Genomic DNA, 144,179 nt, shown 5'->3' on the forward strand with positions numbered 1-144,179 from the left:
CCAGCCATTAGATTTTGACTCTGACAGGAAATCGAAATTGTAGAGAGCTACAGGTATCTGAGCTTTGATGTGAACACTGAAGCAATGTGCAAGAAGGGAATCATAGAATCAGTCCTTACTTTCTCACTGATCTGTCTGTATGGGAATTTAAATTAATTTGTTCATGTTTTCATTTATCGCATGTGCAATAAGTAATAAGCTCTTAATTCTAATACATTATAAACTGCCTCTTGCTTTCCTTACACCGCTTAACATTGCATTTTTCTTTATTCTTGGTGTCGTGGCCCTTGCTTTTGGCAAACATTCTCATTGTCTGAATTGCGTGTATAATACCGGCACTTTTATGATTGTCTTGGTGTGTTTTTATTGTGTTGTCATGGCTTCGTGTTTTTTGCTGCAAAAAGAATTTCCTCCTTTGGGGGAAAAATCTGAACTGAAAATCAAAGTAGGAATACTTCAGCATGGAGAAATCAACCTTTGTCTGCTCTTTCACACATAAACAACCTTATTTGTCCACATAAACTAAACAATTATGACACAATAACAAAGCATTAAGACACTTTTGCTAATTATCAACGTTGCTTTATTGTAATCATTATGATGAAAGTATTAACCTAACATTTCAGAGGAATGTATAGTTTAAAATCTGCCTTGGTATTTTAAAAGATTAGCATTATCCCCATTATCTAATAATCATAAAAAGATCCTATTTTTATTCTGTATTTAGTCATTTTACTGTTTGACTCTTAATTTTTTTTTTTTCTTGGGCGAAATGACAATTGTTACATAGAAAATGTCATATTCATTTAGAGCAACCAGATGACCCGCTGTGCTTATCATCACTAGTGCAAAGTTTGAAATTGCACACAACACCATCACAGCATACTCCTTACCAAAACTAAATTGCACATAATAGAAAACAGTTTATTATTATTATCTGGAATGTCCTTGGACACAAATCAATGAAATCCTAATAAAAAAGAGTAACAGGAAAGGGGTGCTGGGATGTTGGTAATTAAGGACGTGAGCTGGGATCAGTATACGTGGTATGTGTGTCTGACCACAGATCCGCCAGGACACCCTGGATTCCAGTAAATGCTTTTTACCACGGACACCATCTTTTGCTTTGAAGCTGTGACTAACGGCGTAGTCACACAACCACTTCCATCACAACTAAACGTGCAGTCATGCCTTTTTCTGGTCTGTGTGTCATTTGCCGTTAATGTCATGTTTGTTTTTGAAATCGGAAACTTGAGATGTTTATAAGAACCATGATAATTGAATGTGTTGTGAATATCCAAAACAACAATCATGCGGTTTGTGTCGCCGCTAAAACTAGAGGGTCAGTGTTTAGAACATGTTGAAGTTGAGTTATCTAGAAGGCTTGTTTGCTTGTGTTGGGAAGTCATAGATTAGAATAGATGGAATTACTGTAAACGGCACAAAACACACCATTTAGAACATTAGTTTAGTCATGTCAAATTATAATTTTACACAAAGAAAATCAATGTGGTTTACATATTTCTCTGTAAAACCAGTAAAGCCATTGCAAAGTCAGTAGAAGTCACATCTCCTTTCAATGAAGGCATGTGGGGTTTTTTTTCTAATAAATATAGAAATCTTCCAGAAACTTTTGTGAAATGTTAGTAAATGGCTCCAATGAATGCTGTTAAAATACCTTTTGAAATCCATATTAGCATTTTATAACCACCACAATGTCTGTAACTCCTCACCTCACTCACAAACAGGGAATTTAAGGACATAGTAATGTTTTTTTAGTTGTTTTCAGTGTTATGTTCTCCTCGCCTTTGCACCTTGACATTGTGGTATGATGATGATGATGGTTGATGACAGAATCAGAGGAAAACAAATCACTGTTTACTGAGATTACATGGAGAAGATTTGTCTGTATGACACATTTTTTACAATGTAGCTCAGTGTGGTTTCCATGAACATGTTTTGGTTGCGAGAGATGACGCAAACTTCCTTCAGTGCGAAGCTACTTGATAAATCACCTTCATCATGAGACATCAGACACAGATGTTTTGTTCTTGTTAGTTAGCATTTGTGCATATTTTAGTAATAATGTAAATTGTCAGCAAGCACTTTTTGTCTTTTTGTTAAGCCCTATGTTTACAGGAAATAAACAATTTTACTTATTAATGTCTGTCCACGTATGACAATGGATAAGTCCACTGAGGTGAGAGATTCCAGGGAGATAGAAGAGTATCAGTGATCACCTGAAACCCACATACAGTCACTGTTTGGAGAATGGACTTACAGCAGTTCAGTCAGCTAATATTCAATGAACAGAGCAGCTTCCACTTCTTGTTTTATGTCTCTTTTTCTGGTCCAGACTGCTCTTTTTTGAGTGGAATAAAATCAAGTAGGCCCTTACATTACATATGACCTCTCTGCTGATCAAACTCTGGCCAGACATCTTACTTAAAGCAATGCCTGATTTTGCATATCAGTGGAACCATTTCTGTGTGTCTGCCTCCATTTAAAAAACTCTTTACAATGACACTTGTGACACTTGAGACTCTGACTCATTAAATGATGCCAAACTTACTTGAGTCTCAGGCTAAATATAGATACGTTTTCAAGTGACCATGCATGGTTTGTCTTGATGAGACAAAGTTACTGCATTTTGCTTTTTAGTTTGAGAACTCAGATAGTCTTCGTGGGCTATGGACTGTCTTAATTTATCCTTTAAAATGAATGCTGTAGAAACATGACAAGGTCATTTTAGCAGACATGCCTGGTCGGTGGGAATGAAGACAGTTGCTTTGATGAAATCAAAGTTGTGAGTGTATTCTAGGTGAAGGTGCATTCTGCTTGAACCAGGGAAGACGAGACTGAGCTCAGGACCTGCGTCCAAGGACATTAAGGTAGGGAAAAGATGTCTGAAGACATCTAAGAAATTCTCAGTCTGCTGCTTTTTTAGTCTGCTTTGAACCAAGAGAAGCAGTGATCCTGCTCACTAAGGTTATTTAAGGGCAGCTAGGGCCTTTTATAATATATGCCGGAAACACAAGCGAAAAAGATGTTGAATTTCCCAAATGACACTTTGAATTAAAGCCACTATGTGTGACTCTGACTTTGGTTAGTCCTTCTACACATACAGACTCGAAAAGAAGAGCTTGACATATTGGGAAATACGCCAGTTCCCTTCCCTTCCCTTTCTTGCTGAGAGTTAGATGAGAAGATTGATAACACTGTCATATTTGTTTGTTAAATATGAAGCTACAGCCAGCAGAAAGTTATCTTAGCATAACATAAAGGAGCGGCGGTAACGATCCTCTCATCTAACAATAAAAAAAAAAATCCAAACAAAATAAACAACTCCTGCTCCTGTTACTACTGCACTGCTACTACTCCCACTGCTACTACTAACACTAATAATACTAAGCAAAATACCACTACTACTAAAATAATAATATAAGGATAACAAAGGCAACAGGAACAATAAAAATAATAAGGATAAATGTGCACATATCATAGATGAGCATATTTTGTACAACTTTTGACAAACTTTTTGATCTCACAATTTTAGTTTTCTTGGCTTGGCCTCATGTGGAGGAAATATCTCACTTCCAAACCAACGTTGACCTCAACCTCCTCTACCAGCTCACACACACGCACAGGCTATACCAGTGCCAGGTCTTTTCAATCAGAGTTTAATGTGCTGTGAAGGAAGTAGACCATGGTTGATATGACTGACCATCTGTAAATGGACTGAGTCAAACGTTACTGGAAGGCTTACACAGTTGGCCGTATGCTTCTCTTCTCTTCTCTTCAATAAAAAAATCTGGATGTGCTTTTTAACCATCAAATATTTGTCACTATTTCCTTGCGTATTATCCCAAAACCAGACAGAGACAGACAGACAGACAGACAGAGAGTGCTGTATGGGTCACCTGACAGGATCAAATACACCCACCACCCAGTCTTTATAAAATGAAACATATGTGGGTCATTTCCATATTGTGAAATCCTTTTGAAGATTTCTCTACAGAGACAGAATCAGATGTTTGCTCGGGGTCTCTCAGAAGACAACAGTGCTGTTTGATCTTCACAAACAGAGCCACTTTAAAGTGGAAATGTAGAGTAGTATCAGTATTGACAGGGATCACTGAGGTCCATAACAGGCTTCAAACAGACTCCCTCTCATTAAATCAGAGAATTGCATTAAAATTGGGAGTATAGGTTACAGATCACTCTTGTTTTCAGTTGTTACATTTACAAAATAACTAATCCTATGAAAAATCTTTTGAATTTTTGCACGACAAGAATTACTGAGTTACCTTTGTACAAACTTTGTAACCACACATGCTGCTGTGCCATATGGTTTTAAGTTAAAGTGACATTGCACCTCCTGCAGCATGAGCCAGCACTCTTGGGTGTTGTGGATTCTTGACTATCCAAGGATTCGTGACCCCCAGATTTCCTCCTGACCCCACGTTTAGTTTTAGTGAAGAGCTGAAATATGTGGTTTCAATTTGCTGCTATGAAGGACAATAAATGATGAAAAAAAACAGCAGTTAGCAGGTTTTTACCTCCGACATGTGACAGTGCACAGAGCAAGAGAAGATGATGTATGTTGGATAAGTATTTATATAGAACAGCCTCTGTGGGCTGAGTGGGGGAGGGGGGGGGGGGGGATAATGGAAATAAAGAACAGGTGTGTGTGTGTGTGGCTGCGCACAGATGCCCCTCTACAAATCACACACTTATGAGCCTTTTTAGACATTAAAGAGGAAGCAGCTGCAGGTGTTCTACTTTTTTTTTTCACAGATGCACAACATGAACAAATACATGCACATCACAGTATTTTTTTCGCCTTTTTCATTGTGATCTGGCAGCAGTTTGGATGAATTAGTTTCAGACAGCAGTGATTTCAAACAGGCTGTATATGGATGATTGACATTTTCTCCATTACTCAGACATGATTGGACAAATGCACCATTTTCTCCTGTCGCTGCTCTTTGCATCGGATTTTGGAAATGAAACATCTCTCCCGAACTATCCATCACAAGTTGAATTTGTTTAAAGTAAAAAGCCGGCTGTGCATTTTCTGCATCATTTCACATCTACATGCAAGCTTTTAATAGTTTTGAAGATTTGAGAGTTTGAAGAGGCAACAAGAAACATATAAACTGTTGCTGATTAGTACAGCACATGTCTGACTGAGCAAATTGAATTCTAAACTGGATTTTTCCAGATGTATAACTTGTAGTGAGATCTATTCAGTGGGAAGAGCTGATCATAGCAGCTGCTGTTGAAAAGAGTCTGATACTATATGATGGTATATTGCTTTAAAATGTTCTCCTGGCATCTCATTTAAAGAATAGCCTTGTTAAAACACATGATTGTATCTCATATTACCACATACTGTATACATTTGTTGTGTCCCCTGTAAGCAGATGTTCCTCGCCTTTCTTCCAACATAAGTATGAAATAGAGACCAGAGAAGAGGGTCAAGAAGTTGAATTTGAATGACAATATTTTAGGAAAGATTTTTTTTATTTTTTTTTTATTCCTATGTGGCTGAACCAGGCGCCTATGCAGGCTCAGGCCTTAAAAGACATTCACTGAAGCAGATCAGCCAGTTCTGAAGTCTTTGGATCAGTGGATGTTGGAGAGAAATCACTCTATCTGCGGTCTGTATCTGCGTCTCTCCATCACTGCTTCTTTTCTGTCTTTTCTCTCCTTGTCTGTGTTTCGTCCTCGCAACCTCCATCCTCACCCTCGTCGTTCTGCCTCCTCTCTTTGTATTATATAAAATGTGAAAAAAAAGGGCTCTGAATATAGAAGTAGCAGGTTTAAAGTTTGGACAAAACAGAAAAGAGAGGTGAAGAGCAGCACAGGTGGCAAACATAAGTTTCTCCACTAGGAGGAGCTTTAAGAGGCCTCTGTAGAGCTGGGTTACACTACAATCATGTCTTTGTTACACTATATAGACAGAAACATAGATTGGTCCATAAACAGCGCATATATGTAAAGCCTATTTACCCACCTATATACTTCAATACGTACATTTAAGTGTGTATTTAGCTGCATTTAATTTTCCAGTTTCTGTTGTCATTTCCATTTTAAACTGGGTAAACGTCAGCAGAAAGATTGAAGTCCCAGCCGCGTCGAACCAAAACTGTCAATTATTGATCTCATTATCGCAATCGAGACTGCTGAAACCACTACATAGGCTACGTGTCTGCAACAACAGCGACCAACAACATACAGCCCTAAAGTCGCACTTCACGTAAACAACTCGTTTTGTATTTACTCAGACGTCTGACAACATCAACATGTGTCCTCTGCCCCCGTGTGAACCAGCAGTTTGACGGTTCGGAGCATAGAGTCAGAGCGCATAGATCGGCCTCCAGATGTCCTAAAGATCCCACCTGAGCTGTGTGAGTACAATCCAAAACCTGCAACTCTACGTTCACTTATTCATGTTTTTTTTTTTTTTTAAATCTGCTCTCACTGCTCGTGTAAGAGCAGGAATCACAGAGTAGCTCAATAATGCTGTAATCAGGATGAATTTCATAGGGATTCCCATTTTATGAGCTCTCTGATAAAGAAACGACCACAGTAGTGCAAGTTTCACAAGAAACGTTTTTGATTTATTATACTGGTGAACATACAGAAAAATACAAAACAAGATGTATCATTAAAAACAAAGGATCATACGGTATATCATTAATATAAATAGGCTTCATTTTCCTCTTCTAAGACAAACACTTCCCCTTATAAATACTACTAATGTCAAAACTCACTCAACAAAATTTTTCACTTAAGTATTAGTTTTTAGTCATTTTTAATAGTAAATTACCTTTATATTTTTATTTTTATGGCAGTTTTATTAGGCTATGGTCACCTGACTAGCTTCCTTATAGATTTCTGGGGATCATCAGGTAATGGAGTAATTTATGGAGTAACAGGTGCTGTATATCTGCGATTCTTCATGAAAGTTTGCGTGTTCTATGGTTTCCATGTCTGTGCTCTGATGTGGCGCAGAGTGAAGCGCTGTTATTGCGGGTTTTCTCATGTTAATGCCTTCAGTTTGTAAGGCATTAACTAGCAGGGCACGGTAATCTATCCACGGGATCTCCACTGGCACCCTCGATTGCCCGTATAGGCCTCCTGTAGGGTGACAACAAGGGAGCTCATCAGTCTGAAACAAAATAAATAAAGGTAAACTTAATATGAATTAAGCTACAGGGCTACAACTGTTTCTCTATCGGGATAAAATGTTGATCAAGTTATTATCATTTTATGTGTTTATCCTTCCAGTTACTGCAGGCTTTCTCACCTTCAGTTCATTGACATGAATGATGTGAATGGAGACTTTACGCGTCGCGGGCGGGGTGATGTTTAATCAGATTACTGCTGTGTGTGTGTGTGTGTGTGTGTGTGTGTGTGACAGAGAGAGAGAGAGAGAGAGAGAGAGGGGGAGGGAGGGAGGGGTATGCAGGCAACCTAGGGGGTAGGTATGGAGTTGCACGAGAGATGCTCACGCGCACACGTCAAAGAGAGAGAGAGAGAGAGAGAGAGAGAGAGAGAGAGAGAGAGAGAGAGAGAGAGCGAGCAGCAAATACAAACAGTGAAAACTTGGCAGACAGAGAGCGCAGTGTGCAGAGAAGTTCAGGTTTTAAGACTTGTCCCTGAAAAGTGCAACTGGTCGGTGCAGTTTTCTCATTCACAACATCTTCACCAACCGATCAACTTTCATGAACAGTCCTGATTTTTTTTTTTTTACTCTATTTTGGCTTCAGGTGCGTGAACGCAGCGTGGACCTGTTGGTTCAATTTTGAAACCTTCTAACTTTTGGAATTAACTTCTCAATAAAACCATCGCGAAGGAGGCAATGCAGAGGAGGAGGAGGAGGAGGAGTGGAGAAAGAAGTTTGACCAACAGTGAGATGACGATGTGACCCCGTGTAAACTCCAGTGACCACCTCTCTCTCTCTCCCTCTCTCTCTCTCAAACACACGTGAAGCAACAGCAGCAGCAGCAGCAACACTGCGTCCATGTCCCGGCGCAAGCCAGCATGACTCTGTCCGACGGTCTGTCGGATACTTGTCAGCTCATTTTACGCGACCGCATGGAGCCGGAGCTGTGGAAGTAGGACTTGATCCATGCTTTTCTGGGGTATAGTTGGCTGCAACACGCTGTGAAGCAAACACAGGCTACCGCGCACACTTCGGAGAGAGCTACGATGCGGGGCACTTTGGGCGCATTCATTCAGTCCTGTCTGATCCTGCTGGTCCGAGCAGATCAGTGGAGGATGAGGGACTCCGCCAACTGCGATCTACACAAGAAAGTAAGTCTATATGAAACGAATAATAAGGAGAAATTCTACTGGCTGTTGATATATGTTTCAAATCACACTTATATCCACTTTAATGTCTTATCTGGACACTTCAAAGCTGCCACATGAGACCTTTTGCAGTTTTTCATGTAATGTTCACTTTTTCTCAATGTGAAGTTATACTTAAATATCTTTTAACATGTTTCCATATTGTGTTCACCTATAATGAAGTGTGATATATGGCAAAATCAACTTTTGCCTAAAGCAGAAAACCCTATTTCCTTAGATCAATTAACTTATTTGTGCAGGACTGCATGTATCATAAGTTTTTCTTAAATGTACTATTAATCTTCCAATGAATTTTTGATTGTATTATTAATTGATTGATGGTCCAGACTGGAATGTGAAAGAAATTGTGAAAAATGTCCATCACAAGTCCTCAGAGCCCAAAGTGACATTTTCCTATTGGTTGTTTTTTTTTAGACCAATAGTATAAAACCCAAATATTTTCTGTTTACACTGATATAAAATGGAAAATGAGAGTATGCACATTAGAGAAGCCGGGAGCAGGGATTTTCTGTCAGAAAACGTATTGATTAACCAAAGAGTCGTTTCAGCACTATTTTGTGTATTGACTTGTATTGACTGCAACATGCAAGTCATTGCATATACATTTACTGTACATACAGCTGTGTGCACTGGGTAAAAAACAACAATTTAACATTTATTCAGTCTTTTTCAATTCTGTTTTTTTTTTAATGATATTTCTTAACCTCTCTTTTATTGATTACCTTTCGATCTCTCTTCGACATCAGTCATGTCCTTTGCCCTCCTGTTTGTGCTGGATCAGGTCCGATCCAGCACAAACAGGAGGGCAGAGCGTTCTGGGCAACAATCAACAGTCTGACAATCACTGACATGTGTATTGTTTGTTTGGCACTTGGGTCCTAAGTGGCCTGTTAATAAGTCATTATCAGTCTGTTAGCAGTCATTCTAATAAACAGCCTCTTGCAGACAAGATAAGTGTCAGACAGGCCCAGTGTTGGTTTAATGTGATGGCATGAGTTTCTGTGTTTTAATTCTATGTTTTATTGTTTTATTATTTTCTGTGTTTCTATGTTTTATTTCTATGTTTTATTGTTACTATTATTGTAAATTAAATATCCTTGTTTGGTTGACATTTTTCACTATTTTCTGACATCTACAAAGCCGTCAGAAGAATGATTGACAAATAATCAATACTGAAAAACTAATCTTACCATCTTATCTTCCCCCTAGCAAACTGACTTAAATTCCTTCCTGTGGACGATCAAAAGGGACCCTCCCTCATATTTCTACGGCACAATCCACGTTCCCTACACACGTGTTTGGGACTTTATCCCTGAAAACTCCAAGCAGGCATTCCAGGAGAGCAACATCGTCTACTTTGAGCTGGACCTGACGGACCCGTACACCATCTCAGCCCTGACCAGCTGCCAGCTGCTTCCTCAGGGCGAGAACCTGCAGGATGTCCTACCCAGAGACATCTATCGGAGGCTTAAAAGACACCTTGAGTATGTGAAACTCATGATGCCCTCTTGGATGACCCCAGATCAGAGGGGAAAGGGACTCTACGCGGACTATCTCTTCAATGCCATTGCCGGGAACTGGGAGAGGAAGCGGCCCGTTTGGGTGATGTTGATGGTGAATTCGTTAACTGAGGCAGATATTAAGACCCGAGGGGTGCCGGTGCTGGACCTGTACCTGGCCCAGGAGGCGGAAAGGATGAGGAAGAGGACGGGGGCTGTTGAGAAGGTGGAGGAACAGTGCCATCCACTGAACGGGCTCAACTTCTCCCAGGTGAGTTTGAAACCACACTGGTGGGCACCCATCGCACCCTCTCAGCAATGTTTGCAATGGTCTCAACTTTCTAAAAGCAGCAAAATCATCAGTTTGCTCAATGTAACACACTTATTGTCAGGTATAATGAACAGTGTTCCTTCTAGGGCTGACCCGAATGCTTTGTAGCTTTGTTCGATGGTATTCGAACGGCAAAATCAGTTTTCAAATATTTGTATATATACAGTATATGTACAGTTGTAGGCAGCAACACATTGGTGAGAACAGAGAAGCAGGTGTGCGCCATGGAGACCTTGTGGAAGGAGCAGCGGTTTCAGTGCAAGCTGGACTCAGACCAACAAAACCCTGATAGCATAAGAGACACCGAGGCGGCCAGCGGGGTGGAGAGGAGGAGAAAGCACCTGCACCGTGACTCAATCTCCCCCGCTGCCTCTGTTGTCTCTCTCCCTCTCTATCTTCGCTTTCCTCACCCCTCGTTCCTATTCGACCACCTCCGCCACTTAAGATACACTCACACAAATGCGACCATGTGAGTGTAGTATATAGTCTAAGGCTGTATTCAGCACCCATGTTAACAGGTTAGAGCAGCCACACAGCCTGCGTGAGCAGTGCGGCTTGAGCTCCCCGACCCCCCACCGCCTATCCAGCATGGCTTCGAATAAATTTGAATACTTGCTGTTGAAGCCATTAAGACCAAAAAAAGGTATTCGAAACAGCCCTAGTTCCCTCTAGGGTCAAGATGAGTTTGACTTTTTAGAGGAGTTTAGGGCAACATATAAAGGCAGTGAATACTGTGAGGCTGCAGTACCCTCATATATATTTGAATGAGACAACTGTCACTTCAGCGGGGATGCCAACGCAGAGGGCTCCAACAAAAAAAAAAGCGGCGTAAAACAGTTGAACCTGTCTCAACTTTTTGGCACAGCGTAATAGGATGTCATCTGGCAAGACACTGTGTTGGCCTATTAAATACGTGTTGCGCACATTCCTGGTATGCATTACCTTTTAACATGAATGACGTAATTTGACAGTTACATTAGATAAAATAATTGCAGCTGTGATAACTTTCGTTTCTCCTCAAAATACTTCAAAACTTCTGTGTAGTGTTTTAATGTCTGATAAGCGTTCATACTCACTGGACTTCCTGTGCAACACGTCCCCACCAACACAGCCCCTTCCATTGCTTCGACGCAGGCTTTTTCCAGTCTGAACTGCCACAAACACCACAGACAATGTCAAGATTCAAATCATTGCAGGTTAACTCGCAGCTTTGCATCAGAATACACTTCTGTTCTATTTCATATTGTTGATGCACATCAATGGCTCAGAAGCAATTTTATTGCAGTGTGTACTATTTGTATCAAATGCGTTGTGTAGCATATACAACACAGCTGATGTATTTTCCCCCTTAGATATTTTAGTCTTTTTAGGTTTGTGTCAATACACTTGATGTGCTGTGCTGAAAAGCCCTGACATCTCATACCTCACATTGCACTTCAGCTCAAAAGAGAGATGGGTAACATAAATGACAAAGACCAGATGTTTAGATTCAGATTTATCAACCTTTTTTCAGAGGCCTCTAATTTTCTCTTTTCCTCTTTTTCTCATAACTTAGTAGAGTGGAGGAAGGTGTGGTGTTAATCAGCTGTGCAAACATTCAGCCGTGCTCCACCACGTCCTTTGTTATTAAAGAAAAATGGATCCTAATGACTCAAGTCTGAAATTACCAGAAAAAAAAGGAACCTTGTTCCCCAAACCAGCACACACACACTTAAGTTTCCTTGTCTGTCTGTCTTTCTGTCTGTGCCCCTTGGTGACCTTTTCAGCATTATAAACATCTCTCAAAGGCAGCAGTCACTATGAAATCATGTTACGTATTATTGAGGAATTCCTTCTAATGCTGGTCGGGAGCTAAGGGGATTACACTTGACCATTTACTCTAACACCCAGAAGCTTAAAGTGTTGTTATTTTAAAGCGGGCCTTCAGACTATAATTCTTTGCCCAAACCACCCAGCAGCACTTTTATCAGCATTCTTCCTCCTAGGTTGTAGATATGAGATGTCAACAATCATGGTTTTTGTAACTTTTTTGCATAGTTAATCAAATAGAAATGAATTTCCCATGGAAATGTTTATTTCTTTGTAAACACATGGAGTATGAGTAAGACTTAAAAATCACTTTGAGTGAAGATTGTTCTTCTGACTGAGATGAAATGATGAAATTTAGCTTGTGTTACAAACACATCTAGTGAAGATGCATTTTCACAAGATAAGCAGTGAAGTCATTATTTCACATATCCTCTTGCACTTTTCTCATTTGTTGCAGATCTGAGGCAACTATTCCTTGTGTTATTTTAAATCAGTTTGAGTGTTTTGGATGAAACTGTTGTCACCAGAAAAAAATGACAGCATCAGCTATTTGTTGACCTTTTTCTGACAAGTGTCCTCTTGTGGATGTGCACGAAATGTCTGTTCACTCACAGAGGAAAAGGCAGATGTAGCGTGCTGTTGTTATACTGCACCAAAACCTCAGTTTCCTTTTAAAGCTGGATTTGTACCCAATGCAAGGGGTTAACGAGAGTCCGGACGTAGATACTTACAGTGTCGGTTTTGATTTTTAGTTCAGAGTCCATTGATTGCACCTCCAGCTGTATTGTACACGATTGGGCCATATTGTGGTTTAATTATATTCCTCTCAGTAATTGTTTCACTTCACTTTGTGATATAGAGTAACGATGGGCTACACATGTACTTAAATAACTGCTGGTAACTTGTATTTCACAATTAGACTACTTCTTTTTATTCACCGTGATACAGAGCCTTAGTCTTTCTTCCACTTCTTCAACTATGTCTTCACTATCAACAATCTCCACTGGTGTCAGAAACCTGTAAAAGAAGACACAAGACACAAGCTATAATAATCGTGAATGTCATCTTTCTCAAATGTTTTTTTATACAAACAAGTTATTTATTTTCTCATTAAGGCATGACGGTGTCTTGTTATGGATATAACAGAAAGAAACTGGGTGGCTGAAATTGGGGACTATAAACAGGACTATAAAGAGAGAAAACCTCCATCATCGCAGTTCATTGAATTAAGTCCACAAAGCCTCCAGAAGGCCCAACAATGAATTCTGGTGTCCCAGAAACAACCCCAACCCTGACACAGCACCAACACAGCACACAGTTTGGCACTCCATAATTTCCACACTCAGTTTCAATCTAATCAACAGCAGTTTGATGGACGCCTCAGCCCTGCTGGCAGCCCGCTTAATATTTCAGTAAACATTTTTTCTTTGCAGTTTTGCAGTGTAGTTGAAAAGGGCAATTCCATTTAAAGCCTTTTAGCTCAACTCAACTGTAAGATGTCCAGATAGGGTGTGATGAGTGAGATACACTCCTGGTGAAACAATACTTGACTGAAAGCACTGTTTTATCAGGCTACAACTAGAGAGCCATATTTACAGCCTGTAATAGTCTCTGTAATGTTTTCACTGGCCATTTACATCTAGCGTGAAACAGACCCCAAAGGAAACGACAGGCGAATGGAAAATAAAATGTGTATCGAGTAGAATTTGAAAGTGATCGCTAGTTAAATGTCATGCCTTTGTGGAAGGATTACATGGAAAGGCATCCTACCTGCTCACCTACTTTCAATAGTTCAGATGTTGATGTACGGCTAAAATACAAATAGATTTTTAGCAGATGAAGTAATGTTAGGTTTTTAGCCAGAGTTCTGCTTCAGTGAAATTTCATCACCAACCCTTTTGTACAGCTGACTGATTGGATGCACCACTGCTCTCCGTTTCTGATTTTCACACTTGAAAATCACGGTGGCTGGGAATTGTGCTGAAATCTTTAGTTCCAGTACTGTTGGGCTTCACTGATTTTCAGTGGAATCAAATGTAATTATGTTCAAAAACTGAGCTCCTGAATTGTCGGCAGGTTTCGAGAATTTGTTATCAGTGGTGTTGTGTCTAAGATGTTAGATTGTTAGAAATCGGTTACCAGAAGTGGTAAGCCACATTGCGACATGCTGCCCTGATCAAATGCTGCAAAGCAAATGTGACTGATCAGTCAATCACCTGCTGAACTGAATCAGACAGACCCTGGTTATCAATGTAGTTACTACATGACAGTTTAAACGACTCACTCATTAAATAAGTGGCCTTTGCTCTTCTGTTAAAAGCGGAGGTGCTGCTTATTGCAAGCTAAAATCCTGCTGGAAAACCTGCTGGTGTCTGTTAGAGTCTTTCTCTCTTCGTCTAGTCTTAGAGAGTAAATTAGCTTATTACATTTAAAAAGTTAGGAGCTTTTTTAAAATCTCATCATACATGTGATGTGTCTATTTTCGAGTCTGTCTGCCAATATAAATTAAGCCCATTGAGCTCATTATTTTTAAACCACAATGAATTATACGTTCTTTACTCAGATCTCTAATCTGGCTAAGCATGACTGCTCTTATTCTTGCACGGTGCCCCTCGTCTTTTGAAGAGCGGGCTCAGCCTAGCCCATTACACTAAGTGAGCTTGTTGAGGACAACAATAGCCGTATGAAGGCCGGCTTTCTCTGTCACTGTTGTTGGAAATCCACGGGACATTCCACACCTCAGTGGAGCAGACCTGCTAATGAAAGTGTTGTTTCTTTCCTCCCATCACTGGGAGTAATGGTGCATGGAGAGGTGATGAATGCAGGTCTCAGTCTACGTCTATGAGAACAGCGAAGGAATGTTTGAAACCCATTTGGTTCATTCATGACCAGGAGGGACTGGAACACGCAGAGTTGAGATGCAGACTGAGATCAGTGGAAGAGCCATTAAGGAGGGAAGGCGTGACTCCGTCTCCATTAAAGTTATCATGACGTTACCTCTGTCTGACAACCTTCTCACTTCAGCTCCGGTGCTTTCTTTTCACTTGAACTGATGAGCTACATCTCTGGATCTGCTCGGTTTCATGAGGCAAGGTCTGATGAAATCCAAACAAAACCAACTTTTATAAGCTGAGAGTAAAAGTTGAGAGTCTGAGGTTTCATTCACACCTGCGGCGCACACATTTAATGGGGCTATTGAGTTCTCGTTACATTTTCAATTCACATTGCTCCTCATCTGAGAGTTATTTAACTAACCAAAACCAAACATAACTTCTGCCCAATGTGAAACTAATCGTAAACTGTTCTACAGCTGCAGCTAAAGATTAATTTCACTGTTGATTAATCTGCCAATAATTTGATCAATGGATTAATCATTATGTCTGTAAAATGTCAGAAAAATGTCCATTATAATTTCCCAGAGTGAGAAGTGACCTCTGTCATGTCTTGTTTTGTCTGATGAACAGTCCACAACCCAAAGATATTCAATTTACTGTCATATATGACAAAGAAAAGGATTAAATCATCACATTTGAGGAGGTGGAACCAGCAAATATTTGAGATTATTGCTTAAAAATTACCAAAACTTTATTTTATTTAGTTATTTTATTTATAAGGGACCATGTACAGTATTAAACATAAATGTTTATTTGATGTACTGGACCAGAGTTAGCTCATAGCTAATATTCATCTGCAGGCACAATTACAAGTCACAATTAAAACATATGCACAATAACAGTTCAAAACAAAAAACAAACATGGATTATTCAATGATGAAATAGTTGGCGATTAATTTTCTCTCAACAGACTAATCAAAGTTGCAGCTCTAAACTGTTCTTACAAGCATTGGCGCTTTTAACACACATATCTTTCTATCTGACTGTAATTTAGACATTTTTAGAAAAATGCGCATATCAGGCTCAAATCTTACTTTTACATCTGATATTGCCTGTGTCTTGCTTACATCACCTTACATAACACATTTCAGGGTTTGGGATTACAAGGGTTAGTCACGGTTTTTCCAACATTGTCTTGACCCCTGGGTCAAGAAATATTTTCTGCATGCAGGGAGCGAAGTCTGTTCTCAATTACGTCAAAAAAAGCAAAGCTCTCTTGGTTATTGGGTATGTACTTCAACACTGAAGTTTGTCCTTGAATCAGCAGATTTGTGGGAAAATGTCTTGCACCATCAGTCAGACCTTAGAGGTCACAAACGAACAGAAGGCTCACTCTGTACAGAAATCCATCAGACAGGACAGACGCTGTCACAAAGTGTAAGCATCTCAAAACTCCCACACGCTGTGTTGTCCCAAATGTAAAGACTGTGAAGTGTGTTGGTTATGTAAATTCTATGAAAAGTGCAGCTCGACTTTGCGGACAGTACAATGACTGTCCTTATTTCGCAGCACCCGGCATGGGCAGCGCTTTGGGCAAGCTGCCACTGATTTCCGCAGTTTGCCCTCAGAGGAAAATCTGTCTCTGTAATGAGATTAGATGGCAAAATGAGAACGATGATGATAGTGATGAAAAAGATGTGTGTGTGTGTGTGTGTGTGTGCTTTCTTCTTAGGTTGATTAGGATAATTCTTAAAAAAAACCCTGAATGGGGAAGTAGTAGTTTGGTTAGTGTGTGTGTGTGTGTGTGTGTTTGTGTGTGTGTGGGAGAGAGAGATCATATGCTGGCATGATGACAGTATTACACAGCAATACACCGGCAGCAAATCTGATTAAATCTCATTTGTCTCACTGGAAAGAACCACAAACTATCCGTTCCATTGATTCTGTGATCATCAGAGCAGAATGGCCCGCAGTGATGAAATGTACACTCGTATAGGTACACACAGCCAAAAAACTGACAAGAGTAGCAATAAATCTTAACCTGCCTTTAAATTTATTAAGCTCATTTAGGTATTTTTAAGTGGAACTTTAATGCTCTGCCAGATAATTGTGTCGGCATAAATAATATTAATTTGCTATTTAGACAAATGATGAATCATGTGGACATTTTCAAATAACCGATGAAACAGTTATTCAAAGTACATGTCATCGTATGAGATATTAACAGGAAACATGTGGTGTAATTCGTTCAAAGCAAGAAAAATTAGATGTTTTTGCAGTAAGATAGATCAAAATATCTTGACATACACTTCTTCTTCTTCTTCTTGTAAGATAAACACACCTGCTAAGCTGCTGACTTTTTGTGCAGATGCATATTTATTCTCACTGAAGTGATTTGTATTATTGCGTTTCTGGCCAGCTGACATGCAGTTGCACTATTTACTAGTTTATAACGATCCATAACTTAAAAGGCATGTTTGTTTCATATGTGGTTTGATTTTTTTTTTTTTTCATCCTCAAATCATTTGCAATTCATATTTTTACTTCACTCTACTTTGATCAAAGGAAGTAAACTTTCCATGTCTAATTACAACGTGCTGTGTATTTTTCCAGTGTGTATTTGTTCATATAATTGCTCATATCTGTTTATTATTGTTTATGTCTGGGTGTGCATGAATGTTTGTGTGCACATGTTTGCGAGAGTTCATGTTTGTGTATGAATGAGCGTTTGAATATGTGTATGTATATTTTTATGTGTGTATATAGTTTTACGGTTAAATTTCCAACATGTCTTCACAGCTTCCTTTTAGTCCCTCTGGTTTCATGTCACACTGAGGTGCTTGATTTCCTCTTCACTGTTGACCAAACAGTCGCATATTAGATGTCTGGCATTTCCTCAGACATTATCTGTCCATCTGTCTGGATACATGACACCGGAGACAGAGATGCAGAGCTCCTCTCACTTTCAAACCCCCTTTTTCCAAAAGCGTCATAGATAGAAATTCAAGCGTAAAGTCTGTCAACAAGTCATCATGAAGAAAAGCTACTGAACTAAGAAGCCCTGGAGTTCATCAGTCTGATTTGTTTGCTGCACTGAACACTGATAAATATAAACACAGATGTTAGACAAACAGATTTTATTCAAACTGCGTAATCACTGTATTTTTATGCTCATACTGAACAAAAAACAACTCAGCCTGAGAGGCAGGAGACAGGAAGGAATTCAGTTCGACAAGCAGAGAACATTGATACTATCATGTCTTGTTTCGGTTATTAGTTTTTGCATCTGGCCACACTTATGGCTGATCTGTAAGTGCTGTGTGACTTGTTTCAGGTGTGTAAAAACAGAGAAGGCGTTTGTAGGCATTTCAGTGTGTTCTCTGACATTCAGAAAAATGCATTCACAGTTTTAGGTTTCTGAATTAATCCAAAACCAAACAAGGACACAGAAATGAGAGAAACTGTTTTAAGTGTGTTCAGTGTTTTTTTTTTTTTAATTCCTTAAACACTTGCCTTTTTGTGTTACTTTACTTACTACAGAGAGTGTTTTGCCTTTATAAAACACTACAAAGTTCCATCGAAAATGTCTACATAGAACTACTAAACACTATTTGTGAGCAAATCCCCCTCTTTTGCTTTCACATCAAGGTAGAATAATTTTACAAATTTGATTTTCCATTCCTGCGTAAGCCCTTCCATTTGCATCGTTTTGTATTTCAGGTATATTTGATTGAAAGCTGATCAGATATCAGCTGGGTGGTGCCAATTCTGTGCCAAGAAAAAGATCCTAGATCCTTGAAAGAATATACAGTAATAGACTCCAGTGGAGAAGAGTCTGACTCCTGGAGACTGCTGCAGGCTCTTCCTGGTTGTGTAACGCAGGCTTCTGCAGCTCAAATAAGGATTTAATAGCTTGTTTCTCTGACTTAACACCGGGTCATGAAAGCTTGTGCTGGCTGAGGAGCCTCATATTACCATCATCGCTGTGCACCTTACAAATGTTTGATACTTCAAAATAAAATGCAGTATTAAAGCTTTAAAACTTAGGGTCAGATCCTGATGAGATACACATTGGTCTGCTTTGTTGCCTATATACTTGAAGAATAAATTCACAATAGTGTTTCACCTGAAGACGGAGTGCCTTAGATTTTCTTCCATGGTTGTCTGCACTACTTAAGGACAACAATCAAGCAAGACTTCCTGGATCTTGTTTTTTTTTTTTTTTGCTTTTATGTTTATTACTATAAATGCCCAGTGTGTTAAAACAAATTAGTTCTGATTACACAAAATACAAGTCACAGGAATGCTTCAGTTGGCAAAATGGTCCTAGTTAACACTACACTTGAACACAGTAAAATACAATTAATCAACGACTCCATCTCCATCAAGGATTAATGCATAATAACCCAAATGAGACAAGTAAAAAGCTTTCTGAATGTAATTACAGATAAGGTAACAGATATCTCTGCCACTGCTTATTTTAGCAGGCGATTTTCCATCCACTGTTCCAACATCTGATTGTGAAAAGGACAAACAGCTCATGGAGAAACGCTGAAACACATTTGTGATTCTGCTATCTTGCAGTGTGCCGCCACCTTAATTTAAGTAAGAAAAGCTCAGCATCTACAGATGTACTTAACACTCACTAACAGGGACCTTCCCATATTTAAAGCTAATGTAAGTTATACGTAACAGCCATTAGAGTCATTACAATGCTAATTTCAATTTGTTTGGCGCCTATAATTCCCTCTATTGTTGTGTAAGTTAAGATTTTTGCAGGCTGAATGTGGCCGAGACTGCAGGGTCATTGTTATTACAAAGCTACGACCAATCGGCTCCGAATTAGCATGTGACTGATAAAAATGAAGGAATGTCATACATGCTCTGTTTGGCTGATTATATTTATTCCAGCGTATTGAAAAAAAAATACTACTTGAATTTGCAGACGTAAGGTACAATATACAGTAGTAAAAAAACAAGAGTAGTTCATTATGAGGTCAAGCCACTGTTTCTATTTCAGGTTGGCAGATGTCTTGTGTTACATTAAAACACTGCAGATTTCAGTTAAACCTCCATTCAAACACCTTGAGTAAGCTTAACATTGTTTTAACATGTCTTAACCCAGAGGGCTCGCTTCAAAATGACATGATATGAAAGTGAGACTACACTACTACAATCACATGACATATTTACTATTGAGGGGACCCCTGTGAGCAGGGGAAGCTGCATTAAATCTGTTATTGCGACCTGACTGCTCAACACATTACCACAAAGTTTCCGCACCAGCAATTTATTGTGATAATGTTCAAAAGGGAACTCTGTGGATACATGCTAGCAAAACAGGGTAGTAAGTCGACATAATAGCAAGCAAGAAGAGACTGATGATCCTCTTAACATGTGGATACATATCAGCAGTGAACAGCTTTATTCCATCGTTCACAGTCTGATGTTAAATCAATCAGATGACTGTGACCTCATTGTTTGAGACACAGTGACCCCTGAGCAGGCATGCAGTAGAGGGTAAAATCACTCTAACATACTTGTTTCTGCATATCATCAACTTCTAATTCCTAAAATGGAAAATTACACACCTGGAGCAAAGCAGACAAAGCAGTTATAAGATTCACTTGTATATTCTAAATAGTATCAAACTAAAGGCAAGGCGGCTTTACTTATATAGCACCTATTAAAAATGTATATGAGGCAAAGAAATGCATTACAATGACATTCAAAGACAGTAAGCAATGAACACCAAATTATCAATTAAATAGAATTTAAAAAATACATAAAATACAAATATACAAAAATGAAGTAAAAATTGAAAGTGAAAGAATCCCACAGTTTTAAACAGAATGCTCAAAATGCCAAAAAAATGGCAGATTAAGATGCTTTTTATGATCGAGGTTTCGTTTTCAAATGAACATTAGCCTCTCACAGTTTGACATGAAGTCTTATAAATTGCTCTTGGTATGCTTAGACTCTCTCTATACTGGCCAGGTTTGTTGCTGGTCTGGATGAAATCCAGCTTCTCCAGCACTTGTAGAAATGAGCCAAACCTGGCTGGACCTCAGCCGAGCAATACAAGGCCAAAGCTGTCCACAGGCTCCAGCACAGAGGATTAATAGTTCTGCTACCTAGTGTCACCTGGAACTTGTGGAAAGGTTTTGTGCAGCTTTGTAGTTTGGAAATTAATTTCTATTTGTGATTGCAAAAAGGAGAAATTATACAGTGTCTTTTCTTCTATTTTCTTTGGGGTAACCTTGCTTTTGCATAGAAATGTTGATTTAAAGTGTGCAGAACATAACCTGAAAGACTTTCTGGATTTAGTTTTAATTAAATTAAATTAATTACATTTGAATAAGTCAGAAGGACCAGTGTTTGAGCTAACCTGACTGTAAATCCACTTGTGTCTTTCTGGCTGCACTCCACATTTTTAGTGGTTTTAGTGGAATGTTACAGGTGAGCACCACACAGGAGGGTTGTGTGAGACTTTGCTGTTCTCCACAGATGTTTTGACCAGACTGACACTCAGACGGCCAAATATCTTGACGGTGTTACATATCTTCACATGTACTAGGAATATAATGAATAGTTGACTTAAACATCAACAGGAATTTCTTCCAGCTGGGTGATGTTTTTCAACCAACACTGCAAAGTTGCCCTCTAACATTCAAGTCATTGCTTGTCTGTAATCTGTCAAGTTAGTGTTTACTGTCTTAATGACAACAGGTTGGTTGTCACACTGGATAGCAGCTTTTAGAAATTGGATAAAAAGTCAGATTTAATGTACTGCAGAGGCAGATGGAGATCATTTTGAGACACTGTAATGCCAACACTTAAAGGTACCTTTTCCAGTTTTCTTTTAAACAAAAAAGTTTACATTCAGTGTTTCTCACTAAAACTCATTGTGTGTATCGTTGAGATCTAACAAACATGGCGGATGCATTTCATTTGACATAAAACATGTAAAGCCACTTTTTTGAATATTTTAACTCGTGCGATGTGTGATACAGTTTGCTAGCTTGCAGTCCACCCTTGTTTGCACATTGTTACGCTTCTTTGTGCATTAAGAACTGCAGGATGGGAAGTTTAGGGGTTTTTTTGGTACCGTAACTGCCTGTCTGGTATTGTAGTTGTCTGTTTGTTTGTCTGATGATTGCTGAATGGCACATGATGAATTTCTGAAAGAACTAATAAGTACCTAATATAAATGATATTAATATACTAGTGGTCAAAAATTCCACATGGTACCTTTACCTAAATGGTCAACATGTCTTTCGACCATGTCTGAAGGCAAAAGTGTTTACAGCTCATCTGAATGGTCACAATAGAAAGCTTGCTGTCATTGAGGGGCGAGACGCTACAATTGTTCAAAAGGGAATAATGTTGCACGCTTTCAGACAATCTGTCTTCGAAGGCATGTTTTGCTACGTTAAGTGTTGGATTGTCGGTTTTGGAAAGTTTAAAAAAATATTGCAGCCCCCCCAATTCAGTGAGCACTTCAAAGACCTTGTCAAATTATGCAGAAGAAGACTAAGAACTTTTCTCAAAGGGTCTTGTGAGGTGTCTTGTACGCAGAATTGGTTGTCTACCACTAAGATATATAATGATAATTTTTACTGAATTGGACATTTTCAGGCTGATGTTGTGTTGTCTCTTCCTATCATAAATGAAATAATCGATCCGTATTTATTTCTTAATGGACTAACAATTCACTGACATCAGCCTCCTTTTCTTCCCCAAAAGGAAAGTAGAGCTGAGTGAAAATGAAAATTGATCTTTTCTTGTACTTTGTGAATGAGAACAGAGATACTTCCTATTGAGAGTAAACCAGTTTTTGCCATCTTTTATAACAGCATTAAATTGGTGGTTTTAGTGTTGCATGGTCTACACACTGTTTCCCTCCAGCGTGTGAGAAAACGGTGTTGCAGTTAGCCAGCCTTAACAGCCTGAACTAGCTTCTAGATAAGATCTTTTCACTGGAACACATTTCATTTTGATTAATAGTTGTTGCGTCTTGGATGACTGACAGATATTGGTCTCAACACAATTGGAAATGTGATGGTCCGCTGCTCTGACTTGTTTTGCATCCGTAAAGGAGAGAGACAAAGAGATGTTGCATAAAGCTGCGGTGTGCGGTTGTGTGTTCGTGTAGTTCTGTCTGCATGTCTGTCTATATCTGGAACTATACCTGCAAGTTCCCTATGAAGCAAATAATGTTTCTGACATGTATGGGAGACATTTTTATTTCTCTTAAGTCAAATGATCATGACTTTGGGCATATTTGTTGCAATATGTCACATTAGTATAATCCTTGTGGTACTTGAATCAGTATCAACAGTGATAAAAGTGATAATAGGGCGTCATTGCTGCATGGCCTGCATATATCTGTCTCTCGCATTCAAGCTGAAGCACACACACACACACATAGATAATCACAGAGGTGTATGTAAGCTATTAAATGCATACGTGCTTTTAAGCATTTGTGCATGCGTCCACATACGTTAGGCCAACATGCGCATAAACACGTGTATCGGATTCCTCCCACCCAGAGTGAGCTCCACACGGTGGATGAAAGTTTCGGGTTGTTTCTACCCAAAGACTGTTTGTGTTTTGGGGGTTTGTCTGCCTGCGGTAGCTGAGATCATAAAACCTGTTAGAGCTTAACAACAACACCACTGTTTGGTCAGCTCATTTCACTTCCCGTGGGTCTTTCTCCTCCATGTTTTGGCCATTTTATACAAGTTTTTACAACCTTGGTGTTATTTTTATAGTTTTGGCCATCATTATGGATATTATAACTATTTATTCAACAGATACAAGGTCACAGAGACTCTGAGTAATGCAGTTTTACCATGAGGCATTGCAAACATGAACCAAATGTGTCTTTAGTAAGTGCAATTCCAAATGTTGCAAAAAAAGTAGATCCTATCACGTTTAACGCTTATCAGCAAAAATGTGTTTTTCAAAAATACTTCAGATATGAAATCTGTTTAGGTTCTTAAAAATACTTTACAGCTGGATTCCTACATTGTGATCTTAAATGCAAACCACTCTCTGTCCCCATATCTTTCAGCGGGTCACTCGTTGCTTCTCTTCCCACGGCACATCTTCCCCCCCGATCTTGACTCAGTGGAAATCTTTTTTTAGTACAGTCTCTTATTGTTTATGTAGCTTTGACAGTTGTTATTTTGGTTGTAACCTCACATGACGGGAGCGGGTTTATACGTATACCACGCTCAGTGAATGGGGAGGGACAGAAATCTGGACCCTCAACACATCTAGCATGTTTGGATGTTTTTCATATTTCGTTGGTTGTTTATAAGTCTGTGGTTGTGATGCTGTGGGTCGTGGCAGACGTCAGCACAACAACAACAACCACCGCTCTCTTTCCTCTGTCTCGCTCTCTCTCTCTCTCTCTCTCTCTTTCCTCTTTCCGTCTATGCACCTATGCTTATTGATCACTTTTTTCCCTTCCTTACAAACATGCTTCTTTCTTTCCCTCTTTTTATCTCTTTCAGCGTCTCCTTCATTGATCAGTGTTTCACCACAAACTGAGACAGTTCTCAGATGGTTTGGACACCAGTTCCTAATTTTCCATTACAAAGACACACTCTGTCTGCATGTGTGAAGTTTAGCGTTTGTATTGGTGACGGCATTAAAGGTTGAGGTTGAGCATATTGTGCTTTGAGTCATTATTTTTGTCTACTACAAAGGCATTGATGCAAGGGTTTACATACATATTAATGTGAGCGTGCATGGCTGTGTGCATGGCGTGTGTGCGCGGCCTGTTCAGTTTAGTTTGCCAGCGGCGCTTTGGTTGGGAGTCGGGGCCAGTGGTTTAAGGGAATTGCAGATAGTCGTAAATAGCGCAGTGTGGGTTTTTCATTCCTGCTGTCTCTCCCTATCTGACTTCGGCAGAGACAAAAGTTGGAGATTTATTTCTGGCACTGCTGTCTGCTGTTTTTGTTGTCCTGTGTTGAGAACATGTTGTCTTAACAAAAATCATCTCGTGTAGCGGGAGATTTGGTGTCTTTCAGCCCGAAGGCTGTTTCCTTAAAAACTGATTGAAAACAGGCCTTCAGAAAACTGTATTTCTATTTTCAGAACACCTGTGTTTACTCATTAATTGTTTTTTCTTCTCATTTAAATTGATACAATCTCAAATTGAAGCTATTTAGAGCATGGAATGTTAATCAAATGAATATCATGAATGATAAACCACCAATCAATATGCATTCGGTGTTTTAATTCATGAAATTCAAGCTTCCAAATAGACTTTCAATGTGTATCTATTTGCTGAGATCACAATTTGATCATTGGCATCACTGTAATGTAATTCAGAAAACCTTTGACAAGTCTTTTTTACATTTGTTTGGTGGGGCATTTACAAAGTTAGACAATATTAGAGTCAATCAGCAGATTATTTATTGGTAACTGTTTTGATAATCAATTTTAAAATACATTTTTAAGAGAGAAAGCCAAATATTTAATAGTTCAAGCTTCTAAATTGTGAGAATTTGCTGCTTTTCTTTGTCTTATGTGACGGTAAATTGAATATCTTTAGCTTTTGCAGTGTTGGTTGAACGTCTAAAGACACCACCTTGGGCTGTAGGTAATTGTGAAATTCTGACATTTCATGGATCAAACAATTAATTGATTAATAAAGAAAATAATCAGCAAATTATTTGATAATAAAAAGTTGTTAGTTGCAGCCCTAGACAGTATGCTAACATACAATACCATACCTTGACAAAACCTCAACTGTTTGCAGGGCTTTGTGTCTTTTGTATTGCTGCTCTGGACAATTGTAGCAAATATTTTTCTCCAGCTAAATAAAATTAAAGCTACATAAAAGTAACAAACTGCTGATTTGGGAAAATAGAGACTGTCCTCTCAAGAAAAATGAGTGTATCAGTCATTTCAGCAAATACCCCAAAACAGCAAAACCCCCTCCAGTTCTAGTTCTGTTAATTTCTCATTTCTTACCGAAAGTCAATGTGGGATACTTTTGACCGAAACCACGGTCTTAATCCTAACCATAACCTTAACAAAGAAGTAATTTTAACTCAAACCACAATATTTTCCCAACCATAACCAAGTCATAATTGTGCCTAAATATAACCAAATCTTAACAATAGCTGTTTAAAATCAGTAAACAGATTTATTTTTGGAACAGCTGTCAGATCAGAAGACACTTATATGCATGCACCAACAATGTTTCGTATTGTTTTGGAAAAAACGTTGGAAAAAAAACCCCCTAACAACTCATCGAGTAAAACAAAAAAAATATTATGCATTTACCTCATCCTGATCATTATCATAACAGGAAGAATCACAGCATTATACTACTGTAAGTTTTTTGTCCTTTACAATATTTAAAATGAGCGTAAGGGTTTTAGCAATGCTGTTTATGTGACCTTAGTAATGAAGCAGTCAGTGTAGGAAATCCATTAGTGACCTTTAAAATCTTGAAGAGGTGGAGAGGTCAAACTGTCTGACCTCACACCAGAAGTTACGTGTATACATGTGTGTGTCTCTGCTTTGCCCTCTCCTGAAATATGAAGCCTACTAAAAGAGTTCAAGAGATGAATACATGTTTTATTGCCTGATACTGGCAACTGAGGGACTGAAATACGGCCTCAAAATACTTTATTTTATTTTTATGTGTTTGGAAGCGTGTGTGAGAAAGAGAGTTATAATAGAAACTGATGTGTCAATAAACTGAGAGAAGAGGTAAACATACAGTAAGATGATACTGGTACAGAGATTTATCTGCTCCATTAACTAATAGTGACACTCAAAACCAGTTTTCAGGTGATCTTTTGGTGTCTTACAGTGAAGCGGTGTGAACACTTCGATCTCAGCGTGGTGCACACTACTGAGATTGAAGCCGTTTGTTTTGGTTGCAACGTGGCTGCTTTTTTCCATGTGCAAATTTGGCAAATCTTGATACAATTTTCTCCCCTGTTTGCATGATAACACACACACACAATGCGAGTGCTCGCAGCTGTATCGGTTTGAGTACCGGCATGAAACAGCTGGGCGGTGTTGTTTTTGACTCGTGCTGTCCTGAAGATTAACAGCGTTCCTTCAGTCAACAGACAGTCGAAGAGATTGATGGCTGTTTTCCTGGTGGCTCGCTGTGTTTTCAAGACCCTCGTGTTGTTTCTGAGTGGACTGATGGGCTGGCTGGCTGGCTGCTGTGTGGGGTTTTGTATGAGCGTGTGTGTGTGTGCAAGAGAGAGAAAGGAAGAATGATAGGTAGAAAAACAAAGGCAGGGAAAGTCTGTGAATGACAGGTGCCACCACTGTGTGTGTGTTCCCAATTGTTTGCATACTTATAAAGATCATTTAGCCTTTTTCTTAATTTAGCAAAAATGCAAAAAAAAATATGCTGTTTTCAGCTTCTCAAATGTGATAATTTCATGCTTTTTGGGTTTTGGACTGTTGTACAGACACAACAAAACATCTGAAGCTGTCACTTTTGTCATTTTTTCATTATTTTCTGACATTGTATAGACCAAATGATTAATTAATTAATGAAGAACGTCATTAGCAGATCAGTCAATAATGAAAATAATTGTTAGTTGCAGTCCTACACACACAAGGTCAAACTATAATATGAAGTTAAAAGTTGACCACATCATGATTAGAGCTGCAATTAATGATTAATCTGTCAATTACTTTTCTTTAATCAATGAATTAGTCTATAAAATGTCAGAAAACAAACCCCGAGCCCAAGGTGGCATCTTCAAGTTGCTTGTTTTGTCTGACCAACAATCTAAAACTACAGACATTCAATTTACAATTATATAAAGCCAAGAAAAACAACAAATCATCACATTAGAGAAGCTGGAAATTTGTCATTTTTGCTAGATTAATGATGATTAATCAATTATCAGGTTTGTTGGCAGTTCATTTTTTTGTGAACTGACTATTCATAGACTATATCTGACCCTTTATTTTATGGATTATTTCTTTCAATTTTCATTCATTTGTCATCAGTAATGGTGTGAACATTTGGTGTGTGTGCGTGCGTGTGTGTGTCTTTTTAACAAGGGTGTGTTGGTTGGGACTCATGTACAGCTTGTTCAGGGTGTAGTGAGGCAGGATAGAGTGGGGGGTTTGAGAAGTTGACATTTCAATCACCACAATCCCCAGTACGCACACACATTAATACACACACACACACACACCCGCACACACACATACACACACTAACACAGACCTCCAGCCATTTGGTTTGAGGCTGATTCCCTTTGACAGCCTAAATATTTGGCTGCGTCCGGGCACCAAGGTAAATGCACCCCGCAAGAATGTTTTTACAGGGCAAGAGAGAGAGAGAGAGAGAGAGAGAGAGAGAGAGAGAGAGAGAGAGAGAGAGAGAGAGAGAGAGAGAGAGAGAGAGAGAAGGGGTGGGAGAGGAGAGAGAGGTTTTGGACAGAGATGAAGAGAGAGAACACACAGAAACAAAGTAGCAGAACTGTATTCACGGCTTCATATAAATGTGGTTTGTGTGTTTGCCGCCGGGCTCAGAGCAGTCAGTGTGATCTACGTTGATCAAATGTTCACTTTCATTTAAGAGAAAGGGGGTCACACTCTACAGCAAGGACACTGAGCGTGATTTTTTACAAAGAAAACAAAATCAGTGTAGCGCTGACTATAAGCTGATTAATCCATTAGTTGATAACAAATCTGGTAATTAAATAATCTTTTAACTTTGACTTCATGGTCTCCAAAAGGGAAATTTGTCCTACAGCAGGTGAAATGTAAAATACCCATAGATTGACATCAGATTAGGGTTGAAAATAATGATTAATTTCATTATTAATTAATCTGTTGATTATTTTCTCAATTCATCGATTAATCGTTTCGTCTATAAAACATCAGAAAACAATAAGGAATGACAATCGCAACATCCTAGAGCACAAAGTGACATCATCCAATGTTTTGTTTTGTCCAGAACAGTCCAAAACCTCAAAACATTTAAAGACCAAGAAAAGCAGAAAATTCTCAATTCTAAGAACCCAGAACCATCAAATGTCGGTGTTTTTGCTTGAAATATTACTTAAATGATAAATTGATTATCACAATTGTTACCGATTAATTTCCTGCTGAAAAAGAAGATTAGCTGATACATAATGAGCAGTTTGATTGGATCATGAGGGATAAATTGGCCTTTTAAAAGTCATTTATCAAGTGAAAAATGCCAAACATTCACTGGTTTTAGCTTAAATGAGAGGATGTGTTACTTTTCTCTTATTTATCATTGCAAGTTGATTATCTTTAGGTTTTTAACGGTCAAAAAAGCAATTCTGGGACATTACCGTGAGCTCTGGGATGTGGTAATACTGTCCTCTGACATTTTATAGATGAAAAGACTAATTGAATAATCTGAATAATAGGAAAAGTAGTCGGCTGAGTAATCAATGGAAATAATAAAATTAGTTGCAGCTCTACATCAGTGCCATGTCTGTTTCAGAATAAACCCTAATTTAAATATTTCCTGTCTAATGAAAACCATTTTTTTCATGCTCATTTTGAAGAAAAAGAAACTCTCTGTATGCACACAGACTTCAGCTGTCTGGCTCTGCGAGAGATTTGTTCATGTCAACATTCATTGATTGAACTGTTCAAGATCAAAAGGAATAGGATATACTGTATCAATTATATCAGAGGATGGATTTTCTTTTTCAAAAAGAGGAGGGAAAAACAATTTTTGGTCATCATTATATTCAACGATGTAGTCATGGGGATTTTTCTCTGTGTGACTTGGCGAGGAAATCACCCTCTTTCTTTATTTCTTTTTCTCTCTTTCTGTTTCTTTCCCGTGTATGAAATCTAGGCCCCGTATTTCCTTTTCTTTTGTCTCATATTGGAAAATTAATAAAGCTATCTTCAAAGGTCCACTTTGAGCTCTGCAGAGGCAGCAGTAATCCACGATGATGAAGCATTTAAACACACACACACACACACACACATATGCTCACGTATGTATGGAAGGACGCATACATGTACATACAGACACACAGAGAAAAGGCCTAATCTTGTACAGGTGTATACACACTTACATGCACGAAAAACACACACACGCAGCGAGGAGGTCATTAGTGACCCGAGGAATGCAGGGGTCAAATCTTAAAAGACCTGGCTGATAGAGGGGATGTATAGGATCAAAGGAGAGAGGGAGAAAGGGAGGGAGAGATGGATGGAAGGAGGGATCGGAGGAGAGGGAGGGAGGGAATGTACAGGATCAAAGGGGAGAGGAAGGGAGGGATGAATGATAGGAGAGAGTGAGAGTGGAGGTTTAGGCAAAAGGGGGAGGAAAGTAAAAGAAAATCCGCTCAGGGAGTTGGAAGGAGGGAACGGAGGAGCGAAAAGGGGGAGACGGGGGAGGAAAAAAAAAAAGAGTTAGATGAGGCAGGATAGAGGGACAAAGTGTAGAAACAATACAGATAACTCAAACTGACAGGTGTGTGTGTGTCTGTGTTTAAATGGTGGGTTTTCAGCCAGAAAGTGAAAGCTCACTTGTGCAGTGGTGAAAGATTTATGTGTGTGTGTCCATGTGAATGGGGAGTGTCAGTGAATACCTGCTGAATGAAACTACTTTTAGCATACGTTTTTGTACACCCATTAGACACTCAGGTCATTTCTTTACAAATGTATTTAAAATAAAGGAAAAATGTCAACAATTAGCAGCATTTTTTATCACCAAAAGTAAAATTCCTGCATTGCAGTGTGGAAAAAAAATGCTCACTGAAGATAAACAACTAAGAGCCAAAAAAGCCAAGGTTCTTCTGCTTCAGTTATATTAAGAGAGTATTAAACCAGAAATGTTTTTTGAATTTCAAATACCCACCAGCTGCAGGTTTCAAAGGTGGCTCATAAAATTTTGGAGCTTACTTCTTTGCGGGTATGGCTTCTGTTGGCAGCTTGGATTCACAGCAGTTCCAATGGATCCAATGTTAACTCAGAACAAAAATAGTGTCCAAATCTTCAAATCTTATTAACAGAACAATGATTTCCAAAATGACCACTAGCGCACTTTCTAGAGGGACTGAATTTAACGATTGAGACCATAATGACTGATAATGACTATAAAGAAAAGTGATTGAGTTAGTATTTCCAGAGGGAAGTTTATGCTTTTTGAATGGAGTCAATTGGCGCCAGGGATTTTTTGGAGCCACCGTCTAGTGGCCATCTGTGGCATTGCACTTTAAGGTACCTGCGCATTGGCCTCGGCCTCAAGCCGTGGTAGCTGCTGCTTAGAAATAGCACATATAGCACATAATGATTTACTGGCGAAGTGAAAATTATTTGGAACAAAGTGAATATACAGTTAAATGATGGAGAAGTGCATCATTCCGCTGGAAATGTTTGAGAAGGGCTGCTGTTTTAATTCATTTTAATGACTGCAAATCCAAGCTGATTACGGCGGCTGTCCTTCAGTTTTCAGTGAAATATTCAGTTAAGAAATAGAAGAACACAAATTCGATTGAGGGTCTCAATGCAGTAAACCAGAAATTACCATTAGCCTTCGCTAGCGGGTTTAGCATTAATGGTCTCAATAAAATTACCATCTTATACCTACTTGTCTGACCAACTGGAGCGTATGCTATTAACCACATCTGTCAAAAACATCTATTCATCCTACCACAATCCATACCAGATGGTGTCAGTAAAACATACAACTAAAAGAGAAGGAAAAGGATGAAGAAATTAAAGCATTTTGCAGTGGTTTATAATCTCAGGGTGAATGGCAAACTGTAGGAAAATGGTGCGTGAAATTCTGTTTTCAAATTTCTATGGGTATGTGTGGACACAGCCAAAGCTGCTGAATAGGAAACAAGTGAAAGTGATACCTTTTGAAGTCAAACATTGACGAGGAAGAGAGTTGACTTTTATTGGCCTCTGAGAAAAAGCTATGTAAAAGCCTCTTTTTGAATTCATTACATTTTTGTGCACTCATTCAATATTTACTGGATCCCGTGTTTGTTATAGTCAGCCTAAAGTCTTAAACTAAATCAGGTGTGTATCTGTATCTGCTCCCTTTATGTGAAAACTTTGCCTCACCTTTCCTGGAAGATAAAACTAAGGACAGGTTACTGTTACTGTAAAAGAAAACAATGCAGTCAGATGACCAGGTGTCGGTGTGTAAACGTAGGATTACCTGAGGACGACACTTCTGATAAAGAATTCTCAGAGTCACTGCTCTGTAAAATCGGGGCTGTGCTTTTGCGCTCCTGATAGGACCAACTAACATTTCACTGATAACATCACTCAAAAGTAACTCAGAATCTCTATCTCTGTCTATTTCTGTCTGCCTTCATCTCTCTTCTCCTCCTCTTGAGATTCCACCGATAGCGTCGGCACTGACAGTCCATTTCTCTTCCGTGTTTCTATTGATTCGACTCTCTTGTTTCTTTCTCCACTCATTTCTGGTTAAAAATCATAGATTATTCTCCTCTCTGTCTCTTGCCTCTCTCTCTCTCTCTCTCTCTCTCTCTCTCTGTGTTTATGTGTGTGTGTGTGTATGAGAGAGAGTATTACTCTGATAACATCACAGAGTCAGGAGGAAACAGAGGAGCTGTTGGAAGTCTTTATTTGTACTTGGGAGATGGCCAAGGCTCATTCAGTTGGCTGCAAGTGCTGTGTGCGTGTGTGTATGTGTGTGTGTGTGTGTGTGGTGTGTGTAGGGGGGGGGGCAGTGTGTGTGTGTGTGTGGCTGTGTGTCTCTGAGCACATGGTTTGTCAACATTGTGGACAAGCTACTTTTGAAACACTTGTTTCAACCCAGAGACATGCTTTTCTGCTCACACACACAATCAGTCAGAAAAAAAAACAATGAAGAAAACACACATAAGCAGAATAGTCATTGCATGCAGGCACACACATGCTGCTCTTTAGCTTGTTATTAAAACTGAATTGGAGATTGAGTTATTGAACTATCCAGTGCCAGCATTTGAAATCAGAATAACTTCAATTAGCCAGAGGCTTTGCCATACAAGGAGTTTATCATGGTGTTTACATGCTGTTCACATTACACCAGATTCAGTGTGACAGGACCTCACATAGAGTTTAACAGCTGTAGTTCACACTATACATTTATATACAGAACAAATGTGTTAATGACACACTGTTGCTTAAATACCTCAGGTTATCTTATCTTTACTTGTTATGTTTATGATGATTATGGTGGCAGTGTTAAGGTTGAAATACACCGAATTGAAATTGAAGTATAGCACTGCAAGCTGCTAGCTGTTGTGCTGTCATCATGTCCTGCTGTTGAAAGTGCTCTTTCTCCTCACTGGAGCTGTCAGATTTAAAGCAAAGTAATTTGAATGAATTTGAACTCAAACATGAATAGTTAAAAAAAAATTCATCCCTGTTATGCCGGGATCAGACTACACAATAAAGGTCCGACCTGACAGACGAGGGGCGTCGGGAACGAAAAAGATTGTCAGATGTGACGGTTGCTTGTTTCATCCTGTGAAGTTTGTCATAGTGGGAGACAACAGATGCCTCACGATGTCCTGATCAAAAGACTAGCATGTTTGACAGCTCCTACAAAGTGTTCTGTGACACTGAAAGCACAAGAGAGCACAGAACACTTTCATGCAAACAACTGTAAACATTGCAAAGTGAAAGAGGAATGACGTTATTAGTGCTGCCTTCTTCTCGATCACCTATGTATCTCCTGCAGGTTGTGAAAGACAGCAAGCAGTGATTGGGTAAACGTGTGTTTCTCCTATATCTCTCAGCCAAGTCATGGCAAGAATTTATGCCTCAATTATCACCTAATCTAACACAGTGACCACCTTGAAAGACAAACATATTGCATAATTCAATCCTGACATTAGCCAGTTAATAAAGTCTTTAGTGGTGGCTCCCAAAATTATACTTTAACACATACTTCCCAGATGCTGTGGTGTTATGATTATCTGTTTCACACTGTTCACTATTTTTTTCTTTTGCATTACTGTGGTTGTTATGTAGGGTGTGTATATACTGCTTTACTGGAACTGTGTGAAACAGGTTGAAATTTCTCACTTCTAATGATGCCACTGCTGGCAGGTTGACAGTTGGCTCCAGTGCTTGCAGTTTTTCCACTCAATTTGAAACAAAATTACTGCCATCTTTCCTTGTAATTACAGTTCTCAACAGACTAATGATTTTTATGACTGTTGGAAAGCGATCCACCATTTCATAAATGCAATTAATGTAACCACTCCTCAAAGATGCTCCGCTAAGCAAGCTTGCCACTTTTCTTGCAAATCCTAAGCCAAGCCAACACACTCCGGAGCGAGAGTTTTTTCAGCCGAGACCGCTGAACACTCCAAATCTCCACATGTGGGAATCTGAGTGTGATGATATTTGCTCTGGATGCACACACCCACCCCACTCCATCTCAACAAGAGGGAACATTTCCATGACAAAGGACAATTATTGACTTTCATTGGCTCAGCTTGCTTTGATATCAGCAAGGGGTGTGTCTGCGTGTCTGTGTGTGCATGCTGGAGGGGGCGGGATAGGGGGCAGCAGTGGAGGAGAAGAAGAAACAGGGGGACCTGATGAAAGGAGCCGAGTGGGAAAATGCACCCACTGACCCACAGTGCACTAACAGAAGAGGAGGATCACAGCAAAGAGAAAGAAATCATTCGTTAAGGTTTTCTTTCTTCCACTTCTTCCCTCTGCTTCTGTTTTCTGTATCTTTCCTCACTTTCTCGTTTGTGTTTTCCTCCTGTCTATCTCTTTCCTCCCCTAAACCTCCCCCCTTTTTTAAAAACTCTCTTTCTTTTTATCTGGCTATGACTGATCCTCCCCTCTCCCCCCCCCTCCTCTTCTCCCTCCTTCTCCCTTCACAGCCATAATTTAAGGGGCTGAAAGGCACGGCGAGCGGAGAAAGAGGAGAAGAGAGAGCTGAGAAAAAGGGGAGACCCTGCAGATGAGGGCCTTCCTTCACGGACGTGGCACAGATGTGAGGGTGTTTTTGTGAAATGAGTCGGGGAGGGGCGGCGATAGGCTAATTTGCGTGGCATAAAGACGGGGCCCTTTTCATATGCAGAGCGCCACTTTGATGCGCGGCCGATGAAAGCTGGAGAGAGCGCAAAGGAGAGGAGAAGAGAGGGTGACGGAGGGGTTCTTTGTCCCCTGACAAGAAGGCATCTGCTCCACGCTGCCCTCCTCTCCTCCTCTCCTCTGCTATACCGAGGCTCCCACAATGGGCCAGCCGAGAGGGAAAAGTGTCATCAGAGCACCTTAGAAAACAGAACATGAAAACAGCCGCTTGGGTTGGCCTGATTGGCGTACGGGTATGCATATCAATAAAGAATTAATTTGACACAAGACCTAGAAGGGAGTACGAGTGAACACACACACACATAGACAAATGCGCACACAGATGCACACTGAATTGTTAAAACATGCAGACATACTTTAGGCAGATTTACATAGTTCCACAGCTGACAAAACACATCTTCACTTCGATGGATTGGTCCTGCTGAGAAACAAATAAACCATACAAACTTTTTGCAGAGTGTGAGGTGTGCATGTGTTTGTGTCATGTGCTGAGAGGTGAGTGGCAGTGTTTCCATGTGTGCATGTCTTAGTCTCAGTGTGTGCGCAGACCCTAGGACCCTCAGAGTGTGTGTGTTTATGTGTATTTCTGTGTGCATGTATGCATATGTGTGTCCTCGCGGTGCTGATCATAGGCGGCAGGCTCACCAGGGCCCTCTCACCAAACACTGGCCAATTTCACGCTCGCACAAAAGCTGAATCTCTGCAGCACAGCCGAGAGGCTTTGGCAGGAAAAACCTCAAACTGTCTTCTTTGCTTTAATAGTTAGCTCAGTAAATCTAAATCATTTTAACTACATTTTGGAGTTTTTATCCAAATCACATCTGTGTTTCTCTCTCTCAAAAAGCTGTAATGAAAAGATATAATGAAATCAAAATGATCAAAGATGTATCTTTGTGTGAATTTTCCAGCAATTTAAATATTCTTGCTTAATCCTAATGTATCAGTTTTTGTGTGCTAGCAGCATGGCTCTAGGGATGGTGATGCCAATCTTTCAGGTTGTTGGCACTGAAATATCACAGCCCTGTCATGGATCCCCATGAAATTTTGTGCAGACATTCATGCTTCCTAGTGCATAAATCCTTATGACTGTGATCCTCAGACTTTTCATCTAGCGCCACCAGCAGGTCAAACATTTCACTTCACTTAAATATTTCCACATCTACTGAATGGATTGGCAAGATCTGGCGCTGATATTCATGGTTCCCAGACGATGTATCCCAATGACTTTGATTATCTCCAGACTTTTCATGCAGCGCCAACATGAGGCTCATATTTGTGGTTTTGAGCGATATGTGTTGACTATTGAATGGATTACCATGAAATTTGTTGCAGACGTCCATGGTCCCCTCAGGGAAGCCAATGAAACTAATGACATTCCCATCAGCCTCAGCTGTGGTTTGTGTTTAGTGTTGTTAGTACGCTAATATTTGTCAAGATGCTGAACTTGGTATACATTATACCCGCTAAACATCAGCATGCAAGCATTGTCATTGTGAGCAAGTTAGCATGCTGAGGTTAGCATTTAGCTCAAAGCACCACTGTGGCTTTAAGCTAATTGATGACTCAACTTTCCACTACTTCTGGTGCTGCAGCCTATTTTTATCCACCCACATTCTTGTTTGCTGTCACTTAATGTCACAGCCTTCATTTATAACTTCTCATCAGACCTGGAAATATGAGCAACATAACTTCCTTGAAATTGAGTGAACATGTTCATATTTTACAGTTTTAAGTAGTGACAAATGTAGATCTGAATGTGTAATCATGAGCAAACACTTGTTGAATCAGTATGAGTATGATGTTTAGGTGGCCAGAGAGCATATGAGTGTTCCATCAGGGTAAAAAACTGGTCAATAATGGGTCGTCATTTTTTCATTCCAGGTGATCTTTGCCCTGAACCAGACGTTATTACAGCAGGAGTCTTTAAGGGCAGGAAGCCTACAGGTCCCATACACAACTGAAGACCTCATCAGGCACTACAACTGTGGAGATCTCAACTCCATCATCTTCAATCATGACACCTCACAGGTCAGTCCCTCCAAATGTCTGATGGTCTTGTCTTGTCTTGTCTTGTCTTGTCTTGTCTTGTCTTATCTTATCCTGTCTTATCTTATCTTATCTTATCTTATCTTATCTTACGTAGCAGTAGACTTAAACTACTTTCCTACTAGTTAATAAGCCAAGAGTCATTTTGACCCCTTGACCTTTTGGAGTGTCCCAGTGACACGACCCTTGACCCTTTACGTTCACCCTTACCCCTCTGACGGACCTTCCATCCCCCACCTACCCCCCCACCCCCTAAGTGCTTTATACCATTCCCAATTTGGCTCTTTTGTTTTCCCTCTGCTCATTTCTTCTTCATCATTTGCCTGTTTTCCCCAGTTTGGGGTTCTATTAATCTCAGTGCCCTAATACACCCTATACCTCCATTTTCTCTACCCAAGGTTCTCTCTTCCCTCTAAATTCTTCCTTCTATGTCCATCTCTCTTACTTGCATCTACCTTCTCAAGCTCTTTGCTTCCCATATCTGCCTCTTGATATTTTTCTGCCTAGCAATCCCTGGGAACCTGCATCAGTCCAAACATTTCGTCTTTTGACATTTTTAAAATGTGTTTCACTGTAATTTGCATAAAATTGCATTAAATTGCATTGCATTAAATTTGTGCAAATTTTGAGTAGTTAGAATTTATGGGGTTTTTTTGTACAACCCAAATGAAAGCTTTTCAAAAGACAAATCAGATGTAATCTCCCCTACCTTTTCTCCTCAACACCTTTTGTGGCTCGACCGTCACCTTTTCAACTCTAGGTCCCGAACTTCAATAATGTGACATTGCCACCCAGTGAGCAGGTGACCGCCCAGGAAATAGACAGCTACTTCCGACAGGAACTGATCTACAAGAGGAATGAAAGGATGGGCAAGAGGGTCAAGGCCCTGCTAGAAGAACACCCTGATAAGAGCTTCTTCTTCGCCTTTGGAGCAGGTTGGTGTTCTCTGATTGGTATAAACGATTAATCAATAAAGAAGGTATGGAATAAAAGGATATAATTTATCTGTCCATTTGCAAAGTTGGTGTTGGTTAACTTTGCTGGTGTCAATATGTTGTGTCTTCCCTTCTTTTTATAGCCTTTCAGCTACCCGTCATGTGCAAACTATAACATTTTTTGCCTACTGCTACACCAGGTCAAAATTCAGTCAAAAATATACTCAGATTTCCCAATTTTCAATTTAATGTGTCTGTGACACTTAAGCATCAACTCCACAGTTGCTAGTGTTTCATGATAAAATGTCAGACAAAATAACATTTAGGTCTTTACTACTCTCTGCTCACTCAGATTACTCAAATTACTTTTATCCGTACAACAAAATGAATTAAATTCCTCTCTTTGTTAGCAGAGCACTTCAGCAAAGAAGTCTGTGCAGCTTAACAAACTCATGTAGAGAGAGTGAAAACAAAGACAACTTAAGAAAGTGGGGATAGAAATCCCAGCTGAACAGAGAAGTGCAACTCACTGATTAGCTTCCTCTTTCTAATCTGCAAGTCTGTACAGATCCTTTCAGATATATAAATTTAGGAAGTTTACATGTAGCTGTTATGAAGCTGCTGTTAGGTCAGGACTGTAATATAGATTGCACTGAATCCAGGTAACCTGGTGTTGAAATCCAGGTCTGCAACTGATAAGTGGCCTAGCAGACTAAACCACTGATCTACAGCTGATGGTCTTTATCAGTTTAGGGCCCAAATAAAACAGAGTTGTGTTGAGTCTCTCTCTAAAGCGGATGCTCAATAAAACATCCCTTTATCAGTTCAGGACCGACCAGAAACTGGCACATGGCCTGTTTGAATTCCTTCACAGTTTTAGATATGTCAGTTTAATACTTTGAATTCCTCTGTAACTATGCGGCAACCTCATAAGTAACAGCACCCCCAGCCCCCACCCCCATTAAGAGACATGATTTAAAACAGGGAGGATAAGGAGAAAAGATCAGCAGAGAAGATCCGTCAACAAACACTTAACCATGGATGCCTCTGTGTATGTATTCATGTTTCTTGGCTGGGCGATGTATATCTAAAGTAGACAGCCTTTGTCCTGTTGGAGTTTGTTTGGCCTCTGGTTGTTCATTCAAAGCATTGTTCACACTTAATAAAGAAGAAGAGGCCGTATTGTAATCATTTACACAGGCAGGTTTTTGGTCTAGATAAAGTGAAATGCTCATTTTTTTATATCACTGTCATGCCAAACAACTTTCCATCTCAGACACCAACATGCATACAAAACCAAAAGAAAATCATCAACCATAACACTACAAATTGACATTCCAGAAACGTGTTTATGTGCAAAAAAAAAAATAATGGAAATGCTACAAGCATAATGTGTAAATGACATCTGCAAGTTAATTACAATTTCTCTGAATAAGTAGTTTTGGTAATTATTGCCAAATGTCTAAAACTTTATTTTATTTTGTTTCTAGCAGTTTCTAGTACCTGTATCAGGAAACAGGCATTCAGTAAGAAATTATTTTACAAAAGGACATGTACAGAAATCCAGTATTTTTCATTCATTCATTTATTTGTATTAATGTGTTGTAAATATTTTTATTGACTTACTCTCATACTCATACTCTCATACTTAAACACTTTACACTACAAAATTACAAAGTGGAGTGCTTCATTTAATACAATATATATAGAAGATACAAAATAGTAAAATTTGTTGTTCATCACAAAAATTCAGAACCTCAGACTGAAATATGTTAACTTTTAAATTTACTAAGTGGATCTATATTCACTGAAACCATAAAAGCCTTGACAAAGTGCATATTTTTACAGAGAAGGGAATTTAAAGGTGTACTATGCAGGATTTGTCGGTTGATGTTTGTAAACACAACATTCAAAGTTGGCCCCTTCTCCCTGACTCGACCAGAAGGGGAGAGAGAGAGCAGCGGTGGTCAAGCGAGCTAGAGAGTGAATGAAGAGAGTGAGCAGCACTGGCGAGAAGAAGCCATGAATCAGATAAATAAGATGTTATTTTCTGATTGTTTCACAGCAGTTATGTTCTTAAGTACAAATAAACACACCTACACATCCGCACAACCCTGCAGGAAGTCGCCACATTGCCGAATTTTGTGTGAATACAGAGCTTCATCTTGTTCGCTGTGGCCTCTCTGCTCTGCGTGTGTGTAGGTCAGCTGCACCCTCAGTCAAGCAGTCACACAGACCCGCAGCTCTTTATACATCCATGACACAGAGACAGAGAGCAGAGTGGAGCAGAGGAGAGAGATGGAGACAGCAATGTAACCTGGTCGGTACGCTACGAGTCGCGACCACACCTGCGTGCTGTTATTGGCTGGGGGCTACATACCCACTGCCCAAAGGTTGACATCCAGAAACTTCCCGAACACAGGAAAATAAAAAGAAAATAAGAGAGTACAGGCAGAGGGCATAGTCTCTGTAGATAAATACACTGCCACACACTTCTAGTGAGTCATAAGTGATGGTTGAGAGGGATTATTTTTGTATAGTCTATACATTGTTTTTTTTAGGAAAATCCTGCATAGTATGCCTTTCACACTTAGGAAAGATTTTGTTCATAATGGTTTATGTATGGGGGAGAGAGGATCAAATTTTAGTGACATCAATTTCATAGTCAGATTTTCCTTAGGATGACATTATCAGAAATGGCTGCAGCCAAAGTATCTTTGGTCCTTTCGCAGCAGAAAAGCAGCAAGCTTTGAAACAAGAAAGGGGGAGAGAGGCCTTCACAGTCTGTTGGTTTCTAAGCTGGCAGGAAACAGCTGAGGAAAAGCAGACACACACACACACACATGCACACACTCACACACTGAAGCCCTAACAAGGCGTACATTTCACGACAAGTCCCTAAGGAGGTGCCTTTACAAGGGCTTGGTCTAAAAAGGTGTGTGCGTGTGCGTGTGTGTGTGTGTGTATGTGTGTGTGAGAGCTGGTGAGTGAAAGTGATATGTCCAATCAGCCCAGAAGCACTACTCTTAGACATACGGAGGGCAGGTTGGGTCGGCGTGTACAAGGAACGGGATGGGGCACATTAGGGTGCATGCACATGTGCACGAACACACACATATGCACACATGTAAACACACACATGCCCCAGCCCCCAAGCCATACCCAAGACAGACCGGGGTGAAATGTGTCCTTAATTATCCCTGGAGGGGTCAGAGGACACACACACACATACACACACACACACACACACACACACAGATACACACATATACACACCACAATGGAGGCCATTATGTCGGCATACTCAACTTTCCTGTTACAATCAGCTGTGAGACCAGTCTTATCGCTGACCATCTGATGTCTCAGGACATGAATCAGTACACATTCAGGATATGATTATTGTCTAGTCAGCATTTTGTGTTCGTGTAGGTCTTGTATTTTCTAGCTAATAATGTGCTGAACTGTCAGTGAAGAAAGAATCAGATTTTTTTTAACCTTATATTATAATGCTGCAGGCTTAAAATGAATTCTGATTACTTGAAAGTCATCCAGACGTAACTTCAAACTAAATCAGATGGAGAAGAATTAGCTCTGTGTTTTTTGAAAGAGCAACCACATATTTAGCATATTTGTCCTCCCGAGTAATGATCCCATTAGCCTGCAGGGGTTGGCCTGCAGATTCCTGACTGACCTATGTGGAAAATTGTTGAGGGTTTTTCATTTTTTGCCTTCAATAAGTTTTATTGCCACAACAAGTTAACAAAACAGTTTATGCATGATAATTTATTCCCTGTCAAATTGCCTGGTTGGATGCCGATGCTGCTTTGCCAAAGGAAACTAAAGATATCACAAGAGTCGAGCATGAAAGTGTTTGGGTGTTCGGATGATTCTGGAAGCTTTGCATCTCAGCCTACATGTTTGTTTGTCAGGAGTGATGATAGAAAGCTTTTGAAAGAGTACTGATAAGGTAAACTCTGTAAACTCTATGCCAAAAAGAACATGATATGATGATGATCCTGAATTATTAGTCTTTTTTTTCAATGAAACACATGTGGCTATTACAGTATTTGGTGCTGCGGTAAAACAAAATGCTCCTGGAAGACAATCCATCAATCTGTATTTTAATAACTTCTTAATGTGATATGAAGCAGAAGTGTTATGAAATCATAATTGAAAGAAGCTGAACTACACGCATAGGCTACAACAAAAAGATGAAACAGTAGTAAGAAAACTGGATAAATGTGCTGTTTCTCATTGTTATCTCTGTCTATTGGAAAGAAATATTTTGTGATTTTTGGGGGTTTTGGAAATTGTTGATGGAGAAAGCATTAATGGTCGACAGTCACACACTGCCAAACCAGAGCTAACGTTGTCTAACCCTAAATGATTTCTCATGTGCTTACAGCACAGACACACACACACACACACAAACACACACACACTCACAAACACATGCACTAACACGCGTGCACACAGGCATGGCCAAGGATTCATTCTCTCTCTCCTCTCTTATCTTTGCTTTTACATCTATCTGTTTTAACAGTCCATATAGAAAGTAAAAAAAAACACACACAGGAAGAGGAATAGTACACAAGATGTGGTTTATTTGTTAGTTTACATGCTGCTTATTAAAAATGTGTATGTTTTGGTTAGATGTGATCTCTCTCTCTCTTTTGGTAGCTGAAACAAGGCATCAGACAAGGTAAAAACAGCATTAAAAAGTCATGGGTGAAAGAATGAGTAAACGATGACAAAGCAAAACTAAAAAGAAACTTCATATGGTCCTGTCCTTATTTTATTTTTGGTTACATAAGAGTGTAAAATGGTGAGACTGGCACTGCTGAAACTTCATTCATCTAACCAGAGTGGTGACGAGGCCGTGCCAAATGTGTATTCTAACAATTTGAACTGAGACACTCAGGGCGACCTTATTATTTGCCATAATGGCATATATCACAGTAATAGTGACAAATATAGTTCAATCTTTAATAAGGATGCAACTAACAATTATTTTTATTATTGATTAATCTATTTTTTTTTCATGATTAATTGATCATTTGGTCAATAAAACATCAGAAAATGGTGAAAAACAGCCATCACAATATCTTGGAATCCAAGATGACATCCACAAATGTCTTATTTTGCTCAACCAACAGTCCAAAACCCCCAAATATAAAGTTTACAGTAATGCCAGACCAAGAAAAGCAACAAATTCTCAAATTTAAGAGCATTGTAATTGTAATCAATTAGCTACCAAATTATGCACCTCATATATAAAACTCTTCACTCCAAGATTTGAAGATATTGATTCTTTGGTTGTTTGCAGACTCAGCGCAATTGGGCCTGTGACCACTTTTGCATCCTGACTCTTGCTGTCAGAGAAGCTTTGTTTTTCCAGTGATCTGGTCACAGTAGTGGTCAGGAAGTCAACAGTCAAGCAAACAGTAGTGGTCACTGGCCAGCACACAAACGTACACACACACATACACACACACACACACAGACACACACACACACACACACACACGCACACACACACACACATCTTTCTCTGTCTGTCTTGCCCCTTGTCTGGACACTTGCTCTAATTCCTGACCCCTCTTTTCACTGTGTATGTCTTCATCTCACCATGTTGTCTTGTCCTGAGACTTTTGAAGACTGCTTTTTTAGTTTCATTACAGAATGGATCCAGACATGTATAAAGAGAAAAAGAGGGACTGGGAGTTGATAACAACTGCTTACAACAATGTCACATTTATGTAGCACACACCCACGACCACCCAGTAGGTGACATTATGGAGATATTGCAAGATGATTTATGGAATAAGAAAAATGCAACACAAGTTCCTTATCATGCCCGTTCCTTCTTGATTTTATTTAGGATTGTTGCCAAATGCTGAATAGCTTTCAGCTTCTCGGCTCTAAATTAAACAAAAAAAAAGGTCAGTAAGTTAACAGAACCGTTGCCTCAACCTTTTTTGACATCCACATCCAAAATGTTTTGAATAAAAGGACTCTGATAGCAGTTTTGGAATTTGGCAAGCTTTCAGTGATCTGCTTATTTTTGTTCAGCAACATAACTCCAAACTGCTTACACACTAGAGGATATTTCTGACAGATAAAATTTGCCAGTTCTTACACTTTGTCAGGAATCGTTTGAATCTCAGCAAGCCTGCAGTGATTTCAGAGGAGCAACTTAGAGAACGTAACATGAGGGTAGAAATATGAAGGTTTTTCTGGTTTTCCAGTGTATAACTAAACCCCTCCTTTGAGTATTAGGGTATTGTCATGCCTTGCTATACTTTACTGTGCTGTAAGTAAATACCTCCTAGAAATTTGTCTTTTCCCCCCATCTGTTTGTCTGAAATACCACGGCCATCACTCACCATAAATGATGATGTTGAAAAAGCGCCATGTGCTCGGACAGGCATATGGAAGCGGTTATTGCTCCGCTCTATAGGTACAGTAACCCAATCCATGTACACAATCTGAACCCATGTTCCTTTTATAATCTCTGCCATACCATGGCACTCCTGACTTTAATAAAATGATGTGTTTACATATCGCTGAAGGCTGAGGGCTCCGTTTCTGCCGGCTCTTACAAATTCTTGTCTTTTTTTTTTTTTCCATCCACGCATCCATGTTTCAGTCTCGGCCCCAAGCTGCTTAGCACATCATGATTCCCCTCAAACTCCGCTCCAAAACCACAAATTTAAATATTTGCGGCGGTGTAATTGCCAGAGTGGTTGACAAGCTCTAACGGTTACTGTACTTTGAAATGTCTGACTCTTTTCACAGACAATTAAGGTTTGCCTTTGGATCTTTTGCTATTTAGGTTGGTAGGGCCACGCTAAAGTGAATACCCCTTGGTTAGTGAGCTGTTTAATGCGGTGGGTAGACTTTAATGAATGGATGGTTTGGCCTGTGAGCTGTGGCTCATGACAGAGGTTGACATGAACTCATAACTCACACGGAGCACCTTTACTTGTCAGTGTGTGGGTAGCTCTCTGTATTGGAGTGGGGAAATAGTCACTTAATGCACTGTACTTAGTGAATCCAGCGTGTACTAACAGAGTCAAAGTCATAATAGTAAATACTTAATTCATGTTAAAGGGGGTATTTTGCTAACTGCCTTCTGGTGCAGAGTTATCGTTTGAATCTGATCCTAGTGGCTAGTTGTGGCCCTGAACATATTATGCAAGAGATTAGTATTGTCTGCCATAAAAAACCCCCATGAACAAGACAAAAGAACAAAACAAAGAGACAAAAGATCTGTCTTTGATATTGAAATTTATTACATCAAACAGCAAGTCATTGGCAACCCTTTTAACCAATTTGGTGCAATACTGAAACTGTATTGTGCATTGTCCCTACTGAATGAGCAAAAGAGAAACAAAAATAACCAAAATAAATGTGTTTTTAGTGGACATGGTAAACAGTATTTTAAGTAAAACCACTGAAAAAGTTTAGCTTGTTGTCACAAAATACCCATTTTCGACTGTTTTGTACACATTAAGGGATTATTTTGCAAGCTGTTTTAAGAGATTTCATAACATATATGTCTCTCTAATACATACATACAAACTATATAAACTATGTTTTAACTACTCTTGTGTTTAAACTATGCTTTAACTACTCCTGGGTGCGTAATATTTCAGGCTCAAAGTTATAGCCAATCGACTGGACATTCCTATTCAAACTCCGTTCTAAATCCCCAGGCCAAATCTCATGGTCCAAATCCCTCCAGTGTGTTCTCGCACTGAGCAATACATCACTGCGGTTGCTGCCCTCTTTCACTTTTTTTTTCTTCCCCAGATGGTGTGAAAGTCGAAAACGTGGAGCTTTTTCACAGCACCTCACCCTCATAAACAGCCAGTTTACAACTGTTTGGGGCAGTCGCTGACATGAGTACACACATGTCATACGGCACCAATCCAGACCAGACCTACCACACACTTGCTAGGGAAGCGGGCAGGCAGGGGCGAGACGTCTGCCAAACCTGGATTAAGTCCCGGCTTTAAGTTTGAATGACACCTTTATACTCAAACTACGTTTTTATTCTTTTGGTTTACAGTTTTTAAAATTACTTTATGTAGGATTCAATTCTGCCAGAAAAGAATGTTTTACTGTTCTTTTCATAAGATTTGCTATTTTTTATGTTTGTTCGGTAGAGCTTCCCCACAAATTTGAGATGAAATTTCCATTCAGATATTGAACTAGTGAACTGTTCTATTTTACAAAGAGAGAAAATAATAAAATGTTATAACTCATGTTTTTCATTTTCCATAACATTAACCAAATAGTTTCTCTGTCTAAATCTAACCAAACCTTAAAAGAAGTGGCTTTTAAAGTCACAATCCTTGAGATTTCAGTCCTGTTTGATCGTTACTCTCCTCAATGTTTAAAACTGATCCACCACAAACATGACGTCACGCTAACAATAACAGGCACTTCCAGGTAGATAACTGGTAGTTGATTTGGAGATACGTGAAATCGGCCAACTTGTGTTTTTCTATTCAGTCGTTTACCTTTGATAAACCAAATCTACCCAACATCAGCATCTCACCGCTGGTTGGACAAATTGGTGGCTGCCTTTGTCACAGTGGGAAGCCACTTCAGTACTGCTTTACTCATTTATACTTATTCATGCTTACTTTTAATGACCTTTACTACTTAGTACTTATTTACATACACGTCTTTTTATTTTTGCTCTGTGCCATTAAATTGTACGTACGTGATGCAGGGATTGTCTACCCAGAAGTCAAACATTGTGATTGGTTCTATAGCCTCCGCAGACGTCTCAGTAGTCTTCATTTTGTCCCTTACCCTGTGCCACATAATACAGCGTTTGGGCAGTGAACAGCAAACAGTGAAGCAAATATCAATGAGATAAAATTACAAACAGAAATGTTGGATTACATACACTTTTACTGTGAATCCCTTGTCAGTGTGAAGGCTATTTGAATCCAGTGTGGGAGAATAGTGGACTTTGTCACCTATGATGAAAACTACTATATAGAGAGTTAACGGCAGAATGTAATTACATTTAATGGCTTTTGTTGAAAAAATGCAGACTATAAATACTATAAATGATGGGGTTTCAGAAAATCATAGGTATTATAAGTTTAAGACACTTCTGTGGAATTGTGGATCGTTTAACAAAATCATGTTCTGCAAATTGTACTTAAAAACTAACTAGTTTTTTCTTATAAATAGTTTCATATGATTTAACACAGAACAGTGGAACACATTTCATTGTCCTGAACATTAATTTGAGCAGTACTATCTGTGTGGGGTTTCCTCTTGATCCTCCTCCTCTGTAATCAGAGTTTACATATTTGCAATCCTGCAAAACGACTCTGATATACATGAAAAATGTTAAACCAGTGTGTGATGTTAAGATGTCAGGGGCTTCTGCAATGCATCATCTGATACATCTCTGTCTCTTCTTAAATGGGAGGATAAACCTGTCAGCCACTCTGGATAACCAACTGGCTGTTAAGCCGCGGATTGAATGCCAGCTAAACATATACATTTTGTTGCACTCATCGGGTCAAAGGCCTCAGTCTTTGTACTTGAAAGACATATTTCATATAACCCACACTTCTCTCCCAGTCATAGCAGTGAGCGCTTGTCACAACAGCTTGTTGTGATTTATTGAAAGAGTTGAACTCCTAACCCCTGACCCCATTCAAACCCAGCCGTACTTCCTTATGCACCTGGAACGAGCTCTTTACATGCTTGCCCAGGGGCCAAACTTTCATTTGGACTAGAAATACCTCACTCCTATATGAAAGGGAAAAGGGAGTGGAAAATTATATATCTAGCCGGTGAGCAGCCGTGCAGCTATTGATGATTCTGAGTGGGAATTGTTATGAAGGAACTGTCCTTTTTCATTTTGGGGCTAAAACATAAAGGAGCACTGCCCAGAGGCGATGAAGATATGAGGAGACAGAGGAAAACATGACTTGTGTGATTTGTGGCTTCCCTCTCTCTCTCTCTGCGGAGTTATTGAATACTTTTTTGTTTCGCTAGAGCGGGGAGTTTTTTGGTTCACAGTATGAATGAGTCTATGTTGTTAGCCATTCACAACATGTATATCAGCATTCTGGGATAGCACAGAACAACAGTTTGACTTTTTATTCTCAAATTAGCTTTATTATATTTAAATGTCCAGACCTCATGTTTGGCATCTTAGTGAGATTGCATGTTCAAGAATGATTTCTTTAGCGTTAAGGTTTCTATGTCCATGTTGGCACAGATATGGATATTTTTGAAACAATGCAATTACAATTTTCTTTCACGGTTTAAAAACATTCTGTGCACACAGGAGCTTTTTTTAAGATTTCACAGTGTGTCTTGTGAATGGAAAAATATCTTGGCTATGAGCATTTGCAAACAACCGAATGTTACTGCTGTGATGAAACATTCCAATCAAAAAGTTTCCTTGTCAGTGACAGAAAAAGTTTTTATTTCAATATGAGGCAAAAACAAAAAGAAAAATCAAAAATTTGATATGGTTTGACTGTTTTATAAGAATCCTGAAATGAATTACTTAACTGTAAGAATCTGTCACTCGGCCAGTGTTTTTATCCATATATCTTTGCCAGTGTGGTTTTTAAAGAGTTTCATCTGTCCTAAGAAATAAAACATATTCAAATTGTGTGATGCTGTTCTCAGACTACTGATGCAGCAATAACAAAGTAATCTTCTGGATTCGACACAAACAGGCTCAGTTTTAATTAGCTCGTGTTGAAATTACTGTAGTAGAGTTTGTAACTTCTGTTTTGCGTCACTAAAGGTCTGGAGTGAATGAGTGATTGTAATCAGAAAAACATGAATTTCTGTTCTTGTTGAGGCTGTTTCAGATGCTTTCGCTGGTGCAGATGCAAAAGTTGGCCTGTTTTTTTGTGACACTGAAGTATTTTGCAGGGAGGCAGGAGACTTTTTTGGAAAACTATAAGCGCACGGTTCACATCCTGGTGAACTAGTTAGGAGGGAGATAGGAAAGAACAATAATGATTAAGGATAAAATGGGATGAACAGATGGTGGGTAATTGACAGAGAGGGACAAAATGAGTGTTATAGTTAAAAAAAAAAAAAAAAAAAACTGGAATAAAAATGAGATAAATTGGAAAAAAAGATGTTGACAGTGATGTAAGGAGAGATAGCACGGGGTAAGCAAACCAAAAACTGAGCCTGTAAGAATTTACAGGGCTTTACGTTGTGGATCTGCTCTCAGTTATAATCTAGACTTAAATCACAGATGATATGCAGGCCTCATTGGACATCCACAAGATCTCTTGCAGATTACTCAAACTAAATAGCCACAAAATTGCACTGTAAGCCATATGTTCTAGATGGAAGCTCTGTGAGAGAACATCTGAGAAAAACTATGATGAGAAATGCTTTTTCAACAAGTGAGCAGCCATCCAACTCCCCTTGGTATCCTTTTTCTGGACTGACACAGTTGAAAGGCTGAACAGAGACTCGCAGCGGGACGTGAGGCTTTCAGGGGTAGGTGTGTTTTCAGAGGAAGTGGTCTTGAGGCCACAGTATGCAAACTGCAAGAATACATTTTTTGCAGGTTCAGACCAGCAAAGGCATATATTTTTGTGGGGAAAACAAAAAGAAACTCTGTTGTAGCTTCAGGACTCCTACTGACAGAATGAACTGAATGATTATGATCAAACCTGCAGTACATGGCTGAAAGAAAGGATGCGGGCCTTACCTGGACCCTGGTGAACTCGACTTGCTTTCATCTGCGTGTTAGGAACGAGGCTCGGCATCCTCTTACATCACCAACCTATCACTGAGCTCAGCGTTGGTTTCAGTTCATTTAAGTTAACAAATAGATGCAGACAGACACTAAACCAAAATAGTTTAGAGATGAGGGTAATCATTCATTGTCAATCACAGTCTCAACAAAAGATCCTTGCTATCAGCAGCACACCACTCGCATGCTTGTGTCTGTCTCCTCTCTCTGACGTCTATCCTCTGACAGGCTTATATTAGATAAGACCTACCTACTTGACGGTTTCTGACCAATCAAAACTTATTTAACTATGTACTTATTATTACAACCAAAGTATCAATTATATGCTCTTTACAGTATTGATAATTCAGACAATTATTTTCTAAATTGGTCTATAAAATGTCCCCAGTGTTCCCAGAGCCCATGGTGACATCTTCATCTTTTTTTAGCCAACCAAAAGTCACAAGACTAAGTGACTCCTGTAATGCTGTAATTAGGCATAGTAGTGCTTAGAGCTAAACGCTAATGCTAGTATACTAACATGCTCACAATGACGATGCTAAAATGGTGATGTTTAGCAAATGTTTACCATTTTCATCATCTTTAGCATGTTAGCACGCTATTACTTAGCATTAAACTCAAAATACAGATGAGGCTAATGGGAATGTTATTCATTTTGCAAGTATTTATTCATAAGCATCATTTGTCATAAGTGAAAATGCTACTAGAATGGCTGAAAAACGCTAAAAATCCTCACATTTGACAAGCTGAAAACTGAAAATATTTGGCATTTTTTACCTGAAAAATTACTGAAACAATTAATGGATTATCAGAATAGTTGCTGATTGATTTTTGATTCATTTCAACTCTAATAACAGCAAACTGCAGATGGAAAAGTTCACTCTTTTGCTTATACACAGTATTTAGTTCATTGTGCATAAACAATACATTTATGTAACTTTTACATGTCAAAAAAACTTAACTGGCACAAGCAGAAAAAAGTCTACATGAACATTAACATTCAAAAACTCAGTAAAGTGACTCATCTACAGTACCGATCAAAAGTTTGGACAAACCATCCCGTTCACTTGAATGACAAAGTGTGTCCAAACTTTTGACTGGTACTATAAATTGGATCTGATTTACATCAGTGGTAATTCTGGTACTTTTATGGCTAATGTAAAAACCATTTTCAGCCAACCTGAGTGAGGTCAGATGTTCAGGTATCCCCCCACCCCTCTTAAACTGCTTATAAAATCTCCTTTCAGTTGCTTTTGTAGTACGAATATTCCATGAGACAGTATTTATAAGTAAAATGAGACATTCAGTGGCAGAGACATTGAGAGCTGGCAGTGCCCCAGTTTACTTTGTCAAAACTGCTCACTTTTACAGAATTTTCTATCTTTGATCACTTTCATACAACCACAGTGAGTGAGCTGGTGTGTGTTCAAGCTTCATAATTTCTTGGCAGAAAGAGCAAAACTGAGGACTGTACTGAGAGTCAGTGTAGAGACTATTTCAGCTTGACAGATGTAATCCCTAACACGGCTCCAAAGTGCTGTGTGCCACCACAAATTTTGAGTGAGCGTTTATTTAAAAAACAACCTCACACCACAGGCCTCTTATGTGCTCTGTTTCTCATTTATTCTCAGCATAAATTCAAAGCTGAACTTGCCCAGTGTGATCTCAAGGAACCTCTTGCAGACAATTTAGCCATTTTCAAACTAATGATAAACACGGCACAACACAATTCTTTTTTTTTTAAATTCCTAAAGCAAAGCAATTAAAATGTGGAGGTGTTTGATGATCCATCTTTTTAATTTTCACAACTGAACATAAAGCCGCTCCATATTATACATTTTACCAGCAATTTTACTCATCAAGTGTTCTTTGTAAGATAAACAAGCCACCTCTTACATCAATCCTGTCACCTTCCCCCAAATACCATCCAACAAAACACAAGTACTATAATAATAAATTTCAATCAGATGCTTTTTAAGAGAACATCGGTCTTAAACATTTGTCTGGGGCAGTGACTTTGGTCTTAGAAATAAATGATATGTCTACTTTGTGATTATAAATAAGCAACATACCATAACCAAAATTATAGATGAGATGTGATTAAAGGACACACCGACTCATTTCACATTTATTCTGCTTAGAACTACTGTATGTTTAAAGTTTTCTTATATAGGATTTTAAGATCCGAACAGTTCACATCATTTAGTTTACATCTCGTCAGAGATTTAGATTTGCATTTCCCAGACTCAGTTTCCTTGGTTTAACTTTGGATAAAGAGATTCAAAAACTAAAAAATGGCATGCCAAACTGAGATACCACTTCAAGCTCCACTCCTGTGTTGTATAGTAGACTTTACATAGGCACCATGTCAAAATACAGTCTACATAGTCTCAAAAGAGAAGTGTTTCAGTTCTAAACTGAAGGCCTTACAGGATGCTCTTATCCTCAGCTATCACAGTCTGGCATCTGACGACTTAACATTCCTGTGTTGTTTTGCATGCCTTTTCCCTTTTGTCTCTACTCCTGCTTTTCTTTCCATGTTAAATTCAGCAACTGACATTAGCGCTCATTCAGCTCTTTCGTCTCTGCTCCTGTCTGTCTTGAATTGGCTTGTTTTCTGTCTGCATCTTCCTCTTGTCTTTTGTTTTTTGCATCTGCTCGTTTGTCTCATTTCTGCTTCTCTCGTCTTCCCTCTGTCTCAGCCTGCGTCTGTTTTTGAAATGGTGATTGGTATCAGTTTTACAGTAAAGAACTACCTATTGAATTGAGCCTGTTTTTGAACTTTGCCTCTTACTATGCCTGAGAGAAATGGAAAGAGACATGTTTTGGTGTTGGTCGAGATGTTAGCATTCTTTGGCATGGTTAAAAGAGCGCCTTATTTCATGGAACAGAGGTGTATTTGTGCCTTTGGCTTTGGCTGTTTTTGTGATTCGGCTTTGGTTGTCTTTCACATTCAGACAGACATATCACAGCTGCCTTTTATCAGAGCTTTATCCTATCTCTGCTACCTTACATTCAAAACGATATCCTGGATGAATTTGAATGGAGGTCAAAATGAAAAAGTTGCCCAATTATAAGGATAAGTTGTAAAATATATCTTCAATATTGTGATGTATTTCAAGAGGTGCCAATTAATATAACAGCACCTACCCTGGCAAGTCAACATTTTAAAACTGTGTGGCCTTGGTGAAGTCTTAAGGGGTTAAATACATTTGACTGTTTGAAAACACATCAAACCTGATTATTCAGCACAAGTGACTTAGAGTACATAAACAATATTAATATCTTTACATGTTTCTGTTGGCAATCTATGACAAGCGAAGTAGCATTTGGTACATTTTTGTCCAAGTCTGCAATACACAGAAGATGGAAAAAATGTAAACCATCACTTGTACTGAATCACAATTTCTTGAACACAGCATCAATAAAACTCCCTGTATCTCAAATAAGAATAGATATACCTGAACAAATGTTAAGAAACTGCACAAAATATTACTTATAAAATATCCTTTTTTTTACATTATTTAATATATGACATAACGTAAATGCTTCTCATCCAGGATTTAGTGTATCGTCATAGGCTGTGCTTAAAAATGTCTTAAAATGATTTGAAATTTTCACAGATTTCGTCATGTTTTGGAGGAAATTCTGACATCATCTTAAGACAGAAGGCTCATACAGTAGGTCATTAATGACTGAGCAGTAGAAGCACTAAAACAACAAATGTTTAGTTTGGCTCAGTCTAGTTGTTTCACCCTTAAACTGGACTTCTCTGGTTCTACATCAATCTGCATGTTTTTATATCCTCATACTGTAAGTGGGTTAAATCATACATAGTTTTGTTTTTAAAGTGTATCATTTCTTTTTATTAGTATAGCACAGAGGAGTGAGAATTGAAAGATGCAACAGATTGGAGCTAAAATTTAATATGCTGTAGGTCTTGGATTGGTTTGATCCAATGACAGTTTTTTTCTTGGGACCCAAGCTGAATTTGTGGGCTTGTATGCAGACTTATTTAACCAAATATTTCTTGGTTTTGGCTGCTGACTTTCTCTCCTATGCTATTATATTAAGAGTATCCTTATCCTGCAGGCATTTGGGATCAAAATGACAACATATAGTTGAAAGTAACATCAGACTAAATTGATTCCAGGCAAAAACATTCATTTATGAAAGTATTTTTCCATGGCTCATCCAGTGGCAAAGAATCTTGGTGCCTGTAAGGATGAATATTATATTAACATTAAGTGATTCTTAGGTCTCAACACCACAAGTTGGCTACATTACATAAATTATGAAAGTTTCACTTAAAAAAAGTTTGCTGCCACTTTCTAGTAATTGAATTGTGGTTAAGACCTCTTTACATAAAACACTCAGTTCTTCACTGCCGCATTCCCCTCTTGTCGCCTTGTAACATTTTTGGCCATGCCAGCAGCATGGCTCTAGGCCTGTCGGTCAGTCCACCACTTTGATCCAGACTGAAATATTACAACAACTTTTGGATGGATTGCCATGAAAACTGGTGCAGACATCCATGGTCTCCAGAGGATAAATCCTAATGACATTGATAATCCCCTCACTTTTCTTCTAGCGCCACAAGCAGGTCAAAGTTTTCACTTATCCAGTCAAATATCTCAACATCCACTTGATGGTTTGCCAAAACATTTTTTACAGATATTCATGGTTCCCAGATGATGTATCCTATTGACTTTGATGATCCCCTCATGTTTCATCTACAGCCATCATGGAGTTGACATTTGCCATTATGGATTCCCATGAAATTTTGTACACACATTCATGTTCCCCTCCTGATGAATTGAAATAACTTAAGTCTTGCGTCATTATCTTGTCAAAATTTCAATTTGTCCAATACTTTGGTTTACATCCAAATATTTGCAAAAGTAATGATTGTCTCATCAGCCTTAGCCATACTTTGTGTGTAGCGAAAATTAGCAGATGTTAGCATGCTAACAAGCTAAACTAAAATGGTGGGTATGGTAAACATTATACCTGTGAAACATCAGCATGTTAGCATGTTGACATTAACATTTAATTTAGTGGGAATTCAGAACTAAAAAGGTCATGATGTGCATTGATGAGGTTTTTGTTTAAGGTACCAGTGAGACAATGAAATGCAGCCCAAGAAATTAAGTTGGAGTAACAGATTAGTGCGTTTAAAGGCTTTTCAAACACCAAAACACAGCAATATGGGGTTTAATACTAACACACAGGATTTTATGACTCTCATAGCTGCAACTATTTTATCTTATACTGCGATGATCGCACAGCTCACGCCAGGCTCAGGTTGGTCTGAACGTGGCCTTAAAGCACCAGTGTGCCTAAATACAGCCTCACAGAGCTGCTAACATCGCTGAAGACTCTTAGTCTTGTTTGTCTCCATAAAAGAAAAACTACTTGTCAGCAAGCCTTTTTTTCTTAAAATGAATTAAACAAACCATAAATAAAATGTCCAAATTATGGTACATTCAACTATATGCTATGAAAACTTTAATTTATCTAACCACACATTGATAAAGAATGATAGACTCTATCACTATGGTACCACATGTAATTATTCTTAACTAGCTCTTTTAATTTTCTCTCTTTTAAGACCAGCTTGTTTCAAATAGTGTCCTTTTTTTCAAACAAATTGCAACTGACTGAAAATAGATGAGGTTTAAACTTGATATAGGGCGGAATTGACTGTCCATCAAGACATAAAACAGTATGATTTAACCAGGGATAAGAAGTAGTGCTATAAGCATAGCCTGCGTTTCCAGACACTTAATGTGTGTTAATATAGGGCTGGCATTGTTTGAAAAACACCAGGATGGATGTGTGATATTTATTCCCGTGGATACCCAATAATTTTCTTGTTATTTGTCCTTGACGTGACTGTCACTTGTATGGAAGGCTGTTTCTCCTTGACAGTTGAAGACACAGAGGTTTTGCCTGACTGACTGAGCTTGTTGAGCCAAAACAGTGATTTTCCAGTGGGATTGTTGTCTGGTTAGTTCCGCTGTCCTAGAAATGTCAAGTCCTAAAATTAAGTCTATTGGTTAGTTTTGACAATAGTTTGAACATATTTACCCTCTCTTCCCCCCATCTCTGTTTCTGCCTGTTTATATTGTAATCAATGCATGATTGATGTTTTTAAAACACTGTAATGTCCAATATCTTCAGAAGAATTGGCCAGGGGAAGTGTATATTCAAGCCAAAAGTTTGTGGCTTTATGTCATTGGCAACAAAAGTTACCTCAGGGAAGTAGCAAACTAAATCACTGCACATGAAGACTTAAGAAAGCCCCAGACACCTCATTGTCATCTTCTTCAATAAGAGGTTTCATTCAGTGCTTAGTGGTGGTGATCATGGGCTGCCAGCGCCAGCTGACTAGCAAGGAACATGTACATAAACAGCTAGAGGAGGCTATATGGGGCGGAATGGCCTCAGTGCTGCCCGTAGCGTTTGTTTATCCAACATGCTGTAATGTTATGAGAACTGCTGCTTGGGCCCTGGTTACAAGCTGTAATGTAAATATTGATGTGTATGGAAAAGGAACACTATTTAAGGCTTACCATATGTTCTAATAATTTGAGCTGCTGATTGTAGAGACCATTTTTTTTAAGGATGGATACTACTGAGGTTCTCATCTGGTGTTACAGGTGTGCAAAAATGTAATTTTTGTTCAGGTTTAAGACAAATCAGTTTAATTTCAAATTGTTTGTCAACTTATAACATTTCTTCCAACCTATCTTTACATTTACTACCTGTCAAACTTAACAACAATATCCAAATTGGTGCTTCTCATGATGATCACAGGTAAGACAGTTGTGATACGTTAGGTATGAAGAAAATTATCTCACTGTAATAAAATTGATAAAAACCCAGGAATGCATCATTCATTACGTGATTAGATACAGAAGTAGCATTTTATCCCTTATATGAATGATCTAAGCCTATCTCCTAAAAATTACTTTTATATACAACAGCTTTGCATTACAAAATAGGTTTTGTGGGATACACAGTGCCTCCAGATTATGTTTTTTTATAAGCATAACAAGGACACATTTGTATTAAATATATCTGCAAAATGTTCACTGTCAACATATTCCCTTTGTTTCCCTCGCAATATATATGTTATGTTAACTTTAAGGGGATCTATGATGCTCATGTCCAGCTCTATATTTTTATTTTTAATTTAAGACCCCCCTCCCAATGAGCTTACTCTGTTCTGATTGGCCAGCTTTCCGGAGACTGCTGAAAGGCAGCACACATAAAAGTCATGTTAAGTTGCTTCCGATGTAAACCCAACATTTCCTGCTTTAGTGCTTCAAACTAAAAGCTTTTAAATTACTAATTATTTTGAAGACTTTACAGGAAGTGAAACGTGTTCCTCACTGAATTAGTGGAGCTTCATTAGCGGTGCTAAAAACCAATCAAAATGACAAGATATGGGCATATTTGGAGCTATTTGTTCAGTGGATCAGTTAGAAATAATGCAGCGAGGAATAGTACAAGCAGAAACAGCCACAGTGATGATGATGTTTGATGAAGAGCTGCAGACAATCAGCACACCTCCAACAGGTAAACAACTTATTTTACTTTGCCATGCTGTGTAATGGAGTCATGGCTCGTCGTGACTACCCCCAAAACAATGTTAAAATGCCATAATGTTAGCGGAGTGGAGCAATGAACTCATGCACTGTGCGTGGAGCAGATGACCATATAAAGAAATCCATCACGAGCCGATGTAGCTCAGGCTGAAAGTAGAAAAAAATGTTGGAAAGTGAGCATTTAGAGCAGTCTGAAGCCAGTGCTTTCTGCTCACAGTGATTACTTCTACAAATGTTTACCTTATTATCTGACATGTTGGTCACTTTTAATGTGAACATCCAGCACTGTAACATTATATATATGACTGAAAATAAGGAAAAGCATAATAGGTCTCCTTTAAAGGACATGGTCGAGATTTGGGAAAGACTGACTTCAAGCAAGATTTGAACTTTTTCAATATTAAACTAAAACTATCTTTCCCTAACCCTAACATTTTTGAAGCCTTAATTTAAAAGCACATGGGTTGGAGGACGTGAACCCCGGTTTCTGGTGTAAAAGTCTTGCACTTTGTAGCAGTATACCTCTACCTCCCTACAACATCTGTGCAGACAGACCTGGTTTAGAAAAATTGTTGCCAGTGAACATAATTCAGCAGAAATTATGTTTCCTCCAAATTGTATTTGGCAGAGCAAATTAGTTGTTTTATTACACAACATATCGTACCTACACAAATGTCTTATTCATTTAGCATTAGCAGATATTTTTTGTATTAAACACTATGCCACCTAGACACTGCATAACTGTAAGAAAAGCATGTCATATCACAGAACAAACAGTCCAGTAAACATATAAAACTTTCTAAGTTTCTATGACCATGACATGAGCTAGTCTGTGACCCTCTAAATCAGTGGTTCCATGTATGAATGTCGCTCCATGTAGAGAGCTAGCTGTGAATGAGAGCTTTCAGGTTTGTTCCTGGCCTTTATCTCTACCATCTCCCCTCTCACAGTGCTGGAAAGACATACAGTGAACATATTGTGCATTGGTGTACATATTTTTGGCCCATTTCATAGATTTAAAATGTATGAAATTGGCCTAAATAAATAATCTGTGGAAATATATGTCAGATGTCACAGATGTCACTCCAGAAGTGTGTTTCTTAAACTGTGTTTGGGCCCTAACATGGTGTCCAGGCCTGTTTGTAGTGGGAACCTAAATGAGTATGACTATTTCTAATGTAGGGAACCTTAAAGAAACACTGAAGTGATACATTTTGGGTCTTAAGGTGTGGAAAACTATAATGACCTTGGCATTGGAATTAATTTATTGGAGTGACACAGTAGAAATGATCAAACAGAAATTTGCATTTGCATTTGCATTTGCAACTGTTTAGAGCTAGGATACAAAGAAATATTTGTATTTGCCGTGAGAGAACCAATAACCAGAAGAACTGATTGTGATTCTGAGTCAACTTGTTTAACAAAGCCATGCAATGAAAACATCTGTGAAACCAGTGTGGCAAAATCAAATTTAATACAGCGCAGAACAATACTCTTAAATTCATGTTAGCCCCACAACATCTGCAATTTTACAACTATCGTATGTGTTTTGTTTTAAAGCAAATATGGAAGTATTTCTGCTGTGTGCAGTGAGTCACTGAGTATTTACCAATTCTGTAAAAATGTCTTCTTTGACCCCAAAGTTGACATCAATGCCACCGTGATGCTTGTTGTGTCACAGTGGAAGGTTCCTTTGACAAAGGGTGCATAGATGTTTTCCTACCACAAAATCTTTGTGTCTCAAGCTCAGAATTTGACAACAATAATACAATTTAGAAAGATGTTGAAATATGGAAGTTGTTATATATCTGGCTACAAGGGTTTTAAAGACATAGTTTGGCCTGTTTGAAGTCAAATATCTCACAAAATCAAGGTTGCTGTAGAGTCACTAAGAAAATTCACTAAGAAAATTCATTCAACAAAGTGACAGTAGAAAAGAGTACAAGTGTTCTGAGTGCCTAAACATAACCATAAAAAAAAATTTAATTGTGCTGTGTTGTTCCTGGATATTATATTGCAAAATCGGATATTTTGGTGGAAAACAAATTAAATGTGTTGTCAGCCAGTGATTTGCAGATATGTTTAGAATAGGATATGTTAATTATTTCTTCATTATGTGAATAGAAAGGGTAATCCAGACAATAATATGTTTCCTTCAAAATATATTTGCTATTGCAAATTAGAATGTAATTTCCAGGAGACATGGTTTTTAGCAGAAAGTGAAAGAAACAAAGAGAAGCAGTTGTCACAACTCACCTGGCATATTTAAACCTCAAAGTTCATGTCAGTTGCCAAAGGCTACATCATACTTGGGGCCTAATTTCAAGAAAAAAGGCAGACATACTGAAACATGATTTTATGTTCCTACTTTCTGCCTCTTTCCGGGGCATCAATCATTTTTAATCAAATATGTCTGAATTTTGTTTTTGTTTGTAATTCCATGACTTCAGCACACCAGCAGGCTGCAGATTTAGCCTTTTTAGTATGAAATATGTTCTTGTTAAGGTGGACTGCTGCCCATAAAAATTATCTTCATGGGAAATACACACTCGCTTTAAATAATCCTTCATCTCTTTTCAAGCATCAAACTTCAATTAAAATGTTTCAAGATATGGGCCCTCTCAAAAAAGTGTGTGAAATTGTACAGTTATTGCATACTGTGAGACTAGTAAAATAGCTCCCATCTATGATTTTCTATGATATTGCTTAAGGACACTCAGCCTTAATAGTACTGCACTATTAAAAAAATGTGTGTGATTATGTCATAGTTTACTCTCACAAGAAAGGTTCTCCTCATTTTGGGGATTTAGAGTTTTTCTATTGACAGTTTTTTGACAGAGCACAGAAATGTCACTTTTTTATATTTTTCTTAAACATTTCATTCATGTCAAGCTTTACATCACTAGTTTATGGTTTATGAGGGTTTTTTGTGGTGTGTCACAATATCTTTTTAAAATATATTCGTAGTCACAAGAATATCAGCACTGCTTTTATTCAACCCTTTAAACACACACATTGAAGCCTTTTGGGCTTAATTGATGGTTTACAATCTATGAGAATTTGCATCTATATACGTGTGTGTGTGTGTGTGTGTGTGTGTGTGTGTGTGTGTGTGCGTGTGGCTGTGTGTCCCTTTGAAGTTTTAAAGTCCGCCCACCCCTCTGTAGCCCTACATTGTGCTGAACAGCTCCATTTGTCCCACCTTAATCCCCTGACGTAAACTCACATAAATCACACTGAGTTGTTTTTAAACGTGGGCAGGCTGGAGAACTCTGCCTCTGTCTCTCTGTCTCACTCTGGTTTCCAACTCCCATGGAGCATTAATGGACTGCTGGCTATTCATTTAGTTGACCACCTGTATTGATAATCATTGCTGCTTAAAGTAACTGTTGGTCACTCTCCCACGAGAATATTAAAAGAAGGACCCATACTAGGAAAATGCAAGCTCATCCCTAGAAACTGTAAAACATAAGCTAATATTTTTTCTATTAAATCACACCAAAAACAAACCGCTAGTTCAGAATTCAGTCAAAAATTTTATTTTATAGTCACATATATAGCCATAAAGTGAAATTTCCCAAAACCAGTGCAGAAACATTATTTGGTCCCTCCCCTACACACACACAAAAACCAAACCAAGCCTTGAAATCAACTCACCAAAGCTTGTAAGGTTGATCAAGCTTGATTATTTGTCGGACATTGTTTCCTTCAGTGTGGCTGAGCAGACAAAATGCTCACTCCCATTCACCAAGGAGATTAGTTTAGAAAAGGTTATGAAATTCTGTATCACTAGACCAAATCAAATGTTCACATTGCACTTTTTAATCATACCTCTTCAGTCCTTTTCTATGGCTATTACGTACTGCATGGGACATAATTTAAGCCAACACTTCTTAGTTCTAGAGATGGGGGAAAGCATCATGGCACCTATAGTGCATCTAGGCCAACCTCTCTCTATCGATGGCTCTGGGCCAGATTAAAGTGCTGGGTCTCATTGTTTACACAGCTCTGTGGTGCCACGGCTGAGCAGGCCCAAACAATGGGCCCCTGCTCTTCTTTGTCAGAGTGAGGGGAAGAATGGAGACCTCTTGACATGGCAACCTGAAGCCTCAATGCCCCCACTTCACCTAGCTGAGAGGGTCACAGAGAGACAGAAAAGGGGGAAGTCAGAGATAAGGAAGAGGGAAAAATGGAGAGAGGTAGAACATGGAAGGAGAAGACAGGATGCAGATATGAAAAAAATGACATGAGGAAGCAGATAAGACAGAGAGGAAAGGACTAACTTTCAACAAAAGAAGAGAAGAGGAGGAGAGGCACTGATGAATGCGGTTTAAAAGTTGGAAATGGGATGCATAGAAACCTTTTAAGAGGCAACAAGTATGAAAGGATGTGAGGAGAAGAGCATCTGATGACGAGAATAGGAGCATATACACTTAAATTCACAGTGATCCCAACCTCCAATACATTATCTGACACTACTGATTCATTTTTGGTTTTCACCTCAGGGGTAATATGAATACTTTTAGAAAAGGTGTCACAAATGAATGTCTTTGTATGTCCTGTCTCCTTGAAGTTATAATATTTAAGATCTTAAGAGGTGTGGTTACTGTTGGTAAAGGGAAGTATGATTTAATCAACCCTGTCTCCTAGAAATTACATTTATATACTTGTGGTATCAAAAGTAATTGCTGGGTGGATTATGCATACAGGCAATGTGTTTTAATTTTTTTTCTTCAATTGAATAAAGCATTATATTTATGTACTGCAAATAAGTTATAGGGAGGTGGTAGGGATGGGCGTATAAAGCGCTGGAAGTTTGGGGTTTGTATTCTTAGTTCCATGTGTGGTTAGGTTTAGGCAGTAAAAGTGCTTTGGTTAAGGTTTGGGAAAGATTGTGGTTTTGGTTAAATGTTTATTAATACCTTGAGCCTCATGGGCTATCGACTTTTTCTTTACCAAGACTGAGACCTATCCTTATCTTAACAAAGTCATGTGAGTGCCTAAACATAGCCATAAAAAAAGTTTAATACAAGCGAATAATTTACTACAAGATCGGATACTTTTTTTCAGAAAACAGCTGCGTTGTTAGTTAACATTTTACTAATATGTTTAGAATCAACATTTTGTGACTTACTAGATACATTAACAAAATTCTCATTATGTTGCTAGAAAACATTATCCAGCCAGCATTACATTTCCCCCAAAATTGATTTGTTGTTGCGAATTAGCACAACAAACAGGAATAGGTTTTATTCAACAGGTCCCAGAGGTCTGCTGGCAGCAGACACTCCTTAAGTGTCAACCTGTAACAATCGCACAGAAAAACAATTGGTGTATCTGTTGCAGCCAAACAAACGTACATTGTTTGAATAAAGTCCATTAACTGGCCTTTTTCCATCATGCCATGAGCAACCATGATCAGATTTCATGCTGCACATGTTGCAAGTAGTTTTCCATGCAATGACTTTTTCAATGACATCCACTTAAACACAGACAGTGGCAGAATTTCAGTCTTAGTATTACTGAATCTCAGTTCTGCATTTGACACGTTTGACCACAACATATTACTAGACCTACTGGAAAACTGGGTGGGACTTTCTGGGGCAGTATTGAATCGGTTTGAATCCTACTTAAAGGACTTAAATGACTACTTTGTGTCTATAGGTAACTACACATCTGAGTGGACAAAAATGACAACAGGGAGTTCCCCAAGGCTCCATTCTGGGGCCTCTTTTGTTCAACATCTATATGCTCCCACTGCCTCAGATTATGGAAAACGACAAAATATCTTACCATAATTAAGCAGACAACACACAAATACTACATATACCATATCACCAGGGGCTATGGTCCAATACAAGCACTCAGTAAGTGCACTGAACAAATCAATGATTGGATGTGCCAGAATTTTCTTTAATTAAGCAAAGACAAAACTGAAGTAATTGTTTTTGGAGCCAAGGAAGAATGATTAAAAGTCAGCACTCAGCTGCAATAGGTAATGTTAAAAACCACTAACCAAGCCAGAAATCTTGCAGTAATGCAGTAATGGACTTTTAGATCTTTACAGTGGCTTCCTGTCTGTCAAATAATTGATTTCAAAATACTACAGTTGGTTTATAAAGCACTGAATGGTTTGAAGCCAAAATACATTTCTGATCTTCTGCTACGTTATAAACCATCCAGACCTCTCAGGTCCTCTGGGACAGGTCTACTCAGAATTAAAACTAAACATGGAGAACATGTGGAACAAACTCCCAGAAAACTGCAGGTCTGCTCAACTCTCAGTTCTTTTAAATCAAAGCTGAAGACTTTTCTGTTCGCCACTGATTCAAGATTCAAGAAGTTTATTATTATATGCACAGTAAACACAGGCGGTTACACCATACAATGAAAAAAAGTTACATTAAAATTTAAAAATTTAAAATCACAAAGTATATGTTACATATAAGTTAAAGTAAACACAATACACAGTACACAGTGTGTAAAGTACAGTATTGCACAGCACAGTATTGTGCAAAAAAGCAGTAATCCTGACTTCACAGAGCAACAGGTCATAATTAAATCAAATCCTTTTATAATGTGTTTCTTTTGCACTTTGTCTTAATGCTTTTTATGTTTTAAAGCACTTTGAATTGCCTTGTTCAAATATGCCATACAAATAGACTTGCCTTGCCTTGCAACAGCAGGGCAGTAAAAGGAGTTGGTTACCTTGCTGAGAAATCGGAGGTGTGCAGCCTGTCGCCTTCAACTCTTCATCTAATAGCTTACTGTGCTGGTCCTTCTTATTCCGTTTCTCCCTTCATCTCTGCATCCTCTGACACAGTGCTGTTAGAGGGATTTTAAATGTCTTGTTTCCATCTGCTTGTAATAGCTCATCATTAGATTTCAGAGGTAGAGGTAATTACTTTTCTTTTTTTGGTTGCAGGTCACTTTCTTGGCAACAATACAGTTATTGATGTGCTTCGTCGCCAGGGATATGAGGTGGAGCACACCCCTGCTGGGCAGCCCATAAACAGGTAAATTTACTGCAGAAATGCCCTTAAACACACACACACATACACACACATACATGCATCATCTAATAACACATTTAATGCACTAGAGTTTGTGATTTATTGTGGCAGTGCTCTGTGCATATTTAACTAATCCCTTAATATTATATAAGCTTCTAATTTTGCAAAATTGCTGCAATTTATCGTTCTGAAATCAAAAGTATGTTTTTATTACAAGTTTACTTTTATGCAACACTGAGCTTGTTTTATATTCTGTTCTTTAAATTAATAAAAGGCTAAGATTTACAACCAGAGGTACAGACAGTCTTGCCAAATTTCTTCTTTGATTCATTTAGACAAATTCTTGACGTAAACTGCCAAAAATCCTTTAAATACTTAATTCCTTGTTTGAAGAACAGTGAATTGCTGGTGAGGCTGATTTAAACCCAGACATGACACAAAGCATGTTTTATGCACAAAGTTCAAAATCTGAAAATCAACCTAAAAATGATTCATAATGAGAGACATATTGGTTTAGGTAAAGTAATTCAAGGAAACAAAGAAAAATAGTTTGCTCAGGATCTTTGCCAGTGTGCTATGTGAACTAATGTTTTCTGTGTTAGAGACTGGTTCAGGACTATTTCAGTTTTTAGGTATTAATTCACCAAAAAAGCGGATGAATATCTCAGAGACGAGAAGACAGAAGAGCCTAAGAGTGAACGAAGCAAAGGAAGTGAGAAATACAGAGATGATGGATAGAGAACCATGCAGAAAATATTATGTTTCGCCATAGTTGTTGCACATTACGATTTCTTCTGAAAACATGAGTCTGTAAAACTCAAAGGCCCATATTTTATCATTTAAATGGGTGTAAGGTTTCATGTCCCGGCCACATTTTACAGTGCAACCGCTGCCTCGCAGCCCTGACAGGAATATATATTTCTCTCAACTTTTTCACTGACTGGATCTCAAATGGGAAATCACTTTCCAAGTAAGCACAACTTCAGAGTTGGTCTGTGTTCATCTGCAGACCCGAAACAGATGTGCTAATGCTGCTTCAGCCCTTGTGAGAAGTGTGTTGTCTGCAAATAATCAAAAACTGCACTCAGTAGTTATTCATCGAGTGATTCTCTCTTTTCTGAGTACTCACTCTCTCCATATGTCCCTAAACATAAGTTTTTGTTTCATCGCCTCATTTTGAAGTTTGGCATACTTTTATTAATTCATCTGCACTATCGACACTGGGGAGTTTTTTTCTTTACCAGCAATGACTCACTAATCCACTTATCACGTAAGAGGCTCATTTTGATGTGGAAGTTAGTGATTAAAGAAAAGACAATAAATACCCAGATTTAGACCACCACTGTTAACTTTATTCATTAGCTTTAGCTATTAGCTTCAAGTGCAATGAATATGGTTTTAAACGGATAGGTTCACAAATTTTCAAGTCTGTCTTAAAACTACACTCAGACTCCCAAATGAACATTGACATATGTTTTTGTTATAATCATTCTTCCTGTTCATACTGGCCATTAAAAGATCGCTTCATAATGCACTTTCAATGTAAGTGATGGGGCGCAAAATCCGCTGGCCTCCTTTTGCACAGAAATGTATTTAAAAGTTCATTTGAAGCTAATGTGAGGCTTCAGCTGTTCAGATTAGTCAAATCAAGTCAATATCTTTCAATGTCTTTTTAGTGCCAAATTCCCTCTTTTTGTCACTATACTTCCACTGCAGCTAAACAAGAAAACACTGTGGGATTTTTTTTTACTAAAAAACTGAGACTGGAAGATATCCATTTTATTGGACTAACTCAGATGGTTGAAACCTCATGTCATCTTAAGATACACTTTTAAATACATTTTTCTCCATACAAGGACTATGGATTTTGTCCCTGATCTCTTAAGCACTTTTGGAGGGGATTTTCTAATGGTCAGTATGAACAGGAGGAATGATTACAGAGAGCAAAACCTGTTCCATTGTTCATTTGGGCAACTGACTGTTGATTTAAGAATGACTTGAAAAATTGTGAACCTATCCTTTAAGTGAGAAATCTGCCCAAAAGCATAAATGAGGTGCAAAGCAAATACGTGTTTCATGAACATAAAATTATTTTGATGCATTTTCAGAAAGCAGAAATTAATTTAAAAAAAAAAAATCTTTTCCATTGTCTAAAATGTTGGATTATATAACTGCAAAAATATTTGATGTTTAAAGATATTCTCAAAACTTTTAGAAATGTGATTAGTGCTCAGGCTGTGGAGCTCAAACATTTATTAAGAACCAAGCTTTGTGCAGTCATTTACTGTTTGTGTGGCTAAGTATGTGGAGTTAAGGGGTGTGTTGTGGTAGTAGAATAGTTATAAAGATCTCGTGTCTTGATTTTTCAGTCTTTTTGAAAAACAAGTGATGTCTCTTAGTCGTTGGGGTTTTCCGCTTTTAGATTGTACCGCAGATAAATCAGACAAAATCCCCACTGGCTACCAATGAAGTGTTGTTGAAAAGGCCAACTTAGCAGGGCTCATACCTCCTGCTGTGAAGCATGTAGTGCAGTCTACCATAGCACACTGTGCGGGTGGCTATCTCAGTGTAGATCTGTGCTTGTGTGCGTGTGAGTGGATGAATGAGTGAATCTACTTTCACACACAAACCCTGTGTTTGATGCAGGATTATGAGCTTGAGATGAACCCATTCATACAGGGCTGCTATCATGGCTTAATCCCTGGATTTCACCTTTCACACAGGACCTAAGTCTGCAACTCTCTTTAAGAACATGTATTAAAGCAACACATATAAGACCTGTAAATCACTGTCAGTACCTACTAGAGGGTTACTGCTGTACAACCCTGTAACAGCTCAATAGGAATTTCAAACCAAAGCTAAGTGTTCAATTTACTGACCTTATTAGAGATGGCCAGCAGCACATTGGAAGAAAGAGTGTTTTTAATCAAAAAGATGAGTTTCGGTTTTGCCCTCATATTTCCCATTCCATTAATTTGTTTTCCCAAAAAATCTTGGATATGTTCTCTATTATGCCCTCCTCTCCTCTTCTCTCCTCTCCTCTCCTCTCCTCTCCTCTCCTCTCCTCTCCTCTCCTCTCCTTTCCTTTCCTTTCCTCTCCTCTCCTCTCCTCTCCTATCCTCGTGGAAGATTCTTTTAACAGGTGTGTGCCCTCAGGTGGGATACAGTCCTAAAATCCTCATCCTGAGTTGGCCTGGCTCATCTTTCAAACCAAACTCGATTATGTATGGGCATAAATTTGGCCCATAGTCAGATTCTGCAAATGTTCACTTACCATGTCCCCCAGTGACAGCAGCACACAGTGCAGAAACACTGGTGTAAAATATTCCTGATTCACATTTGTTGGGCATGACAGTTTAGGAGTCTAACACTAGCGTATCACAACAGTATTTCAGATAGTTCCCAATCAAAAATATAACATTAAAGATCAGATAAGTTGGATCGGATAAAGATAAAGTGTTTGGTGTAAACAGTCCATGCTATGACAAAAAGCATCCTCTCCCTCTTTCTTTCAAAAGTATCTTATTTTCCTGTATTGTGTATCCTCCAGGAGATCATCATCCAAACTTGCCTCTCCAGACTCAGAGGACCACCATGATGAGTCTCCTCTCCTAGAGCCTTTCCTCCATGAGCTTCCACACAAGGAGGAGGATCAGGGGCGTCCCCTGGAGGAAGACTCATTTCCCCACATGTTTCTGCCATCGGACAGCCTGGAGCTGCTGGAGAAAGCAGAGAGGAAAATGCTGAAGAAAAAGAGGAGGAACAAGCAGAAGAAACAGCGGCACCGGCATTTCAACGACCTCTGGGTTCGCATCGAGGAGAGGTAAGACCGCGGAGGGAGGGATAAAAGGTTGGAAAGGAGGAGGAGAGAACATACAGACGCACGTTAGTCTCGTTATGTTGGTACATGGGGTCTCGTTTTTCTTTATATTTGTCATCAATGACTTGTCTGGCTCTTTTGCTGTGAAAAAGGGATGAGGGGGAAATATAGAAAAGGTGAGACGAAAGGCCAGAGGTGAGGACAAAAGGGAAGAAAAGAGTGAAGAGAGAAGAAAGACTGAGAGGATGTGAGGAGAGAGGGCGAATTAGAAATGTGTAATGCAGTCTTTCCGCTTGTCTATAGAATAAAACTGACACTTCTTGGTATGGTGCCGCAGGCTTAAACAGACACCATATCACATCACCATAGTCTTCATGCACTCTGCACACACACACACACACACACACACACACCCTGCAGTGTGGTATGAGTCCAGACTGGTTCCTATCTCATATAAGTGTCTTGTATGTGAAAATATCAGCCTGGGAATTCCTACTGAGTATCTAGTTTTGGTCTCACAGTAGCTCCAGGCAGGGACTAACCGGACAACAAAACAAGCTCACCTTTCAGGCAAAAAGGAGACCTCTGCACAGGTGTCGTCTGCTGTGTTGAAACAGTTTGTCATGTTGGCAAAATTTTATGTTTTCATGCAGGTTAATTTGACCCCTTCCGACCTCTTCTTGCAATGCCACCCCCTGATTTGAACAACTTTCACTCAGTTAAATTGATGCCTCACTGTCTGATTGTATCATGAGGAAACTGAATTTGTAGACGGCATGACCTAAATCCTCAGATGTCTTTTTTTAAAGGGCACGGTCATCAGTGTGAAAGTCGAGGTGACTATCTTAACTCTTTAAGAATTATTCAGGCCTGCTCAAATGAAGAAGGTGGAAAATTATTTTAGTCAAGGACAAATCAAATCAAATCCGTCTGCTTTTTTAATGTGTGTATCATTTTTTGTTTCTCTTTCTTTTGTTTCGGTTCTAAATGAGCATGTGTTTGCATGCTGGAGTCTGTCAAACCTCAGAGACTCCATGCATTTACTTAATTTGTGTGGAACATAGAGCTTGTTTACTATGGCTAGTATTAACATTGTACAGATGGAAACTTGGACTGTTTACACAGGAACATAAACTCTGGTCCTGTCGTAGCCATAGGCTACTGTTAGACATGTAATTTCAGCACAGTATTTGAGATCTGAGGTTCACATTTCCAAGATGCCTGCACATGGCCTGAAATTACCAACTATGCATCCCCATGTGATGTGGATGTTTTTTCCTTCTGTGCTGACGCTACTTTTTCTGACTCTTAATCTCCCTCTGTTAATGTAGCTTTAAATTATCCTTACACTGGCTTGAATCTGCCAACATTAAAGTTTGCACTGCATGTTTGCATGTTCTCCTCATGTTCTAGTGGGTTTTCTTTGGGTGCTATGGTTTACATCCCGTGTTAGCTAATGACAAGTTGCACTGGAACAGTGGAGTGCATAAGCTCAAGCATCTCTAGCAGAAAACCATTTTTGAATTGTTCTATGGTTTAAGAGTCCTGCACTGAGCGTGGGTGGGCAGCAGGCAAAATAAAAAGGAGAAATGAGGACGAAAAACAGAAACAGAAGAGAGAAATGAAAATAAAGTCTGGTATTGCAGTCTTCATTTTCTTTTTTTACCTGGTTACTCTACACTTAAAAAAAGTGTTTAAAGCCAATTGAATTACTTTACATGTTTTTTGGATTTCAGCCATATGTTATCAAACATTAGTCAGGCTAGTTTAAGGCTACTTTGCTTGTTGGCTGAGCTCAAGAAACAAATAAAGCACTAAGTATTTAGTGAGCTGATGTATTTGATTAGTGGTAAGCTACAGGTATGTGTCAGGAGCTGGTACTGGGCTTTGCAGGTGTGGTTTGCAAAATTGAACCTGTGCAGGACTCTGTGCTTAAGCATGTATTCAGTTTTGCCCCTGTATGAACATGTATTTTTCCATATGCACTATTCCAAATCAGTGATGGAAAGAAAAATCCAACCATGTAGCATCTGTTCTTCACGGGAACAGAGGAGGTTTGTGAACGTTTGTGTACATTATGTCTGCAGAAATGTTTTCTCTCTCTCTGAGAGACCCTGTATTTTTTAGTGGAAAGGAAACAGACTGTTTGTGTACACATGTTACAAAGTGTACACGGTGTACGTTTTTGTATATTTTAATGTCTGAAAAAGTGACTGAGGGAGAACGGGAGAAGGCAGTCCATAACACAGAAGCGACCGCAGTGCCACAGTTCTCTGTTGTGTTTGATGCGTGGCCACACAGTCATGTGTCACACATGGTTTCCTTACACCTCTTCAAAATAAACTTGCTTCATAACTTTGAAAAAAGAAAACACAACTTAATGCATTCTCTGAATATTTAAAAACTTACTTCAAATTTTTACTGAAAATCTAATAACTACAGTATAAAGCTACAGACTGTGCAGCCTTGAGAAAATACCAATCAATGCAATACAAATATTATCATCTCCAAATATGTGCCAGTAATGGAAACATAATCAATCAATTGAGGTTAATTCAGGAATTATGAAGGAAATGTCCTAACATACCTGCATCAGTACCAAGTAGACTTTTGCTTAACAAGCTTCTGTGTGATTCTGGAGAGGACGGTGTTTTGGCATTTTTGAAAATTGAAAAATTATGGTCTTTGAACATTCTTCTAATTTATTTGGAAACTACTGTGTAGAGCTTGTCTGGTGGTGCTCGCATCCATCACAGGGTATTTTGGCCATCCTGTTTTGACTGGCACTTACCTCCGCAAGCTTTTCCAACTATGTCCCTTCTTCAGCCAAGGATATCGGAGAGTTCAAGATCATTTGTCAACAATAATCCCTCTAAGCATACTCTCATTTGTCTGCAGACAGAGAAAGTCAGGAGACTGATGATGGAAAATTTAGGGCTGGAACATGATTTAATTACCATTTTAAATTTATGATAGACTTGTTTTCATTTTTCCTCTCTTTTGATGCTTGTCAAAATATCTTTCCCAACAAACATAATCCAGTTAAATGGAAATAATATCTCGGAATCACTTTTTTTTAATATCGTTATAATGATGTGTCAAGTTGCTGTTGCAGCCCGCTGGTATCTGGAGACCCTGACTTCAGGAACTTGTGTGTTTTGCCTGGCCTCATCCCAGTCACAGCCACCCAAGCACCACAGGCTCGGTATCAAACAGGAGAGCAGAAATGATTTGATTGCCAGACCTGTTTAGAAAAGAAGGACAGATAAAGAAAGAAATAGTTGCATAGAGTTGCAGACAGAGTATATAATATGGGAAGAGGGGGGACAGAAGAGAGTAATAGCAGAAAGGCGGAGTGGCAGTTGGTTTATAGCCATTAGTTGATCAATGTTGTTGCACGCCCAGGAGTTCTGAGACAGTGCTGTAGCAGTTGATTCCTTTGTGGGGAAATTTTCCTTTGTAGCCTTCAATGTCTTTATATTTCCATTGTTTTCAGACAATTGTGGATGGAATGTGGATGTAGGAAGAACCCTGTTCCTCTGCAGAATATCCCTCATTTTCCTTTCAATCCACAAGAACAGTATAATTCAAGGAAATTAGTCTGGAATTAGGAAAGTCTTACCCTAACTGCTGTAACTCCAGAGTATGGGGAGGTTTTTGAATTGAGCTCAGAAAATGAGCTTATTTGAATTGTCTAAATCAATTTTTGAAATGTATAATTGCAAAAGAGGGCACCAGAGTTTATAATAATAAATACAGTTAAAGTCAGCAAAATAATTCTTAGGTATCATACAGTAAGAACTGTGTAACTCAGCTGATCTGCCTCGTTAGGACTGTGTGGGTGTAGTTTGATCACATTTGATTGACAGCGGCCTAACAACGTGAGCACAGAACCCCACAACTGTCATCACATTTAGATCCAAATGTTGCTAAATCCTGATTGGTACATGAAAGTATGGGACATCACATTTTTCCTACTGAGCCTCAAACCAGCCAGAAAAACACAAATAAAATCAGAAATACAGAATTCTCTCAATTGCAAAGATAAATGTGAATAAATATAGATTTTTAAATCTAATGTGTTGTTTCTTCTTTCTTTTCTTCTCTCCGCAGTCCTATGGCCCAGTCTCCTCCTCCCCCGTTGGTTCGCATCATTAATGGTTACATCACAGTGCAGCCGCCTGACAGAGTCTACAACCACTACAACTATCACATACCTTCAACATCATCCATCTCCTCGTCCATCTCCTCTTCAATTATCTTCCTCTGTACATTGCTTGCAGTGATCCAACAGATGTGGACTGTGTTCCTCTAGTAGAACATTTGTTGGGACTCACAGCCTTCTCTAATATGATCTCTCACACACATTATGATGGTTTCTTGTCTCAGCTCATGAAATCATAAGATATCGAGGAGGCTATGAGACTCTCAGAGACTATTTGCAAAAAAGGCACAGAGAAAGGATGTGAAATCAACTCGAGCTGTCAGGTAACAGTGCCCTCCATGGATGTTAGGTTAGATAAAGTTTGTGTTGTTGGGACTGAACAGTAAATCACGTCAATGGAGCGTGTCTCTTACAAATTGAGACCTTGATGAGCATGTAAGTTCATGTAACGAGAGGTTTCTTGGAAGCATACATGTTTCATAAGGTTTCAATTATTTGACACACACACACAGCAGGAATGTGTATGCAAGCATGCAAACAGGAGGTATTATCGGATGTCTCACAGACGTTACACAACATGTCAGTTCCCTTCTTGATTACAGTGTTACAATAGACACTAATCGTTCAACATTCAGTGCCTCTGAGAATGTGAGATCTCACTGACGCGACTGTTCGGTGAAGGAACATCACTGAAACCGTTGCTGAAGATCAAATACCTTCAATAAGTACAACTGGAATCATATGTCTGTGTATGTGTATGTGTGTGTGTGCGTGTGTTTGAGTGTGTGTGTGAGACAAAGTCTATCAGCTCTTAAACCCCCTGGCCTTGCAAACAGAGGTGTATCTTTACAGACCTTAATTTATTCTTCCATTTTAGAAGAATCTGTTTAATGTTGCATTATAGCCTACTGCGGGGGAAAAAAATTGTACATATTGTTTTTAAATATTATAGATGTATTTTAGAATTATAAAAATAAATGAAAAGTATCAAAAGTTTTGTTGTTGTTTATATAAATATATAAATAGATATGCAGTATATTTTTGAAAGAAAATCAGGAACTAACCACCATAGCCCGTGTCATGTGTCTCACTGAAAGGGACAGATGATTGTATTGTACTTCATGTATCAGTGTTATCACTTGGCTTGGCTGTATGTGTCTGCTGAAAGGATTCATAGTGATGTGTGTGTGTGTGTGTGTGTGTGTGTGTGTGTGTGGGGGGGGGGGGGGGGGGGGGGGACCTTTTCAGGACCTTGTCCCGACCTTGTTTGGACCAGTAGTCCTCATGGGGACCAAAGGTCTTAGTGAGGCAAAATGTAATTTCTAAGGTCCTGGTTGAATTGATGTTAGGTTAAGGTTAGGGTTTAGGCTGTCCACAATGAATGGAAATTAAGGCAGTGTCCTAACAAGGATAGCTGCGCAAACTGTGTGTGTGTGTGTGTTTCTACATAGAGATCATTTGTTTAATTTATTTAACTACTATAGTTTTGTTGTAGGCCATATGAAACATTCCCAATGTTGTTGGTTTTTTTTGTTTTGTTTTGTTTTGTTTTGTTTTTTACATTTTTTGTCACTATGATGTCCAAATGTCAAATGTTTTTAAGTATAATTTTAAATGCATATGATGGAAATAATAATAATAATAATTCAGTTTTAAATACCACATACAGCGTAGTGTATTAGGTCTTTCACATTTCACTTATGGCATGAGGTGATTGTAATAGTATTACCATGGCAACAATAAAATATTTATCTAGATTAAAATCTGATTTTACCATTCATCCTTTGCTACCCTTTTCTTTTTTGTTTGTCTGTAGGAAAATGCACTGTATATTCCCACTGTGTCTTTTTTTCTACTACTAGCAGTCTCCAAAGTCTCACACACACACACACACACACATACACACACACTCGCTGCCCTCCTGTCCTGACCCAGGGTTCATAGCATGTTTATGTGAGGTTAATGTGCTGTGATAAGGGCGCTATTAGAAGCTGTTTGATGAGTGCATGTGGTCTGTCACAAATAAGGCGGCTGCCCTGCCAGCAAACAGGAAACCAGAGCTAACGGGTTCTTAAGATGTACAGGAAATGAGAGTTAATTGATTTGTTATATCAACAGGAAAGAAAGCTAGTTGACTTGTTAGTTTGTACTTTGATTTAGGAGTGGCTTTGTACTAGAGGAGGCTATGGGGGTCTGTGTGTGACTGATATGCACATGCAAGACAACATAACAAAACAACATAAGATTCAGCGGTATTAAGGGACATGAGAGGTAGGTGAAAGCACTTTCTAAGATGTTTATTTTTTTCATTATATTTTTTCTGTTTTTCCCACCACTAACACATGCAGCAGTTGCAATTTAAAACCAATAGCTGGATGCAGAGTTAAGTCAATTCCTTTGGGGAAAGGCATCCTGGGAAAGTAGTAAATCTGCTAATTGAGTGTGAGGGGGAAATTTGAGGTGAAACAAAGGTAAATTACTGGAATGTGGCCATCACAGACTGATCATATTTAACTCTAACAACATCTGGATTTGAATTATTTAGGCAAACTGCTGACATTTTGATTTATCAGGTAACATTTGTCTTCTGTCTTTCTAACAAATTATCCCTCTGGCTTTTTCCATTAACCTTATGTGTAAATGTACAATTGAACATATGGCATATCTGAAACTTTGAACAGAATCTGTGGAAGGAAAAAGCAAACTGACTTCATAACTAAAGTCATAACTGCAGCCAATGCAAACTCCACACAAACATTAAACTCGCATCATGTTAAAAAACAGTATGAGTCCAAACGAGATCTTTCCTCTGGTCCGTGTAACACAACACTTTAAATAACAACAGACCTTGTAAGTCACTCAGTCATTCCATAAAAGAATAAACAAACAAAGGTGCTGGTCACTCCTCTAATTGCCTCCTGTTGAGTGCTTTTGCTGACAGATGTTACAGCTCATTTACTATCAGAAACATTGCATAAAGAATAAGTCCAGAGGAATAGCATTAGTCAAGACTAAATGGTTTCAAGACTTGAAACCAAAATTAGGACCACAGGGTTGCAGGATCAGGACACAAAGATCAATCCTGATCAATTGACAATTACTTTGACTCCAATTTTAAAGGATTTTTTTTAAACGACTTAACATTGTTCCACATGTAGTTTAAGCTTGTAGAGCCTGTGTATTGATAACAAGTGAGCCCAATTCCAGACTCCAACCCAGGGGTTCAGTGCCTCCAAACATGATAGACATGAATTAGCTGGAGGATAGTATTTCAGCCAGAGGCACTTGAAATGAGCAACTCTATGTCACATGCTGGGCTGTAAAGCATGCCCCCGCAGCTCCCACAGTCCCACACGGCCCCCGCCTTTGAATGATGCATAATATAATATAATAATACAAAATAACCCTGTGTAACATATTAAAATTAAACAGGACTCACATTGTGATGTTATGTGTAATTTTGGATTTTGGAGATTTTGCTTCTTATAGATTTAAAACTGATGAAGTTTTGGAGAGCGTCTGTGCCAGGGGCTTGCGGTACGATACCACAAGCACGCAAAGACACACAAAACTGCAAATTAAGGAATTATCTAAATAGGTGAACATCAAAGTGGGAACTCAAATCCGTTCCATCTCATAAGACCGAACTTTTGCAGGATATGCCACTAAACTAGCTTGTGGGAATTTTTGCTCTCATTATACCCTCATTCATCACCAATATGAAAAAAAAAATGCTCTCGACTGCCATCTACTCCTTAAAACACAATCAAATAAGAAAATGGGTCTGATAAAAACACACTGCAGTGGACTGGAGGTGGGGTTGGCAGATTGGACAAAGTAAACCTGAAGGAATTGGAAGCAGATGTCTGGGCAGACGTCTGTTTCCTGTGAGGTAAAAATAAAGACATGGCATTGAATATTATAGATATTACCTAGCTGCACTTAAAGAAAGATGGAATTGGTGGCACGTACATACACTGTTGAGTGACTTGAATGAAATGAAATTGTAAGAATGACTTTTTTGTTTTCATCTAAAAAGATGAATACACATTTTTAGGTATTTCTAATATTAGAAATACTCTATGAATTTGTTTTCACAGCTTTGACTTCTTCCTGCCATTTATCCAATCTAGAATAATCAGTAATTCTATTTTTTTTGTAACAAGGACATGGATATTAATTCTACTAATTATACTTCAATTTTAACATTCATCCAGCCATGCATTACAGAGTCAGTCCCACTGTACATTTTCCACCACAAGGTTGAATCACTTTCCCATTGTTAAAACAAGCCCTGTGTGTTATTATTTATCTGATGTAGCTCTGTCGATCCCTCACAGCCTTGCACAAATAAGCCTATGTGTGTAGTGTAGTTCTCACTGTGGCTGTTATCACTGCATCATAGCAGTGTGTTAACTGAGACCCATGTAATAAGTGCTCTGTTGACTGAGTCCGAGTATATTTACATAGTAAATCTTCTTGGGGTTATATACAGTGTAATGTTGTCAGTGCAGGTTAGAGTTTTAAACAACTCATAGTGTAACAGGATTAGAGAACACTCTTTTCTTGGATTGTCTATCAACATTTTAATACAGAGGAGAACAAATGTTGTGAATGAAATTTATTTATTATTTGTTTTGTTACTACCCCTGTTCTTTCTTTTTCCTCCTTTTTCTTTCTTTCTTTCTTTCTTTCTTTCTTTCTTTCTTTCTTTCTTTCTTTCTTTCTTTCTTTCTTTCTTTCTTTCTTCTTCTTCCCTCTCTGCCATCTTTAATGTTCTGTCTTTGTTCAGTTTCTACCTTCCTTCTTCACTTCTTTCTTCTGCTCCGTCTCCCATCTTGTGTGTACATTAATTAGTATGACTGTTTTTTTTTTTTTTTTTTTAACTTTTTTGTAGGGCTCCATCAAATGATTATTTACCTGTATACATATCATCAGTTACCTTTTCCAGTGCATCATTGTTTAAACAGTAAAATGTCAAAAATAGTGACAAATTCAATCACAAATTCCCAGAGTCATATTCAAATTGCATTGTTTAATCTGATTGATAGTCTAAAGCCCCAAAATATTCAATTTACCATTAAAGCAGAAAATCCTTACATTTGTGAAACTGGAACTAACTATTTTTTGCTTTATGAATGTCTTTAATAATTAATTGATGATTAAAGTTGTTTTTAATCTACCAATTGGCTGTTTCAGCACTGTTTCTTAATGTATCTTGACCAATATACATTAATGCCACATATATTCAAAGAGAAATCAAAGTAAGAGTCTGTATTTAAAACTTATTCACTTGAATCTAAATTGACTTAATTTAAATAAAGATGCAATTGGATACATTTATCAAAAGTGTGCATGCCCCTATATGGTTCCTCCACCATAAACTCAGTATTTTTCTGCAGCAGTTAGTGTTGAATTACGAAGTGTCCGAGTGTGGCTCATCAACTTTAATGGGGGACAAAAACTTGCATGACAGTGGCCCTTGAATATTGGAGCTGGACGTGCTAGTAAAGCTGAATTGCTGAATTGAAGATTTCTCTATTTCTGCAGGGAACACCAAAGGTTTGGTGGATGAGAAGCTTTTATCATGCCTACCTCCTTTGTGTGAAACAGGAACACGCAAAACTTAAGGAACCTATTACTGAGTTCAAAGCATTTGTACGGACAATAGAAGATGCATACATTGGAAATACTCAGGGCTTTGATTATGTTGATTGCAGAGATCTGTGCATCTGTTTCTCCTCCCTTGTCTCCCTCTGTGCTCTGCACTTTTCCATTAAATCTCTTCTTCTGAATGATTATTAAGTTATTACCAGTGAGAGAGAATGTACAACTACCTATTCTAAGGACTGGGATTAGGAGGCACATGGGGTAATACTCATTTTTATTTTCATTTTAGATTGTAATCTGATTTTTACTGGGGAAAAGCAGTAATATGAGATGACAAAGAATAAACAGGAGCTCAAACAAAACTTTATTGTCCTGCATTATTTTATTTTCACTTGTTATAATTTAGTTTCTCACACAATTACTGTTACTACAAGGAAGTTCCAAGGACCTGTCCCTGAATCTTTTGCCAAGAAAAGGGTTGGGTTGGGTACTTACACAAACATTTTAATATTTGTTAATATTTATTCATTTTCACCTTGTTTTAAATTCTGATGACACTAAGGCAAACTGGGTGCCAAGTCTGAACCATGAGAAAATACTTACAGTATGTTTAGTAACCATCTTAAATACATACCATGTATGTTGAGTCTTCAAGTATGAACAGTGTCGGTCCATCATGGTGTGGTCAAGTTATATCTTGTCTCTGTCTATAGTCGAAGATGTAGTATTGATGGAACAAGGTGCAATGGAGGGCAGTATTTTGTTCTTTAAAGAGCAACCAAACCTAAACCTCAAACTGTGTGAGGCATTTATGTTTTGGGGTTTGGTTACTATTTAACTTTTTAAGAAGATAGTTTTTTTTTTTTCTTCCATTCCTTCTGAGCCATATGTGTATTTCCACTCAGCTACTCCCAGCCCAACACCCCAGTATGGATTAGCTAATTGAATTTTACTTTGAACTGGGCATTAAGTATGCTGATATAGTACTACTGCTCAATAGGCATGGTTATGTAATCAGTGAAAGTAAACTTAAACAAATTCTTAGGTTAAGAGTTCTCCCCAGAAGAAAGCAGTACGATAATCTGCAGGATGCTGTTGGCTTCATTCATGACCAGTTACTGTACTCAGGACAACTGCATGGATACAGATGGATGTATTCTAAATGTAGAGAGTAGCACCTATGAGTAAGAAAAAAGGATGTCCGCTTGATTATGAAAGAGTTGGATCCCAGAGGGGTTTCACTGAGAAAAAGGAGACCAAATTTGGTCCCAAAGGGATCAAATTTTATCTGGCATATTGACTCGTATAATAAACTCAAGCCTTTCAATCTTTGGAGACATACTTAGAATTCGCTGAAATTTACTTTCACCAATTAGATAGCCATACCTATTGAGCAGTAGTACTATATCAGCATAGTTAATGCCCAGTTCAAAGTAAAATTCAGTGGGCTGATCCATAGTGGGGCGTTGAGCTGGGAGCAGCTCATGCCTCAGAAGGAATGGAAGAAGAAAGGTATTGTGAGGTAAAAGTATTTACAAGAGGATGCAAAATTTATTGTGAGAGAACGCAAAAAAAAAATCTTGCCGTGACCCTTGGGGGGGCTCCATACAGGACTAATTGGAATGTTTTTGTAAGTATATAATTAACCATAAAAGAGTAAGCTATAAAATGAGTTGAAATGTTGTTTTTTTTTCTTAAAAAAAATCTCAGGAACAGGTCCCCTCTTACACCTACACTTAAAAATCAATATTTCAGTTGCTTAGGAGTTTAAGAGCAAAATAATATTTATTTCTCTCAGTGCCTCTCAGAGTTGGTCTGCCTGTGATTGTCAGCTTATAAACAAATGAACCATTTCTGTGCTGGCGCTACACCACAGGGTGTCACTCAGTTACAGCCCGGGTCAATGGATCCCATTCATGGGAATGATTTTTTGGAGAGTGTTATTGATAGAAGGAAGCCCACACTGGGAGCTCGAACTTGGAGTCATGACACACACACACATACACACACACACACACACACGTACACAAACATCATACCACCATTGTACAGATGCAAGGGTGTAGCTCGTGCACAAACACACAGACACACAGTCCAACTGGACCACATACAGGTTCTGGGTGGGTTTGGTTGATATCCATTTTCACCAAGCTCAAAGTCGAAGTTACCCCCCTTAGAGATTCTCATATTCATCTTCAAGAATGTGTGCTCAGGGTCAACCTGTTGCTGGGAGGGAGAAATCTGAAGGTAAAAAGGTCATGATGACTAAAAGGTGTGGAGTTTACCACTTTCCTCTCTCACTATTCACTCATGTCAGGATATATATCAGTTATAAGTAGATTTGATGCTTTGTTTTATATTGCATTCTTCTAAAGTCAACCTTGCAGATATTGCATCTAAGTTATACAGTAACATGTGCAGGTAGTTTTTACTTAGCTTAGAAGAGTTTCTGAGTTCCACTGCTAACAGCCAGTGGTGGAAAATAACTAAGTACATTTACTCAAGTAACTGTACACAAGTACAATTTTGAGGTACTTGTACTTACATTATTTCCATTTGGTGCTACGTTATACTTCTGCTCCACTACATTTATTTGACAGCTTTAGTTACTTTTCAGATGAAGATTTGACACAATGGATAATATAACAAGCTTTTAAAATACATCACATTGCTAAAAATGAAACCAGTGGTTTCCAACCTTTTTGACGTCTTACATAAAGCAGTGTGTAGTCGGGGTCACATTTCAGATGTGTATGAGTTGTTAACAGCTTCACCAAATAGTCCTTTTTCCTTCTAAACTTCTCACATGGTTTCATTTCAAAAAATGTTCCAATAATCCAATATTTCACCAAAAATCAAATGTTAGAGAAAAAGCCCCAAAACTGAGAGCAGATTTGTTTATCAGAACTTTGTTATTTTCTTCTTTCCTGTCCCATTAATCATCTCACGACCCCTCAGATTTATCTGGTGACCCTATGGAGGGGCCTGACCCCTAGGTTTGGAAACACTGGACTAAACTAGCTAACTGTATATGAAGTAGTTAAAACTAGCTACTTCTCTAGTATATCCATTTATCAACAATTACTTTATCTTTACATTTTTATTTAGTCACATTGTCTTTCAAATATTTACTGTCACAGCATGAACAGTTCAGCACTCCAGGTTGGGCATAAAGTTGCCAGTTATATTAAATTGGTGTTTTGGGTGAAAATATGAAGTTAAGTAAATGTTTCACTGATGAATGGTATGAATACTACTCATCAGTGAACAGATACACATTCATATCTAATATGAGCGTGTGTCTGTTGGGCTGAGAAAAGAAGATTAAGTATGTGATTAGCTTCAGTATTGGTGAGAAAAATCAAGAAAATATGCTAAATGAAAAATATGGTAATGATAGTGGAAGTGTTTGGGGGGAAGTTTGCATCTCATAATGTTAACCATTAAAATATGTAAGAGTCAGTATAATCATAAGAATTCATATTTTATTCCACTTTATGACAGTAAACTACAAATTAAACCGATATATGATATTATGTCAGGTAAAATATATATGGACTGATAATAGCTGGTTATAGCATCACTTGGGAGTTGTATGCTTTTATGTTAATCACTCTGCAGAAAATGTGTGCAATGCCGCCCTCTGCCTGTGAGCTGAGGTACTGTTACACTCGACAGACACGTCTCCATCAGCCGTCAAAGCCAAAAAACGCCTCTGCTGCCATTACATCCTGAGCCAGGTAGCAGGTGATACTAGGCTCATGATTCAGACCATCAGGCAGGCGTCACTTCTGAGCTTGTGTTGTATGTTTTTGTACAGATTTTGACAGCTGTGAAACTGCAGAAAACTTCTGGGCAACAGATTTCACCGCCCCTGAAACACAGCCAGAGCTCAGGCCACGAGTACATCATGAGCAGAGGAGAGAGGGAGAAAGAGAATATAACAAATTCTCACATTCAATATTCATAAAATACTAATTTAATGGTAATGGTAACAGAATAATAAAGTACATCATTTAATAAATGTGGCTACCTGCAAGCTTGTCATTATATATCTAATACTGCTGTAGGGTTATTTTTGCATTTCTGTATTCCTGGGTCCATTATGTTGTTAATTGTATGGCTTCATCTTGGTTGTCCCCATGAGTGGCAATTAATTTTATAGAAAATGTTACATAAAAAAAAACAAAAAAACAAACAAAAAACATGACATGAAACAACAAATAATAATTACTTTAAAAATAAACTTGAAAGGAGAGAGTGGGGACCTAGAAGTTAAAACTTGGAGCTCATCTACACAGTACTGTATCACAGTGTCAAAAAATAGATCAGACCACCAACCAGAGGATAACATATGAAATTTTGTGTTGACAGGATGGACATACAACATAGGTAAGACTAGATTTAGCTTTCTTCTCAACCTGCCTGCTGTTAAACCAACTGCTCTGCTGAACTTTTGTAATCTCATACTATTTTTTTGGACTTAATTTAGTTTGCAACACCACCTGTATGACTTTTTATAAAAAGTGTTAGTATAGAATTTATTCAGAGACAACGCTGACCCTTTTGTGATGGGACTTTGTGTTACTGTCAAAACTTGACTTATCATTGATGATTGTACACAACTTGTACACAGTGTTTGTAGAAAGGTGCTATATTAATGAACTGTGCTTAGTCACAAATAGGTTTTCTTCATTCTGCTCAAAGGGAGTGGATGGGAAGGCTTGAAGTGAATGCCCATATCTGTGGTTTTTCTAACATATAAAACTTGAAAGGCTGCATCAATCTTTAAAAATGTCCCTTTCTCAGTTAATCTTAACACATGACATTTTATAAACACATTTATATCACAGCTAAATTGAAGTTACATCTTCAACTATCTACACATTTAAAAAGAGTGTGTCTGTCCCACATAATATCGTGATTTTTGTACCATGTTATGCATATACACAAAGTCTGCAGTTTGCATGTAACAAAATTAAAAATGATTAATCCTATCTATTGCATATTTTTTTCAGGCCATAAAAATGCTGATCCTTCATGGTAAAGACAGCAAACATTGCCTAGCAGGTTTACTTTAGTTAAGAAGCACTCACTCCTAATAGTATTTTAGTGGATTTAAGTATGATGCCAGTGGAAAAATCTGCACTCATTACCAAGATAAAGAACTGCATATGCTGTGTAACATCCAACAGATGATGCAGCGTTTTGAGGTCTATAAAGCTAGAAAATTGCATGCAAATAGTTTTAGATCAAGATAAATCGCCCCAACTCTTTGAACACAGGCTGGAGACAAATCTCAAACCCCACTGCATCTGTGGGCGAATGTGTAAAGACACTTTGAAGAGTAAAAATGTTTTACATTATGCATAATGTTATGTTCTACAGTATGCTGTAGTTCTGCATCATTTAAATGCAAAGGATGGATGCAACTGGTGACAGCCAGATAGCCACTTGAATCTGAGAGCTGTCATGTTAAACATTTTGTTCCACCTGCATTCACTGAAAAATAGAAGCTACTCTAAGCTTCTGAATTCATGACCACAGATTATGATATAACAAGAAAGTATTTCACATACAGTTATAGGCATTTATTAAAGCTGAATAATTGTAGTAATCATTTTTTAAAAATAGTATTCACTCATTACTTCAACAATTATCTCCCCCCTCAAACAACTTGTCATACAAACTAGTTCTTTTCCAGCACAACCCAGCCCAAAGCCACCATGAACCATACTAGAGCCCTGCAACACCTAAATGGAGTAAAGGTTATAAAAGAAATTATATTTCTGAGAATGTTCACCAAAGAAAAATGACAGCAAATATGTTGTTTCAGCAAATACCAAGTAACGACATACGTGTATGTTCAAATGACAAATGAAAAATAATGAATTTAGCTTTGAATGGTACAGCACAGATACAATACAGATGTGTTGTATAGTTATTTGGATTTTAAGTGCTTCTATTTGTCTTACCATCGATTTTCTTTTATATATTTTATATATTTTGCAGCTGCAGTGGATTTATCCACGAGAATCATTACATTTTTATCTTTTCTTTAAAGAGGGCATTGAAGACATAAATTCTAGAATCCAATAAATCCAGTCCTTTAGAGGGTGAAAATTAGGTACAAATTTCAAAGAAATGACAGTAACCTTGGGGGTGTAAAATTATTATAACAAATAGAAGCCTCCAGTAGATAGGCCTATTATTGTTCCTTCACAGGAATCATTAGAACCGCCCTGCGTGGGACTGATGAGAAGGAGAAACGTTAACATGGCTGCAGCTTAAAGACTTCCATATTGTCTCTAGCGTTCTCAGATGGATTCAGCTGTAAATGCTGCTTTCCAGAGGTAAAGACAAGTAATTTATCCATAATCCAGATATTCTGAAGTTACATCAAGTAGAGTGTGTGATCTGCAGAGTTTTGTCTACACCAAACTCTCACATTTAAGTGGTGAGTTGTATGGAACTGCAGCTTTCTGGTGTTATTTCACTTTCCCTACTGCAATTTACTATTTGTATTCAGCTGCCTAACCTGTATTCATTTGTCTGATGCACGACTGGAAAATAAACCACACAGGTAGTGATGTAAACAAAGCAGCATTTCAATCACTTGCAGCCCTAAAGATGAAGACAGCCAGCTCATATAAATTTGTGCCTTAGGTTTAAAGGTATATGCTTTACCTTGATCCTGAATTCTTGCTCAGTGTAAAATGTAGCAACAGCAAGGGAGTGAAACTGAAGGTTTGGATATTGTAAACATATCAGCCAATATATTGTACATGCTCTGTCTTTGACTTATTTTCTGATTTTAAAATGTTTCTGATCTCTCTCGTTTTGTAATTGTTCCTCCCCGTTGTTCCCTCTTACCTTGGCTGGCATACAAATACACAGAATCACACATGCAAACACACAAACCCATCTGCTTTTTTTATCACACCTACAATAACTGCCACCATCCCTGGCACCGCTGTGGCAGTGGTGTTTTTTAAACGAGCATCTATTAAAATGCCATTATAAGAAATGGGGAGTGATGTTGTCCCTGACAGGACTTTATTGGAAAGTAAATGTAAGCTCCCACACATGGAACACCTCATTAACCCGGTGGATATTTACTGCCCTGCAGCACAGAAGCACAGGCAAGGATTGAGGCCTTGCTCATCTTAATAGTGTCTAGGCTGATTAGACTAACTCAGCCCCTATCCATACCTGCGCTTTTAATGGGACTTACTCCACCACTAATGACCTTTACTGTTCCCTGCAGGGTGGCTGCTTTTTGCTCAAAACCCCCCACAAACAGAACAAAAACAGCCATAAAGAAGCATCACTTTCACTGCCTTGCTCAACGGCATTTCAGACTCTTTTACCAACTGGCACAGGCTTCTAGTCACACCTGGGACAGGCTACAGTCATCACTTTGCTGACTAAAGTACAAACTAATTAAACATTTTCACTGTCAAACTACAGTGGGATGATGATCAGCTCTTTTTAGACATATAAGACAAACACCTGCTCCTTACACGTGCAGAACTGTGGGTGGGTTTAACAACAACAGAGATGGGAAGTGTCCTCTTTCGTTTTCCTGGTTGATCTTTAGTCCAATAATGCCGCCATGTAAAAAGATAAAAATGTCTTATGCCTCTTCCTTTGTGTGTGGGGGAGGAGTAGATCATAATTTTCTCATTAGAAAAACATTCTGCTCTGCGCCACGTTTCATCTTTGATACACTTTACCGTCAAATACAATCTGTCTCGTACAAGAATTGCAACAAATGAATATGAAAAAAAACCCAGCATGAATAATGGAGAAGAGACGCTGAAACATTAAGTGACATAAAGGCAAAAAATGATGAAGTGCCACAAACTTATTCATCAATTTGCTCACACTGAAACCAACATGACTGTAACATCATTGTGCAGCAGCCTATTGTCAGAGTTACAAATTGAGTGTACACTATTATAAACATGGGAGTAAATGCGGTATGAAAGGGAAAACATTTCTGTGATCTCCAAGTTTCTTAGCAGGCAGCATAAAAAATTTCATTTTCACTTATTGTATTTTCAGTCATTTCCCCATATCCAAATATTCTGTCTATCCTGTACATGGATATAAGTGATATTAACTTTAGATAAACAATGAATTTTCACTTGGATAAGGTGCATTATTTCAAACTCCAGTCACACTTTTGACATATTGGACAAATCATCATTAAGCATGATACATTTCATCAAGTGCGCATTATGATTTGATGGCATACATTAAACAAGACACTGTGTCTGAAGTTAATGTTTTCTAAGTTAACTCTTTGTAGTCCTTCAGCTGAACACAAAACTGTTCATTAAATCGTCTGTCACTCCAGTTAACTGCACATTTTGTGACTTAGATTGTGGAGTAGGAAGCACAACATGGCAGAGAATACAGCCTGTCGCACAAGGCTCCACCATTACAGCCTCTGCAACTTAGGCTTCGAAAGACATTTCAGCTCTTTCCTTCAGGCTGAATCCATCACCTTTTGAAAAATGGATGGCAGCGCTACCAAGCCCCACTGAAATTCCTAACCATTCTTTCTACCTCTCAGATGTTAGTGTGAAATCTCTCCAAGTTCCCTGTCTCCTCACCTCCGGTTCTTTCCGAGCAATTGGAGATAACATTATTGAATATAAAGCACCTGGGACCGGCTCCTCACCCTGCCAAGATCAATTTCAAGTCAGAAGCTGTGGAAAAGTAGTGAAAAACTCTCTAAAAATGAAACTGTGAAATATTACTCGGTACCAAAATCACCTAAAAATATAGGGGCTCATCCTTTAGAATCTTATAGAATAGGATTCATTTTACTAAATAGATGAGTTTTCTGTGTTGAAAATTGTGGGGTGAAGGTGTAATCATTACTTACTCTAAACAGATAAGGTGTATGAACATAAGACCATCTCCTTTGACCTTTAAATTCCCAATTTTAGGATGTGAAAATAAGTTTGACTAGTTTTATGATCAACCATGCCCTGAGATGCAAACAAAAACAAATCAGTGAAAGTCATGTTGGCCGGAGACTCAAAAACAGTGCTAGAAGGCAAATTAATAGGCTCGATGTTTACCTGCCTGTCAGACACTGGTCTGTTGAGACAGCAATTAAAATGAAACCTGCTATTGACTGTGCGTTTCCTTTAAATTCTGTCTCCATCTCTCTCCTTGGTCTTTCAGTGTAACATTACTGAGACAGACAGACATGCTCCACAAAATGAAAAATTTCAATCTTTTATCATAGCATTTTGAATGAGGTGAATGCATGCAGCTAATTGTCATTCTGAAGCAGTGGTCCATTCAGGTTGTATAATATAAAGGACACCTGATACATTCAGTGGGCCCCCATAAATAAAGAACAACAATGCATGTTTGGTAAAAATTCTACATCCCTAATTAAGATTAACATTTTATAGGGTGATACAACTATTCCTCAAACACTTGTAGTTCAGTCAGCCAACTCATGTGGAGTAGATTATTATTTAAATGTAGAATATGTACAGCATTTGTGTTTGGTGTCTAGGCTGTGACCTCGTCACTCCGCACAAGGAAACATTGATCTCATTCAGCAGGGAGTGAAGAGTGACGATACTAACTTCGCCCTGAGGGGAAGATAGACTCAGAGCCTACAGGTGGATGCTGGGGTGAAGGTGGGGCTTTTGAAACTCTGTATGAATGGTAGCGGTGGAAGCAGCCACAGCCACAAACAAGTATGTGAGCAGTGTGGCAGCAGGCATGCAGCAAAGTCTGAGCAGAGCACCGACGACTTAAACACACCTCCATGATTATGAGGGCACATTGGACCTATGTTACAGTAAGGGGAGTATGGCATGTAAGTGGAACAGCAGCTTGATTTGGGCTGCCTGAACTAGCTTGCAGGCATCGCTTCATTAAAAACATGGAACTATTAACATTTTGAGAATTAGCTGTTTTGAGCAGTCTGTCAGGGAAGTGAGAAGTAAGACTGGGGAAATAAAAGGACAATTATTTTTGCTATGACTCTGTAAATGTTAATGACCTTGTTAGGGATGTACCTCTCAATGGACAACAGCAGAATATCTGTGAGCGTCTGTTTCTAAACTGTGTCTTGATCAGCTTCATTTGGAGAATGATTGCTTGACTGATGCAGTTGTCACTGGCAATCTAGCATTTATTTTTAGGAGTTTTGTCAGCTTTGGGAGGACTATGTCCACATCATTTTCTTTAAGGCACATAAGCATAGCTTGGAAGAGTGGAACACTTTAAGTGCAGTGACAATCCTGTCTTCCTCCTTGTCATAGAACTGGCAAACATCCTTGAAAGATTGGGCAGCTCTATCATTTGTCATGCCTTTCCAGTTCCTTGGGTTGGTAAGACACTGACATACAGCACTCTCTTTTTGTTTGTCTGTTGGCAGGGTTACACAAAAGGTTCTTTTCCAGATTTCATAAATTTCATGACAGGAAAAAAACTTTTAACATGCCCAAGCAAAGGATTAAGTTCTATTGGGTATCCCATCTAATTGCTAATGGCTAATGCAAACATTCCTCTATCTCTCTCATCTCCTCCCCTGCTGCCTCACATTATTCCATTCAATTGATTTTGGTACAGTACTATTCACTCAAACCACATGGTTTTGTTACCTCTCTTAATAAGCTGCCTTCACTGCTCTGTGTAAATAGCTCATGATTGCATCTGGCAGCGTTGTGTTGTGCATTCAGTCGGCAACAAAAGGACATTGTTTTTCTTGCACTTTCTACTCAGTTTCAGAAGGACAGGAAAGGGACACACTCCAAGTACAGTTCTTTTGTCCAATCCGAGCTCGCCGTGAACAGATCTCATTCATGGAAATCCAAATACCATGTTGAAGCAAATTTTCATCTGAATGCAGTATGGCAATCTAAAAGTCCCAAATGACAGATAGCTGCCAAAACAAACCCTGAGGAGGATCGCAAACATAATAGAGAGATGTTATACAAAAGCAAAGAAACAACAACAAAAAAAGATATTTTTCCTGGCAACTCCTGACGAACGGCGCATTGTCTACTTTTTTTCTATAATGGCAAGACTGACAAGGCCAATCAATTCAATATGAGAGGCTAATTTTATTAGCAGCATACCAATGAGAGCATTAAGAAAGCTTTACATGCACATGAGTGACTCATATAATGGATTTATCTACTTTTTGTATTAAGCCTAATTTTCTTACTTGACAAAGGAAGGAGGATTTGTGCTCTTGCCCTCACCTTGACAGATGGAAGACTTAACATGCTTGGTGATAATTTTAAGAGAATGGGGAACAAAACCTCTGAGGTTGTTCTGACCTGAAAATCTCATTAAAAAGCAACTCTGCATTAACTATGAAATATTCCGCTCATGTTGGACAGCTTACAGCCTCAAAAAAGAGCCAAGCATAATCCAATCAATCAAAAGGAATCATTTTTAATAGCTTAATCATTTGCCCGCATATCCACATTGGCTTAACCACATGGCTGGATTGATCCTTTATTAGAGGTGATGTCGGCGCTAGGTTCCTTGCCTTCCAGGTTGAGGCAAATGATTGAACCTTCTGCTGCAGCTCAAGGCTCCTCTGGTATTCAAGAGTGAGGCCGAGATAACTGACACTGACAAGGCAAAGCTGGAGCAGATGAACCTCATCGACTCCTGGAAGCTTCACTGATCGTGCCGTGACAGCGCTGGGGAGGGAGGAAGAACACCAGAACGGGAGATATGGAGGTGCATGTCAGAGCTGATACATATACACGTATGGCTTCCTCTGTCAAGAATTGATGATAACTAAGATGATTGTATGGAAGCCCACAGTGATCCATGACATAAAAGTGGAGGACTTTTGCTTTTGCCAACAAAGGAAAAAAAAAAAGCTTTCAACATTATACGATCAGCTTTGGAGGCTGTCTACTTGGTGAAATATTTTAACACTAGATGGCAGTTTGACACAAAGAGGTATTATTTTCTGCAGGTCTTGTAGCAAAGCTGTAATATAACCAACAACAATCACAGTAATTGCTGTTGTTTGGTGACGCTGATTGAGACTGTGTTTACCTCCCCCTAGATTCTTATCAGGTTTCAATTATCCTGAGCCTCATTTGATTTCCAGATCTCTGTTTGGAATATTAAACTTGTTTGAGTTTGTGTGTGCGTTTGTGTATGCGGGATACAAAGCAGATGTGTGTTCAAAGATTATGATGAGGCTTCAGGTTTCGTATCAGCACTAATCAGTCAGAAATGCTATCCACCAGTCCTGTGATAGTCTCTAATTGCTTTTCTTAGAAACAGGAGAAAATGCTTGAAGTCAAATTTGCAGATGAACAGCTCTCATAGTTACACACTCTGACTTTGTACTACAGCTGAAGGTGTCAGGACCCAACAGCTAATAAGTGCCAGGTGAGCCAGCTGACTGCTCAGTGGTCAATTAGGCTGATGATGCCATGTGTTGATGTTCCTTCATACAGGCAGCATAGGTCTGTGACACCATCAGTCAAATTGACAACTGAGCAATCAGCTGGTATACCACTCTTTATTATTTTTTTATTTACTTATTTATTTACCTCATTCCTCTCAACATATGATTATATTTTTTCACAGTGCTGTGCCTCTATGTTGTTGTTGTTTTATGTCTTTATTTGGACTTGTTCCACTGTTTTTGTGATTGTTTTCCTGTATTTGTGTAATACATTGTTCTTGTATCCTGTGTTCAGTTTTTATTTTACCAATATTGGTGTTGTTTCCTGATGCCTCTTCTCCTGATGATGTTTTTAAAGTAAAACCAAAAGCTTAAAACTGCAACAATGCCTCTGTCCTTTTGGACTAACTTGATATTTATCTGATGCTCCATTTCAGTGTCACATACAGTACGTGAGCTATTCGCAAGGACCATGGCCAGATAATTCTGTTAGGGAGCCCATGGTATAAATTTACTGCTCCTGTTTACCCCCCACTGCCTGCCCCATGTTGCTTCTAAGTTTCCATTAAGAACAGTACAGTGCACACTAACAAGTGGCAGCTTTATTATATTTTTCTTAGATTCCCAGAAACAAACCAGTACTCTGCTGGAATACTCTCTCAGGCAGTTAGTATATCACTGTAAACAGAATTTATACTGTAATATACTGTATATAATTTATACTGTAACTTTAAGGGTGCAAATTCCATCAATTCAAAATTGTAATTAATCAAATACCACAAATAATTTGACAGGCAGTGAACCTGGTGCTTCTGGGGCCTCCAGAGCAGTTAGCTGCTCTTCTTAGTTGGTAATCCAGCCTTGGCAGAGAGATGCTTTCACAGGACACAGTGTGATTCAAACACATGTTTGGTGCAAAGGGGAACAAACCTGTAATTTGCTTTCAACCTGTACACATAATGAAAATTTGCCACAGTAATCGCATGCTTTTGGGCAGTAACCAGCACTGAATTCAACACATTTTCAGCAGTCCCTGGTCTACTCTGAACCGCTGTCACAATTATCAAAGAGACCCTTTAGAATAATGGTAACAACAAGGTCTTTGGGCTGAGCTGAAACCTGGAAATTAAAAACACTTTGAGAATAGCGTAGCTTTTCATATAACCTCATTGTAAACTCTGAGAGGTTTGATAATGGAAACTGTAATGGCATATCAGGATGGAAACCCTGGAGGGACGGCGGTGCCTGAAGAACATAACAAAGAAGTGATTTGCCTTTTCTATCAGCACTCATGTGGATATATTTCATTAGACGGGAAATTGCTTACAATTCAAAATATTATGAGTTTTTAGGCTTGCACAGAAATGGCAACATTCACACAGAATTTGCCCTTGTTCCAGTCAACAAGTCCAGATATGATTTTCATTTGTCAGCATCAGCACAGAAGTAAATGAAAATTAAAAAAAAAAAAAAAAGTGTGTCTGCAAAAACAGATTATTGTGAAGAGATACCATTATTATGTAGATCATGATGCGGATAATGTGGAATTCCTACACAGAATATTAAAGAATATTATCATCTCTACCTCTCCCTCTCATCTCTGAAGAATGCCTTCTAGAAAAATGTCCTTTACCGACTGCTTTTACTTTCCTTACTTCCTCCTATTCTCTTTTTTTAATTGGCTCACTATCTTTTGCATATACTGTAGGGTCAGTGTCCTTTTTTAAAATTTTTCCAATGTTATTTTGTTAACTGATTCTTCTTTGTCTTCTGCATGTCCTTGGCATTCCCTTTGAGCATTGCAGAAATTAAGATGCAATTTTCTGAAAAATGGAAACTGTGTTATGTAATTGTTACACCTTCAATCCTTGAGTCTAATTCAGCAGCTCTTTATTATAAAAAGTAAGTAAATTTAAAGTAAATTTTAGTAAAAGTCAAAGTGCCAGGCGACAACCTTATGTAACTTCTTTACAAAGTCCTGCAAGCCAATCTCAATATTATGCTTTAAGACTGAGTTAATATATGATGCAGAATGAGTAACAAGCAGACACATAAATTCTCATTATACAAGGACTTTCACTCTGTGACTGGCCTATGTCTTTACCTTCCACCCATGCAGTCTCTCTCCCTCAGGTCTCAGAGAGATTGTAGCCCAGATAATGTTAATTTTATGCTGCTATATCTCATTTCTGCAACTATTATCATCTCTTTCTTTGATTGCTTCTAATTTCTGTGGTTTATCATCTCACATTTATTTTGCTCTCAGCTGTTTTCTGCTACTCAGTGTACACATCAAGACCAACAGATCTTCAGTTTCTCTTCATTTTGCCTTTTTTTCTTGAGATAGGGACAAAGAGACTGCTTGACAGAGGTAAAAAAAGAGTATATGTGAACGTAAAACAGATCATTTGCAGAAGAGATACTTCTGTGTCAAGACCTGTTGGTGGCAGTATTGATGCTTCCAAGTGTGTGAGGAGTTGTACTTTGTTGAACCTTTACCACACGTGTGTTCTCTCTGATAAAAGATAAGGACAACAGCGCAGCCCAAGGCTGAATAGGGGTTTTAAACAGAATTTGATTTGGGGGTCCCTGGAACCTTTTTATTTCATGGTGGTGAATGTACATCTCACAAGAAAATGATTTGCTACTGTAATACACAATAAAGTATACAGTAAGTAATGTTTTGTTTTAGGGGAAGAATAAATATCTTTTTCAAGTAAATTACTATACTGTTGATCAAATCTGGATTCAAAGACATTATTTGTATTCAATCTATGATATATTTCACTTGTCTTCATAGTCATCATTATTCAATTTTCAAATATTCAAAACAGGGTCAAAACATTCCTACCAAAGTTATCACTACCTTCCAGTCACTCCCTACACAATCCTACAATATCTACAATTTTCACACTGTGTGGCACACTGACCATCTGGACTGACAGGAATTTTCCCGATGGGCAAGTCACCCTGTGGGTCAGCAACAAGCAACACTGATAAGAACAGATTAATTTAAAAAAAAGTCCCGTGCTGTTCAATCCTGCCATAGTCTGTCTGGTTGGCTCCATCCAGGTGTGTGTGTGTGTGTGTGTGTGTGTGTGTGTGTGTGTTTGTGAGAAGAGCTATAAAAATGTCATCTCATGGGTCTTTCTCTGTCTGCCAGCTTCACTAAATTTACATTGTAAATTCTGCCTTTCATACACCAAGTTGATGATAGAGTGCAGTGTAGAAACTGTGAAAGAGTCAACCGTACAAATTAACATTATGCTGGCTTTCCACACTCTTCCAAAATCTTTGGAATAACTGAAGTACACACTAAGAGTACATGAGGAGCATATAAAAAGGTAAATATAAGGACAGTCAGGATATTATTGACTTATCCAAACCTTTGGAGCTGGCCTATTGCAATTGTTCACTTCATTTATGTCCATCAACTGAATAGGCAGAAACTTTTATTTTAAAATAAACACAGTAATAGCAGTAACAGGTGCTTTTATTTCTTCCTCTCAACTTTTACTTTCAATGATTACGTTAACATGCACACTAATATTCCACTTTTCCAACTATGACAATATTCTGAATTTTCTGATTAAGACACAGGATATGCCGATGTTATACAGGTTTTAGGAGCATTATTTGGACTTGTATACAGTGCATTCGGAATATGCGTCTCAAGTAGGGTTTTTACTGCAGTTTGCAACACATGGCCCTCTTGCCTGTTTACCCCTATGCAGGCAAAATGACATTTGCTGGAGCAGGAAGGCAGACAGAGAAGAGAGGTGAGTGGAAAGCTGGAAAAACAGAGCGTGCCTTCTCCACGAGGGGATTGGTTATTATCCTGACATGCAGCCATAGACTGACGGTGACGACTCGGTGTGATGCACCATGAACACTCAGCAGTGTAGTAAAATAATCTCACCTGGTGAATAGATAAAGGAAAAGGATGAACAGCTGCAAGCTGTTATGTTAATGTCATGTTATTGCAACATTTAAAGTCCAACTGAGATTCAACTGTATTCATCTGCTACAACATACATACAGTATCTGCTCTGTAAATCACATCCTGTGTTCACCTTTGAGAAAAAACAACCTGAAACCAAAAAGGAGAAATTAATTATTATTTTTTTATTTCATGATATGCCCTCTACTTTTGCATTAATGTGTAGCAATACGGTCCATATAGTTGATCAAATCTTTGTATGAAGCGATAATGTGGCGGGCAGATGGTCACACTGAGCCTGATAGCAGTTGGCTACTGAACATGAGCCACAGATTCTGAACAACAACCCACATCGGCTTTCCTGCTAAAGTCTCCTTCTTATCTAACTTTCTAACATGTACACGTCTTGTCCTGCTCCTTAGGTTGTTGATCGAACCACCAAACAAAAATTTGCTAGGGAAAAGTGCACCTGTAATGTCAGTTAGCAGCCTAGATAGTCATTAGCTATTAGTTGATTAGCTGCAGTGCTTTAAAGAGTATATAAACTTACATATATTACATTACATATTATATAGAGAAGAGACTGTACTTTGGCACAACAGTGCTTAGAGCTAAATGCTAACCCTGTATGAATGCGTTTGCTGTTTTGGGGAACTTGCCAAAACGTCTTGTTGGTGTTAGAGGAAATGTCAGGGGATCTCCACAATCAGTAAGAGTCATTCTGTCAGAACCATGGTTGAAAGTACAAAATTGTACAGCAATCAATTAAATGGTTGTTGAGATATTTTAGTCTGGACCAAAATAGTGGGCTGACCAACAGACCGAAATTGCCCTCCCAAGGGCCATGCTGATAGCATGGTTAAAAACAATGGTCCTCCACACCTTTGTTGTTGGTCTTTATATGTGGTATATCTATCACCTGTCATATGTCGGGTGTACAAGTAATAAGTGGTCATAAGCCACCCCACACCAAATCTAACTCCTAAAAAAGGAGAACTGGGATAAAGCATAACTAAGCAGGGGTCTGTTGGCATTAATTTATTATACACATCCTTGAATTCATTTTTGACACCTATAACCATTAAATTTGTTTCAAACATATCAAACATTTTACAGGACTCCAACATTATTTCCAAAACAATAAATGACAAACGCCTAAGGAACTCATCTTTGGAAAACACAGAGGATATCACAAGGTTTTTACTTTGATGATAGACAGAATTTATATTAAAAGTCATTAGAAGAAGCAACAGTTGAGGACAACATAAAACAAACTGCCATTACCGTCCTGTTTAATGCCCTGGAGCTGTTTACCAGCCGAAGAGCAAAATAGAATTAATAAAGCATCTTGTACTTCTTCCAAGACTAAACCGGTAAGTAAACACAATTTGAATGCAAATTCCTTGGCTGGTGACCACTCACTAATCAACAGTAATTCCACCATCCTATAGCTTTGGTATACAGATGAAAAAAGGCTCTACTTTGCATTTATTGGTGTTCTGATTTATTATGTATGCTGTAAGACACTTACTGTGATTTTTACAGTAACTAACTGGCAGCAATTGACAAGTAATTAACGAACAGAATAACAGAATAGAACGAATAGAACAGAGTAAGTGACTTGTCAATTGCTGCCAGTCAAGTTACTGTAAAGTATAAACTGTAAACTTTCTGTAATTTATTTTACAGCAAGATTACTGTATTTATATTTACAGTGACAATATTGTAACTGTAAAATAAAATACAGTAATTTTATATTACTGTATATTGGATTACAGCAACCACATCTTCAAATTGCAATAAATGAGTACAGAACCAACTCTTTGACTGTTTACGTTGTTGATCAACAGTTGAAGAGTTGATCAACAAGGTAAACAAAGTTTTCAGATGTATATATTACAAACATTAGCAAATGTTACAAAGACAACATTAAAAATTCAATATGTAAAAAGTTTGTTTACATCTGTAGCCACAATTAAACAAATCCTCACAACTTAAGATCATTTCTTAAGTAAGAAAAAAAGAATCAAATGACTGAACTTGACAATATACTAGACACTGTAATTTCCTTGAAACAAAACACTCTTGGGTAATCTAAACATGGATATTCAACTGTGGGAGATGTCAAGTCACCAGGCAGGTGTCCATAGAGTCTTCAAAATGGTGTTTGTGCATGCCTACTTGTCTGTAAAGAGTCCAAAAGCCCACTTCAGTGATTTCACTTTGATCCTCCCCTAGTTTTTACTTTGATCCTTCACTGCTTCTTCATGTATTTCAGCAAACTGAATGACAGCTCCTGTACAGTAGATGACAGAAAAATAAAAATGTTTTACTATTACTGTTAGTGTAATAGCCAAGGTATGATCAAAACATATGTTTTTAAGACTGTCAAACATAGAAGCAAGTTTTTGAAGATTTTAATTACCCATTATAACAAACTTATATAAAAGACATCTTAATAGCAATTTTAGCAATCATAGGGAAAATGCAAGTAAAAGTATGTAAAGGCAATGGGATGTGATGTAAAAATATTGATGAGCAATACCTTTTGAACAGGCTCCTGCAATGTTGTTGTTTCATCCTGATATTCAATGGTGGACATATAGTAAAATGTGAAGAGGACAGCCAAGGTGGTGGTGAAGTCAGGTCTCCATCAACAGCATCCATTTGATCGCTCACAGGATCTCAGGTTCAGGTTCTCCTGATGAGTAATAATCAAACACTAAATTGACAACAATTCTATTACCTAAGTATTCTTTTCTCTTTGAAAACTAAGAAACTTATACAACAGAGGAACATTGTTTGTGTGAAATATTACATAAGAACATGCACATAGTATAACAAGCACAACTGCCAAAAGAGCTGACTAAACTTGCTTTGTCTGTAGATTTTCAAAGAACTACTTATAAATAAATAAAAATCTTACCTTGTGCAGTGAGACCTGGGATGATGGGAGAGACTGGACTCATCAGCAGGAGTGGTTGTTACCTGTGAGGAGTAGAAGTAAGATGAAGAAAGGAATCAGGATTAAGATATATGCACTACTTTGAAGAACATTTTACTGAGAGTGATTACTTTTTAATTAACCGTCCTTTCATCACAGTCTGTCAGTATTATGTATATATATATATATATATATATATATGTGTGTGTGTGTGTGTGTGTGTGTGTGTGTGTGTGTATGTGTGTGTGTGCAACACATTAAATTACTTCATACATCAATAGGCATGTAGCAACTGATTACATCAGCCTCTACAGCTGGTTAGAGGTGGATAAAGATGATTCAATACAAAAATAAAATCTTAGAACACAGTAATTTCACTTAGTTTGGTGGTAAATTATGAGACCTTCTTCTTTGCCTCATTTTGCCATCTCTATCAGACCTTATGTTAGATTAATTAATTATTAAGTTACATAAATGAAAAAAAGGGTGATGTTTTCGCAATGACCTGTTATAACAGTGCTCTCACATACCATTTGAACCCGGAAGATACAATGCTAACATCTGTAATGTTAAGGCATGTTGACAAGTTAGATTTGTAACATGAAGCTGTCAGGTTAATTATGGATTTCTTATAGCTAACAAACCACTAGCTAACGGAATAATGTTAGCACAACACACTTTTGAGCAGCCAGAGATTGATGTAAATAATTTAACTACAAAAACTAGCTTGGTGTAACGTCTGGTGTCAGTCAGGACAAAGTATTTTAATGTTGATTAGGCCACACCGCGTACCTAAACAGTACGTGTGCGTCGTGGAACCTCTTGCTTTACTTTTCTTTCTTTGCTGTTCTCAGCAAAAATAGAGGGTGAAAACAATCTGTTGATAGTTATATTGACATCATACCAGCAATATTACACCTTTAACTAGTCGCACACAAAGCTTCTTTTATTGACTCCTGCTTGTTTTCTGTGATATTACAACCCAGTATCATGTCAGTTTGTGAAATAGTCACGAAATTTAATCTACTCGTCCACATAGACACGAATTTTCCATTTTTTCGTGACACTCAGCACGATTTTCAAACTAATGTATTTCAATTGGAATATCTTTCATGCTTGAGCACAGTTGGGACTCAGGAGTGCAGAAGCTTCATTGTTTTTTCCCCATTTGTTTTTTACTACATTACTCAACATTAATCACAAGATTTTATCATTGTTGGTGGTAGAGCAGCTTCTGTCAGAGCACTTTTTGTCAATGGCTCTAGCTCATGTATAGGATGGTCAACAAGCAACAGTAAACTGCTTTCCCACCTTTTAAACTATAATATCTGAAATAAACCAACATCTTCATTTTTTCTTAACATAGATCATCTAGATGCAGTGCAATTACTGGTTCAGCTGTACTAGATATTTGATATATTCAGTAGATGTAACATTTTACGACCCTTTACATCTCTACTTTACAAACGGGAAGAACTACAACTGTGGTGTATATTCGTAGCAAAGCTGCATGACACAGGTCAAAGGAATTGCAGTTTTTTTTCCCAGAAAATGAAGTTGTAAATATTGAATTGAGAGTGCACTGAGGAGTTAGAGCTCAGGAGGTCTGGTTTGTATGGTCTGCTGGAAGAGAAGATGCCCTCCAAACAAAAAGAATTTTTTCCAACTGATTATCAGCATAGTGTGCGTTAGACTGTGGAAAACCAGATGTGCCATGGTCATCATTCAGACTGTGATTGACAGCAACATGGTCATTAAACAGGTGCTTGCTGACCTCAGGAGGAGGAGAACTTTGGACAGAAACCAAATCTTTCCTTGGCAGAAGCTGGATTTTTGATCTGAGGGACCAACATGAACTCAAAAGAGATGCTTCAGACTGACCTGAATATCCACTGAACTCTCTCCACTTTATCACACAGCACTTTATATCTACTTATTGTGGGGGTTTTTTGTTTGTTTTTTTGTTTTTTTTTTTGCTTTGTTTTGTTTTGTTTTTGTTGTGTGTGTATGTTTTTTTCATGTACGTGTATTCCTTTTGTATATTGTGAACTTAGTTAAAAAAATAGCAAAGAAGAAGACAAATGTTTGCACTTTGGCACTGGTTGCCTTTATTGTTTGATATATTGCATATATAAATATATTATTGTGAAATTCAACAAAGATCTTTAAACTAAAAAAAAAGTAGACAGATAGTGTAAACAGATTTAAAATTTCTAATTGTTAATATTTGGCAGCATCCCCAGTTGTTGACTATGCTCACATGATAAGTGAAGTCAAGATCTATAACAGTTGGTCTCATGTCTGCACCCCCTTTTGTTGCTGAATTATAAGCCTTCAAACATGCACCAAGGTCAAGGGTCAAAGGTCAGTATTTCAAAGCAGGAGCCATGTAGAATCTTCATACTTACATATGTTACTCTCCAGGTTGAGACCTTTCCAACAATGTATTTGGTTTATCTCTATAACAAAGTTTTAATTTTCTCATTTCATGGACACAAGCCATCCCAGGCCTAGTTTCAGAGAGCAGCTTGACGGCCCAGTATATAAAATGAAGCTTTTTATTTGCTGGTTTTTCTTTTTTTTGCAGCAATAGTGACCAAAAATGAGTCACCTTTGATGAAATATATGAAAGTGACAAGTGCAGGGAGTAAAATCAGGGATGTGAAATGTAAAATCCAGTTTGATAACCCCTTCTCCATCCATCCATCCATCCGTTTATTTGGCAATGGTACAAGCTTTGATGAACACGCACACACACAAACACATTGTGATGACCCCTGTCATCTTGGGGTTTATTGCTTATTCACCTGTCTGTTCTGCTCTATAGGTAGCTCATTACCCCAACTGAGAGCACCTGGCTCGGGTGTTCCCAAGGGATAAAGCCTGGCTGCAGCTAGCAGGCTTGGTCACTCTCCTCTGTCTACTTGCAGCAGCTGCTGCTGTGTGCAGCTCTCTGTTCCTCTCTGTTCTTCCCTCCAGTTACCTGCTTTGGTTTGGGTTAGTTATGTTGCTGCAGTTTGTTATGTTTTACTGTCTTGCACCGTACAACACTCACACACACACATCTTACATCCATGCACACCATACCTCACTGTTGCTACTGATAGCCACACCCCACGCTTCATTATAGTTCAGTATAGTTGGCTTAATTAGGATTCATTTGTTTAAATAAACATCTTTTGTTAAACTTTTACATGCTGTGTCTTCCTTTCGCTGTGGCCACTTCAGCCGGGTCATAACAAAACACAAACAAATGCACATGCAATGTTGGAGTGCTTTATAGGATGATGTGGCTTAATATTAATTCAGGAAGACTCTATGTTTTAATAAAGATGATTTCATATTAAATATCCTCAGCCACATATTCTCCGAAATATAAAATTAAATGAGCAATTTCACATTTTACAATCACAGGCTATAAAACACCTTTTCTTAAAAGAGATATGGCATTTAGATTATTTATTTTATGACTAAATGTTGAGTAATGTAGCAGTTAGAGCTAAAAAAAATGAACAACAAATGAGATAAAACAATAAAGCTTCTGTGCTCCTGAGTCGCGACTGACCAAAAAGAAAACGTGTTGCAGGCATGAAAGATACTTCCAATTGAAATACATTAGTTTGAAAGCTGTGCTGAGCGTCACAAAGAAATTGAAAATTCATGTCCATGTACACAAATCTATAGATTAAATTTCGTGACTAATTCACAAACTGCCATGATGCTGGGTTGGATATTAATTCAAATCGAGACTCCTGCCTTTTTGTTTTACCTGCTTCCAGCCAGAGATTTGGTGTTGTTATTTCCCTTATTTGTTTCTCTCCTGACAGTTAGTTTGAAGGTTTGTTTGTCGGAGTGTGTTTGGCTTGTTTGGGGAACTTGGTGTTGTCGTGGAGGGATTTTCTTCACTTGGAGTGGTGACAGCAGGGGTTTAATTAGCGGAATAATCAATATAATCAATAAAAAAAAGTCCTGTGTGAGGAGTGTATGTGGATGACACAGAAATAGCCCCCACTAGACCCCACCATGCCTGTCCAAAAAAAAGCCGCTTTCACCTCACATATTATTTATTTTTCACAATTGAGCACACGCTTCTTAACCTTTTTCTGTGTAAACTAAATATAAATGAAATTTATAATGAAATGACATTAAACATTCTATTACTGATGGCCATTATCAAAGTAAACCTCTACGTAGAAAGATAGAGCTGGAAGTAGCAGCCGTACAGCAGCATCACTGTCTGTGAGGTACCACACATGTAGTAGCAGCAGTTCAGCAATGCACGTGCTGCTCAGGTAGAGGTAGGCTGTGTGGCCAAGGCATCAGGACTGATGGCCAACATTATGGTGCAGATACAGACTCAAGCGAGGACACATCTGGACGCACCGGATCACTGAACACTCCAGCTGGTGGTGACAAGGTGAGTGATCATACTGCGAGTAGGGAGGTGCTTAGTTTTGCCTTGTCTGTTTTCAACATGGCAGCCAAGTCACAAACTTACTCAAATTACAGCCAAACAGTACACTAAAGTATGTTTCTGAAAATATTTGAGGTAAGAAATAGGCAATGTTGTAACAGAATCTTGATTCATATTTGATCAGCACTGCCTAGTTTGATAGTTTGACCTGAGTTTCGTGAGCTGGGTGCGTTGTGTTGGATGGACTCATTTGCATAAAATTGAGGTCAAATTGTGATTATGCAAATTCAGATATGGCAATTGGTCTCACCATGCCGTATCCATCAACCGTCAACTTCACACGTCAACGGATCCATTGTATCTGTACCTGCACTCCTCACCACGCTGCAAGAAGTGCACTGTGCGCTATCTGTTGAACAAATGTCTTTCAGGTTCTTGGGTAGTTGTGATCTTCCGTATCTTCCAGTGCAGATTTATGAATATTTCGAGTTTGTTGCGTCCTTAATTTCAGAGTAGTCTGCAGTCAAATGTTGGTTAGCAAGCTGTTGGTAACCACTGGAGGCTAAGGCCGTTAGGGATGATGATGTTCTCCCAACTGGGCCCAAATCTGTGCATACAGCAATCCAGACCTAACTGCTGACAGGGCGAAAAGAGGCTAAGTGATCCAGCCATTAAGCACCACCCGACTAGGAATCCCACAGCCAATAGCCACATGCTCCAAGGATAGGAGCTGAAAATTACCAAACGAGGCACCAAACTGACCTGGTGCCCCCTGCAGACACTGCATCAAGCACAGAGTGAGACACAGAGGCAGATGTCATATCCCTGAGATATGGCTGCACGAAGAAGGATGTGACTCAGCCAGGCAGATGTCTACACTGACACACCCCTGCACAGGATGACCATCAACGCTCCTGGTGGGCACAATCTGATATCGCCATGTTGGTATTGTTCCTCATAATTAATGTTGCTGCAGAACCACCATTGCAACTGACCAATCATGTTGTTGTGATGTCACAGCTTTGCGACTCGGGGAAAAAGACCAGAAAATACAAAACATGGCTCCTTGCCCACTCACACGCATACTGTATGCATGTATATAATTTACCGCAATGCTGCTCCCACTGCGGTCCGCTTGAAGGTCTCAGGAGGTAGGCCTGAGGGACCTTCTGCAACTGTCTGGAGATTCCACTGTAGAATGAGGCAACAGGTTGGATCTCAGCCTGTGGACGTCCAAGAGAAACTCCTTTTATGAGCAAATGGCTCTCGGCTGTGAAGCAGTTGAGGCTATAATGACCAGCCACAATCACTGCCTCAAGGTGGACGTGGTGTCATCTCCACCCTGGTCCCAAGCAGCTGTCTCCACTTTCTGTAGCAGGTGCAGAAAAGACATTCTGCATTCATCTGATACGCTGGCATACGTAATGCATGAATCCAGGTGGAGAACGAGACTGAATTGGCTGGAAAAAAATGTTACCAGTGTGGTGGGAGTGAGACCCAGACATGTGACATCAAATCACCAGAGACGTGTGGGCTTCAGCTTCATGAAGTGATGGGTAGATAAATAGTCAATCATCAGTGTAAGGCCTAACTCTTGACCCCTGACTCTGAGAGGGTTAGGTGCATTTTCCACACACTTAGAAAAAACATGTGCATAGCGGAAAAGGAAGGTGGAAACACTGAGAAACCTCGGAGGAGGCAAAATGGCATTTCCTGTGGTGAGGCAGTAGAGACAGACACTTGCCTGTCACAAGGTGAATGCATAAACATATGTCACAGCATACAATAAGCTATCTTGTGACATAGCAGTCTGCTGGTCCCCATGTGAGGAAAACTATAGTGATGTCTCCGTTTCCTCAAGTCCTCCTCCACTCCCAGTGGAGCTGGAAGGAGGAATGATACCCCAAAATGGAGGAGTTGGCAGTAAATAGAGGAATGTGTCCCCTCCCCAGCATCCTGCAGGGAGAGGACAAACCCCTGATTCATATCCATGAAGAATAGTTGTGCGAATTGTGCACATGGAGATACAAGTTGCAAAAAAAAAAAGCTGATGGAAGTCTCCCCTTGGGAACGTCTCTCCATTGCACTGTCAGTGGGCGGGCCACCTGAGGGAGTGGGGGGAGTCAGAGGGTGGCATTGTTCAATTCCCACAGCCAGCAGCATATTCATCCCACGAGAAACATGAAACACCCGCCAAAAATATACAGAGTGTAAAATGGGTCTTCACTCTATTCCCAGCATCATTGTAAATAATTGCCATCATAGATGGGAAACAGAACAGTGAAAAGTGTGGCAGATATCCCCCCCAGGGGGTTAAGGCACATACCAAACTCATTTTGATGTCACAGCCACCAAGTGCATGGTGGTTACCGTCAACTGATTGCAGAGGCAAGAAAGCGGAGATAACCTGCTAGTGTAGCTATTGACACAGCCTGAGCGGCAGTAGCCTAACAAGCGTTCTCCAATGTAGGTCCTCTGCTTTGGAAGCAATATTACGCCGAAGCCAGACATATTTCACAGCCAGCGTGACGGTGTTGACTGGGGTTGAAGCTGGTGCTGCTAGCTCGTGCTAAACCAGATAGCAGGTGCTAGCAGGACATGATGCAGCCAGAGCTAGCCAGCCTGATGCTTGTTGATGCATTCTTGGTTTTCATAGCACAATCAATCTAACTAATCTAGACTAATGCAGGTGGCTGTTTCTTGCAGGAAATTTGTTTTAAATTACTTTTTCTTTTTTTTTTTTCATGGGGGAGACCCAACAGCCCGAAGAAGAATTAAGAAACAAGGCCATCTTGAAGTATTTGAATTTGTATGTAAAAATAATTATTTCAAACTAATGTTTAAATTCTCTGATTTGCACCATGAATTTGACGAATGAATCACCATGAATTTCTTTACAAAAGGGAAAAACACAGCTGCTACTTTAACTACAGTAGCATAATGTTTACTGTGGCTTTCTACAGTAGTGTGCTGTGTACTGTGCTTTCTACAGTATCATGTTGATTTGTAGGCCTAATACACAGTGCTATACTGTAAAAAATATTCACAGTAATTAACTGTGCAGGAACACAGTAAATTACTGTGGATTTTACAGCCATTTTTTACAGTGTAATATTGCTTTCTTTTTGTGTGTGTGTGTGTGTTTGTGTTTCTTGTGTTCTTGTACTTTATGTATTGAGCAGGTGCCTAAAGGCACAGCTTTAACAGCAGTACAACAGGAAATCAGACTTCAAAGCATGCTGGCTCAGGCTTTTGCCTTTCAATACCATGTCTGGATCCAAGTACTCAACTCAGACATTTAAATGAAGTGGCAGGATAAACACACACAAACACACACACACACACTATTGCGCTTGCTGTATTTAGGGATCGGTTCATAAACACAGATGCAGACACACACATAACACCCCAGCACACGGCCACACGCGTCTTGTTTATTGTACTTTCTGTGGTGACTGTCATTAGTGACCAAAGCAAGAGCTGATTTGCAATAGCAAAACTATGCTAACACAGTAGTCAAGCCAATTAACTAACTGTTTCGATTACATTCTTCTAATTAACATTCAAAATGATGTTGTCAAGCTCTGTCTGGCTGAGCTGTTTATGTAACTATTATATTAGTTTTAATGAGTTATGAATAGACACTGTGCTTTGGTATTTATTTTGCTCGAGAGTCTCTCGGGCTGAATGGTGGAAAATACATTTATACGAAACCAAAGAGGATTATCTGGCGGAGAGATTCAAAACAATGCCGTACAATCCACAAACATATAGATGGAGCATCTAACTGTGGCAGGAAATGGCAAAATAATCACACTGCAGAGTCAACCAGGGGATTCGTCTCAACTACTGATTGGGCAAATGCTACTAATGCAATGTTAGGCAATTGTAACGATTAAACAAGTTTAATTGATCCACAGACAGGCACTGTTCCACCTGTTGCACCCAGGGAGTCTTTTAGACTTAATGACATGAAACATTATTACAGAGTTGGTGTGTGCTGCATCAGAGATAACAAAGCAATCATCCAGCTCAGGCTTGCATATCATGTGACTATAACATCCAAGGAGAAAGCAGACAGGTGGTTCATATACAAGTATTTTGTGGTTATATTTGAATATATTTCTGCTTTCAAGATGTATTAAAGTGAGCTTAAAGACAAAACGGGCCCTGATTCAGAGGTAGTAGTTATGTGACAGATGGCTCAATCTTTGCTAAAATGGCAGAATAGAGAATAAAACCTACTTAATGTGAGCTATTTCTGTAAAACTTTATATTTGAATCTGATTTCTTATTTCTTTTTTTTCTTATTGCTTCTTATTTTTTTTGCCTTTATGTTATTAATAGCTACCACTACTTAATTTATTCATTATATGTATTTTCTATAGGTAGATACTATGGCGCTGTGTAGTGTGAAAGTCCATCGCAGGGCTCTGGCTGAAAGATCTTTAAGGGGTTTTAGTGTGGTTCATTCTTGCATCACTGCTCCTGTCACCATGGCGATGGGAGTGGTTGGAGATCTGGGCCTTGTTCAAATGTCACGCTTCGACTATGGCATCATCATCGCGTTCCCTCTGGAAGTGTTTTCTCTCTGTACGTATGTCAAGTAGAGATGACAAGATTTTCTTCTCTTCTCTTCTCTTCTCTTCTCTTCTCTTCTCTTCTCTTCTCTTGTGCTTCAGGGTTTCAGTGACACAAGTTCCACCTCAACACAAAGTGGCCAAAGTTGAGACCCTAAGAAAACTTTACTGATAACAGATCTTCAACACCTAATACATATATTTGTTTTTCAAGAAGCAAATCAACAACAGTCAAACAGGATCAGCTTGAGGGGGGTGTTTCATAGTGACAGACAGGAAAATTACAAGTCTACTTATTTCTTATTTTAAGATTGAAACAAAGAGGAATAGCAAAAAACCCAAAACATAACAAAAACATCTGTCCCACAGTTTCTCTATGAACTCAAACACTCCTGACAAAATGATATCAGTTCAAAATTGTGACTGACCAAACTTATTCACATCTGATGAGCCTCACTTTCTGACAGGCAAAGCAGAGGTTGAGTCATTTAGGACCTGTGCTTCCAATTCGAGGTGCACTACTCTACTGAGTTATTTAAGGATGGCATTGCAAAGGGGTGAATCAGCCCCAATTGTCTGTTTAAGGGCCCTACAGCTCTTTAAAAATCTTATTTTCCAATTTACAGCACAGTAATACTGGTTCCATTGGGGTTTTCATTGAAATAGTAGAGTGCAAAGGATTTGCAGATCCTGGCAGGAAATTATGTGAATAGCAAAATAAGGGAAACTTTCTTTGTCCTTTGGGTGGTAAAATGTATGTAGAACGTTAATATAGAGAGCTTTGCGATTTGAATTTGAACAAACTGTCTGTATTACAGTAATACCGCATTAACCAGAGATTTCATCCGGCAAATAGAAGGTAACAGGTTCAAAGATTCCTCGGAGCATATATTGACTGACATTATATAACAGCCTACATAAATTGCTAAATATGCTGCATGTGAAGTCACAACCGAGGTGGCCTGAAATCAATTTACATATTTGAAAGATTGATTGCAAGCTAAACAAGCTTTTTGCATTTCTTTGATATTCTTGGCTGGCTCTCTGCTTGGTGCTGACTACCCACCTTCATCAGCTCGGCATGAAACAATAGGCTATAAGCAAAGACAGCAATGATCCAATCCACACTGCTGTTATTCAAGGGGAGCATAATCACAGAGTGTGAACTCCATTTCATGAGAGTCGCTTTCTCACTGACTTTTTTCATTCTCTATCTTTCTGTCTGTTAGTTTTTCTCTCACACGCACCCACTGGCATGTTAGTGTTTCCGTTTCTCTACACTGATACTTCTGTTGTTTGCTCTATGTGAAATCCAATAAATCGATGAATACCAAAGAGGGTCAAGGCAATATGAGAGATATATGTTAGGAGGGAAAGAGGGAGAAGAAATGAGGGGACAGGAAAACAAAAATCAAAAGCAAGATTTTCCATCTATTTTCTAAATGCTCACTGAGTGGGTCTATTTTCTTCAAACTATCTGCTTCTGTACAGTATAATTAAGGTGTATTGTATGAGTCAGGGAGCATTTAAAGTTCACCAGGGCAGACAGATAAGATAAAGCGTGCCTGACTGTGCTTCAAATTAAGTTGCAATTTAATTCCTGTGTCGCTAGAAAAAGACCGCTAAGCTTTTTCTGAGGGCAAAAAGAAAAGATATAATAAAAATGGAGATTTGATTATTAAAAGTCTTAAATAATTTGCACTCACTGGAAGCCAAATTTTTAAATAACTGTATACTGTAGGTTTTTTATGCAACATAGCATGTGTAATAAAAGCAAGTATGGGACATCAGTTACAAATAACAGATGAAAGAAAAAAGAAACAGCTTTAAGACTATTGATGATGAAAAGCACTAGTAAACACTGGTGTGGCCTTTATTTCTCAAGAGTGTAAGCTCATGTGAGTTATTACTTTTTGGGATGAGTGAAAGAATTAGACTAGATGACACTAATCAAGCTTTAGCAAATTATGTGCTGCACCCATGATTATTTTATGGTAGTGTTTCATGCTCTGGCTCCCAAATTTTGACAGTTCTTTCTAACATGTTAATTTCACCAAACCAAATTGGACAACAGGATACTGTGATAAGCTAGAGGCACAAGACTTGTTTAATTACCTACAGTGTTAGTATGGTCTATGAAGCCTAATTTGCTTTTTTCTGAAATTGCTGATGGGGAGCAGTTGTAGCTAGAGATGAAAATATGATTGCCATGTGTAGTCAAGTGAATTATGCATACAGGAACATCATCTTGTTTTTTTGTGGGAGGCAAAGAACTTTCAGGGAAAATAACACACTAGTGTTCATTTTATTATGATGCATTTTTACTGTTCTGAAGATTTAGCGCTATCAAACCAGCGGTGCCCCACCCTCACCACATGTTAAATTTAAATGCAAAATTTTTTTTGTAGTTTTTTTTTTGTAGTTTTTGTACACACTGGGGCAAATCAAATTAGTGTTTTGAGTTATGACGGGTGAGGAAAATTCAAACAAGCTTATTCCTGCACTGATATCATTTCCAAAACAGCAGATGTCGGATGACTATGCACTTTCCTCCTCACTTTGGGAAAAAAAAATCTGAGCAGAAGAGTAACTAGCAGGGAGCAGAGACCAGGCAGACTGCATCGCTCCTCACAGATGGCTGTCTGATTCCGCTACGTTGATGGAGTACAGGCAGTCATTTTGTGTTTTGTGTTTATCATCATTAGGTGAATTGACAAGGCCCAAGCATTGTTTTTGTTTCTCTGCTCTCTCTCAAACACAAACAGAATTCACTGACTTTTGGCAGATATGCTTCATTGCCGTCCCCGCAATCTGCTTGTCATGTGAGTTGATACAGTAGAGATTCATGAGTAGCTGCTCTTTTGAAATGTCACCAGAGTTCTAGAGGACATATTGTGTCAATTGCAAATTGCCTTATGAGTAACTGATTTGAAAAAAAAAAGAAGTACTCTTCTATTGTTCTCCTGACAAGAATGCAAAAGAGAAAAGAGGGAACTTTGACACACATTTCTTAGTTAAACTCTTCGACTGTAAAACAGCAGCCTTCCCTATCCGCACTTCTCCTGAGGATTCTTTATCTCTGCTACTGAGGGGAGCTCTCTAATGTCAGCAGCTGAGATAAATACCATTATTATCAAAGACTCTCGTTTCCCTGCTGCTCAAAAGTCTGCTTTCCATGCCACTGTCAAGATATGTTCTTTTGATGAATTTGATGTTTTGACTACCAGACCTTGGTCAGACCGCATTTACAATTAGTTTATCTCCATCTTCATACTTAGGTGATGCAGATTCACACATGGCACATTGGAATATATATACAATATACAGTATATACTATATGCATGACAGATGCAAAGTTTAGAAAAAGTTAAGTCACATGAAAACTATTCGAAAAGCATCTTAAATGTTTTTTTTCTTAGACTGAATCCTACAGTGTGTGAGGCCTTTTGAATATGCCCTGATGTGAGAAAACAAAAACAAAACAAAGAAACAAAAAATACATATTATGAACTCAATGCTAAAATTTCCAGATCACATTCGGAATCATGCATTGCCTGAATGTATGATACACATTTTGAACCTTGTCTAAGGTAAAATAGTAAAATAATCAGATGCAGTAATTCCATTGCAATTTATATTTCATTGATTTGTTACATTTCATGTGTATTTCATTCATATAACAAGCTACACAAACTGCAGTAACGAATAAGCATCATTTCACAGCATCAGATCAAACTATGAAACTCACACTTACTGTCTGTGCAGTAAGTTGCTGGGTTGTCTGCCACTGCAAATTACAGTATATTTCTGTACTGTGCATCTAAAGTAATTTTAGCTATAAATACTCCTTAAGTGCACATTTGTTAACAATGAATGTGCTGATCGGGGGACAGAAGACAATTTGCATGTTAAAACTAGAGTTGCTAAAATGGTGAGTAGCAGAGACAGAGAGAACTTTTAAAAAATGTCTGCGCTGTTCTGTAATCTCTCCTCTGAGAGGCAGCTGAGTTATTCTGCTATATTTAGTCTGTTTCGTTTCATCTTCTTTATCCCTTCCTCTGCTCTGCTACTTCACTTGGTGTATTTCCTGTATTTTTTTTTTTGTTGTTGTCTTGTTTTGTTTAACTTTGTTGTCTCTTTATTTTTGCACATCTTTTACTTGGATGTATTTCACTTTTATCTATAGTTACATCATTTCTGGATGTAGTTTGGTTGTACATTTTTTCTTTTCTTTTCTTTTCTTTCTACTTTTCTTTTCTTTTCTTTTCTTTTCTTTTCTTTTCTTTTCTTTTCTTTTCTTTTCTTTTCTTTTCTTTTCTTTTCTTTTCTTCATCTCCTTCTGTCTGAAAGATGGGGGAGTAATTAGTTTGTTCTTTGTACACTTTGTACTCAGACTTTTACCAGACTGGGGATTATGTTAATTACCATGCTACATTTGACACTAATGACCCCAAGCAACAAAAGCGCACATGTTTGCACATATGCGTATGCAAAAAGATTTACTAGAAAATGCCACCACACCACTAACAGATATACAGACATGATACTGAAACAATTTGTGTATGAAATCCTTGCAGCAAGACAGAGTGAGTTTAGGTTTAGGATGTATGTATCTTTACAGAAAAAAAAAAAATTCTATAGTGGAGTGGATAGGTGACCTAGCAGAGGTTGGTGTGTTTGTTTGCTGGAAGTTGTGTTTACAACTGGCCGTGTGTGTCTCTAATGCCAACAGTCACACTCTCATGGGGTCACTAATGCAGCTGCTCTATGCTTTCCATTTCACAGAAGGCAAGTGTTAACAACTCTTTCTCACCTTCACTCTCTTTCTCTTGGTCTCACTCATATTTTTCTTTTTTCTCTCCGTCACCCTGTCATTTATTTCTCCAATAATGGAGTGGTTGTCATTCCTGGTTCACCATGTGTGACAGGTGTGTGAGGTGAGTGTTTAGTGTCCCCCTATCAGTGTTCCTGTCATTGCTGTCACCTCTGCACTCGCAGTGCTCCATATCCAGGCAGGGAAATTTATATCAACACTCTTAGATCTGTTTCTGATTGGCTGCCTGTACCCCCACTGCTCAGCAAAACTCACAGATGCGCCGGGAAGGAAATGATAAAGGATTTAGATAAATAAAAAGGACTTATATACTGAATTATCCCATGGCTTTCTACTTCATAAACCTATCAACCAGAAGATTGAAGAGGTCTCCCGGGGACATCCACAGAAATATATTTTACAAAATCTGCAGCAGTCCTCTGATGTTTTGGAACAGTGGCCACTGACAACTATTGAGAGTTTGTGATGAATCAAAGTATAATACGAATCTACCAAAGACATAATCACGGCTTAACAATTTACCTCCAGCTCTGGGTAACAGACAAATCACGCTGCTTTCATCTTCGCAACCACTCTCCCTCAAATAGTGTTTTGTTTCTACTCACATGATTGCAACCACTAAGTGCTGAATGCTGCTCTTCCTTCTTGAGCTATGTTTTTACTTCATGTTTTTGTGTTCATGAGAGAGCACGGTATGTTGGAATCTGCTAAATCCAGGTGAAACATTGTATGATTGCTGCACCTGTTTAAAAGAAACAATAACAAACAATGCAAATTGTTGGGTTGAGGTAGCCGAGGCAATGGAACGATATAAAAAGGAATGTTGATGGTTCACTCTTTCAGCAAGTATTTTTTTAGAACTGTTTTCTGGATAAAGGTGAACATGTGAATGAGTTTCTTAGGATAGTCTAAATGCGATGCATACATTAAGCTGAACAACAGTACGAATGCATCAGCCAACCTGGGGAGACCACTCACAACAATTTCATCTTTGACTACACCATTCAATCTTCAACATTCTCAGGGCTGAAGTGGACCGCACCAGTTAATGTTGTCAGTGACTGCAGTGAGGAGAACAAAATGATTGTCATCCATATCTGGCTCACCTTCCCACTGCAATGTACAAACAATCCAATTATGAGTATAGTTCGAGAAGCAAGATTGGTAACTACACATGCTTATCTGTGCTCCCCACACACTTAGAAGACCAGTGTGTAAGATTCAGGGAATGTCTTCCACAGCGTCCGCCATGTTGCACCGCCATGTTTCTACAGTGGCCCAGAATGAACTAACCAAACACTGGCTCTAGAGAGAGTCTTTGGTGTTTTTTCACGAGTTTCACAGCCACTGTAGGTTCTCCTACACGCTTGGAAGGGGAGGGTGAGGGTAGGCATATTCAGTTGGTTGCAATCTGCAACCTCACTGCTAGATGCCACTAAATCTTACACTGATCCTTTAAAGAATAGGCTTGTATTTTTTCATGTCTGTCTTGTTACAACACTTGCATGCCAATATGTATGTTGAGAGTTACTAGTGACCATAATCATTCTTCCTGTCCATATTGGCTGTGAAACCCAAAATATCCACAGCATCCAGTGTTGCGTTCTAGCTACGTTGTGGCTGCTGGAGGTCATCTGCTGTTTGTGTTCACCGGCAATGTGAGATATTTATGTGTGGGGTCTCCCCAGACAAACTTCACAGTCCTTGTTCTGTGTAAAACATATATTCTATAGTTGAGGATAAGTGCTAAATGGTTACTTTAGCAGAGCTCTCTGCTTAGTGACACAATTTTACCATTCTGTTTCCCTCAGGTCCCTTCCATATATTTTCCTGACTTTTAATGGCTCAGCAGCTCTAGTCTAGTGCAATATGATTAAAGTAGCCAGTCACAGATGAGCTATTTAGGCTATAAAAACAATCTTGTGAAAAAAAATTTAAAGTTTCATTAAAAATCTTCCCCTGATTTTTCATAACACACTCAATCACTGATAGTTTTGTTGAGCTGACAACATCAGGATATTTAACTCGCATTTTCTCACATAAGCGCCTGCAGATCCACAAGTGTCTTCTTCTCCAACAGCAGAAAACTATTTTCAGTCCTTCATAAACATGTGAAACGTGCATCAAAACAGCCTTTATTAGCAGCACTCCATGCAAATCAGATGAACTGCAGTTGGGCTCATTTACATGTCAATTCTTAGTAAATATCCCGCTAAATTGAAAAGTTGTGCTGATGCAAAAGTTTATGACAGGCTTAGCAAACAGGCAGTGTTTCCTTGCTGAGCTGCAGTGGAGGAATACTTCACTGTAATCGCATGTAGGTTTATTTCCAAGACAAAACACCAACAGTAAACCTATACACAGGACTTCCAGGGCAAAGATATCTGCTTGATTTGGGTAAGAAACTGCTGAAGGCACACATTAGCTTCAACTGAACTTAAGAATACATTATTACATGGAATGAAGACAATGGATTTGTCCCTATTTTTTTACAGATTGCTTTATGGTTATTATGAAGAGAAGGAATAATTTCCACCCACTAACTAAAATTGTCATCATACATTTGACATTTGAATATTGTATTGAGATAGACTTGGAAAAAGTCAAAACCAATCCTTGAATCTATCTGAATTTTAAAAATGCTGCAGGAGGCATTCAAGTTGGATATGTTAACACTGTACTGATTGATTTTGACATTTCTGTGAGTGTACCCAAGGGTTCCCCCAGTGCTACTACTCCAGTAAATGGTTGCCTCATCTGAAGTGGCTACTGGCCTTTAACTTGAAACGTTTTCATAGGTGAGAGATTTTAGTTCTACAGTTGTTGCAGGCAACAATTTTCAGTTTCACATCTATTTTGAAGACCAAATAAATTAAATTGCTCACAACTTCAAACTAGGGCTGTAACTAAGTTATTTTCTTGATTAATCAAATTCATTGTTTAGTCTATAAAATGTTAAAGAGTAGGAGAGACATCCAAGGTAACCTCTTCAAATGTTTTGTCCGACCAAAAGTCCCAAACCCCAAGATATTCAATTCACAATGATATAAGAAAAGCAGCAAATCTGCATATTTGTGAAGCTGGAACCAACATATTTTTGGCATTTTTTTCTTTAAAAAAACAGTGAAAGTGAAACAATTATCAATTATCAAAATATAATTTCTGATTAATTTTCTTAAGATCAACTTAAAGATTAATTGATTAAACATTGTAGCTCTACTTCAAACCCTACCCATATTACATTTTTGACTTTTTTACTTGGCTGTTATTTTGCAAACTAATCAAAAGTTCACATTTATGTGTTTTGTGCACATCTAAGAAGATGACTAAATCACCTGACTCACCTGACTTACATTTTGTATTTAAAAAGTCACTTAAGCATTTCATTATCAAGTTCTTATTAACTGGAATAATTAGAAATTAGGACAGGATAACAAATTAGTTCATATTTTTTGTTAAAAATGTTCCCGCAGGATCAAATTGACTACTGAGTAGCACTGCCCTTTCTAAAGCAATCAGAGGTATGTTTTAAATTTGATTTTCTCTTTATCAGTCATATGTTTGTATTGAATTATTCAAGAGACTCAGTGCTTTTTATACTGTGCTATTACCAGACTGAAATTCTGTCTGAACCCTTTCCAGACCAAAAATGGTCTGTATTAGTGTGGGCACGTTGCTCCAGGTAGCGGTGAAATGATGAAATATGAAACAAGAAGTCCAGTTTGAGGGATAGATCCATGCGTTTTGAGACTAATCAGGTGCAAAAACACTGCCTAGCACTTTATAATACTGCAAGTCAATATTTTACAACCCTGGCAAGTCTGGAAACATGACAGAAAACATTTTTATATATAATTTTGCCAACCATATTTTGTAATATGGTTGGCAATCCCAAACACTGGCTGTTATTTTATTTTTTAAATATTGCAATGGTAGAACATGGCTAGTAACATTCAACATAACATTCAGACACCAACACTATTTCAGCATACATCATACTGAGACTTCTTTGAAGTTCAAGGAACCTCAGCACTCACGTTCCGGTCAAGCCTAAGAGGAAAGATGAATGACAACAGATATAAGTTAACTTAAAATATATGAAGGACTTACTATGCAAACATACAGTATGTTCAGTTGTAACACAGTTCAAGATTTACTGGTTCAGTCAAGCTTTTTATATCCAAAACCAAACTATTTAGCAGAATTTTTCCTGGTTAAAACAAAAAAAACTGTATTGACTATTTTAGTATGAAATATATAAAGGTCAGAGGAGGGAAGTAGTAGTAACTCTTGTTTTATTTTAGTAGTTTTTAGGGGCTGTGAAAAAGTAGCTGAGACCACACCATTTTGTCCCCATTACATTTTGTATTTCTTTCCATTTTTATGATCTGTTTGTTTATCCAGTTTAATCTAGATAATCTAGCATTGCCGTCACTTACTATCCTGTGTTTTGTTTGTGTTTAGCACGGTTTTGTTACATTTACATCTATCTGCATTTATGGTTTAATCGAGACACAGAAGCATTTAAGTTTATTTATTGTTTATTGATTTATAGATTGAGTTATAGATTAATTTAGGTTGTAATTTACCATATACCCACAGTGCTTTCAGGAGACAAAAGTAAGTAAGTAAGTAAGGCTTTATTTATATAGCACTTTTTAAAACACACAATTACAAAGTGCTTCACACACACACAAAAAAATATAAACAAATAAATAAATAAGCACAGCATAATGAGAATCAGAACAAAATAGAACAAAGAAAAACATACGGCACAGCACAAACAGAAACAGACCAAATTAAAACAAACAAAAACATACGACAAGAGTGGAGATCTATAAAAAGGCTTGCCTATAAAGAAAGGTTTTTATAAGCCACTTAAAACAGTCCAAGGATTCAGTAAATCTGACGGATTGGGGAAGAAGATTCCAGAGGATTAGGGCTAAAACTGCAAAAGTGTGGTCAACTTTTGTCTTGCAGTTGGAGCGGGGGATGGATAAAAGGCCAAGATTTGAGGAACAAAGTGGTTGAGAAGTGGAACTAGGAGATCAGAGATGTAACCAGGGGCAAGGTCACACAGGGCCTCATATGTTGTCAACAGGATATGCAGGGGAGCTGCAGGGGAGTTGAGGAGGACACATGATTATTGATGCAAACATTAAAATATCTATTAATCAAATAAGACTGAAACCAGTTTAAAGCGTTACCAGAAATGCCAACCAAGTTACGCAACCTATCAAGTAAAATGATGGTATCAATGGATCAATCAGTGGCATCAAAGGCAGTAGTTAAATCGAGTAAAATAAGGATGGAAAATTCACTTTTATCTGCATGCATAAGAATGTCATTGGTCACTCTTAGTAATGAAGTCTCAGTACTATGCTTGTGGCGAAAGCCAGATTGAAATTTGTCAAAGATCTTATTACCCTCAACCAACTTCAGGAGTTGGTCTGTAATGACTTTTTCTAGGATTTTGGATAAAAAAGGTAACTTGGAGATTGGTCTATAATTCTCTAACTGGGATGGGTCAAGTGAGGGTTTCTTAAGGAATGGCTGAACACTGGCAATTGTGAAATAGGTATGGACCCGGATGTGAGAGAATAATCGATAATAGAGAGAGCAGTCAGGGACCTAAGACAGGAAGAACGGATTTTAGAAATTTTATGAGAACTGTATCACGGGGACTGGGGTTGGGGGTTTGGCACATATGAGTTACAGTGTTTAAAAGGAACTGCAGGGAAATAGGAGCAAATTCAAACAGTAAAATAGGGCGGCTCAGCGGGGCGAGGGGTAAAACAGTCGGGGGAAATTTGACCTCAGACTATCGAAAAAAGATAAAAAAGTTTTCATAGTCATTAGAAGATGAAGGGATTTACAAGCTGGTAGATAGTATTAAACAGAAACCTTGGATTATGTTTATTACTATCAATCAAGCCAGAAAAGTAGACAACTCATGTATCTTTAATGGTTTGGCTCAGTTTAATCAATAACTCCTTCATATAGAGGTGGTGAACTTGAAGTTTATATTTTTTCCAACTGCATTTGGCTTTCCTATATTGCCTTCTTTGCTGTCTGATGTTGTCATTGATCCAAAGGGTTGTATTAATAACTGGGGCAGCCCTGGAAGTGTATGGAGCAGATGAGTCAAGGGCTGATATACACAATTCAAAAATTCGAAAACCTGTATTTGAAGTGGCTTAGTTGAACTGGATTTAATACAGTGGACTGTGATCAAATTATCTGACCTAGCAATTGAATACACATAATGCATAGGATAGTGGGTATTAAATCTAAGTATAATCCTAACAGGAATACTGTATGAGCCCAGGGAGGAACACTCAGATGGGCTCACTGCAGGTCAGGAGGTAAAAGCCTTACAGGAGTGCAAAGTCAGTTCGATGTTGGTTGATAGGGGGTATGAGCTTTCCTGGGAGGGATGGAGGCCATCTTATTTAAAAAGCTAAGGCCTATTTAAAAAGGAAGCAAAATTGTCTACAAAGGGGATATCTCTGTTCCTGCAGTAAGCCTTTAGCCAGATGTAGAGCTGGCGTAGGCAACTGAACTTCACATCACCAAAATGTGTGGGGTGGAAATAATTACCTGCTTACCAGTGTCCAGCAGGCTGTCCACGAGGCGCACAAACTCCTCTTTGAAAGTCTCTGATTGTTGATTTTTTGTGTCATTGATGCCGGCCTGAAGAACGACCACAGAGGCAGAGTTGTGTTGCTGAATCAGCTGCAGAGCAGTGGGTGTAATGTCTTTTATGCAGGCACCTGGATAGCAGAAAGTGACTGAGGCAAAATGCCTGAAAACTACTCATAATGGCGAGAAATGTGACAGCCTGTCAGTAATGATTTTCAATGAGGAAAGACCACCGTCCAAAGTATATATTGAGTATATGAGCTATGAGGTCAGGCCCTGTATCCCCCCGCCATTGAGATTATTTAAATGTCAAAAGTATGGACATGTAGCAGCAGTGTGCAAAAGCAAACAAAGATGTGGTAGATGTGCTAGTGAACATGAATATGAAAAGTGTGAAAGAGGAGCTAAACTTAAGTGCTGCAACTGTGGAGGGGAACACAGCTCTGCCTACTGGGGTTGTGAAACCAGTAAAAGAGCAGCAGAAGTACAGAAACTGAAAATTCCTCAAGGGATTACATATGCCAAAGCAGCTAAGAAAGTTGTCATGCAGCCAGATATATCTAACATTAAGCTAATTAGTACAGAGAGCAACAAAATGAGACCGTATGAGGGATGTAGCAGAGTAAAGGAAGACAGACAGTTTGTTAAATCAGCAGAAAAATATCTAGGAGTCAAGGAGCCAAATCTACAAGATAAATCTAATATAATATGCATAGAAGAAACATGGCTGAAACTGCAGTGGGATTTTGTAATACAGGATCATACAGCAATAAGGAATTATAGGAAGATTGGGAAAGGCAGTGATGTGGCAACATTTGTGTGGAATGGGACAAGGTTTAATCTTTTAAACACGAATCAATAGTGGTCGAGATCTGGACAGGAAAGGATGAATTAACAATAATCAATCACTATAACCCATGTAATAGTTTGTGCCACAACACACTGGACACTGTGGGTGGGCAGATACAGGGCAAAGTGGTATGGTGCAGTGACTTCAACACACATAGCACACTGTGGGGGAGTACGAGAACAGATGCAAATGGTTTAATCATAGAGGATAAGGGACCAGTATGTGTGAATGATGGGAGAGGTACTAGGTATAACAGTGCTCAAAATGAGGAAAGTGGAATTGATCTAATACTGGCATCAAATGGAATAACGGTAAAAGATTTTAATTACATTTTAAAATAGTTTTGTAATAAAGGAACATTTTTACTACTTCATCTCGTCCATATGCATATACCCTCAGGCCGCACTTCATCGCTCATTACTCAGTGTAGCCTCCTCGGTGCCCGACCTCCTCCTCAGTCTCACTCAATAAGGGATGCCACTCAGCTTTCTATTTCAGCTCCATCTCCTCAATGATTGGGTTGGTGTCTTCTTCTATGACCATGTTCTACACGGATATAGCGTGTCTTTTGGGAGGTAGGCCTACTATCAGGGCAGATGGTTTGCAAGCAGTTAGCCATTGCAGTTGTCTGCCCTGTCCTTCTGTGGGTGGCGGGGGAGGACGGAGTATTTCAGTAAGTTTTTCCACTACTGCCATTGAACATAATCCTGGCAGCATTTAAATTTCTGGCAAAATGTATTAAATTGACAAGTAATTATGGAAATTAAAATGTGTCCAGTTGTTTCCAAGATAAGTTGATCAAGGGAAAAATTTGACCTGATGGTTGGTGCAAAAAAGCTAAATATCGATCAATCAAATCAATACATAAAATATTCCAGGGCCCATGGATTGCCACCGCAGTTTTAGTGTCGACTTGCCCAGCAGTTTAAAAATATCTTGCTTTGGACCATCTGTAAGACAGATGGAATGACTGATATCACCATCCTCAGGTGCTTCTAGTAGCAGGTAAAAATAAAATGCAAAACTTTGAGAGAACAGGTTGAGCAAGAAAAAGATAATAAATAACGACAGAAAGATAAAGTTTTGAGGTGGAAGTTCTTAATGTGGCATCTTGCAGTTTATGTCCACATAGATGTAGTCACTGGCATTGTGATGCATACTATTATAACCTAACATACTGTTTGCAGACATTCTTTATCCAACATGACTGATGACAAAACATTATTATTACATCATTTGACTTTCAATACATTTGCAAACATTTCTAAAACCATGTTATCAAGTTGTATAGAATATATTTTGCGTGGATTCTAGGAAAAATACATGATCAGTTTTGAAAATAGCCCGCAAATCCACAGAATGCGGGAATAACACACTCTCTCTAGCAGTCCACTTAATATAAAATGACAGCATCGCTTTTCATCAATTCGTCACCCATGTACACTCATCTTCACAGGATACACACACCCAAAACACTTGCACACAAAAATAGCCGTATATACCCCCCTGTACAAGGTTATTGCAGTTGCCATATCAAATTATGTTTAATTAGAAAAACTTTATCTTTCACCTTCACCTGAAAAATGCCAAAGCAAAAATACCAATGCAATTTTTTTCCCTCCTCTTTTATTATTTTACTTATGTAACATACACAGCCTGATACAGAACAGAATTAATCCTTTGGCAGCTGATGTTTAATAAACAAAGCATGATATATTTAGACTTAAGCCATTTTAATCTCTTCAGCTAAACCAGAGCTGGACCTGGTAATGAACATTCACCCCAGTCCCAGTCAGAATTTACCCAGAGTCCATTGCGCTGCGTTGTGCTGGTAAACAGTTAACCGCAAGCTGGGAGACAAAGTTCAGTAGCCTGCTCAACTGTGAAATAGACTTCAAATTGTACGTAATTACTGCATAATGAGCTCAATGTGTTTTATACAAGACCCCTACAATCATATTGAATTAATTAAAGTTTTAATTACCAAATCACCATAGGGTATTTGTATGCTAAAAAGGATTGAGAAGTTTTGATCATATACTGTTTTAGGCCCCATCTAAAACTTTTTCATTTACATATTTTATTAGTATATTCAAACAAATAAAATAACAAAAGCACAATCATTCTGTAATAATCTTTGGATTCTTAGCCAATTTTAATGAATTTGTACTGGAAGATTCCATTTCAGGTACTTAATCAAGATCATTACTACTGTTAGTAATGTACTGTGACTTGTAGACATCACACACAGGTCTGAAACAGTAATCTGTGGTATACAGCAGTAATCAAGAGATAAACCTGTGCTCTGTAAGGTAAAAGATACAACAGTATGCACAGGTGGTGGTGAAATATACTAGCCATCCACTGGAGATTAGCATTTTTTCAATCTACTTACATGTTGATAAATTTGAATCTGCTTCCATACGCTGCTCTAAAGAATCACTTCATCACTGTCATCGAGTGACAGGTCTGTTTTACATTGAGGTTGTCACTGGAGATACAAATCAGCCTCCCTAGACTATGACCCTTCAGCACATGCAGCCCACCTCATCACACAACTCCCCTGAAAATACACAGAGAGAGAGTGAGATCTCAATTATTCAGCACATTCAAACAATGACATTCCTCCCATGTTGTGTGGGTAATGAAATCCATTACTTAAAAGCATCCTATGTTGTTGTTCTGGTCCTCCCTTGTTTTCCCTTTCCTTTTTTATTGTGCCGCTTGTCTCAGCTCGCTTCTTTCAGTAACCTTGTATTAGGACACTGTGTCTGCTAAGGTTGTGAAATTGCCTTTCTTGTTTCAGGTTATTCACCACGCCCTCAGTCCCTGGTAGACTTTTGATTTACAAACTTTGTTGCCATGGAGGTGTAATTTGCAGCATGAAGCACTAAGCAATAAAAAGGAGGAAAGTAAAAGCGAACTTATGAATGCTCCCTCATATGTAATTAAATTGTTTCTTGTTTATTGTTGCTTTCTATGGTATGCTCACAGAGTTTTCAAAAAGTGAAGCAGTGCTGTTGCAATCATATTTAATATCAGGAGCAGGAACTTTATCAGGTTACAGGAATGTGTTGTGGCCAGTTGGCCTTTCGACATGATATTCACTAAGAAAGTAATCTGTTTCTTTTGGCACTGAGCAAGGAAAATTCATTGTTGACGTTGGAAACAGTAGTTTGTGAAAAAAACCCGCAAATAACCCCAAAAAACCACCATGTCCATTTACTAACTTTTTGGAGCACTTTCAACCACATCATGTCTTCTTTAGCAGAAAGACTCAGTTGTCATCACATGACCTACAGTAAATATAAGACAGGGAGGTCCTGCTTAGGGTGAACCAACAGAGAGCTGGTTATTTGTAAGTGCTGACTGCTGAGTGACTCCTTGTCAGCACATCACAACAAACCATTTAACACTTTTACCTCTCTGCCGATAGCTAAAGTCGAATTGTGTCTGATGGCACGTGCAACGAATGTATGGAACACATTGGTGAAACTGCAAGGACAAGAGCGGCTGATCAGCAGCCTGTGAACACCAGACTAAAACCAGTCATAGCATTGACTGGGTAGGGGTCACTGATGATGGCACTAGAAAACCTTAAGGGATCACTAAAGTTATTGGAATCCATCCAGAGGGGGACATGATGGGAACATCAATTTCTATGGAAATCCATCCAATACTTGAAAAGATCCACACAAAAAAATCCAAAATGTCAACCCCATGGTAGTGCGAGAGGAAAAGTCAGGGGATCACCAAAGTCATCAGGATACATTGTCTGGGAACTATGAATGTTTGTACAAAATTTAATGGCAATCCATCAAATAGTTTCAGTCTGGACCGACTGAAAAGTAAATTGATAGACAGACATTGCCACTCCTACAGCTAGCGTTGCTAGAAAAACAGTCAGAAAATTTGACATCTCTGAAGAAAACTGCTGCTGGCATTTACCTGTCCCTTACACTCAGATAAGTACATCTTTCTTTTGCTGTGCTGTTACATGGTGCATGGATCACAACTCTCTTTTATAGATTGTGCCAGACACTAATAGATGAGATAATTAAAACAGGCTCATGAGTGGGCCTTGGCTTCAGATTATAACAGCAGAACTTTGCCAGAAAGAAATTCTTAAATGTGTGTATTTATTTATCATCATATCAAGTTGCTGTCTGAAAAAGTTGTTGTGGTAGAGGTTTTAATAAACTTGCTGTTTGGCTACCTCTGCGTCTGCTGACTAATGAGGCCCCCGATGAACAATTGCAGCAATAGAAGAGGAGACACAATGGTCTATCTTTTCTCAAAAATTGTCCTGCTCATAGCTCAAAATTCAGACTTAAAAAAGGTGTCATTCCAAAAATAATTGGAGTGTAATAATTAATGGAATGGTTGTCAGTCAGAGGTTCAAATTCAATTCTTGCTATTATTCCTAATGGGGAGAAGCCTTCATAAGTATACAAAGTAGAAAAGGTGCATCTCTGACATAGTTAGTGGCTATTTGTTCTCTTTTAGCTGTATTCACCACTTTGTTTTGTACATGTTTGACATGAAAATGTTTTTTAATGAAAAGCAAGAACTTCTTCACTGACATGCATAGTCATGAGAAAAATTAAAAAAATTAATGAAATCACAAAATATATGATAGTACGCCACTTGTTAAGAGTCAGTGGTTGACATGATGGAAATGAAGTCCTCAGGTTCATATTCTTTGTTGTGCTCCGTAGTCTGAAGAAATGATAAATTTGGCTTTGAGTTGTATCACTGCTGTGCATTAGCAATATGAAAGGTACTACTGTGATAATTTGTCTCTCTGTGTGTACTTAAAAAGCCCCCTGTGAACACTGAAGATGGAGTTTTAGTCAGAACATCCATAAGAGAGAGTTATGCCTTCCCTGCAAGAAATCAATTACTTATGCTCCAGTCAAATTTTAATGTATCACTGGGAGGTGTTGTAAGTCTTTCAGCTCATACGCTGTGGTGATTAATTAAAGCAGTCCAGCTGCTGGGGGCTGATTGGTGAGTGGTTTAACTGTCAACAAACCTGAACGTGGATTTGATATATGCAAGGATGTTTACGTATGAAATCATCTCCCACCAACTGAACTGACAGTCAGAATCGAGGGTACACATTTTTTCTTGTTTTCGAACAACCAGCTTTTTACCCTCTTGGGTGTACTGTAAAGTTGGTAAATCTGTTCTCCATGACTGCTTTCCTTGAGGTATCTTTCGGGAGGTACATGAGATGCAATTGCTGCTGCAGCAAGCCATATGGTCCCTTTACACTCATAATGAGTACAGTTCACATTCTTGGCATTCAGTCGAAGTGAGTGCTGGATTCCAAAAAGGACCTCCAATATCTGTGGAGTGTGTTACATTAGGGTGGCATTTTGTCTTTCTGCAGATGACAATGATACTTCAGGCTTGATTGAACCGTGACCTTGATAGTGTTGCTGAGTGTGACACAGTTGGGATAAGATGAGTACCTTGACATAATGAGTGGTTCCAAAAAAAATGTACATTTTCCACCTTACCCTTCAGATGAGGTGGAAAATGCTCCTAAAGTTGATGAGTTTAAGTATTTTATGGACTTGCTTAAGTGTGGAGTGAATGTATCATCATATAAACTGCCATTTAGGTGCATCTGTTGTAAAACTGAGAATCCAGTAGTGATTTAGGCCATTGAGTCTGATGACAAAACATAGGTCTTGATTTAATGATTGTTCTTTGTTCAGCCATTTACAATAACAAGCTTTGGAGGGTGATCAATAGAACAAGATTTCTAATTTGAGTAACCAAGAAAAGTAGATTTGGGCTATTCTGCTTGCCATTTACTATGATGTAAAACCCATTATAGCAAAAACTGGATGGACGTCAACAGTGAATTTTTTAGATGTCCTCTTGCTTAATATAGATTCTCTTTGCTAAATGTACAGAGAGTGAAAATATCCAATGTATGTGCCCCTTTGGAGGTCTTCTGTCAGTCATAGCATATACATTGAATTCTAATCACATGATTTAACCTTTTTATTGTTGTATCATCACCATCACCATGACACTATGGATGTGTCACGTACAGTATTGTCAGGCCATGTTGTGCAATAATTATATACCTGAAGTTTTTTTTTTTTTTTTTAATTCTTTCACTTTGTGAAAGGGAGCAATCACAAAATACTGTAAAAATACTGTAAATTTGTCCAGAATCCATGGAGAGAAGAAGATAACTGAGCTTTCTTCAACTTCATGTTAGAAACATGTAGGAGGCTGAGTAATCCCAGGTTTTGGGTTTCCACGTGGTATTAAATTAGCTCTCATAGCTCCAGAATATAGATTTCAAGGGGGTATGCGATACATTTAGTACAGCAATAGAGCCTTTGCACACACTGTAGGCTCTGTAACCTTAGTTACTGTACCCATTACAGTTGCTTGGATTTACATACTAATTTATATTGCTTATTGAGCTGTACAATATACTGCTGTAAAATGTATTTCAGTAGGAAAAATTCCACAATATTATTTATTAGAATTAAGCTTATTATTGTATACAATTGTTTCATTAGTTACAACACTTTAATTATTATTTTTACATATATATTATCTGTGTAACATGTAAGTTGCTTCATGTCCCTTTGTCTAGGTGCATTTTTGGTTCCCACCCGGCAGTTGTTTTACAGGGACACTTGCAAGTGTAACAGTTTACTTGTGCGATAGAGGGAGAAGTCTGGTGTGAACCTCAAGAGAGTGAAGTTGAGCATAGACTGTCCTGCCATGTTGGTGCCAATTAAAGAAGCAGATTCAAAGAGAAACTGAAGCTTGCTCATTACCCACAGCCCAGAGTTACTGGAGAACGCTACCCAACAAGAAATCAGGATTACAGCTCTATAAATCCACTTTAAATCATATCAGCAATCATACAATCCAAGTGCTTTTACTGTGATAGCTGTATTAAATACAGCTGTTACCCAGAGTCTGTCATTAAATAGTCTGCCATCTGCAGAATAAAATAACAAACAGCTTAACTTAAGTTTTGGGGACACTTATTAAAGCTGACTTTGATATTCAGAAAAGTTTAAAGAGAGCTTTGCCCTCCAGCAGGGAAAGCTATTCTCTGCTTTCTCTTAAATTAGATTGCACTGCTGCCAACTGCCCACTTGTTTATTTGTGTTTACCATAGCCTTTGGTGCAGTGGTCGATGCCAGCAACCATAAACAGAACAGTTGTTGAGAAGGATGTCTGTTAATGAGCAGGCTACTTACCTAGAGTCTCTTTCCGTCATCAGCTGTTTGTGCTGTGCTTTTCAACAAAGAAGAGGATTTATGTTCAAAGTATTCATATTTTTCTGGGTTTCAGAATAGATGGTGCCCTCTCTGTTTGCAGGAGTTAAAAACCTTTGTGGGTAAACAGGGAGTGTAAAAAAGGTAAAACAGGTGTGCATGCACATTTTGCATCCATCTGTCATCTGTCCTAAGGGCGGACTTATTACTGTTTATGTCCCAGGACAGATGCAGTATCTCACCTCCATTTCCAGAAACAACATAATGTCTCTCAGACAAAGCTATTTGATGTGCTCATCTGTGCTGTTGCCTGCAAAAACAACACAACAGAGAAGCATACTGCATAGCAAAAAAAAAAAAAATCAAAAGAACCAGATTGATGCTTGATGTAATTATATACAGGTTGAACAAGGCAGAACTGGAATTATATTCTGTGATATACAAGTGATGCGCACTCTCAAGATATACAGCCAGTCTGGTCTTTTTTTTTCTTGTGATCACAAGATCATGCAAGAATCCTCATAGGATGCTGATTGGTCTGAACCACTGGTGGTTCGGACACAAGCACATAACATGAAGGCTGACAAGATGGATTCTCACGTGATCTCATGATGTCATGATCTTATGAATCCAGCTGTGCAGTTGTCAAGTCTGCTTATTATAAGTGACTTTGGGCTTGTTTTCCTGATCCTTACAAATATTGGAAGTTGCGGGTTGGGTTTTTTTGGGCTTGTTTGTGTAGTTGCTTATTTGGGCTTGCTCCCCGTATGTCTTATGTTAAATAAAATTAGACCAAGCTCCATCTAACTTGTCAAATATCGCTGCCTGGTGTCAGAGCCATGCACTAGCCAACATTAAAATCCTTAGCTGCATTCACCTGTGTGCTTACCACATAACGTTAGGCTGAGTCACTGCCACAGCGGCTCGATTTCAACCCAGGCTCTTTTCTGCATGTCATCTCCTCTCTCTATATCCCATCCTTCCTGTCTTTCTCCACTATACCTGTCAAATAAAATAAAAATGCCTTGAAAAATCTTTAAAAAAAATCATTTACAGATGTTTTCGATATGTTATATGAATGCATGTTTTGTTTTGGGTTTGTTGTTGTTGTTGTTATTCTTTATTAAACAAACAGGAAAAGAACTAGTCTAAAAGTTATTAAGGTGTGTGTGTGTGCGTGTGTGTGTGTGTGTGTGTGTGTGATTTGTGTGTTACAGAGGAACAGAGCTGATGACAAGACAAGGAGGACAAAGATAAGGGACAAGTTTTTTTTGTTTTTTTTCCATACATTAAAGGTACAGTCAGCCATTCTGGAGAAGGATTGTTGATATGTGAACACAAAAACAAATACACCCCTGCCTTCGTGTTCTGCCCCCCAAGTTCATGGATGCACATTGCCAGGGCAACAACCAAAAGAGAAATATGGAGGAATCCAGAGCAATGCATCGGCTGTAGAGTCACTTCTGTTCCGTATCATGAGCAGAAAAAAAAGAAACTTTTGTCTCATGTGAGCACAACAGTCCATCCACACTCTCCTCCTGTCTGCGGCCTCCCCACTTCTCGCTCGCCCTGCACTCAGTGTCTCTGTCCACAGAAGCAGCCGTCTGTCAGCTGCAGCTCCGGGGGAGCTGAGAGGACAGCGGCCGGGCAAACTGCCTTCACCAGACTGACTGACAGCAGAAATTTACTGAACCAACATAGTTAGCAGGTTCTTTCGCTCCAGTTTGCCAGCCCTCCCCCACCATTAAATGTATGCTGGAGACAGGACACTGTCATATCCTCAGACAGACAGCTGTTCTGATGACTTTCCCTCTCCTGTGCAACAAGATATCTTTGTTCTGCCTTCACTGATATAATTATTTGGCCAGTTCATTATATGCAACTTCTTAACTTTCATTTTAGTTATTCATTCCTCATTTTTCATTGACCAGTTGGTTTTGTTCAACTTATTTAGAATTAAAAAGAAAAATCTGGTATCACAAGTTGCAGTATTTTTGACATGGTTGCTTATGAAATGCAAAATAAATTAATACATAGGCTATATATATGTATATGTATATGATGTCAAGGACCCCCAAATTGATACACATCAGGCTGCAGCCATATTTGATAAGATGTAGTCTCAGGGATCCCCATCTGATAAGAATTAGTTATTCCATGACTGTCTATACTGCAGCTTGGCAGATACAGATAACAGTGAGTTGAACCATTAACAGAATAGTCATTCTTATACATTCTCTCATTGGACTAACTTGTAGTCAATGAAATAATAGTGAAATTAAAATATTCCCCATTTTTCTGGGGACCCCCTGGAACACCCTCAAGGACCCCTGGATCCCAGGTTGAGGGTAGAAATCAATTGGCCTTTCTCTCTGGTAGGTAAGGTCTTGCGAGATCTGGCAACATTGTCCAGCTGCCCCGCAAGGTAATTCATTATCTTCTGTCCATTTAAGCTGCTATTACATGACAACTGCAAACACTATGACCCAGAGAGAATTCCTGCTGCATAATACAAGACTTTGGTTGGTAAAGCCAGAAATCCCAACAAAATCCAAGCAAGAATGAGAGTTGGCATGTGGCTGGCTGAATAGTTACTTAATTTTACTGCTATTGTTTCTCCTGTGCTGGCAGGCATACTTCATTTTACTGCAGTGTTTGGAAGATCAGTTTTAAATATCACAAACAAAAAATAATCAGAGAACGTGGCTGCATATAAACACACATGCATTTTTTCATCTATCACTACATATTTTTTGTCTTTTGTGACATCTCATGGCCATAAAATGAAAATCTCAGGGACTGCAACTGTCAAACAAAAAAAAACATACAAAATCCGAAATATAAAGTAATATTTGATTTCCCTCTAAGGAAGTGGTAAATTCGCAATTCATTGCAGCTTATCCTGCGTGGCATCAGTTATTCTGCTCCTGACTGTGCTGTGGTCAGCAGTAGAGAATGTAATAGTGGGATCTTTTTCATTGTTCGGTACAGAGTTGTTTGGCTGACCTCATTTGGAGCTGAGTGTGGTAAAGTGGCACAAAGTGGTGTGAAAAGACTGCTAAAGAGTGAATAGTCAAAAAGCTAAGTTAAAACATCAACCTGGTGAGGCTTTTCTTAAGTTGACAAAGCTGAAATCTGAAATCTGATTTTGAACCAACAGTGAGATGGTGTGATTTTCACTGTGCTAGTGAGTCATTTGCACCTGATCTGTAGCACAGATAGCCATAAAAGCTTATTTGAATATTCTTTTAGTATACTGTAGCGAGTTCATCTAACTAACTAACAAATATGAACACAGCATGTAAACTAGTGATTTAAATGTTTAAAATGAGGCTAAATATTTTGCGATTGTTTAATGATGTAGCAATTGCATTCAATATATTTGTTAGACCTTGACACGCTGCATTTGGTGAGAGCTACTGAATCATGTTTGTTTACAATTACAAGGTCTGAGGTCTGAATACCAAGATGCACGCATTATAATAAAGGTTACAAAATTGTAACCCTAGTTCTATGAGCACAAGCAGAGCCCTCTACTAGGCACTATGGGTAATACTCTCCTCCAATCACATGCATAGAAGCACCCACTCTGCAACAGGTTCTCTACCATCTTCAACAGGGCAGCGGACTGGACTCCACCCTGCCTGCTGATGTAGGCGACCGTGGTGTGGTTGTCATGTGTTTGAACCAGAGTCAAGAAGTGTTGGAGAACCAAGAGCACCACTTGAAGTTTGAGGAAGTTGATGTGTCAGTTTTCCCCTGAAGACCACACACCACTTATTGCTCTCCCCAGGCAGGTGCCCCTCCCCCATCAGGGACACATCTGTGAACGCCACTATGTAGGAGGTCTCTTGACCCAGCGGTGTCCCCATCAGCAGATGCTGTGAGGACCCCCAGTAATGCAGATTAGAGTGCAGATCCTCCTGCACTGATGGGCAAACATTCACCAACCACCTTTCCAGGCAGCGCATGTGCAGGATCCCCAGTGGATCCACTGGATGGCCAGCCGTCGCTGTTGCCCCCCACCGCAGTCTGAGAACTGCCTGCTGCAGGGGCATCAGTCGGGAAAATGGCCCATTCCTGTGATTGGAGGAGAGTATTACCCATAGAGTCCAGTAGAGGGCGGAGCCTGTGTGAGATAGAACTCAGTATTACCTGCACTTACAGTACTTAACTCAACTCTGAACATGAGCCAGTTGAATTTTGTGAGACTCTCTTCCTTTCATGGATGAAGATCCTAGATCCTTTGAGTCTAATGTACAATAAATCAGCCAAAACCAGCAGGATCCCTGCAGAGGCTCAGCTTTTCTTAATGATGCTTGCAGCGTCAAGATGGTACACATTGCAGGTGGCAGGGTGGCTCAGTGGTTCACACTGCACATTTGTCTCACAGTAAGAGGTTCTTGAAGTTCAACCCAGTGACCGTCTGGGTCTTTATCCTGTTTGTAATTTGCACATTCTCCTTGTGTTAATTTCAGTCTGGAATTAGAGCAAAATAGTATGACTTCTCTCATTAAAGACAACAGCCAAAAAAGCAGAAAGATATTTATTTTGTATGTCAGCATAGCTGCTTTGCACAATACAGGTGTAAAACTATACTAAACTGTACTACACTAAAACTATTATTTTAATTAAATGTTTCAACTCTAATATTACTCAACTCAAGAGTTTCAATTATAATAGGCCAGGAATGACAGGTAGCATTTATGACACTCAATCAAACCACTGTTCTAGACACCCAGTGCGGACTGAAAGCTTTGGCATATAAAAGGCATTTTCAAATGGACACAGCCTTAGTCACTGCTTGAGAAGAATACATCTTTAAAACACTGGGCTGAGAGGATGAAAAGACAGGCTTTTGCTGTTGTCTCAGGGGACTGCGATAATACATTCTTTAAAAATGGGTTGCAATTTAATATGAAAAATAATAAGTTACCTCATCAAACAAAACTTTGTGATTAAAAGAATATAGGGTGGGGGTAGCTGCTGGCTTAATTGCCCAGTAAGTGTTGCTGTAATTGAATTAAGACCTCCATAATTCATGGTATTAGTAGGAGCATTGTTAAATGTTGTTGATGTACAGTATATAAAACCACATGTAATTACTTTATGTTGCACTAATTTGATAAAGCAATCTTAAATATTTCAAATGTGCAATACACAAGGGGATGATTTTTCTATGTGCCTACATGTTCAGGTAATGCCTATCTTAATTTAGTTATTTAGTTTCATCTCTTTCAATTTTTACTGAGCCAAGGTAAATCATTATGAGGTAAGGTTAACTGATTTATTGATGCTATTTTATTTTTGTAAAATGCTTATTATGACACTAAATTCAAAACTTAGGACGTACAGATAAAAAATTTTGGAATTGTTTTGGAGAAACTTTATTCTGTCATTTCTCTTATGGTATATACATATTTTGTATTGGTAGTTCAGCACATTAGGCAAAATTTACTGTTATTTAACATTATTTAAATGATGAGAAAGAAACATAACTGCCTAGAAAAACTCAAATAAAAGTGAAGAAAATAAGAACAGCTGGGGGAAGTTTAAATTTGTTATAAATTGTACAGTAATTCTGAATAAAAACCTGTTTCGGCCGCTACTTCTCATTACTTGGCTATTTCTTTTTTCTCATGTTTTTTCTAATGTTTCTTGTCATATATCAATCTTCTGTGACTGTGAATTACGGTCACATGTGGTAATATTGTTTAGATGTAATCCAGCATGCATGTTTTTTCATTTTCATGTAATTTCAAATGCTTTTGTTAATATTAATGGAGAACTGCAGCATGCTTATGACATTGGTTGTTCAATATATCACAGGATGTCAAATTAGCTGGCATGTACAGTAAAGCACAAAAGCGTAACAATATAGTGCCTGTAGCATCTTGGCAAAATAATGTCCAGCACCCTCTGCAGAGGTTTTAACTAGTTCAGAGACCTCTGCAAAGGAGATGTATGAATCCTTTGCTAGGCAAATTGCATGCATGTAGCTCTGATATTAGTAGGCCGGAAAGAAATTAATATACTTGCCCTCACTTACCTCCCACCTTCCAGTTTATATGCAGAACATATTATATACAAGGTTGGGGGTCACAGCAGAGACAGCTAAACATGATCTCACATACAAAAACATGCACACGTTTCCATTTTCTGACTCACACACATATTTTTTGAAAAGGCATACAAACATAAATCATGTGAACACAAACACAGAGATGCTTTTTGACAAACTGGAGATGCTGAGAAGATGAAATAAAAAAACATAAGAATCTAAAGAGATGTGAAGAAACATTTAAAGATGAGAAATTAATGACAGAGATAAAATTAAAAAAACAAACAAACAAACAAACAAAGAAACGGTGTGTTGTTGTTTTGATGGGACTCTGAGATTACTTCCGTCTACTCCCAGAGCTCCGTTAATCAGGTGATTAGAAAACTGGCTCAGCCTCTATTAGCAGCTTAATGGGTTGACTGATCCTAGCCATGATATTATAGGTACACTGAGAGGGCATTACAGAGACAAACACTATGTTGTTACAGTGTGCATTTCAAACACAATGGCACACCATACCATAATATACATAAATAAAATGAAATATATTGTAGTTGGGCATGATGCTTTGCTTTAACTGAGGCAGCATGCAGATTTAGAAATGTGTTGTTAATTTTACTGCACTTCTTGATTTGCTTTTGTTTCACTATCAGTGAAGTTTGGCATACATGTCGTTGATCTTACTGAAAAGCTGAAATATAACAGTAGGGTTTTCTTTCCATATTTTGAGGTAAACCATCGTGTCCTATTATTGTGGGTGAAATTTGAATGACTTCTCGTTTTATCAAAATTAAAACTAATTATATTTTGTTGGCATTCAAAAACTACAGATCCCAATGAGTCTTTGAAATAGGCACCCTGTCAAAACTCTACCTTGATCTTGCATCCAAGTATTGTCTAGGATGTGAAGCACAAGTTTTTTTGATATTCTAGCCTCAACAATCCAACTGACATTCTTCGCTGAACACAGATTGTAAAGTTTGAACTAAATATTTTAGTCAGGATAACCTGACTGCACACTGGGTGTTCAGACAAGTTGAAACTTCAGGATAGATTTAAGGATTTGCTGCCGTTTTTTAGGTGCCTAACAGCCATAATGTGTATGAAATTTAATGTCTGGGAAAAGCAGATCTGTGGCACTGTTTACACACACAGAAAGGGAGAGTGAGTTAGAGATATGGACAGAGAAAAAAAATAGAGAAGGAGCGGGAGAAAGAGAGAGAGCCCTAAATTAAAAGACCCATTATAAATTTGTTTTAGTGGAGCTCTCAGTTCAGCAACACAACACAAGACAAAAGAGGAGCAATCGACTATTTTTCACACAGAAAGGATTTTTTTGTTTCCTGCAGGTCCGTCCTACCTATGTTTCCTGACTTTTAATGGCTCATAACAGGTCCAGTCCAGTGCAATATCACTGAAGCAGCCAATAGTAGGCCGTGATATTTTCTGTTTACAGAAATAATCATGTCAAAGGAGTTAAAAGTTTTACCCTCAACTCATGCAATCACTGATCTTTTTTGGATTTGACAACATCAGGATATACTATTCTTCGTATATATAGTGTTCCTTGCTATGTGGATGAATACACGTTTGCAGATCCAAAAGTATCTTTTGTATCCCATCATTTTCCAGACGTGTAAAGAGCATCAAGACAGCTTGGCATCAGATCTTATTTAGCTGCACTTTATGCAAATCAGATGGACTGCCACTGGGCTCATTTACATCTCCAGTGTTATTAAATACCCTGCTAAATAAAACAAATTGCAGTGATTACCTGATGGTAATTTGTGACAGAATTGTAAATGTCCCCTGTGTCAAATTGTTAATCTCTGCAAATGTTTAGAATTAGGATTACTTAATGTAAAAGTTCTACAATAGTTATCGTCATTGCTCTTCATCTCCAGTACCTATGATATAAAGTAACCTATTCTAAAATGCTAATGATATTCTCTTTGTCACAAACAGGCAGAGGGCCACACTCTAAAGTGAGCAGTTCTCCTCCCATTTCTCTCTAACCAGCATCATTTAAAAGCCAATGCACACTTTGGCAGTACAGGCCAGTTTGCACATTGGCCTACAATTATGTGAATTATAGAAGAGAATATCTGTAATGGTCTCCTGCTTGGCTTCCATTTTAGAGCTGTACTATAGGAACATGTGCTGTGGTGGACTTGTCCTTGAATAGCAATCATCCTTCAGGCCATGATCAATTACAAAGGAATGGCTCCTAAGAATACTGTTAATGGGTGAGTGTATGTGTCCTACTTCTTCATTCGTTGTGGTTTTTATTCTAATTACCAACGAATAAGTAATTCTCTATATGTTGCATATTTAATGAGGTGTTACTGTGTCCTTGCTTGAGGAGTTATTAGTCCCTTGAAACACTACTATACTGTGTTCACCCAACAATATACTGTTAAGTGAAGCAAATAATAGTCATATCTTTGATGTTCCTGTAGTATTACAAATTTAGCATAAAAAGGTGGCATTCAAATTATAATAATAAAGTAAGAGTCACCTTGTGTCCTGATCATTTTTAGTAATTTTACTTACAGCTAATGGACTGGACAATTCTGCTGATGTATTTCCACAGAAAGCCTCCATCAGAGCACACCGTGTATGACGACAGAGAGTTTTCTTTTTAAAAGACAGATCATGCAATCATCAATCAGCAGTATTACAATTGCACTTTTACACATAGAAGAAGTTCTTCAAGGCCAACAACTAATAAAACTATAGTGCTTCTATAAGGAGAATAATTGATTGTTTGTAACTGTAGTTAAAATAAACTTGCTTGGTCTAACAGTTTCAAAAGCATTCATCACTCTTCGGGTCTTCTTATTTAAATTGTATTAGTATGAAATGGTGACACTGAAAAAGGCCTGTTATTTCTTATGTATTAGATACAGAAAAAGTCATCAGTACTGCTGATAATCAGTTTACCACCTGCTGTCACAAAATAAGTATTTTTAACATTAAAATAAATCAGCTATGCTAAATTGCACTCAGCTGTTGGTTATGATGTCAATTGAATGATGCCGTTTAATTGACCTAAAATAAGTGAAATTTATCAATCCTCCAAGTGCCCTCAAATCTTCTTTATCTATCCACTGTCCCTAATGATTCTCTTGTTGCGTTTAATCTCTTATTTCTGGGATGTTGTTTGTACATATACACTGGTTTCTCTTTAGCATCTCCTGCTATGGAAATTTTATTCATCTCTGCCCATATCTTCTTTTGATCTCATTATAGTAAATGATGCATATTTATTGTACACATTCTTATTATCCTTGCTAGTCTTTGAATTTAGCAGATGCTTGTTAGCATCAACTCTGATTTGTCTGTTCGTCTGTTACTTCAAGCTAAAATATGTGGATTATTATTCTAGAAATATTGAAGTGTTTGCCTGCACTTTTCTAAAGATTTGGTAGTGTCTTAGGTCCACCTCGTGTTCAGACTACAGCCTGCCAATGTTGCCAGACCCAGTGGTCTCCCTGGCTGCTAAAACTCAAAACACTTAGTAGACTCCTGAGTAGGGGTGTGCTATAAGAAATTAGATCGTGAACACTTTAGATGTCTCCACAATCTGCCTTCACATAGAGATCGTGAGTATCATGCTACAGCGCACATTGTATCAATTCAGCTCCGTGACGGAGCGCAGTCTGTTAGCAGGAGGCTAATGGGTAACAGCACAGACATGGCGAGTGCCTCTTGCCACATCTCGAATCTGCTGGTGAAATCTACAGCAGTTTTAATCTCCTGCCAGGAGGCTCACCTGCTGCACATCATGATAAACTGACAACTGGGCTGCAGGTAAACGCCAACGTCTAGCAGTTAGCTTGCCTGCTAACTTGCACTAACTAGCACTAACTTCTGGCATCCCACAAGCTAGCATGATGTCAGCTCCATGGATTTATAAAGAGAACTGGATACAGCGTCGGAGGTGGGGCCCCTTCATTCCTATGAAAGATGCTCAGTGGCGCATGAAGTCAAAAAAGTTCAACTTCTTCTGCATTGTGTCTGCATCTGTGGGGCCCATAGAGCCGACTGAAAGGGCTTCTCCTGGTTTAGCCCTCTGGCTAACTTGAATGGGGATAAAACAATTCAATCATGCGGCTGTTCTGGACTGTCAAAATGTGAGACGAGTCATTTCGCAGTGGTTGTGATGCTCAAAAAAAAAAAATCCACTGATTTACAGACATCTCTTTCACAATGTATGTCTATGGGAAAAGTCTTTTTGGGTCCAATAGCATCACATAACATTGTAATTACACAGTTTGGCCGCTATGTCAAATTGGTTTCACAGCCTGGCGCTGTTCCTGGCAGCTTGGTCAGCTCTGGAGTACTGTGTCGGTGCCTTTTTTTAATGGTGCACATCCTGCTAGTTATCCGAAATGACACACTAATGCTTCTACACAACATCAACTGTTTGCTTTTAAGTTATGGAATTAGTTTTGTTGTACTGTTAGTTTGGTGTCCCAAATAGACTGTCACTACTTTTAGTGCAGCTTTGCACACCTGCTTTTATTTATTTATGGAACTGTTTGTGCTTTAATGTAATTTTATGTGAGTCTTTCATGGGTTTTTATGTTTGTTTTTATGTTATTTGTGAGCCCCTGACCTAAGACAATTTTCTATCATTATGTGATAGAAAATAAAGTTTTCTGAATCCTGAATCTTGAGTACTGTTCAGTAACTTGCAAAACAGTCTTAAAAACCAACATGAAAAAGAATTGCGCTAAGATCGTGGATTGTGATCCTGCCTAAAAAATATCGTGATTTGATATTTTTGCCCACCCCTGCTCCAGAGTGATGATGAGTTATGGACTGACTTGTTGGTCTCCCCAGCCAACTACAACTGGGGTGGAAATCAATCTATTATGCTATACTGTAGAGCTGGTATTAGCGATCATCAAATTTTAAAGACTGTAATAATGTGGGCATGTCTTTGTTTGGTTTAGGGAAAATAAATGTTTGGTTTACCTTGAGTGCACAAGCCTAGGTTCTGTATGCTTTAAGGGAAGTGAATATGCTCTGAAGCTTGAAGGAAAGTGATGGGACTGACAGTGCTAGGGCATGTGTTGGAATAGCATGAGAGATTGTTGTTACCCTCAGTAATTCTGGCTCAGCTTTAATAGCAAGTTTTGAGGGAATTGAAAACAGCATGAGCCAGTTGGCAAAAAAACAGTCTCCCCAGATTTGGATCTTGCTGCATTTTTGCCCTTTAAAGAGTGTTGGGAATAAAAAGCTACAGTATTGAATTATAATCAGAAAGTAAGTGCACAAAGAGCAAAACAGTCTATTAAGGAAAAAAAAAAAAAAAAAAAAAACTTTTCTCACTCAATTTAAATCTTTTTTTCATTGAATGTAATTTACTGCCCAAGAGGTTAGAATATGCGGTGAGAATACTGAGGCCATCTGTGCAACTGTTCGATCCACTGCTTTTTGGGCCACAGGGGGATTTTTTGCTGCAATACCATGAGTGACCATTGGGAAAAATTGGCTGAAAGGCTGTCCAACTGTTATAATACATCCATGGTTCCATTATCCAACTTGGACAATGAAAATTGAAAAAGTAAGTCGAGAGCTGGAAACCGGATCCGGAGACACCTCACCTTCAAAGTAAAAGTTGCACATTTTGAAGCATGTTGGCTGCAGCTCAATTTAAGGAGAGCTAAACTAAATAAATACACAAATAGCTTAAATAATGAACATAATTCATAATCTCTTTTACACAATTTGGAGATGAGACTATGTAAAAGGAAGCAGGGGCAGCGGGACCAGCCCTGGGGATTTTCAGAGTAAAGACATTGTGTGTTTCTGAGATGCACTGAGACATTTAAGTAAGTCCAAATTTTATGTGTTTGTGGTCTTGTTGTGTGCATGACTTTATGGAATTAATAATTGAGTAGGCATTTATTATTTATTCCCAGAAATGTTTATGGGACTTGAGGTGGGAAATTGGCAGTACAGATTTCCCTGAATATCGATCCTTGCTCCCATTCACACATGACCCCATGCAGGAAATGTTCCTGAACATAGATAGACTGCATGTGTGAATGGGGCTTATGTCTTCCAGCACCCACAGCTGGGTGGTGGATGTAGGCCAGAGTGGTGCCTTTAAGGTTGGGGTCTGCTACGCCAGCCTGGAGCGCAAAAGCTCAAGGCTGAGGGGTACTACTCCTTCTGTCATGCAGGGAATAAGGTGCCCCTGCAGGTTGTGAGGAGACCCCAGAGGATTGGCCTGTTGCTGGACTGGCAGAGTCAGATGCTGCTGTTTTATGACTTCAGTGGCGTGCTGCGCTCTCTCATGCGTCACTTCAGCGCCCCTCTGCTGCCAGCATGTGCTGTGACAGACCGCAGTATCACCATACTGCACTGACAGACCACCCACACTGCAAAAACCATAAATAACCATAAATGACATGTTAAAAAAATACCAGAGAGAGACGACTTTCACTAATGATCAGCAGTTAACGATCCTCCATCCGTGCAACAATAAAAACTCCAGCTTTGACAGGTATCAATTTTTATTCATTCTACTACTACTACTGTGATTCTTCTTTACTGTTTTAAATGACAAATTTCTTTATTTGTTGATCATATTATACAGTAGTTCCATAACGACAACTATTGTGACTGATGATGACTGTTTCTATGAGGTTTTACTATTTGTTTTTAATACAATTGTTTTTATCACCACTTTGATCTGTGTAAGGAAGCTTCCTCAAGACTCTATATAGAAAATATGAATCGTACTGGATGATCCAGGACTGTTTTAAATGTCAGGTGGCAAAGAAACTCACTATGGAAACTCACTGAGATCATTTTGTTTTTTATGTCATTTGCTCAGTACACTGATAATTACAATTTGACTGCTTTATTTTCTGACTCTGCAGTAGACATTTCAATGAATAGGTTTTATTCTGTTAATAATTTCCTTTACTACAACATTTTTCCAGAGATGAAAAGCCTTGAGTTTGTGCTTTTCTAACACATGGAAGATATGTTGACAGAATGAGTTCTTTTTAAGAGTTTTGTTAAAGGGGACATATCATGCTTTTTGTGATTAAACAACAGGTCATAAAATGTCAAGGTGAACACAAACAAACTGCAGGCAGCTGTAAAGACAGTAAAAGTCAGATCCCCACAAGCTGCCATTTGGGTCCCAGAGATAAACTACTCTAGGTCTCACCTACTCAAAAACCAGAGTAATCTGCTACATCTCAACACCTACATCACCAAAAACTGCAGATACATACCTGAACTACCTATGAAAATGTTTAAAACAGAGAAGGACAACATACACTGGATCAGATCCACAGACAGACACTCTGGTTTGACAATGTAAAATAGATGATAACTTAAGATCTAGACATTCAGGAGGTTTTTTACTGGGAGCCGAATTATCTGCAGAGGTCTCCTCCTCTCCAAATGGACCTAGTGATTAAAACACGGGATAAAGCAGTTTCATGTTAAAAATCAGTGTTTCTCCCATGCTGCTTGGGGGACGCAGGATGTCCGGAGGGGCTGCAAGCTGAGCTGCCGCTAATGTTTGTGCAGCTTTTTTCTCTGATAACTTAAGATCCAGACGTCCTATAACAAAAACCCTTCATCCAGTTAAAAGATATAGTTAAAAATGACCAAGATCTAAGAAGCATAGAGTAAAAACGTGACTCAAAAGTGGATTAACCCTTAGTGTGTGTGTGTTTGTGTGTGTGTGTGTGTGTGTGTGTGTGTGTGTGTGTGTGTGTGTGTGTGTGTGTAACTGTCAAGTCATTGACAGTTCCTCTCTCTTTTCCCTGTTTTGCCTTCTTGTCTCATCACTGTATGCAGTTCAGACAAACTACCTGTTTCTGGCTGTGATCATTGCACACAGGTACATTGCATTTCCCACACCCATGGTTGACTTTGCGATCTTTGTTACTTGGGCAGATCTGACACCTCTTTCTCTTTGGTTGGCCCTGTCTGCTAAGACTCGGAGTCCAGCATCTGTAGGACCATTTCAGCTGTGTATCTAGCAGCCATGACACCTTGGATGAGGAAACATGAGTAATGTTTTCAATAGATCAATATGTAGCTATATAAATAAATACACTCACACACACACACACACACACACACACACACACACACACACACCATATAGTAATGTTAGCTAACTCAGTTAGCTAGCTAGTGTTAGCTAGTTATAAAGTAGGCTAATTTGTTCATAAATAATAATAACATACTCTTTCACACAACAATCATGAATGACACGCGCGCACACACACACACACACACACACACACACACACACACACACACGCACACACACAAAATACATATAGTAATGTTAGCTATCTTAGTTAGCTAGCTAGCATTAGCTAGTTATAAAGTAGGCTAATTTGTTGATAAATAATAATAACAACAGTCATGAAAGACACACACACAATATTACATGAAGATAATATACACGTATCAGCTCTTGCTGTGTAAAATAATCTTCCTTAGGGGTGACACTTCTGATATAGTCTGTATGTCCACAGTTAATTTATTCCTGACAGCCACAGTTGATAAGAATCAAAGGTTCCCATTGGATTCCATAGAAAATGCATGCGGGTCATTTTTGACCCACTTATGGAAGCTTGGGGTAGTAATACAAAAACTACAATTTCTTAAAATGTATAAAAGGTAAGTTAAAAATGCAAATGGAATTATATCAAAAACATGTTTTTTGAGGAAAACCTGGAATATGAAATGATAACAATTTTTCATTATGAAGATATTTCAAGAAAACAACCTCACCGGGTCATTTTTGACCGACTTATGCATCTAAGGGTTAAAAGTCAATATATGACAACTTCTGGCAGACAACCACAATACTGACGCGTGTGCAAAAGGGATATGACGGCATTGATAGGTGACCAAATGAAATGGACCGTTAGCCTTGATTCACAGCTCAACAAAATATATAACATAGGTCTAAATATATAACTAAGGCTCTCGCCTTCCTTTTTCAATGTTCATTGCACAAATTGCATAATGGAACAAATTGATGCTCTGGTGTGCTGAATTGCATTGCAATTACCCAGAAAAATGGGATTTTTCATTATACAAAGTGAAGAGATGAATTATACTTCATGCAGGAGACTAGGAGATTATGTGCTGCTGTGGTGTAAGTTGTGGTAATGATGTGTTCAACTCCCTGTATGTTTTGCCTTACAGAATTCAACATTAGTTAGATGTACCAATTTCACATTCAACATATTGTTTAGGTTTATAGGGGGTATTTTTAGCACAGGTGTATCATTGGGCCAATGTCTGATATGACCATCCCGTATGTTAGGTTTTAAGGTTTTCTTTAGACGGTGGAACATGAGAAGAGGCCAAGAGTCCACAATGACGTTGGCAGCTCTGTGATGCTGGACTTATGTCCAGTGTTGCTTTGAGCTACATGCTAACATCAGCATGCTAACATGCACAAAATGACAATGCTAACACACTGATGTTGAGTTTGCTAATTAGCACAGCTGACACTGATGGGAATATTATTAATTAAGCTAGTATTTAGTTTTAAACCAAAGTATTGGGCACATTCAATTGTTGACCTGATGATGACGTTATAGATGAAAGGTCAGGAGATCAATGAAGTCATTACAATTCATCCTGAGTGGTACATGAATGTCTGTTCCAGATTTTCACTGCAATTGTTTGTCATTTCACACCAAACCACAAATGTCAACCTCATGGTGAAGCTAGAGGAAAAGTCAGAGATTCACCAAGGTCATTAGGATACAGCAAACCATTCATGTCCACACAAACTCTTGTGTCAATCCATCCAACAAATGTTGAGATATTTCACAGGATTAAGTAAAAAACATTGACCTGCTGGTGGTACTAGATGTAAATTTAGTAGACCTCCAAAGTACAGAATTTCATGACAATCCAACCAATAGTTGCTGAGATATTTAGTCTGGACTGAAGAGGTGGATTGACCAACTGACTTGACAGATTGACAGTGCCATCCATACAGCCATGTCATTATTACAGTTAAAATAAACCTCAGTGATGAGTGATGTAAATAAGTCAAAGAGAGCAGATAAAATCTAATTTACACACAAGCATTAAAATTATTTTTAAGACCTAACTTGACCTTTACGTCTCCTTTTGTATCACATTAGATAATCCACCCACTGTGGCATGCAGCATCTCCTCCCCAGCCTTCACACAGAGGAAGTGATGTCATATCAATTAAAACCACTTCTATCACCAATATTAATCTTTCAGCGCTACTACACAAGCTGCTGTATTATTGATGTGGCCTGACTCTGGCGCTGCACAGGATTTAATTCTCTCTGACTGGCAAAATGGAAACTGCTTAGAGTTTCTTACACCTGCAGATCACACAGACTCAGGTCAAATTTAATCACACTTTTCAATTCTAACTCAAATCAGGTCCACCAAGCTAAGTCCCTGCTGGACCACAGCATTTAATTACACTCAATTACTGTGTAGTCAAGCGTGTAAGAATATGCCTTTGCCTATCCATCACTGACCTTGACTCACTCACTCTCACTGCTGACCTCTCTGTCTGTCTCTATCAAAGAGCTGCACCTCAGGTTGTAAGAAAAACTGTATTTACACTAAAATGGTATTTCAAAAATTCACATTTAAAAAAAAGTGATTTTTCACCTGTTTTTTTATATCTTAGAGGGATACTGATAAATTATTTGATTTGCAGCACTGAAAATGTCAATGCTTCAAATCAGATGTACCAACTTTATGAAAAGCTTTAAAAATGACCATGGACTTAAGAATCAGATCTTTTTTCTAGCCTAACCTTCATGCCACAGCGGGAGTGTGTTCTATTACCATAATCTCGATCAGTTTATTCTTTATCTCAGTCACTGCAAAGTAAAACACGCAGGCTTTGTACCATTTTGGGCAACCATGTATGTTTGCTGTACACTTACTGTTTCTGCTATTTTTGTTTTTTAAATTTTAAATATTTTTGCTGCAAGCAAAAAGACAGCAGGAGATGGTTGTTTTCCTGGCCAAAGCACCAGCACAGGATCTGACCACTATTGGCTGCAGGGCAAAACTGAACAAGCAGGATGAATGCAGATGGGTAACAAATTTAAAGAAAAAACAATATAAAGTATCTTAGTAAGGTGTTTGGCCACCGCAACCAGAACAGCTTGAATGCTCTTTGGTTCCAAGTTTCTGGGATTGTACTGGAGGGATGAAAACAGTTCTTCCAAAAAAATATACATCCCCATTTGGAGTTTTGATAATGGAGGTGGAGCATATTGTTTACCACATTGGTACACAATTTTTGCATCATTTTGATATTCATCAAACCATCTTTGTGTCATGTATGGAAGCTTCTGTATTTGTTGCATTTCTCAACTTATTTATTGGCTTTTGCCACCAGTCTGCAGGGTAAATGCCAAATTGAAAGAAAAGTTGCAAGCATAATCTTTATAGAATACAATAAATGGAACATTTCCTCTCAGTTTATAAGAAATATACTGTATTTAAAACTTCAGCGTACAGTCAGTTTTGTCTGGCCTGGATGTGGTGTGTGCGTGTTTGTCTTGTACATGTGCTTTTCCCATATGACATACTGTATTTCCCATGGGGCATCCACAGCAACATTCTCCAGGGCTTTGTCACTTTTACTTTGGTGTTTAACCTACCAGTCTACAAAGTGCCCCACACACTGAATTATTCACAGAGCCTATGGATTCACAGCTGGCCTGCACTTCTTGAATTGTTTTAACTGTTTCCAAAGACAGAAAGACAGTTCATCTGTCACTTACCAGATCTGCTCTGCACTGAAGTAAGTCAAGACTCTCTCTGGCTGTATTTCCAGCCTGCTCTTCCTTGTACCCTGAATATCTCAGGTTTGATGTTTAGAAATTATACCAAAAATGAGGCTTATTTTCCTTTTTGAACTCAGTATGTTTGCTCCTCATTTGGTCCCAAATGAAACAAACAGTATGAACAAAGCTACATTTGCATGAATGCACCAATATGAACCTGTAACTCATTTTCATTTCATTCACTGTTTCTCAGCCTGAAAAATATAACTCTGATTCTGTCCATTGTGGGATGAACTGATTGGTTTAGAGACCATTATGTTATATATTGGTCGGTAAATAAACCTGGAGATAACAGTTTAGAAGAAAGTGAAAAAAGGAATAAAGACAGGGAGTCTAGAAACAGATAAGGGAAGAGTATGAAAGTGAGACAGAGGGGGAAAGTCTGGAGAGAATGGGAGACAGTTTGAAGAGGCAAATACCCACATTTGGTAGCAGGAGGTGGG

At 38.5% G+C, this 144,179-nt stretch overlaps 1 protein-coding gene and 1 long non-coding RNA gene across 2 annotated transcripts; one reads left to right on the forward strand and one right to left on the reverse strand.

The window, feature by feature from the left end:
• Positions 1–7,653: 7,653 nt before the first annotated feature.
• Positions 7,654–73,518, forward strand: trabd2a (TraB domain containing 2A). Its single transcript, XM_067574970.1, has 7 exons — positions 7,654–8,325; positions 9,592–10,152; positions 36,819–36,965; positions 37,744–37,918; positions 64,233–64,323; positions 67,871–68,143; positions 72,254–73,518. The coding sequence occupies exons 1-7, from the start codon at positions 8,221–8,223 to the stop codon at positions 72,453–72,455; spliced, it is 1,554 nt and encodes a 517-aa protein (XP_067431071.1). The 5' UTR covers positions 7,654–8,220; the 3' UTR covers positions 72,456–73,518.
• A 22,516-nt stretch (positions 73,519–96,034) lies between these two features.
• LOC137171072 (uncharacterized) lies at positions 96,035–97,325 on the reverse strand. The gene is made up of 3 exons (XR_010924709.1): positions 97,206–97,325; positions 96,825–96,980; positions 96,035–96,575 (listed from the first exon to the last, which is right to left on the reverse strand). It is a non-coding gene; the product is annotated as an uncharacterized lncRNA (long non-coding RNA).
• Positions 97,326–144,179: the final 46,854 nt, after the last annotated feature.

The sequence above is a fragment of the Thunnus thynnus genome, chromosome 19, assembly GCF_963924715.1.
Source record: "Thunnus thynnus chromosome 19, fThuThy2.1, whole genome shotgun sequence".
In the NCBI taxonomy this organism is placed as follows: domain Eukaryota; kingdom Metazoa; phylum Chordata; class Actinopteri; order Scombriformes; family Scombridae; genus Thunnus; species Thunnus thynnus.

What these genes read in the sequence shown, in the direction of transcription:
- trabd2a (XM_067574970.1), top strand. Translation starts at nt 8,221, where the DNA reads ATGCGGGGCACTTTGGGCGCATTCATTCAGTCCTGTCTGATCCTGCTG. An exon ending in TCAATCATGACACCTCACAG is followed by an intron (nt 36,966 to 37,743) that starts GTCAGTCCCTCC and finishes TTTCAACTCTAG; the next exon opens with GTCCCGAACTTCAATAATGT. An exon ending in CTTCTTCGCCTTTGGAGCAG is followed by an intron (nt 37,919 to 64,232) that starts GTTGGTGTTCTC and finishes TTTTGGTTGCAG; the next exon opens with GTCACTTTCTTGGCAACAAT.